Genomic DNA, 141,928 nt, shown 5'->3' with positions numbered 1-141,928 from the left:
CCACACAAGGTCTTAGGCCCCGGCATCGACGGGAGAGGAATCCCGAGAGGCCCCCGAGGAACTCGCATGGGGACTGGCCTTTCCTGAGGCCACCAGAGCGGGTCCCTGAGGTCCCCGTCGTAAGTCGAGAGCACCTGCCGCAACTCGAGAAAATCCAGGAGGTTTTGCCCTCCAGGCGAGATGAGGCCCATTTCCGCTGAGGCTTCTCGAGGCCAATCACATCTAACCACTGGAACTTCCAAAGGGTCCTTCACACCCTTGCTGCAACTCAAGAAGTTCCCCGACATACCCGTCTCCACTCGAGAGGAAGCACGTGGGGTCCCGCACACATCCAGGGGAGCCCCTTTTCCGCCTCCTAGCTCGAGATGAGGGATCCTTTCCCTGTTTCGTAGGGAAAGAATTCCCGGCGTTCCCGTCGCATCTCAAGAGGAGGTGCTCTCCACAGGAAAGGCGAGAGGAACTCCAGGGTCGTGACACCATTCCAAGAGTCCCCCAGATGTGTCAGTCCATTCCAGAGGAACCTGTTTTCCCTGCACTGCCTTGACGTTCAAGCCGAGGATCGACTCCCACCACGTGTGCACGTGGGACAGCCCTGTGGGAAAGCCTCGTGGGAAAGCCTCGTGAGAAAGACTCGAGGGAAAACCATAGATCCTTTGATCCACGCGGCGGACTGCGTGACACTGCTGCTACCGCTCTGGAGGAAAGCGCAAGTGCATGCCCGCATTCGAGACGAGGACTGACTCCCCTGGGGAGACTCCAGAAGTACCCCAAGATCCATGTCAGCACTGGAGAGGAATCCTCAGGTTCCGGCCCCGACTCCACACAAGGTCTTAGGCCCCGGCATCGACGGGAGAGGAATCCCGAGAGGCCCCCGAGGAACTCGCATGGGGACTGGCCTTTCCTGAGGCCACCAGAGCGGGTCCCTGAGGTCCCCGTCGTAAGTCGAGAGCACCTGCCGCAACTCGAGAAAATCCAGGAGGTTTTGCCCTCCAGGCGAGATGAGGCCCATTTCCGCTGAGGCTTCTCGAGGCCAATCACATCTAACCACTGGAACTTCCAAAGGGTCCTTCACACCCTTGCTGCAACTCAAGAAGTTCCCCGACATACCCGTCTCCACTCGAGAGGAAGCACGTGGGTCTCGCACACATCCAGGGGAGCCCCGTTTCTGCCTCCTAGCTCGAGATGAGGGATCCTTTCCCTGTTTCGTAGGGAAAGAATTCCCGGCGTTCCCGTCGCATCTCAAGAGGAGGCGCTCTCCACAGGAAAGGCGACAGGAACTCCTGGGTCGTGCCACCATTCCAAGAGTCCCCCAGATGTGTCAGTCCATTCCAGAGGAACCTGTTTTCCCTGCACTGCCTTGACGTTCAAGCCGAGGATCAACTCCCAACACGTGTGCACGTGCGACAGCCCTGTGGGAAAGCCTCGTGGGAAAGCCTCGTGGGAAAGACTCGAGGGAAAACCATAGATCCTTTGATCCACGCGGCGGACTGCGTGACACTGCTGCTACCGCTCTGGAGGAAAGCGCAAGTGCATGCCCGCATTCGAGACGAGGACTGACTCCCCTGGGGAGACTCCAGAAGTACCCCCAAGATCCATGTCAGCACTGGAGAGGAATCCTCAGGTTCCTGCCCCGACTCCACACGAGGTCTTAGGCCCCGGCATCGACGGGAGAGGAATCCCGAGAGGCCCCCGAGGAACTCGCATGGGGACTGGCCTTTCCTGAGGCCACCAGAGCGGGTCCCTGAGGTCCCCGTCGTAAGTCGAGAGCACCTGCCGCAACTCGAGAAAATCCAGGAGGTTTTGCCCTCCAGGCGAGATGAGGCCCATTTCCGCTGAGGCTTCTCGAGGCCAATCACATCTAACCACTGGAACTTCCAAAGGGTCCTTCACCCCCTTGCTGCAACTCAAAAAGGTCCCCGACATACCCGTCTCCACTCGAGAGGAAGCACGTGGGGTCCCGCACACATCCAGGGGAGCCCCGTTTCCGCCTCCTAGCTCGAGATGAGGGATCCTTTCCCTGTTTCGTAGGGAAAGAATTCCCGGCGTTCCCGTCGCATCTCAAGAGGAGGCGCTCTCCACAGGAAAGGCGAGAGAAACTCCAGGGTCGTGCCACCATTCCAAGAGTCCCCCAGATGTGTCAGTCCATTCCAGAGGAACCTGTTTTCCCTTCACTGCCTTGACGTTCAAGCCGAGGATCGACTCCCACCACGTGTGCACGTGGGACAGCCCTGTGGGAAAGCCTCGTGGGAAAGCCTCGTGGGAAAGACTCGAGGGAAAACCACAGATCCTTTGATCCACGCGGCGGACTGCGTGACACTGCTGCTACCGCTCTGGAGGAAAGCGCAAGTGCATGTCCGCATTCGAGACGAGGACTGACTCCCCTGGGGAGACTCCAGAAGTACCCCAAGATCCATGTCAGCACTGGAGAGGAATCCTCAGGTTCCAGCCCCGACTCCACACAGGGTCTTAGGCCCCGGCATCGACGGGAGAGGAATCCCGAGAGGCCCCCGAGGAACTCGCATGGGGACTGGCCTTTCCTGAGGCCACCAGAGCGGGTCCCTGAGGTCCCCATCGTAAGTCGAGAGCACCTGCCGCAACTCTAGAAAATCCAGGAGGTTTTGCCCTCCAGGCGAGATGAGACCCATTTCCGCTGAGGCTTCTCGAGGCCAATCACATCTAACCACTGGAACTTCCAAAGGGTCCTTCACACCCTTGCTGCAACTCAAGAAGTTCCCGACATACCCGTGTGCACTCGAGAGGAAGCAGGTGGTGTCCCGCACACATCCAGGTGAGCCCCGTTTCCGCCTCCTAGCTCGAGATGAGGGATCCTTTCCCTGTTTCGTAGGGAAAGAATTCCCTGCGTTCCCGTCGCATCTCAAGAGGAGGCGCTCTCCACAGGAAAGGCGAGAGGAACTCCAGGGTCGTGCCACCATTCCAAGAGTCCCCAAGATGTGTCAGTCCGTTCCAGAGGAACCTGTTTTTCCTGCACTGCCTTGACGTTCAAGCCGAGGATCGACTCCCACCACGTGTGCACGTGGGACAGCCCTGTGGGAAAGCCTCGTGGGAAAGCCTCGTGAGAAAGACTCGAGGGACAACCATAGATCCTTTGATCCACGCGGCGGACTGCGTGACACTGCTGCTACCGCTCTGGAGGAAAGCGCAAGTGCATGCCCGCATTCGAGACGAGGACTGACTCCCCTGGGGAGACTCCAGAAGTACCCCAAGATCCATGTCAGCACTGGAGAGGAATCCTCAGGTTCCGGCCCCGACTCCACACAAGGTCTTAGGCCCCGGCATCGACGGGAGAGGAATCCCGAGAGGCCCCCGAGGAACTCGCATGGGGACTGGCCTTTCCTGAGGCCACCAGAGCGGGTCCCTGAGGTCCCCGTCGTAAGTCGAGAGCACCTGCCGCAACTCGAGAAAATCCAGGAGGTTTTGCCCTCCAGGCGAGATGAGGCCCATTTCCGCTGAGGCTTCTCGAGGCCAATCACATCTAACCACTGGAACTTCCAAAGGGTCCTTCACACCCTTGCTGCAACTCAAGAAGTTCCCCGACCTACCCGTCTCCACTCGAGAGGAAGCACGTGGGGTCCCGCACACATCCAGGGGAGCCCCGTTTCAGCCTCCTAGCTCGAGATGAGGGATCCTTTCCCTGTTTCGTAGGGAAAGAATTCCCGGCGTTCCCGTCGCATCTCAAGAGGAGGCGCTCTCCACAGGAAAGGCGAGAGGAACTCCAGGGTCATGCCACCATTCCAAGAGTCCCCCAGATGTGTCAGTCCATTCCAGAGGAACCTGTTTTCCCTGCACTGCCTTGACGTTCAAGCCGAGGATCGACTCCCACCACATGTGCACGTGGGACAGCCCTGTGGGAAAGCCTCGTGGGAAAGCCTCGTGGGAAAGCCTCGTGGGAAAGACTCGAGGGAAAACCATAGATCCTTTGATCCACGCGGCGGACTGCGTGACACTGCTGCTACCGCTCTGGAGGAAGGCGCAAGTGCATGCCCGCATTCGAGACGAGGACTGACTCCCCTGGGGAGACTCCAGAAGTACCCCAAGATCCATGTCAACACTGGAGAGGAATCCTCAGGTTCCGGCCCCGACTCCACACAAGGTCTTAGGCCCCGGCATCGACGGGAGAGGAATCCCGAGAGGCCCCCGAGGAACTCGCATGGGGACTGGCCTTTCCTGAGGCCACCAGAGCGGGTCCCTGAGGTCCCCGTCGTAAGTCGAGAGCACCTGCCGCAACTCGAGAAAATCCAGGAGGTTTTGCCCTCCAGGCGAGATGAGGCCCATTTCCGCTGAGGCTTCTCGAGGCTAATCACGTCTAACCACTGGAACTTCCAAAGGGTCCTTCACACCCTTGCTGCAACTCAAGAAGTTCCCCCACATACCCGTCTCCACTCGAGAGGAAGCATGTGGGTCCCGCACACATCCAGGGGAGCCCCGTTTCCGCCTCCTAGCTCGAGATGAGGGATCCTTTCCCTGTTTCGTAGGGAAAGAATTCCCGGCGTTCCCGTCGCATCTCAAGAGGAGGCGCTCTCCACAGGAAAGGCGAGAGGAACTCCAGGGTCGTGCCACCATTCCAAGAGTCCCCCAGATGTGTCAGTCCATTCCAGAGGAACCTGTTTTCCCTGCACTGCCTTGACGTTCAAGCCGAGGATCGACTCCCATCACGTGTGCACGTGGGACAGCCCTGTGGGAAAGCCTCGTGGGAAAGCCTCGTGGGAAAGACTCGAGGGAAAACCATAGATCCTTTGATCCACGCGGCGGAATGCGTGACACTGCTGCTACCGCTCTGGAGGAAAGCGCAAGTGCATGCCCGCATTCGAGACGAGGACTGACTCCCCTGGGGAGACTCCAGAAGTACCCCAAGATCCATGTCAGCACTGGAGAGGAATCCTCAGGTTCCGGCCCCGACTCCACACAAGGTCTTAGGCCCCGGCATCGACGGGAGAGGAATCCCGAGAGGCCCCCGAGGAACTCGCATGAGGACTGGCCTTTCCTGAGGCCACCAGAGCGGGTCCCTGAGGTCCCCGTCGTAAGTCGAGAGCACCTGCCGCAACTCGAGAAAATCCAGGAGGTTTTGCCCTCCAGGCGAGATGAGGCCCATTTCCGCTGAGGCTTCTCGAGGCCAATCACATCTAACCACTGGAACTTTCAAAGGGTCCTTCACACCCTTGCTGCAACTCAAGAAGTTCCCCGACATACCCGTCTCCACTCGAGAGGAAACACGTGGGTCCCGCACACATCCAGGGGAGCCCCGTTTCCGCCTCCTTGCTCGAGATGAGGGATCCTTTCCCTGTTTCGTAGGGAAAGAATTCCCGGCGTTCCCGTCGCATCTCAAGAGGAGGCGCTCTCCACAGGAAAGGCGAGAGGAACTCCTGGGTCGTGCCACCATTCCAAGAGTCCCCCAGATGTGTCAGTCCATTCCAGAGGAACCTGTTTTCCCTGCACTGCCTTGACGTTCAAGCCGAGGATCAACTCCCAACACGTGTGCACGTGCGACAGCCCTGTGGGAAAGCCTCGTGGGAAAGCCTCGTGGGAAGGACTCGAGGGAAAACCATAGATCCTTTGATCCACGCGGCGGACTGCGTGACACTGCTGCTACCGCTCTGGAGGAAAGCGCAAGTGCATGCCCGCATTCGAGACGAGGACTGACTCCCCTGGGGAGACTCCAGAAGTACCCCAAGATCCATGTCAGCACTGGAGAGGAATCCGCAGGTTCCGGCCCCGACTCCACACAAGGGCTTAGGCCCCGGCATCGACGGGAGAGGAATCCCGAGACGCCCCCGAGGAACTCGCATGGGGACTGGCCTTTCCTGAGGCCACCAGAGCGGGTCCCTGAGGTCCCGGTCGTAAGTCGAGAGCACCTGCCGCAACTCGAGAAAATCCAGGAGGTTTTGCCCTCCAGGCGAGATGAGGCCCATTTCCGCTGAGGCTTCTCGAGGCGAATCACATCTAACCACTGGAACTTCCAAAGGGTCCTTCACACCCTTGCTGCAACTCAAGAAGTTCCCCGACATACCCGTCTGCACTCGAGAGGAAGCACGTGGTGTCCCGAACACATCCAGGGGAGCCCCGTTTCCGCCTCCTAGCTCGAGATGAGGGATCCTTTCCCTGTTTCGTAGGGAAAGAATTCCCGGCGTTCCCGTCGCATCTCAAGAGGAGGCGCTCTCCACAGGAAAGGCGAGAGCAACTCCAGGGTCGTGCCACCATTCCAAGAGTCCCCCAGATGTGTCAGTCCATTCCAGAGGAACCTGTTTTCCCTGCACTGCCTTGACGTTCAAGCCGAGGATCGACTCCCACCACGTGTGCACGTGGGACAGCCCTGTGGGAAAGCCTCGTGGGAAAGCCTCGTGGGAAAGACTCGAGGGAAAACCATAGATCCTTTGATCCACGCGGCGGACTGCGTGACACTGCTGCTACCGCTCTGGAGGAAAGCGCAAGTGCATGCCCGCATTCGAGACGAGGACTGACTCCCCTGGGGAGACTCCAGAAGTACCCCAAGATCCATGTCAGCACTGGAGAGGAATCCTCAGGTTCCGGCCCCGACTCCACACAAGGTCTTAGGCCCCGGCATCGACGGGAGAGGAATCCTGAGAGGCCCCCGAGGAACTCGCATGGGGACTGGCCTTTCCTGAGGCCACCAGAGCGGGTCCCTGAGGTCCCCATCGTAAGTCGAGAGCACCTGCGGCAACTCAAGAAAATCCAGGAGGTTTTGCCCTCCAGGCGAGATGAGGCCCATTTCCGCTGAGGCTTCTCGAGGCCAATCACATCTAACCACTGGAACATCCAAAGGGTCCTTCACACCATTGCTGCAACTCAAGAAGTGCCCCGACATACCCGTCTCCACTCGAGAGGAAGCACGTGGGTCCCGCACACATCCAGGGGAGCCCCGTTTCCTCCTCCTAGCTCGAGATGAGGGATCCTTTCCCTGTTTCGTAGGGAAAGAATTCCCGGCGTTCCCGTCGCATCTCAAGAGGAGGCGCTCTCCACAGGAAAGGCGAGAGGAACTCCAGGGTCATGCCACCATTCCAAGAGTCCCCCAGATGTGTCAGTCCATTCCAGAGGAACCTGTTTTCCCTGCACTGCCTTAACGTTCAAGCCGAGGATCGACTCCCACCACCTGTGCACGTAGGACAGCCCTGTGGGAAAGCCTCGTGGGAAAGCCTCGTGGGAAAGACTCGAGGGAAAACCATAGATCCTTTGATCCATGCGGCGGACTGTGTGACACTGCTGCTACCGCTCTGGAGGAAAGCGCAAGTGCATGCCCGCATTCGAGACGAGGACTGACTCCCCTGGGGAGACTCCAGAAATACCCCAAGATCCATGTCAGCACTGGAGAGGAATCCTCAGGTTCCGGCCCCGACTCCACACAAGGTCTTAGGCCCCGGCATCGACGGGAGAGAAAACCCGAGAGGCCCCCGAGGAACTCGCATGGGGACTGGCCTTTCCTGAGTCCACCAGAGCGGGTCCCTGAGGTCCCCGTCGTAAGTCGAGAGCACCTGCCGCAACTCGAGAAAATCCAGGAGGTTTTGCCCTCCAGGCGAGATGAGTCCCATTTCCGCTGAGGCTTCTCGAGGCTAATCACGTCTAACCACTGGAACTTCCAAAGGGTCCTTCACACCCTTGCTGCAACTCAAGAAGTTCCCCGACATACCCGTCTCCACTCGAGAGGAAGCACGTGGGTCCCGCACACATCCAGGGGAGCCCCGTTTCCGCCTCCTAGCTCGAGATGAGGGATCCTTTCCCTGTTTCGTAGGGAAAGAATTCCCGGCGTTACCGTCGCATCTCAAGAGGAGGCGCTCTCCACAGGAAAGGCGAGAGGAACTCCAGGGTCGTGACACCATTCCAAGAGTCCCCCAGATTTGTCAGTCCATTCCAGAGGAACCTGTTTTCCCTGCACTGCCTTGACGTTCAAGCCGAGGATCGACTCCCACCACGTGTGCACGTGGGACAGCCCTGTGGGAAAGCCTCGTGGGAAAGCCTCGTGGGAAAGACTCGAGGGAAAACCATAGATCATTTGATCCACGCGGCGGACTGCGTGACACTGCTGCTACCGCTCTGGAGGAAAGCGCAAGTGCATGCCCGCATTCGAGACGAGGACTGACTCCCCTGGGGAGACTCCAGAAGTACCCCAAGATCCATGTCAGCACTGGAGAGGAATCCTCAGGTTGAGCAACGACTCCACAGAAGGTCTTAGGCCCCGGCATCGACGGGAGAGGAATCCCGAGAGGCCCCCGTGGAACTCGTATGGGGACTGGTTTTTCCTGAGGCCACCAGAGCGGTTCCCTGAGGTCCCCGTCGTAAGTCGAGAGCACCTGCCGCAACTCGAGAAAATCCAGGAGGTTTTGCCCTCCAGGCGAGATGAGGCCCATTTCCGCTGAGGCTTCTCGAGGCCAATCACATCTAACCACTGGAACTTCCAAAGGGTCCTTCACACCCTTGCTGCAACTCAAGAAGTTCCCCGACATACCCGTCTCCACTCGAGAGGAAACACGTGGGGTCCCGCACACATCCAGGGGAGCTCCGTTTCCGCCCCCTAGCTCGAGATGAGGGATCCTTTCCCTGTTTCGTAGGGAAAGAATTCCCGGCATTCCCGTCGCATCTCAAGGGGAGGCGCTCTCCACAGGAAAGGCGAGAAGAACTCCAGGGTCGTGACACCATTCCAAGAGTCCCCCAGATGTGTCAGTCCATTCAAGAGGAACCTGTTTTCCCTGCACTGCCTTGACGTTCAAGCCGAGGATCGACTCATACCACGTGTGCACGTGGGACAGCCCTGTGGGAAAGCATCGTGGGAAAGCCTCGTGCGAAAGACTCGAGGGAAAACCATAGATCTTTTGATCCAGGCGGCGGACTGCGTGACACTGCTGCTACCGCTCTGGAGGAAAGCGCAAGTGCATGCCCGCATTCGAGACGAGGACTGACTCCCCTGGGGAGACTCCAGAAGTACCCCAAGATCCATGTCAGCACTGGAGAGGAATCCTCAGGTTCCGGCCCCGACTCCACACAAGGTCTTAGGCCCCGGCATCGACGGGAGAGGAATCCCGAGAGGCCCCCGAGGAACTCGCATGGGGACAGGCCTTTCCTGAGGCCACCAGAGCGGGTCCCTGAGGTCCCCGTCGTAAGTCGAGAGCACCTGCCGCAACTCGAGAAAATCCAGGAGGTTTTGCCCTCCAGGAGAGATGAGGCCCATTTCCGCTGAGGCTTCTCGAGGCCAATCACATCTAACCACTGGAACTTCCAAAGGGTCCTTCACACCCTTGCTGCAACTCAAGCAGTTCCCCGACATACCCGTCTACACTCGAGAGGAAGCACGTGGTGTCCCGCACACATCTAGGGGAGCCCCGTGTCCGCCTCCTAGCTCGAGATGAGGGATCCTTTCCCTGTTTCGTAGGGAAAGAATTCCCGGCGTTCCCGTCGCATCTCAAGAGGAGGCTCTCTCCACAGGAAAGGCGAGAGGAACTCCAGGGTCGTGCCACCATTCCAAGAGTCCCCCAGATGTGTCAGTCTATTCCAGAGGAACCTGTTTTCCCTGCACTGCCTTGACGTTCAAGCCGAGGATCGACTCCCACCACGTGTGCACGTGGGACAGCCCTGTGGGAAAGCCTCGTGGGAAAGCCTCGTGGGAAAGACTCGAGGGAAATCCATAGATCCTTTGATCCATGCGGCGGACTGCGTAACACTGCTGCTACCGCTCTGGAGGAAGCGCAAGTGCATGCCCGCATTCGAGACGAGGACTGACTCCCCTGGGAAGACTCCAGAAGTACCCCAAGATCCATGTCAGCACTGGAGAGGAATCCTCAGGTTCCGGCCCCGACTCCACACAAGGTCTTAGGCCCCGGCATCGACGGGAGAGGAATCCCCAGAGGAACTCGCATGGGGACTGGCCTTTCCTGAGGCCACCAGAGCGGGTCCCTGAGGTCCTCGTCGTAAGTCGAGAGCACCTGCCGCAACTCGAGAAAATCCAGGAGGTTTTGTCTCCAGGCGAGATGAGGCCCATTTCCGCTGAGGCTTCTCGAGGCCAATCACATCTAACCACTGGAACTTCCAAAGGGTCCTTCACACCCTTGCTGCAACTCAAGAAATTCCCCGACATACCCGTCTCCACTCGAGAGGAAGCACGTGGGGTCCCGCAAACATCCAGGGGAGCCCCGTTTCCGCCTCCTAGCTCGAGATGAGGGATCCTTTCCCTGTTTCCTAGGGAAAGAATTCCCAGCGTTCCCGTCGCATCTCAAGAGGAGGCGCTCTCCACAGGAAAGGCGAGAGGAACTCCAGGGTCGTGACACCATTCCAAGAGTCCCCCAGATGTGTCAGTCCATTCCAGAGGAACCTGTTTTCCCTTCACTGCCTTGACGTTCAAGCCGAGGATCGAATCCCACCACGTGTGCACGTGGGACAGCCCTGTGGGAAAGCCTCGTGGGAAAGTCTCGTGGGAAAGACTCGAGGGAAAACCACAGATCCTTTGATCCACGCGGCAGACTGCGTGACACTGCTGCTACCGCTCTGGAGGAAAGCGCAAGTGCATGTCCGCATTCGAGACGAGGACTGACTCCCCTGGGGAGACTCCAGAAGTACCCCAAGATCCATGTCAGCACTGGAGAGGAATCCTCAGGTTGAGCAACGACTCAACACAGGGTCTTAGGCCCCGGCATCGACGGGAGAGGAATCCCGAGAGGCTCCCGAGGAACTCGCATGGGGACTGGCCTTTCCTGAGGCCACCAGAGCGGGTCCCTGAGGTCCCCGTCGTAAGTCGAGAGCACCTGCCGCAACTCGAGAAAATCCAGGAGGTTTTGCCCTCCAGGCGAGATGAGGCCCATTTCCACTGAGGCTTCTGGAGGCCAATCACATCTAACCACTGGAACTTCCAAAGGGTCCTTCACACCCTTGCTGCAACTCAAGAAGTTCCCCGACATACCCGTCTGCACTAGAGAGGAAGCACGTGGTGTCCCGCTCACATCCAGGGGAGCCCCGTTTCCGCCTCCTAGCTCGAGATGAGCGATCCTTTCCCTGTTTCGTAGGGAAAGAATTCCCGGCGTTTCCGTCTCATCTCAAGAGGAGGCGCTCTCCACAGGAAAGGCGAGAGGAACTCCAGGGTCGTGCCACCATTCCAAGAGTCCCCCAGATGTGTCAGTCCATTCCAGAGGAACCTGTTTTCCCTGCACTGCCTTGACGTTCAAGCCGAGGATCGACTCCCACCACGTGTGCACGTGGGACAGCCCTGTGGGAAAGCCTCGTGGGAAAGCCTCGTGGGAAAGACTCGAGGGAAAACCATAGATCCTTTGATCCACGCGGCGGACTGCGTGACACTGCTGCTACCGCTCTGGAGAAAAGCGCAAGTGCATGCCCGCATTCGAGACGAGGACTGACTCCCCTGGGGAGACTCCAGAAGTACCCCAAGATCCATGTCAGCACTGGAGAGGAATCCTCAGGTTCCGGCCCCGACTCCACACAAGAACTTAGGCCCCGGCATCGACGGGAGAGGAATCTCGAGAGGCCCCCGAGGAACTCGCTTGGGGACTGGCCTTTCCTGAGGCCACCAGAGCGGGTCCCTGAGGTCCCCGTGGTTAGTCGAGAGCACCTGCCGCAACTCGAGAAAATCCAGGAGGTTTTCACCTCCAGGCGAGATGAGGCCCATTTCCGCTGAGGCTTCTCGAGGCTAATCACGTCTAACCACTGGAACTTCCAAAGGGTCCTTCACACCCTTGCTGCAACTCAAGAAGTTCCCCGACATACCCATCTCCACTCGAGAGGAAGCACGTGGGGTCCCTCACATCCAGGGGAGCTCTGTTTCCGCCTCCTAGCTCGAGATTAGGGATCCTTTCCCTGTTTCGTAGGGAAAGAATTCCCGGCGTTCCCGTCGCATCTCAAGAGGAGGCGCTCTCCACAGGAAAGGCGAGAGGAATTCCAGGGTCGTGCCACCATTCCAAGAGTCCCCCAGATGTGTCAGTCCATTCCAGAGGAACCTGTTTTCCCTGAACTGCCTTGACGTTCAAGCCGAGGATCGACTCCCACCACGTGTGCACGTGGGACAGCCCTGTGGGAAAGCCTCGTGGGAAAGCCTCGTGGGAAAGACTCGAGGGAAAACCATAGATCCTTTGATCCACGCGGCGGACTGCGTGACACTGCTGCTACCGCTCTGGAGGAAAGCGCAAGTGCATGCCCGCATTCGAGACGAGGACTGACTCCCCTGGGGAGACTCCAGAAGTACCCCAAGATCCATGTCAGCACTGGAGAGGAATCCTCAGGTTCCGGCCCCGACTCCACACAAGGTCTTAGGCCCCGGCATCAACGGGAGAGGAATCCCGAGAGGCCCCCGAGGAACTCGCATGGGGACTGGCCTTTCCTGAGGCCACCAGAGCGGGTCCCTGAGGTCCTCGTCGTAAGTCGAGAGCACCTGCCGCAACTCGAGAAAATCCAGGAGGTTTTGCCCTCCAGGCGAGATGAGGCCCATTTCCGCTGAGGCTTCTCGAGGCCAATCACATCTAACCACTGGAACTTCCAAAGGGTCCTTCACACCCTTGCTGCAACTCAAGAAGTTCCCCGACATACTGGTCTGCACTCGAGAGGAAGCACGTGGGTCCCGCACACATCCAGGGGAGCCCCGTTTCCGCCTCCTAGCTCGAGATGAGAGATCCTTTCCCTGTATCGTAGGGAAAGAATTCCCGGCGTTCCCGTCGCATCTCAAGAGGAGGCGCTCTTCACAGGAAAGGCGAGAGGAACTCCAGGGTCGTGACACCATTCCAAGAGTCCCCCAGATTTGTCAGTCCATTCCAGAGGAACCTGTTTTCCCTGCACTGCCTTGACGTTAAAGCCGAGGATCGACTCCCACCACGTGTGCACTTGGGACAGCCCTGTGGGAAAGCCTCGTGGGAAAGCCTCGTGGGAAAGACTCGAGGGAAAACCATAGATCATTTGATCCACGCGGCGGACTGCGTGACACTGCTACTACCGCTCTGGAGGAAAGCGCAAGTGCATCCCCGCATTCGAGACGAGGACTGACTCCCCTGGGGAGACTCCAGAAGTACCCCAAGATGCATGTCAGCACTGGAGCGGAATCCTCAGGTTCCGGCCCCGACTCCACACAAGGTCTTAGTCCCCGGCATCGACGGGAGAGGAATCCCGAGAGGCCCCCGAGGAACTCGCATGGGGACTGGCCTTTCCTGAGGCCACCAGAGCGGGTCCCTGTGGTCCCCGTCGTAAGTCGAGAGCACCTGCCGCAACTCGAGAAAATCCAGGAGGTTTTGCCCTCCAGGCGAGTTGAGGCCCATTTCCGCTGAGGCTTCTCGAGGCTAATCACGTCTAAGCCCTGGAACTTCCAAAGGGTCCTTCACACCCTTGCTGCAACTCAAGAAGTTCCCCGACATACCCGTCTCCACTCGAGAGGAAGCACGTGGGGTCCCGCACACATCCAGGGGAGCCCCGTTTCCGCCCCCTAGCTCGAGATGAGGGATCCTTTCCCTGTTTCGTAGGGAAAGAATTCCCGGCGTACCCGTCGCATCTCAAGAGGAGGCGCTCTCCACAGGAAAGGCGAGAGGAACTCCAGGGTCGTGCCACCATTCCAAGAGTCCCCCAGATGTGTCAGTCCATTCCAGAGGAACCTGTTTTCCCTGCACTGCCTTGACGTTCAAGCCGAGGATCGATTCCCACCACGTGTGCACGTGGGACAGCCCTGTGGGAAAGCCTCGTGGGAAAGCCTCGTGGGAAAGACTCGAGGGAAAACCATAGATCCTTTGATCCACGCGGCGGACTGCGTGACACTGCTGCTACCGCTATGGGGTAAAGCGCAAGTGCATGCCCGCATTCGAGACGAGGACTGACTCCCCTGGGGAGACTCCAGAATACCCCAAGATCCATGTCAGCACTGGAGAGGAATCCTCAGGTTCCGGCCCCGACTCCACACAAGGTCTTAGGCCCCGGCATCGAAGGGAGAGGAATCCCGAGAGGCCTCTGAGGAACTCGCATGGGGACTGGCCTTTCCTGAGGCCACCAGAGCGGGTCGCCGAGGTCCCCGTCGTAAGTCGAGAGCACCTGCCGCAACTCGAGAAAATCCAGGAGGTTTTGCCCTCCAGGCGAGATGAGGCCCATTTCCGCTGAGGCTTCTCGAGGCTAATCACATCTAACCACTGGAACTTCCAAAGGGTCCTTCACACCCTTGCTGCAACTCAAGAAGTTCCCCGACATACCCGTCTCCCCTCGAGAGGAAGCACAAGGGTCCCGCACACATCCAGGGAAGCCCCGTTTCCGCCTCCCACCTGGAGATGAGGGATCCTTTCCCTGTTTCGTAGGGAAAGAATTCCCGGCGTTCCCGTCGCATCTCAAGAGGAGGCGCTCTCCACAGGAAAGGCGAGAGGAACTCCAGGGTGGTGCCACCATTCCAAGAGTCCCCCAGATGTGTCAGTCCATTCCAGAGGAACCTGTTTGCCCTACACTGCATTGACGTTCAAGCCGAGGATCGACTCCCACCACGTGTGCACGTGGGACAGCCCTGTGGGAAAGCCTCGTGGGAAAGCCTCGTGGGAAAGACTCGAGGGAAAACCATAGATCCTTTGATCCACGCGGCGGACTGCGTGACACTGCTGCTACCGCTCTGGGGTAAAGCGCAAGTGCATGCCCGCATTCGAGACGAGGACTGACTCCCCTGGGGAGACTCCAGAATACCCCAAGATCCATGTCAGCACTGGAGAGAAATCCTCAGGTTCCGGCCCCGACTCCACACAAGGTCTTAGGCCCCGGCATCGACGGGAGAGGAATCCCGAGAGGCCTCTGAGGAACTCGCATGGGGACTGGCCTTTCCTGAGGCCACCAGAGCGGGTCCCTGAGGTCCCCGTCGTAAGTCGAGAGCACCTGCCGCAACTTGAGAAAATCCAGGAGGTTTTGCCCTCCAGGCGAGATGAGGCCCATTTCCGCTGAGGCTTCTCGAGGCTAATCACATCTAACCACTGGAACTTCCAAAGGGTCCTGCACACCCTTGCTGCAACTCAGGAAGTTCCCCGACATACCAGTCACCACTCGAGAGGAAGCACGTGGGGCCCGCACACATCCAGGGGAGCCCCGTTTCCGTCGCCTAGCTCGAGATGAGGGATCCTTTCCCTGTTTCGTAGGGAAAGAATTCCCGGCGTTCCCGTCGCATCTCAAGAGGAGGCGCTCTCCACAGGAAAGGCGAGAGGAACTCCAGGGTCGTGCCACCATTCCAAGAGTCCCCCAGATGTGTCAGTCCATTCGAGAGGAACCTGTTTTCCCTGCACTGCCTTGACGTTCAAGCGGAGGATCGACTCTCACCACATGTGCACGTGGGATAGACCTGTGGGAAAGCCTCGTGGGAAAGCCTCGTGGGAAAGACTCGAGGGAAAACCATAGATCCTTTGATCCACGCGGCGGACTGCGTGACACTGCTGCTACCGCTCTGGAGGAAAGCGCAAGTGCATGCCCGCATTCCAGACGAGGACTGACTCCCCTGGGGAGATTCCAGAAGTACCCCAAGATCCATGTCAGCACTGGAGAGGAATCCTCAGGTTCCGGCCCCGACTCCACACAAGGTCTTAGGCCCCGGCATCGACGGGAGAGGAATCCCGAGAGGCCCCCGAGGAACTCGCATGGGGACTGGCCTTTCCTGAGGCCACCAGCGCGGGTACCCGAGGTCCCCGTCGTAAGTCGAGAGCACCTGCCGCAACTCGAGAAAATCCAGGAGGTTTTGCCCTCCAGGCGAGATGAGGCCCATTTCCGCTGAGGCTTCTCGAGGCTAATCACATCTAACACCTGGAACTTCCAAAGGGTCCTTCACACCCTTGCTGCAACTCAAGAAGTTCCCCGACATACCCGTCTCCACTCGAGAGGAAGCACGTGGGGTCCCGCACACATCCAGGGGAGCCCCGTTTCCGCCCCCTAGCTCGAGATGAGGGATCCTTTCCCTGTTTCGTAGGGAAAGAATTCCCGGCGTACCCGTCGCATCTCAAGAGGAGGCGCTCTCCACAGGAAAGGCGAGAGGAACTCCAGGGTCGTGCCACCATTCCAAGAGTCCCCCAGATGTGTCAGTCCATTCCAGAGGAACCTGTTTTCCCTGCACTGCCTTGACGTTCAAGCCGAGGATCGACTCCCACCACGTGTGCACGTGGGACAGCCCTGTGGGAAAGCCTCGTGGGAAAGCCTCGTGGGAAAGACTCGAGGGAAAACCATAGATCCTTTGATCCACGCGGCGGACTGCGTGACACTGCTGCTACCGCTCTGGGGTAAAGCGCAAGTGCATGCCCGCATTCGAGACGAGGACTGACTCCCCTGGGGAGTCTCCAGAAATACCCCAAGATCCATGTCAGCACTGGAGAGGAATCCGCAGGTTCCGGCCCCGACTCCACACAAGGTCTTAGGCCCCGGCATCGACGGGAGAGGAATCCCGAGTGGCCCCCGAAGAACTCTCATGGGGACTGGCCTTTCCTGAGGCCACCAGAGCGGGTCCCCGAGGTCCCCGTCGTAAGTCGAGAACACCTGCCGCAACTCGAGAAAATCCAGGAGGTTTTGCCCTCCAGGCGAGATGAGGCCCATTTCCGCTGAGGCTTCTCGAGGCTAATCACATCTAACCACTGGAACTTCCAAGGGGTCTTTCACACCCTTGCTGCAACTCAAGAAGTTCCCCGACATACCCGTCTCCACTCGAGAGGAAGCACGAGGGTCCCGTACACATCCAGGGGAGCCCCGTTTCCGCCTCCTAGCTCGAGATGAGGGATCCTTTCCCTGTTACGTAGGGAAAGAATTCCCGGCGTTCCCGTCGCATCTCAAGAGGAGGCGCTCTCCACAGGAAAGGCGAGAGGAACTCCAGGGTCGTGCCACCATTCCAAGAGTCCCCCAGATGTGTCAGTCCATTCCAGAGGAACCTGTTTTCCCTGCACTGCCTTGACGTTCAAGCCGAGGATCGACTCCCACCACTTGTGCACGTGGGACAGCCCTGTGGGAAAGCCTCGTGGGAAAGCCTCGTGGGAAAGACTCGAGGGAAAACCATAGATCCTTTGATCCACGCGGCGGACTGCGTGACACTGCTGCTACCGCTCTGGAGGAAAGCGCAAGTGCATGCCCGCATTTGAGACGAGGACTGACTCAACTGGGGAGACTCCAGAAGTACCCCAAGATCTATGGCAGCACTGGAGAGGAATCCTCAGGTTCTGGCCCCGACTCCACACAAGGTCTTAGGCCCCGGCATTGACGGGAGAGGAATGCCGAGAGGCCACCGAGGAACTCGCATGGGGACTGGCCTTTCCTGAGGCCACCAGAGCGGGTCCCTGAGGTCCCCATCGTAAGTCGAGAGCACCTGCCGCAACTCGAGAAAATCCAGGAGGTTTTGCCCTCCAGGCGAGATGAGGCCCATTTCCGCTGAGGCTTCTCGAGGCTAATCACATCTAACCACTGGAACTTCCAAAGGGTCCTTCACACCCTTGCTGCAACTCAAGCAGTTCCGCGACATACCCGTCTCCACTCGAGAGGAAGCACGTGGGGTCCCGCACACATCGAGGGGAGCCCCGTTTCCGCCTCCTAGCTCGAGATGAGGGATCCTTTCCCTGTTTCGCAGGGAAAGAATTCCCGGCGTTCCCGTCGCATCTCAAGAGGAGGCGCTCTCCACAGGAAAGGAGAGAGGAACTCCAGGGTCGTTCCGCCATTCCAAGAGTCCCCCAGATGTGTCAGTCCATTCCAGAGGAACCTGTTTTCCCTGCACTGCCTTGACGTTCAAGCCGAGGATCGACTCCCACCACGTGTGCACGTGGGACAGCCCTGTGGGAAAGCCTCGTGGGAAAGCCTCGTGGGAAAGACTCGAGGGAAAACCATAGATCCTTTGATCCACGCGGCAGAATGCGTGACACTGCTGCTACCGCTCTGGAGGAAAGCGCAAGTGCATGCCCGCATTCGAGACGAGGACTGACTCCCCTGGGGAGACTCCAGAAGTACCCCAAGATCCATGTCAGCACTGGAGAGGAATCCTCAGGTTCCGGCCCCGACTCCACACAAGGTCTTAGGCCCCGGCATCGACGGGAGAGGAATCCCGAGAGGCCCCCGAGGAACTCGCATGGGGACTGGCCTTTCCTGAGGCCACCAGAGCGGGTCCCTGAGGTCCCCGTCGTAAGTCGAGAGCACCTGCCGCAACTCGAGAAAATCCAGGAGGTTTTGCCCTCCAGGCGAGATGAGGCCCATTTACGCTGAGGCTTCTCGAGGCCAATCACATCTAACCACTGGAACTTCCAAAGGGTCCTTCACACCCTTGCTAAAACTCAAGAAGTTCCCCGACATACCCGTCTCCACTTGAGAGGAAGCACGTGGTGTCCCGCACACATCCAGGGGAGCCCCGTTTCCGCCTCCTAGCTCGAGAAGAGGGATCCTTTCCCTGTTTCGTAGGGAAAGAATTCCCGGCCTTCCCGTCGCATCTCAAGAGGAGGCGCTCTCCACAGGAAAGGCGAGAGGAACTCCAGGGTCGTGCCACCATTCCAAGAGTCCCCCAGATGTGTCAGTCCATTCCAGAGGAACCTGTTTTCCCTGCACTGCCTTGACGTTCAAGCCGAGGATCGACTCCCACCACGTGTGCACGTGGGACAGCCCTGTGGGAAAGCCTCGTGGGAAAGCCTCGTGGGAAAGACTCGAGGGAAAACCATAGATCCTTTGATCCACGCGGCGGACTGCGTGACACTGCTGCTACCGCTCTGGAGGAAAGCGCAAGTGCATGCCCGCATTCGAGACGAGGACTGACTCCCCTGGGGAGACTCCAGAAGTACCCCAAGATCCATGTCAGCACTGGAGAGGAATCCTCAGGTTCCGGCCCCGACTCCACACAAGGTCTTAGGCCCCGGCATCGATGGGAGAGGAATCCCGAGAGGACCCCGAGGAACTCGCATGGGGACTGGCCTTTCCTGAGGCCACCAGAGCGGGTCCCTGAGGTCCCCGTCGTAAGTCGAGAGCACCTGCCGCAACTCGAGAAAATCCAGGAGGTTTTGCCCTCCAGGCGAGATGAGGCCCATTTCCGCTGAGGCTTCTCGAGGCCAATCACGTCTAACCACTGGAACTTCCAAAGGGTCCTTCACACCCTTGCTGCAACTCAAGAAGTTCCCCGACATACCCGTCTCCACTCGAGAGGAAGCACGTGGGTCCCGCACACATCCAGGGGTGCCCCGTTTCCGCCTCCTAGCTCGAGATGAGGGATCCTTTCCCTGTTTCGTAGGGAAAGAATTCCCGGCGTTCCCGTCGCATCTCAAGAGGAGGCGCTCTCCACAGGAAAGGCGAGAGGAACTCCAGGGTCGTGCCACCATTCCAAGAGTCCCCCAGATGTGTCAGTCCATTCCAGAGGAACCTGTTTTCCCTGCACTGCCTTGACGTTCAAGCCGAGGATCGACTCCCACCACGTGTGCACGTGGGACAGCCCTGTGGGAAAGCCTCGTGGGAAAGCCTCGTGGGAAAGACTCGAGGGAAAACCATAGATCCTTTGATCCACGCGGCGGACTGCGTGACACTGCTGCTACCGCTCTGGAGGAAAGCGCAAGTGCATGCCCGCATTCGAGACGAGGACTGACTCCCCTGGGGAGACTCCAGAAGTACCCCAAGGTCCATGTCAGCACTGGAGAGGAATCCTCAGGTTCCGGTCCCGACTCCACACAAGGTCTTAGGCCCTGGCATCGACGGGAGAGGAATCCCGAGAGGCCCCCGAGGAACTCGCATGGGGACTGGCCTTTCCTGAGGCCACCAGAGCGGGTCCCTGAGGTCCCCGTCGTAAGTCGTGAGCACCTGCCGCAACTCGAGAAAATCCAGGAGGTTTTGCTCTCCAGGCGAGATGAGGCCCATTTCCGCTGAGGCTTCTCGAGGCCAATCACATCTAACCACTGGAAATTCCAAAGGGTCCTTCACACCATTGCTGCAACTCAAGAAGTTCCCCGACATACCCGTCTCCACTCGAGAAGAAGCACGTGGGGTCCCGCACACATCGAGGGGAGCCCCGTTTCCGCCTCCTAGCTCGAGATGAGGGATCCTTTCCCTGTTTCGTAGGGAAAGAATTCCCGGCGTTCCCGTCGCATCTCAAGAGGAGGCGCTCTCCACAGCAAAGGCGAGAGGAACTCCAGGGTCGTGCCACCATTCCAAGAGTCCCCCAGATGTGTCAGTCCATTCCAGAGGAACCTGTTTTCCCTGCACTGCCTTGACGTTCAAGCCGAGGATTGACTCCCACCACGTGTGCACGTGGGACAGCCCTGTGGGAAAGCCTCGTGGGAAAGCCTCGTGGGAAAGACTCGAGGGAAAACCATAGATCCTTTGATCCACGCGGCGGACTGCGTGACACTGCTGCTACCGCTCTGGAGGAAAGCGCAAGTGCATGCCCGCATTCGAGACGAGGACTGACTCCCCTGGGGAGACTCCAGAAATACCCCAAGATCCATGTCAACACTGGAGAGGAATCCTCAGGTTCCGGCCCCGACTCCACACAAGGTCTTAGGCCCCGGCATCGACGGGAGAGGAATCCCGAGAGGCCCCCGATGAACTCGCATGGGGACTGGCCTTTCCTGAGGCCACCAGAGCGGGTCCCTGAGGTCCCCGTCGTAAGTCGAGAGCACCTGCCGCAACTCGAGAAAATCCAGGAGGTTTTGCCCTCCAGGCGAGATGAGGCCCATTTCCGCTGAGGCTTCTCGAGGCCAATCACATCTAACCACTGGAACTTCCACAGGGTCCTTCACACCCTTGCTGCAACTCAAGAAGTTCCCCGACATACCCGTCTCCACTCGAGAGGAAGCACGTGGTGTCCTGCACACATCCAGGGGAGCCCCGTTTCCGCCTCCTAGCTCGAGATGAGGGATCCTTTCCCTGTTTCGTAGGGAAAGAATTCCCGGCGTTCCCGTCGCATCTCAAGAGGAGGCGCTCTCCACAGGAAAGGCGAGAGGAACTCCAGTGTCGTGACACCATTCCAAGAGTCCCCCAGATATGTCAGTCCATTCCAGAGGAACCTGTTTTCCCTGCACTGCCTTGACGTTCAAGCCGAGGATCGACTCCCAACACGTGTGCACGTGGGACAGCCCTGTGGGAAAGCCTCGTGGGAAAGCCTCGTGGGAAAGACTCGAGGGAAAACCATAGATCCTTTGATCCACGCGGCGGACTGCGTGACACTGCTGCTACCGCTCTGGAGGAAAGCGCAAGTGCATGCCCGCATTCGAGACGAGGACTGACTCCCCTGGGGAGACTCCAGAAGTACCCCAAGATCCATGTCAGCACTGGAGAGGAATCCTCAGGTTCCGGCCCCGACTCCACACAAGGTCTTAGGCCCCGGCATCGACGGGAGAGGAATCCCGAGAGGCCCCCAAGGAACTCGCATGGGGACTGGATTTTCCTGAGGCCACCAGAGCGGGTCCCTGAGGTCCCCGTCGTAAGTCGAGAGCACCTGCCGCAACTCGAGAAAATCCAGGAGGTTTTGCCCTCCAGGCGAGATGAGGCCCATTTCCGCTGAGGCTTCTCGAGGCTAATCACATCTAACCACTGGAACTTCCAAAGGGTCCTTCACACCCTTGCTGCAACTCAAGAAGTTCCTCGACATACCCGTCTCCACTCGAGAGGAAGCACGTGGGTCCCGCACACATCCAGGGGAGCCCCGTTTCCGCCTCCTAGCTCGAGATGAGGGATCCTTTCCCTGTTTCGTAGGGAAAGAATTCCCGGCGTTCCCGTCGCATCTCAAGAGGAGGCGCTCTCCACAGGAAAGGCGAGAGGAACTCCAGGGTCGTGCCACCATTCCAAGAGTCCCCCAGATGTGTCAGTCCATTCCAGAGGAACCTGTTTTCCCTGCACTGCCTTGACGTTCAAGCCGAGGATCGATTCCCAACACGTGTGCACGTGGGACAGCCCTGTGGGAAAGCCTCGTGGGAAAGCCTCGTGGGAAAGACTCGAGGGAAAACCATAGATCCTTTGATCCACGCGGCGGACTGCGTGACACTGCTGCTACCGCTCTGGAGGAAAGCGCAAGTGCATGCCCGCATTCGAGACGAGGACTGACTCCCCTGGGGAGACTCCAGAAGTACCCCAAGATCCATGTCAGCACTGGAGAGGAATCCTCAGGTTCCGGCCCCGACTCCACACAAGGTCTTAGGCCCTGGCATCGACGGGAGAGGAATCCCGAGAGGCCCCCAAGGAACTCGCATGGGGACTGGCCTTTCCTGAGGCCACCAGAGCGGGTCCCTGAGATCCCCGTCGTAAGTCGAGAGCACCTGCCGCAACTCGAGAAAATCCAGGAGGTTTTGCCCTCCAGGCGAGATGAGGCCCATTTCCGCTGAGGCTTCTCGAGGCCAATCACATCTAACCACTGGAACTTCCAAAGGGTCCTTCACACCCTTGCTGCAACTCAAGAAGTTCCCCGACATACCCGTCTGCACTCGAGAGGAAGCACGTGGTGTCCCGCACACATCCAGGGGAGCCCCGTTTCCGCCTCCTAGCTCGAGATGAGGGATCCTTTCCCTGTTTCGTAGGGAAAGAATTTCCGGCGTTCCCGTCGCATCTCAAGAGGAGGCGCTCTCCACAGGAAAGGCGAGAGGAACTCCAGGGTCGTGCCACCATTCCAAGAGTCCCCCAGTTGTGTCAGTCCATTCCAGAGGAACCTGTTTTCCCTGCACTGCCTTGACGTTCAAGCCGAGGATCGACTCCCACCACGTGTGCACGTGGGACAGCCCTGTGGGAAAGCCTCGTGGGAAAGACTCGTGGGAAAGACTCGAGGGAAAACCATAGATCCTTTGATCCACGCGGCTGACTGCGTGACACTGCTGCTACCGCTCTGGAGGAAAGCGCAAGTGCATGCCCGCATTCGAGACGAGGACTGACTCCCCTGGGGAGACTCCAGAAGTACCCCAAGATCTATGGCAGCACTGGAGAGGAATCCTCAGGTTCCGGCCCCAACTCCACACAAGGTCTTAGGCCCCGGCATCGACAGGAGAGGAATCCCGAGAGGCCCCCGAGGAACTCGCATGGGGACTGGCCTTTCCTGAGGCCACCAGAGCGGGTTCCTGAGGTCCCCGTCGTAAGTCGAGAGCACCTGCCGCAACTCGAGAAAATCCAGGAGGTTTTGCCCTCCAGGCGAGATGAGGCCCATTTCCGCTGAGGCTTCTCGAGGCTAATCACGTCTAACCACTGGAACTTCCAAAGGGTCCTTCACACCCTTGCTGCAACTCAAGAAGTTCCCTGACATACCCGTCTCCACTCGAGAGGAAGCACGTGGGTCCCGCACACATCCAGGGGAGCCCCGTTTCCGCCTCCTAGCTCGAGATGAGGGATCCTTTCCCTGTTTCGTAGGGAAAGAATTCCTGGCGTTCCCGTCGCATCTCAAGAGGAGGCGCTCTCCACAGGAAAGGCGAGAGGAACTCCAGGGTCGTGCCACCATTCCAAGAGTCCCCCAGATGTGTCAGTCCATTCCAGAGGAACCTGTTTTCCCTGCACTGCCTTGACGTTCAAGCCGAGGATCGACTCCCACCACGTGTGCACGTGGGACAGCCCTGTGGGAAAGCCTCGTGGGAAAGCCTCGTGGGAAAGACTCGAGGGAAAACCAAAGATCCTTTGATCCACGCGGCGGACTGCGTGACACTGCTGCTACCGCTCTGGAGGAAAGCGCAAGTGCATGCCCGCATTCGAGACGAGGACTGACTCCCCTGGGGAGACTCCAGAAGTACCCCAAGATCCATGTCAGCACTGGAGAGGAATCCTCAGGTTCCGGCCCCGACTCCACACAAGGTCTTAGGCCCTGGCATCGACGGGAGAGGAATCCCGAGAGGCCCCCGAGGAACTCGCATGGGGACTGGCCTTTCCTGAGGCCACCAGAGCGGGTCCCTGAGATCCCCGTCGTAAGTCGAGAGCACCTGCCGCAACTCGAGAAAATCCAGGAGGTTTTGCCCTCCAGGCGAGATGAGGCCCATTTCCGCTGAGGCTTCTCGAGGCCAATCACATCTAACCACTGGAACTTCCAAAGGGTCCTTCACACCCTTGCTGCAACTCAAGAAGTTCCCCGACATACCCGTCTGCACTGGAGAGGAAGCACGTGGTGTCCCGCACACATCCAGGGGAGCCCCGTTTCCGCCTCCTAGCTCGAGATGAGGGATCCTTTCCCTGTTTCGTAGGGAAAGAATTTCCGGCGTTCCCGTCGCATCTCAAGAGGAGGCGTTCTCCACAGGAAAGGCGAGAGGAACTCCAGGGTCGTGCCACCATTCCAAGAGTCCCCCAGTTGTGTCAGTCCATTCCAGAGGAACCTGTTTTCCCTGCACTGCCTTGACGTTCAAGCCGAGGATCGACTCCCACCACGTGTGCACGTGGGACAGCCCTGTGGGAAAGCCTCGTGGGAAAGCCTCGTGGGAAAGACTCGAGGGAAAACCATAGATCCTTTGATCCACGCGGTGACTGCGTGACACTGCTGCTACCGCTCTGGAGGAAAGCGCAAGTGCATGCCCACATTCGAGACGAGGACTGACTCCCCTGGGGAGACTCCAGAAGTACCCCAAGATCCATGTCAGCACTGGAGAGGAATCCTCAGGTTCCGGCCCCAACTCCACACAAGGTCTTAGGCCCCGGCATCGACGGGAGAGGAATCCCGAGAGGCCCCCGAGGAACTCGCATGGGGACTGGCCTTTCCTGAGGCCACCAGAGCGGGTCCCTGAGGTCCCCATCGTAAGTCGAGAGCACCTGCCGCAACTCGAGAAAATCCAGGAGGTTTTGCCCTCCAGGCGAGATGAGGCCCATTTCCTCTGAGGCTTCTCGAGGCTAATCACGTCTAACCACTGGAACTTCCAAAGGGTCCTTCACACCCTTGCTGCAACTCAAGAAGTTCCCCGACATACCCGTCTCCACTCGAGAGGAAGCATGTGGGTCCCGCACACATCCAGGGGAGCCCCGTTTCCGCCTCCTAGCTTGAGATGAGGGATCCTTTCCCTGTTTCGTAGGGAAAGAATTCCCGGCGTTCCCGTCGCATGTCAAGAGGAGGCGCTCTCCAAAGGAAAGGCGAGAGGAACTCCAGGGTCGTGCCACCATTCCAAGAGTCCCCCAGATGTGTCAGTCCATTCCAGAGGAACCTGTTTTCCCTGCACTGCCATGACGTTCAAGCCGAGGATCGACTCCCACCACGTGTGCACGTGGGACAGCCCTGTGGGAAAGCCTCGTGGGAAAGCCTCGTGGGAAAGACTCGAGGGAAAACCATAGATCCTTTGATCCACGCGGCGGACTGCGTGACACTGCTGCTACCGCTCTGGAGGAAAGCGCAAGTGCATGCCCACATTCGAGACGAGGACTGACTCCCCTGGGGAGACTCCAGAAGTACCCCAAGATCCATGTCAACACTGGAGAGGAATCCTCAGGTTCCGGCCCCGACTCCACACAAGGTCTTAGGCCCCGGCATCGACGGGAGAGGAATCCCGAGAGGCCCCCGAGGAACTCGCATGGGGACTGGCCTTTCCTGAGGCCACCAGAGCGGGTCCCTGAGGTCCCCGTCGTAAGTCGAGAGCACCTGCCGCAACTCGAGAAAATCCAGGAGGTTTTGCCCTCCAGGCGAGATGAGGCCCATTTCCGCTGAGGCTTCTCGAGGCTAATCACGTCTAACCACTGGAACTTCCAAAGGGTCCTTCACACCCTTGCTGCAACTCAAGAAGTTCCCGGACATACCCGTCTGCACTCGAGAGGAAGCACGTGGTGTCCCGCACACATCCAGGGGAGCCCCGTTTCCGCCTCCTAGCTCGAGATGAGGGATCCTTTCCCTGTTTCGTAGGGAAAGAATTCCCGGCGTTCCCGTCGCATCTCAAGAGGAGGCGCTCTCCACAGGAAAGGCGAGAGGAACTCCAGGGTCGTGCCACCATTCCAAGAGTCCCCCAGATGTGTCAGTCCATTCCAGAGGAACCTGTTTTCCCTGCACTGCCTTGACGTTCAAGCCGAGGATCGACTCCCACCACGTGTGCACGTGGGACAGCCCTGTGGGAAAGCCTCGTGGGAAAGCCTCGTGGGAAAGACTCGAGGGAAAACAATAGATCTTTTGATCCACGCGGAGGACTGCGTGACACTGCTGCTACCGCTCTGGAGGAAAGCGCAAGTGCATGCCCGCATTCGACACGAGGACTGACTCCCCTGGGGAGACTCCAGAAGTACCCCAAGATCCATGTCAGCACTGGAGAGGAATCCTCAGGTTCCGGCCCCGACTCCACACAAGGTCTTAGGCCCCGGCATCGACGGGAGAGGAATCCCGAGAGGCCCCCGAGGAACTCGCATGGGGACTGGCCTTTCCTGAGGCCACCAGAGCGGGTCCCTGAGGTCCCCGTCGTAAGTCGAGAGCACCTGCCGCAACTCGAGAAAATCCAGGAGGTTTTGCCCTCCAGGCGAGATGAGGCCCATTTCCGCTGAGGCTTCTCGAGGCCAATCACATCTAACCACTGGAACTTCCAAAGGGTCCTTCACACCCTTGCTGCAACTCAAGAAGTTCCCCAACAAACCCGTCTGCACTCGAGAGGAAGCACGTGGTGTCCCGCACACATCCAGGGGAGCCCCGTTTCCGCCTCCTAGCTCGAGATGAGGGATCCTTTCCCTGTTTCGTAGGGAAAGAATTCCCGGCGTTCCCGTCGCATCTCAAGAGGAGGCGCTCTCCACAGGAAAGGAGAGAGGAACTCCAGGGTCATGCCACCATTCCAAGAGTCCCCCAGATGTGTCAGTCCATTCCAGAGGAACCTGTTTTCCCTGCACTGCCTTGACGTTCAAGCCGAGGATCGACTCCCACCACGTGTGCACGTGGGACAGCCCTGTGGGAAAGCCTCGTGGGAAAGCCTCGTGGGAAAGACTCGAGGGAAAACCATAGATCCTTTGATCCACGCGGCGGACTGCGTGACACTGCTGCTACCGCTCTGGAGGAAAGCGCAAGTGCATGCCCGCATTCGAGACGAGGACTGACTCCCCTGGGGAGACTCCAGAAGTACCCCAAGATCCATGTCAGCACTGGAGAGGAATCCTCAGGTTCCGGCTCCGACTCCACACAAGGTCTTAGGCCCAGGCATCGACGGGAGAGGAATCCCGAGAGGCCCCCGAGGAACTCGCATGGGGACTGGCCTTTCCTGAGGCCACCAGAGCGGGTCCCTGAGGTCCCCATCGTAAGTCGAGAGCACCTGCCGCAACTCGAGAAAATCCAGGAGGTTTTGCCCTGCAGGCGAGATGAGGCCCATTTCCTCTGAGGCTTCTCGAGGCCAATCACATCTATCCACTGGAACTTCCACAGGGTCCTTCACACCCTTGCTGCAACTCAAGAAGTTCCACGACATACCCGTCTGCACTCGAGAGGAAGCACGTGGTGTCCTGCAAACATCCAGGGGAGCCCCGTTTCCGGCTCCTAGCTCGAGATGAGGGATCCTTTCCCTGTTTCGTAGGGAAAGAATTCCCGGCGTTCCCGTCGCATCTCAAGAGGAGGCGCTCTCCACAGAAAAGGCGAGAGGAACTCCAGGGTCGTGCCACCATTCCAAGAGTCCCCCAGATGTGTCAGTCCATTCCAGAGGAACCTGTTTTCCCTGCACTGCCATGACGTTCAAGCCGAGGATCGACTCCCACCACGTGTGCACGTGGGACAGCCCTGTGGGAAAGCCTCGTGGGAAAGCCTCGTGGGAAAGACTCGAGGGAAAACCATAGATCCTTTGATCCACGCGGCGGACTGCGTGACACTGCTGCTACCGCTCTGGAGGAAAGCGCAAGTGCATGCCCGCATTCGAGACGAGGACTGACTCCCCTGGGGAGACTCCAGAAGTACCCCAAGATCCATGTCAACACTGGAGAGGAATCCTCAGGTTCCGGCCCCGACTCCACACAAGGTCTTAGGCCCCGGCATCGACGGGAGAGGAATCCCGAGAGGCCCCCGAGGAACTCGCATGGGGACTGGCCTTTCCTGAGGCCACCAGAGCGGGTCCCTGAGGTCCCCGTCGTAAGTCGAGAGCACCTGCCGCAACTCGAGAAAATCCAGGAGGTTTTGCCCTCCAGGCGAAATGAGGCCCATTTCCGCTGAGGCTTCTCGAGGCTATTCACGTCTAACCACTGGAACTTCAAAAGGGTCTTTCACACCCTTGCTGCAACTCAAGAAGTTCCCCGACATACCCGTCTCCACTCGAGAGGAAGTACGTGGGGTCCCGCACACATCCAGGGGAGCCCCGTTTCGCCTCCTAGCTCTAGATGAGGGATCCTTTCCCTGTTTCGTAGGGAAAGAATTCCCGGCGTTCCCGTCGCATCTCAAGAGGAGGCGCTCTCCACAGGAAAGGCGAGAGGAACTCCAGGGTCGTGACACCATTCCAAGAGTCCCCCAGATGTGTCAGTCCATTCCAGAGGAACCTGTTTTCCCTGCACTGCCTTGACGTTCAAGCCGAGAATCGACTCCCACCACGTGTGCACGTGGGACAGCCCTGTGGGAAAGCCTCGTGGGAAAGCCTCGTGGGAAAGACTCGAGGGAAAACCATAGATCCTTTGATCCACGCGGCGGACTGCGTGACACTGCTGCTACCGCTCTGGAGGAAAGCGCAAGTGCATGCCCGCATTCGAGACGAGGACTGACTCCCCTGGGGAGACTCCAGAAGTACCCCAAGATCCATGTCAGCACTGGAGAGGAATCCTCAGGTTCCGGCTCCGACTCCACACAAGGTCTTAGGCCCCGGCATCGACGGGAGAGGAATCCCGAGAGGCCCCGGAGGAACTCGCATGGGGACTGGCCTTTCCTGAGGCCACCAGAGCGGGTCCCTGAGGTCCCCATCGTAAGTCGAGAGCACCTGCCGCAACTCGAGAAAATCCAGGAGGTTTTGCCCTGCAGGCGAGATGAGGCCCATTTCCTCTGAGGCTTCTCGAGGCCAATCACATCTATCCACTGGAACTTCCACAGGGTCCTTCACACCCTTGCTGCAACTCAAGAAGTTCCACGACATACCCGTCTGCACTCGAGAGGAAGCACGTGGTGTCCTGCAAACATCCAGGGGAGCCCCGTTTCCGCCTCCTAGCTCGAGATGAGGGATCCTTTCCCTGTTTCGTAGGGAAAGAATTCCCGGCCTTCCCGTCGCATCTCAAGAGGAGGCGCTCTCCACAGGAAAGGCGAGAGGAACTCCAGGGTCGTGCCACCATTCCAAGAGTCCCCCAGATGTGTCAGTCCATTCCAGAGGAACCTGTTTTCCCTGCACTGCCTTGACGTTCAAGCCGAGGATCGACTCCCACCACGTGTGCACGTGGGACAGCCCTGTGGGAAAGCCTCGTGGGAAAGCCTCGTGGGAAAGACTCGAGGGAAAACCATAGATCCTTTGATCCACGCGGCGGACTGCGTGACACTGCTGCTACCGCTCTGGAGGAAAGCGCAAGTGCATGCCCGCATTCGAGACGAGGACTGACTCCCCTGGGGAGACTCCAGAAGTACCCCAAGATCCATGTCAGCACTGGAGAGGAATCCTCAGGTTCCGGCCCCGACTCCACACAAGGTCTTAGGCCCCGGCATCGACGGGAGAGGAATCCCGAGAGGCCCCCGAGGAACTCGCATGGGGACTGGCCTTTCCTGAGGCCACCAGAGCGGGTCCCTGAGGTCCCCGTCGTAAGTCGAGAGCACCTGCCGCAACTCGAGAAAATCCAGGAGGTTTTGCCCTCCAGGCGAGATGAGGCCCATTTCCGCTGAGGCTTCTCGAGGCCAATCACATCTAACCACTGGAACTTCCAAAGGGTCCTTCACACCCTTGCTGCAACTCAAGAAGTTCCCCGACATACCCGTCTCCACTCGAGAGGAAGCACGTGGTGTCCCGCACACATCCAGGGGAACCCCGTTTCCGCCTCCTAGCTCGAGATGAGGGATCCTTTCCCTGTTTCGTAGGGAAAGAATTCCCGGCGTTCCCGTCGCATCTCAAGAGGAGGCGCTCTCCACAGGAAAGGCGAGAGGAACTCCAGGGTCTTGACACCATTCCAAGAGTCCCCCAGATGTGTCAGTCCATTCCAGAGGAACCTGTTTTCCCTGCACTGCCTTGACGTTCAAGCCGAGGATCGACTCCCACCACGTGTGCACGTGGGACAGCCCTGTGGGAAAGCCTCGTGGGAAAGCCTCGTGGGAAAGACTCGAGGGAAAACCATAGATCCTTTGATCCACGCGGCGGACTGCGTGACACTGCTGCTACCGCTCTGGAGGAAAGCGCAAGTGCATGCCCGCATTCGAGACGAGGACTGACTCCCCTGGGGAGACTCCAGAAGTACCCCAAGATCTATGGCAGCACTGGAGAGGAATCCTCAGGTTCCGGCCCCAACTCCACACAAGGTCTTAGGCCCCGGCATCGACGGGAGAGGAATCCCGAGAGGCCCCCGAGGAACTCGCATGGGGACTGGCCTTTCCTGAGGCCACCAGAGCGGGTTCCTGAGGTCTCCGTCGTAAGTCGAGAGCACCTGCCGCAACTCGAGAAAATCCAGGAGGTTTTGCCCTCCAGGCGAGATGAGGCCCATTTCCGCTGAGGCTTCTCGAGGCTAATCACGTCTAACCACTGGAACTTCCAAAGGGTCCTTCACACCCTTGCTGCAACTCAAGAAGTTCCCTGACATACCCGTCTCCACACGAGAGGAAGCACGTGGGTCCCGCACACATCCAGGGGAGCCCCGTTTCCGCCTCCTAGCTCGAGATGAGGGATCCTTTCCCTGTTTCGTAGGGAAAGAATTCCCGGCGTTCCCGTCGCATCTCAAGAGGAGGCGCTCTCCACAGGAAAGGCGAGAGGAACTCCAGGGTCGTGCCACCATTCCAAGAGCCCCCAGATGTGTCAGTCCATTCCAGAGGAACCTGTTTTCCCTGCACTGCCTTGACGTTCAAGCCGAGGATCGACTCCCACCACGTGTGCACGTGGGACAGCCCTGTGGGAAAGCCTCGTGGGAAAGCCTCGTGGGAAAGACTCGAGGGAAAACCATAGATCCTTTGATCCACGCGGCGGACTGCGTGACACTGCTGCTACCGCTCTGGAGGAAAGCGCAAGTGCATGCCCGCATTCGAGACGAGGACTGACTCCCCTGGGGAGACTCCAGAAGTACCCCAAGATCCATGTCAGCACTGGAGAGGAATCCTCAGGTTCCGGCCCCGACTCCACACAAGGTCTTAGGCCCCAGCATCGACGGGAGAGGAATCCCGAGAGGCCCCCGAGGAACTCGCATGGGGACTGGCCTTTCCTGAGGCCACCAGAGCGGGTCCCTGAGATCCCCGTCGTAAGTCGAGAGCACCTGCCGCAACTCGAGAAAATCCAGGAGGTTTTGCCCTCCAGGCGAGATGAGGCCCATTTCCGCTGAGGCTTCTCGAGGCCAATCACATCTAACCACTGGAACTTCCAAAGGGTCCTTCACACCCTTGCTGCAACTCAAGAAGTTCCCCGACATACCCGTCTGCACTGGAGAGGACGCACGTGGTGTCCCGCACACATCCAGGGGAGCCCCGTTTCCGCCTCCTAGCTCGAGATGAGGGATCCTTTCCCTGTTTCGTAGGGAAAGAATTTCCGGCGTTCCCGTCGCATCTCAAGAGGAGGCGTTCTCCACAGGAAAGGCGAGAGGAACTCCAGGGTCGTGCCACCATTCCAAGAGTCCCCCAGTTGTGTCAGTCCATTCCAGAGGAACCTGTTTTCCCTGCACTGCCTTGACGTTCAAGCCGAGGATCGACTCCCACCACGTGTGCACGTGGGACAGCCCTGTGGGAAAGCCTCGTGGGAAAGCCTCGTGGGAAAGACTCGAGGGAAAACCATAGATCCTTTGATCCATGCGGTGACTGCGTGACACTGCTGCTACTGCTCTGGAGGAAAGCGCAAGTGCATGCCCACATTCGAGACGAGGACTGACTCCCCTGGGGAGACTCCAGAAGTACCCCAAGATCCATGTCAGCACTGGAGAGGAATCCTCAGGTTCCGGCCCCAACTCCACACAAGGTCTTAGGCCCCGGCATCGACGGGAGAGGAATCCCGAGAGGCCCCCGAGGAACTCGCATGGGGACTGGCCTTTCCTGAGGCCACCAGAGCGGGTCCCTGAGGTCCCCGTCGTAAGTCGAGAGCACCTGCCGCAACTCGAGAAAATCCAGGAGGTTTTGCCCTCCAGGCGAGATGAGGCCCATTTCCGCTGAGGCTTCTCGAGGCTAATCACGTCTAACCACTGGAACTTCCAAAGGGTCTTTAACACCCTTGCTGCAACTCAAGAAGTTCCCCGACATACCCGTCTCCACTCGAGAGGAAGCATGTGGGTCCCGCACACATCCAGGGGAGCCCCGTTTCCGCCTCCTAGCTCGAGATGAGGGATCCTTTCCCTGTTTCGCAGGGAAAGAATTCCCGGCGTTCCCGTCGCATCTCAAGAGGAGGCGCTCTCCAAAGGAAAGGCGAGAGGAACTCCAGGGTCGTGCCACCATTCCAAGAGTCCCCCAGATGTGTCAGTCCATTCCAGAGGAACCTGTTTTCCCTGCACTGCCATGACGTTCAAGCCGAGGATCGACTCCCACCACGTGTGCACGTGGGACAGCCCTGTGGGAAAGCCTCGTGGGAAAGCCTCGTGGGAAAGACTCGAGGGAAAACCATAGATCCTTTGATCCACGCGGCGGACTGCGTGACACTGCTGCTACCGCTCTGGAGGAAAGCGCAAGTGCATGCCCGCATTCGAGACGAGGACTGACTCCCCTGGGGAGACTCCAGAAGTACCCCAAGATCCATGTCAACACTGGAGAGGAATCCTCAGGTTCCGGCCCCGACTCCACACAAGGTCTTAGGCCCCGGCATCGACGGGAGAGGAATCCCGAGAGGCCCCCGAGGAACTCGCATGGGGACTGGCCTTTCCTGAGGCCACCAGAGCGGGTCCCTGAGGTCCCCGTCGTAAGTCGAGAGCACCTGCCGCAACTCGAGAAAATCCAGGAGGTTTTGCCCTCCAGGCGAGATGAGGCCCTTTTCCGCTGAGGCTTCTCGAGGCTAATCACGTCTAACCACTGGAACTTCCAAAGGGTCCTTCACACCCTTGCTGCAACTCAAGAAGTTCCCGGACATACCCGTCTGCACTCGAGAGGAAGCACGTGGGGTCCCGCACACATCCAGGGGAGCCCCGTTTCCGCCTCCTAGCTCGAGATGAGGGATCCTTTCCCTGTTTCGTAGGGAAAGAATTCCCGGCGTTCCCGTCGCATCTCAAGAGGAGGCGCTCTCCACAGGAAAGGCGAGAGGAACTCCAGGGTCGTGCCACCATTCCAAGAGTCCCCCAGATGTGTCAGTCCATTCCAGAGGAACCTGTTTTCCCTGCACTGCCTTGACGTTCAAGCCGAGGATCGACTCCCACCACGTGTGCACGTGGGACAGCCCTGTGGGAAAGCCTCGTGGGAAAGCCTCGTGGGAAAGACTCGAGGGAAAACAATAGATCTTTTGATCCACGCGGAGGACTGCGTGACACTGCTGCTACCGCTCTGGAGGAAAGCGCAAGTGCATGCCCGCATTCGACACGAGGACTGACTCCCCTGGGGAGACTCCAGAAGTACCCCAAGATCCATGTCAGCACTGGAGAGGAATCCTCAGGTTCCGGCCCCGACTCCACACAAGGTCTTAGGCCCCGGCATCGACGGGAGAGGAATCCCGAGAGGCCCCCGAGGAACTCGCATGGGGACTGGCCTTTCCTGAGGCCACCAGAGCGGGTCCCTGAGGTCCCCGTCGTAAGTCGAGAGCACCTGCCGCAACTCGAGAAAATCCAGGAGGTTTTGCCCTCCAGGCGAGATGAGGCCCATTTCCGCTGAGGCTTCTCGAGGCCAATCACATCTAACCACTGGAACTTCCAAAGGGTCCTTCACACCCTTGCTGCAACTCAAGAAGTTCCCCAACAAACCCGTCTGCACTCGAGATGAAGCACGTGGTGTCCCGCACACATCCAGGGGAGCCCCGTTTCCGCCTCCTAGCTCGAGATGAGGGATCCTTTCCCTGTTTCGTAGGGAAAGAATTCCCGGCGTTCCCGTCGCATCTCAAGAGGAGGCGCTCTCCACAGGAAAGGAGAGAGGAACTCCAGGGTCATGCCACCATTCCAAGAGTCCCCCAGATGTGTCAGTCCATTCCAGAGGAACCTGTTTTCCCTGCACTGCCTTGACGTTCAAGCCGAGGATCGACTCCCACCACGTGTGCACGTGGGACAGCCCTGTGGGAAAGCCTCGTGGAAAAGCCTCGTGGGAAAGACTCGAGGGAAAACCATAGATCCTTTGATCCACGCGGCGGACTGCGTGACACTGCTGCTACCGCTCTGGAGGAAAGCGCAAGTGCATGCCCGCATTCGAGACGAGGACTGACTCCCCTGGGGAGACTCCAGAAGTACCCCAAGATCCATGTCAGCACTGGAGAGGAATCCTCAGGTTCCGGCTCCGACTCCACACAAGGTCTTAGGCCCCGGCATCGACGGGAGAGGAATCCCGAGAGGCCCCCGAGGAACTCGCATGGGGACTGGCCTTTCCTGAGGCCACCAGAGCGGGTCCCTGAGGTCCCCATCGTAAGTCGAGAGCACCTGCCGCAACTCGAGAAAATCCAGGAGGTTTTGCCCTGCAGGCGAGATGAGGCCCATTTCCTCTGAGGCTTCTCGAGGCCAATCACATCTATCCACTGGAACTTCCACAGGGTCCTTCACACCCTTGCTGCAACTCAAGAAGTTCCACGACATACCCGTCTGCACTCGAGAGGAAGCACGTGGTGTCCTGCAAACATCCAGGGGAGCCCCGTTTCCGCCTCCTAGCTCGAGATGAGGGATCCTTTCCCTGTTTCGTAGGGAAAGAATTCCCGGCGTTCCCGTCGCATCTCAAGAGGAGGCGCTCTCCACAGGAAAGGCGAGAGGAACTCCAGGGTCGTGCCACCATTCCAAGAGTCCCCCAGATGTGTCAGTCCATTCCAGAGGAACCTGTTTTCCCTGCACTGCCATGACGTTCAAGCCGAGGATCGACTCCCACCACGTGTGCACGTGGGACAGCCCTGTGGGAAAGCCTCGTGGGAAAGCCTCGTGGGAAAGACTCGAGGGAAAACCATAGATCCTTTGATCCACGCGGTGGACTGCGTGACACTGCTGCTACCGCTCTGGAGGAAAGCGCAAGTGCATGCCCGCATTCGAGACGAGGACTGACTCCCCTGGGGAGACTCCAGAAGTACCCCAAGATCCATGTCAACACTGGAGAGGAATCCTCAGGTTCCGGCCCCGACTCCACACAAGGTCTTAGGCCCCGGCATCGACGGGAGAGGAATCCCGAGAGGCCCCCGAGGAACTCGCATGGGGACTGGCCTTTCCTGAGGCCACCAGAGCGGGTCCCTGAGGTCCCCGTCGTAAGTCGAGAGCACCTGCCGCAACTCGAGAAAATCCAGGAGGTTTTGCCCTCCAGGCGAAATGAGGCCCATTTCCGCTGAGGCTTCTCGAGGCTAATCACGTCTAACCACTGGAACTTCCAAAGGGTCTTTCACACCCTTGCTGCAACTCAAGAAGTTCCCCGACATACCCGTCTCCACTCGAGAGGAAGCACGTGGGGTCCCGCACACATCCAGGGGAGCCCCGTTTCGCCTCCTAGCTCGAGATGAGGGATCCTTTCCCTGTTTCGTAGGGAAAGAATTCCCGGCGTTCCCGTCGCATCTCAAGAGGAGGCGCTCTCCACAGGAAAGGCGAGAGGAACTCCAGGGTCGTGACACCATTCCAAGAGTCCCCCAGATGTGTCAGTCCATTCCAGAGGAACCTGTTTTCCCTGCACTGCCTTGACGTTCAAGCCGAGGATCGACTCCCACCACGTGTGCACGTGGGACAGCCCTGTGGGAAAGCCTCGTGGGAAAGCCTCGTGGGAAAGACTCGAGGGAAAACCATAGATCCTTTGATCCACGCGGCGGACTGCGTGACACTGCTGCTACCGCTCTGGAGGAAAGCGCAAGTGCATGCCCGCATTCGAGACGAGGACTGACTCCCCTGGGGAGACTCCAGAAGTACCCCAAGATCCATGTCAGCACTGGAGAGGAATCCTCAGGTTCCGGCTCCGACTCCACACAAGGTCTTAGGCCCCGGCATCGACGGGAGAGGAATCCCGAGAGGCCCCCGAGGAACTCGCATGGGGACTGGCCTTTCCTGAGGCCACCAGAGCGGGTCCCTGAGGTCCCCATCGTAAGTCGAGAGCACCTGCCGCAACTCGAGAAAATCCAGGAGGTTTTGCCCTGCAGGCGAGATGAGGCCCATTTCCTCTGAGGCTTCTCGAGGCCAATCACATCTATCCACTGGAACTTCCACAGGGTCCTTCACACCCTTGCTGCAACTCAAGAAGTTCCACGACATACCCGTCTCCACTCGAGAGGAAGCACGTGGTGTCCTGCAAACATCCAGGGGAGCCCCGTTTCCGCCTCCTAGCTCGAGATGAGGGATCCTTTCCCTGTTTCGTAGGGAAAGAATTCCCGGCCTTCCCGTCGCATCTCAAGAGGAGGCGCTCTCCACAGGAAAGGCGAGAGGAACTCCAGGGTCGTGCCACCATTCCAAGAGTCCCCCAGATGTGTCAGTCCATTCCAGAGGAACCTGTTTTCCCTGCACTGCCATGACGTTCAAGCCGAGGATCGACTCCCACCACGTGTGCACGTGGGACAGCCCTGTGGGAAAGCCTCGTGGGAAAGCCTCGTGGGAAAGACTCGAGGGAAAACCATAGATCCTTTGATCCACGCGGCGGACTGCGTGACACTGCTGCTACCGCTCTGGAGGAAAGCGCAAGTGCATGCCCGCATTCGAGACGAGGACTGACTCCCCTGGGGAGACTCCAGAAGTACCCCAAGATCCATGTCAACACTGGAGAGGAATCCTCAGGTTCCGGCCCCGACTCCACACAAGGTCTTAGGCCCCGGCATCGACGGGAGAGGAATCCCGAGAGGCCCCCGAGGAACTCGCATGGGGACTGGCCTTTCCTGAGGCCACCAGAGCGGGTCCCTGAGGTCCCCGTCGTAAGTCGAGAGCACCTGCCGCAACTCGAGAAAATCCAGGAGGTTTTGCCCTCCAGGCGAAATGAGGCCCATTTCCGCTGAGGCTTCTCGAGGCTAATCACGTCTAACCACTGGAACTTCCAAAGGGTCCTTCACACCCTTGCTGCAACTCAAGAAGTTCCCCAACAAACCCGTCTGCACTCGAGAGGAAGCACGTGGTGTCCCGCACACATCCAGGGGAGCCCCGTTTCCGCCTCCTAGCTCGAGATGAGGGATCCTTTCCCTGTTTCGTAGGGAAAGAATTCCCGGCGTTCCCGTCGCATCTCAAGAGGAGGCGCTCTCCACAGGAAAGGAGAGAGGAACTCCAGGGTCATGCCACCATTCCAAGAGTCCCCCAGATGTGTCAGTCCATTCCAGAGGAACCTGTTTTCCCTGCACTGCCTTGACGTTCAAGCCGAGGATCGACTCCCACCACGTGTGCACGTGGGACAGCCCTGTGGGAAAGCCTCGTGGGAAAGCCTCGTGGGAAAGACTCGAGGGAAAACCATAGATCCTTTGATCCACGCGGCGGACTGCGTGACACTGCTGCTACCGCTCTGGAGGAAAGCGCAAGTGCATGCCCGCATTCGAGACGAGGACTGACTCCCCTGGGGAGACTCCAGAAGTACCCCAAGATCCATGTCAGCACTGGAGAGGAATCCTCAGGTTCCGGCTCCGACTCCACACAAGGTCTTAGGCCCCGGCATCGACGGGAGAGGAATCCCGAGAGGCCCCCGAGGAACTCGCATGGGGACTGGCCTTTCCTGAGGCCACCAGAGCGGGTCCCTGAGGTCCCCATCGTAAGTCGAGAGCACCTGCCGGAACTCGAGAAAATCCAGGAGGTTTTGCCCTGCAGGCGAGATGAGGCCCATTTCCTCTGAGGCTTCTCGAGGCCAATCACATCTATCCACTGGAACTTCCACAGGGTCCTTCACACCCTTGCTGCAACTCAAGAAGTTCCACGACATACCCGTCTGCACTCGAGAGGAAGCACGTGGTGTCCTGCAAACATCCAGGGGAGCCCCGGTTCCGCCTCCTAGCTCGAGATGAGGGATCCTTTCCCTGTTTCGTAGGGAAAGAATTCCCGGCGTTCCCGTCGCATCTCAAGAGGAGGCGCTCTCCACAGGAAAGGCGAGAGGAACTCCAGGGTCGTGCCACCATTCCAAGAGTCCCCCAGATGTGTCAGTCCATTCCAGAGGAACCTGTTTTCCCTGCACTGCCATGACGTTCAAGCCGAGGATCGACTCCCACCACGTGTGCACGTGGGACAGCCCTGTGGGAAAGCCTCGTGGGAAAGCCTCGTGGGAAAGACTCGAGGGAAAACCATAGATCCTTTGATCCACGCGGCGGACTGCGTGACACTGCTGCTACCGCTCTGGAGGAAAGCGCAAGTGCATGCCCGCATTCGAGACGAGGACTGACTCCCCTGGGGAGACTCCAGAAGTACCCCAAGATCCATGTCAACACTGGAGAGGAATCCTCAGGTTCCGGCCCCGACTCCACACAAGGTCTTAGGCCCCGGCATCGACGGGAGAGGAATCCCGAGAGGCCCCCGAGGAACTCGCATGGGGACTGGCCTTTCCTGAGGCCACCAGAGCGGGTCCCTGAGGTCCCCGTCGTAAGTCGAGAGCACCTGCCGCAACTCGAGAAAATCCAGGAGGTTTTGCCCTCCAGGCGAAATGAGGCCCATTTCCGCTGAGGCTTCTCGAGGCTAATCACGTCTAACCACTGGAACTTCCAAAGGGTCTTTCACACCCTTGCTGCAACTCAAGAAGTTCCCCGACATACCCGTCTCCACTCGAGAGGAAGCACGTGGGGTCCCGCACACATCCAGGGGAGCCCCGTTTCGCCTCCTAGCTCGAGAATGAGGGATCCTTTCCCTGTTTCGTAGGGAAAGAATTCCCGGCGTTCCCGTCGCATCTCAAGAGGAGGCGCTCTCCACAGGAAAGGCGAGAGGAACTCCAGGGTCGTGACACCATTCCAAGAGTCCCCCAGATGTGTCAGTCCATTCCAGAGGAACCTGTTTTCCCTGCACTGCCTTGACGTTCAAGCCGAGGATCGACTCCCACCACGTGTGCACGTGGGACAGCCCTGTGGGAAAGCCTCGTGGGAAAGCCTCGTGGGAAAGACTCGAGGGAAAACCATAGATCCTTTGATCCACGCGGCGGACTGCGTGACACTGCTGCTACCGCTCTGGAGGAAAGCGCAAGTGCATGCCCGCATTCGAGACGAGGACTGACTCCCCTGGGGAGACTCCAGAAGTACCCCAAGATCCATGTCAGCACTGGAGAGGAATCCTCAGGTTCCGGCTCCGACTCCACACAAGGTCTTAGGCCCCGGCATCGACGGGAGAGGAATCCCGAGAGGCCCCCGAGGAACTCGCATGGGGACTGGCCTTTCCTGAGGCCACCAGAGCGGGTCCCTGAGGTCCCCATCGTAAGTCGAGAGCACCTGCCGCAACTCGAGAAAATCCAGGAGGTTTTGCCCTGCAGGCGAGATGAGGCCCATTTCCTCTGAGGCTTCTCGAGGCCAATCACATCTATCCACTGGAACTTCCACAGGGTCCTTCACACCCTTGCTGCAACTCAAGAAGTTCCACGACATACCCGTCTGCACTCGAGAGGAAGCACGTGGTGTCCTGCAAACATCCAGGGGAGCCCCGTTTCCGCCTCCTAGCTCGAGATGAGGGATCCTTTCCCTGTTTCGTAGGGAAAAAATTCCCGGCCTTCCCGTCGCATCTCAAGAGGAGGCGCTCTCCACAGGAAAGGCGAGAGGAACTCCAGGGTCGTGCCACCATTCCAAGAGTCCCCCAGATGTGTCAGTCCATTCCAGAGGAACCTGTTTTCCCTGCACTGCCATGACGTTCAAGCCGAGGATCGACTCCCACCACGTGTGCACGTGGGACAGCCCTGTGGGAAAGCCTCGTGGGAAAGCCTCGTGGGAAAGACTCGAGGGAAAACCATAGATCCTTTGATCCACGCGGCGGACTGCGTGACACTGCTGCTACCGCTCTGGAGGAAAGCGCAAGTGCATGCCCGCATTCGAGACGAGGACTGACTCCCCTGGGGAGACTCCAGAAGTACCCCAAGATCCATGTCAACACTGGAGAGGAATCCTCAGGTTCCGGCCCCGACTCCACACAAGGTCTTAGGCCCCGGCATCGACGGGAGAGGAATCCCGAGAGGCCCCCGAGGAACTCGCATGGGGACTGGCCTTTCCTGAGGCCACCAGAGCGGGTCCCTAAGGTCCCCGTCGTAAGTCGAGAGCACCTGCCGCAACTCGAGAAAATCCAGGAGGTTTTGCCCTCCAGGCGAGATGAGGCCCATTTCCGCTGAGGCTTCTCGAGGCCAATCACATCTAACCACTGGAACTTCCAAAGGGTCCTTCACACCCTTGCTGCAACTCAAGAAGTTCCCCGACATACCCGTCTGCACTTGAGAGGAAGCACGTGGTGTCCCGAACACATCCAGGGGAGCCCCGTTTCCGCCTCCTAGCTCGAGATGAGGGATCCTTTCCCTGTTTCCTAGGGAAAGAATTCCCGGCGTTCCCGTCGCATCTCAAGAGGAGGCGCTCTCCAAAGGAAAGGCGAGAGGAACTCCAGGGTCGTGCCACCATTCCAAGAGTCCCCCAGATGTGTCAGTCCATTCCAGAGGAACCTGTTTTCCCTGCACTGCCTTGACGTTCAAGCCGAGGATCGACTCCCACCACGTGTGCACGTGGGACAGCCCTGTCGGAAAGCCTCGTGGGAAAGCCTCGTGGGAAAGACTCGAGGGAAAACCATAGATCCTTTGATCCACGCGGCGGAATGCGTGACACTGCTGCTACCGCTCTGGAGGAAAGCGCAAGTGCATGCCCGCATTCGAGACGAGGACTGACTCCCCTGGGGAGACTCCAGAAGTACCCCAAGATCCATGTCAGCACTGGAGAGGAATCCTCAGGTTCCGGCCCCAACTCCACACAAGGTCTTAGGCCCCGGCATCGACGGGAGAGGAATCCCGAGAGGCCCCCGAGGAACTCGCATGGGGACTGGCCTTTCCTGAGGCCACCAGAGCGGGTCCCTGAGGTCCCCATCGTAAGTCGAGAGCACCTGCCGCAACTCGAGAAAATCCAGGAGGTTTTGCCCTCCAGGCGAGATGAGGCCCATTTCCGCTGAGGCTTCTCGAGGCTAATCACGTCTAACCACTGGAACTTCCAAAGGGTCCTTCACACCCTTGCTGCAACTCAAGAAGTTCCCGGACATACCCGTCTGCACTCGAGAGGAAGCACGTGGTGTCCCGCACACATCCAGGGGAGCCCCGTTTCCGCCTCCTAGCTCGAGATGAGGGATCCTTTCCCTGTTTCGTAGGGAAAGAATTCCCGGCGTTCCCGTCGCATCTCAAGAGGAGGCGCTCTCCACAGGAAAGGCGAGAGGAACTCCAGGGTCGTGCCACCATTCCAAGAGTCCCCCAGATGTGTCAGTCCATTCCAGAGGAACCTGTTTTCCCTGCACTGCCTTGACGTTCAAGCCGAGGATCGACTCCCACCACGTGTGCACGTGGGACAGCCCTGTGGGAAAGCCTCGTGGGAAAGCCTCGTGGGAAAGACTCGAGGGAAAACCATAGATCCTTTGATCCACGCGGCGGACTGCGTGACACTGCTGCTACCGCTCTGGAGGAAAGCGCAAGTGCATGCCCTCATTCGAGACGAGGACTGACTCCCCTGGGGAGACTCCAGAAGTACCCCAAGATCCATGTCAGCACTGGAGAGGAATCCTCAGGTTCCGGCTCCGACTCCACACAAGGTCTTAGGCCCCGGCATCGACGGGAGAGGAATCCCGAGAGGCCCCCGTGGAACTCGCATGGGGACTGGCCTTTCCTGAGGCCACCAGAGCGGGTCCCTGAGGTCCCCATCGTAAGTCGAGAGCACCTGCCGCAACTCGAGAAAATCCAGGAGGTTTTGCCCTGCAGGCGAGATGAGGCCCATTTCCTCTGAGGCTTCTCGAGGCCAATCATATCTATCCACTGGAACTTCCACAGGGTCCTTCACACCCTTGCTGCAACTCAAGAAGTTCCAAGACATACCCGTCTGCACTCGAGAGGAAGCACGTGGTGTCCCGCAAACATCCAGGGGAGCCCCGTTTCCGCCTCCTAGCTCGAGATGAGGGATCCTTTCCCTGTTTCGTAGGGAAAGAATTCCCGGCGTTCCCGTCGCATCTCAAGAGGAGGCGCTCTCCACAGGAAAGGCGAGAGGAACTCCAGGGTCGTGCCACCATTCCAAGAGTCCCCCAGATGTGTCAGTCCATTCCAGAGGAACCTGTTTTCCCTGCACTGCCTTGACGTTCAAGCCGAGGATCGACTCCCACCACGTGTGCACGTGGGACAGCCCTGTGGGAAAGCCTCGTGGGAAAGCCTCGTGGGAAAGACTCGAGGGAAAACCATAGATCCTTTGATCCACGCGGCGGACTGCGTGACACTGCTGCTACCGCTCTGGAGGAAAGCGCAAGTGCATGCCCGCATTCGAGACGAGGACTGACTCCCCTGGGGAGACTCCAGAAGTACCCCAAGATCCATGTCAGCACTGGAGAGGAATCCTCAGGTTCCGCCTCCGACTCCACACAAGGTCTTAGGCCCCGGCATCGACGGGAGAGGAATCCCGAGAGGCCCCCGAGGAACTCGCATGGGGACTGGCCTTTCCTGAGGCCACCAGAGCGGGTCCCTGAGGTCCCCATCGTAAGTCGAGAGCACCTGCCGCAACTCGAGAAAATCCAGGAGGTTTTGCCCTGCAGGCGAGATGAGGCCCATTTCCTCTGAGGCTTCTCGAGGCCAATCACATCTATCCACTGGAACTTCCACAGGGTCCTTCACACCCTTGCTGCAACTCAAGAAGTTCCAAGACATACCCGTCTGCACTCGAGAGGAAGCACGTGGTGTCCCGCAAACATCCAGGGGAGCCCCGTTTCCGCCTCCTAGCTCGAGATGAGGGATCCTTTCCCTGTTTCGTAGGGAAAGAATTCCCGGCGTTCCCGTCGCATCTCAAGAGGAGGCGCTCTCCACAGGAAAGGCGAGAGGAACTCCAGGGTCGTGCCACCATTCCAAGAGTCCCCCAGATGTGTCAGTCCATTCCAGAGGAACCTGTTTTCCCTGCACTGCCTTGACGTTCAAGCCGAGGATCGACTCCCACCACGTGTGCACGTGGGACAGCCCTGTGGGAAAGCCTCGTGGGAAAGCCTCGTGGGAAAGACTCGAGGGAAAAACATAGATCCTTTGATCCACGCGGCGGACTGCGTGACACTGCTGCTACCGCTCTGGAGGAAAGCGCAAGTGCATGCCCGCATTCGAGACGAGGACTGACTCCCCTGGGGAGACTCCAGAAGTACCCCAAGATCCATGTCAGCACTGGAGAGGAATCCTCAGGTTCCGGCTCCGACTCCACACAAGGTCTTAGGCCCCGGCATCGACGGGAGAGGAATCCCGAGAGGCCCCCGAGGAACTCGCATGGGGACTGGCCTTTCCTGAGGCCACCAGAGCGGGTCCCTGAGGTCCCCATCGTAAGTCGAGAGCACCTGCCGCACCTCGAGAAAATCCAGGAGGTTTTGCCCTGCAGGCGAGATGAGGCCCATTTCCTCTGAGGCTTCTCGAGGCCAATCACATCTATCCACTGGAACTTCCACAGGGTCCTTCACACCCTTGCTGCAACTCAAGAAGTTCCAAGACATACCCGTCTGCACTCGAGAGGAAGCACGTGGTGTCCTGCAAACATCCAGGGGAGCCCCGTTTCCGCCTCCTAGCTCGAGATGAGGGATCCTTTCCCTGTTTCGTAGGGAAAGAATTCCCGGCGTTCCCGTCGCATCTCAAGAGGAGGCGCTCTCCACAGGAAAGGCGAGAGGAACTCCAGGGTCGTGCCACCATTCCAAGAGTCCCCCAGATGTGTCAGTCCATTCCAGAGGAACCTGTTTTCCCTGCACTGCCATGACATTCAAGCCGAGGATCGACTCCCACCACGTGTGCACGTGGGACAGCCCTGTGGGAAAGCCTCGTGGGAAAGCCTCGTGGGAAAGACTCGAGGGAAAACCATAGATCCTTTGATCCACGCGGCGGACTGCGTGACACTGCTGCTACCGCTCTGGAGGAAAGCACAAGTGCATGCCCGCATTTGAGACGAGGACTGACTCCCCTGGGGAGACTCCAGAAGTACCCCAAGATCCATGTCAACACTGGAGAGGAATCCTCAGGTTCCGGCCCCGACTCCACACAAGGTCTTAGGCCCTGGCATCGACGGGAGAGGAATCCCGAGAGGCCCCCGAGGAACTCGCATGGGGACTGGCCTTTCCTTAGGCCACCAGAGCGGGTCCCTGACGTCCCCGTCGTACGTCGAGAGCAGCTGCCGCAACTCGAGAAAATCCAGGAGGTTTTGCCCTCCAGGCGAGATGAGGCCCATTTCCGCTGAGGCTTCTCGAGGCTAATCACGTCTAACCACTGGAACTTCCAAAGGGTCCTTCACACCCTTGCTGCAACTCAAGAAGTTCCCCGACATACCCGTCTCCACTCGAGAGGAAGCACGTGGGTCCCGCACACATCCAGGGTAACCCCGTTTCCGCCTCCTAGCTCGAGATGAGGGATCCTTTCCCTGTTTCGTAGGGAAAGAATTCCCGGCGTTCCCGTCGCATCTCAAGAGGAGGCGCTCTCCACAGGAAAGGCGAGAGGAACTCCAGGGTCGTGCCACCATTCCAAGAGTCCCCCAGATGTGTCAGTCCATTCCAGAGGAACCTGTTTTCCCTGCACTGCCTTGACGTTCAAGCCGAGGATCGACTCCCACCACGTGTGCACGTGGGACAGCCCTGGGGGAAAGCCTCGTGGGAAAGCCTCGTGGGAAAGACTCGAGGGAAAACCATAGATCCTTTGATCCACGCGGCGGACTGCGTGACACTGCTGCTACCGCTCTGGAGGAAAGCGCAAGTGCATGCCCGCATTCGAGACGAGGACTGACTCCCCTGGGGAGACTCCAGAAGTACCCCAAGATCCATGTCAGCACTGGAGAGGAATCCTCAGGTTCCGGCCCCGACTCCACACAAGGTCTTAGGCCCCGGCATCGACGGGAGAGGAATCCCGAGAGGCCCCCGAGGAACTCGCATGGGGACTGGCCTTTCCTTAGGCCACCAGAGCGGGTCCCTGAGGTCCCCGTCGTAAGTCGAGAGCAGCTGCCGCAACTCGAGAAAATCCAGGAGGTTTTGCCCTCCAGGCGAGATGAGGCCCATTTCCGCTGAGGCTTCTCGAGGCTAATCACGTCTAACCACTGGAACTTCCAAAGGGTCCTTCACACCCTTGCTGCAACTCAAGAAGTTCCCCGACATACCCGTCTCCACTCGAGAGGAAGCACGTGGGTCCCGCACACATCCAGGGGAGCCCCGTTTCCGCCTCCTAGCTCGAGATGAGGGATCCTTTCCCTGTTTCGTAGGGAAAGAATTCCCGGCGTTCCCGTCGCATCTCAAGAGGAGGCGCTCTCCACAGGAAAGGCGAGAGGAACTCCAGGGTCGTGCCACCATTCCAAGAGTCCCCCAGATGTGTCAGTCCATTCCAGAGGAACCTGTTTTCCCTGCACTGCCTTGACGTTCAAGCCGAGGATCGACTCCCACCACGTGTGCACGTGGGACAGCCCTGGGGGAAAGCCTCGTGGGAAAGCCTCGTGGGAAAGACTCGAGGGAAAACCATAGATCCTTTGATCCACGCGGCGGACTGCGTGACACTGCTGCTACCGCTCTGGAGGAAAGCGCAAGTGCATGCCCGCATTCGAGACGAGGACTGACTCCCCTGGGGAGACTCCAGAAGTACCCCAAGATCCATGTCAGCACTGGAGAGGAATCCTCAGGTTCCGGCCCCGACTCCACACAAGGTCTTAGGCCCCAGCATCGACGGGAGAGGAATCCCGAGAGGCCCCCGAGGAACTCGCATGGGGACTGGCCTTTCCTGAGGCCACCAGAGCGGGTCCCTGAGGTCCCCTTCGTAAGTCGAGAGCACCTGCCGCAACTCGAGAAAATCCAGGAGGTTTTGCCCTCCAGGCGAGATGAGGCCCATTTCCGCTGAGGCTTCTCGAGGCTAATCACGTCTAAACACTGGAACTTCCAAAGGGTCCTTCACACCCTTGCTGCAACTCAAGAAGTTCCCCGACATACCCGTCTCCACTCGAGAGGAAGCACGTGGGTCCCGCACACATCCAGGGGAGCCCCGTTTCCGCCTCCTAGCTCGAGATCAGGGATCCTTTCCCTGTTTCTTAGGGAAAGAATTCCCGGCGTTCCCGTCGCATCTCAAGAGGAGGCGCTCTCCACAGGAAAGGCGAGAGGAACTCCAGGGTCGTGCCACCATTCCAAGAGTCCTCCAGATGTGTCAGTCCATTCCAGAGGAACCTGTTTTCCCTGCACTGCCATGACGTTCAAGCCGAGGATCGACTCCCACCACGTGTGCACGTGGGACAGCCCTGTGGGAAAGCCTCGTGGGAAAGCCTCGTGGGAAAGACTCGAGGGAAAACCATAGATCCTTTGATCCACGCGGCGGACTGCGTGACACTGCTGCTACCGCTCTGGAGGAAAGCGCAAGTGCATGCCCGCATTCGAGACGAGGACTGACTCCCCTGGGGAGACTCCAGAAGTACCCCAAGATCCATGTCAACACTGGAGAGGAATCCTCAGGTTCCGGCCCCGACTCCACACAAGGTCTTAGGCCCCGGCATCGACGGGAGAGGAATCCCGAGAGGCCCCCCGAGGAACTCGCATGGGGACTGGCCTTTCCTGAGGCCACCAGAGCGGGTCCCTGAGGTCCCCGTCGTAAGTCGAGAGCACCTGCCGCAACTCGAGAAAATCCAGGAGGTTTTGCCCTCCAGGCGAGATGAGGCCCATTTCCGCTGAGGCTTCTCGAGGCTAATCACGTCTAACCACTGGAACTTCCAAAGGGTCCTTCACACCCTTGCTGCAACTCAAGAAGTTCCCCGACATACCCGTCTCCACTCGAGAGGAAGCATGTGGGTCCCGCACACATCCAGGGGAGCCCCGTTTCCGCCTCCTAGCTCGAGATGAGGGATCCTTTCCCTGTTTCGTAGGGAAAGAATTCCCGGCGTTCCCGTCGCATCTCAAGAGGAGGCGCTCTCCACAGGAAAGGCGAGAGGAACTCCAGGGTCGTGCCACCATTCCAAGAGTCCCCCAGATGTGTCAGTCCATTCCAGAGGAACCTGTTTTCCCTGCACTGCCTTGACGTTCAAGCCGAGGATCGACTCCCACCACGTGTGCACGTGGGACAGCCCTGGGGGAAAGCCTCGTGGGAAAGCCTCGTGGGAAAGACTCGAGGGAAAACCATAGATCCTTTGATCCACGCGGCGGACTGCGTGACACTGCTGCTACCGCTCTGGAGGAAAGCGCAAGTGCATGCCCGCATTCGAGACGAGGACTGACTCCCCTGGGGAGACTCCAGAAGTACCCCAAGATCCATGTCAGCACTGGAGAGGAATCCTCAGGTTCCGGCCCCGACTCCACACAAGGTCTTAGGCCCCAGCATCGACGGGAGAGGAATCCCGAGAGGCCCCGGAGGAACTCGCATGGGGACTGGCCTTTCCTGAGGCCACCAGAGCGGGTCCCTGAGGTCCCCGTCGTAAGTCGAGAGCACCTGCCGCAACTCGAGAAAATCCAGGAGGTTTTGCCCTCCAGGCGAGATGAGGCCCATTTCCGCTGAGGCTTCTCGAGGCTAATCACGTCTAAACACTGGAACTTCCAAAGGGTCCTTCACACCCTTGCTGCAACTCAAGAAGTTCCCCGACATACCCGTCTCCACTCGAGAGGAAGCACGTGGGTCCCGCACACATCCAGGGGAGCCCCGTTTCCGCCTCCTAGCTCGAGATGAGGGATCCTTTCCCTGTTTCTTAGGGAAAGAATTCCCGGCGTTCCCGTCGCATCTCAAGAGGAGGCGCTCTCCACAGGAAAGGCGAGAGGAACTCCAGGGTCGTGCCACCATTCCAAGAGTCCCCCAGATGTGTCAGTCCATTCCAGAGGAACCTGTTTTCCCTGCACTGCCATGACGTTCAAGCCGAGGATCGACTCCCACCACGTGTGCACGTGGGACAGCCCTGTGGGAAAGCCTCGTGGGAAAGCCTCGTGGGAAAGACTCGAGGGAAAACCATAGATCCTTTGATCCACGCGGCGGACTGCGTGACACTGCTGCTACCGCTCTGGAGGAAAGCGCAAGTGCATGCCCGCATTCGAGACGAGGACTGACTCCCCTGGGGAGACTCCAGAAGTACCCCAAGATCCATGTCAGCACTGGAGAGGAATCCTCAGGTTCCGGCCCCGACTCCACACAAGGTCTTAGGCCCCGGCATCGACGGGAGAGGAATCCCGAGAGGCCCCCGAGGAACTCGCATGGGGACTGGCCTTTCCTGAGGCCACCAGAGCGGGTCCCTGAGGTCCCCGTCGTAAGTCGAGAGCACCTGCCGCAACTCGAGAAAATCCAGGAGGTTTTGCCCTCCAGGCGAGATGAGGCCCATTTCCGCTGAGGCTTCTCGAGGCTAATCACGTCTAACCACTGGAACTTCCAAAGGGTCCTTCACACCATTGCTGCAACTCAAGAAGTTCCCCGACATACCCGTCTCCACTCGAGAGGAAGCACGTGGGTCCCGGACACATCCAGGGGAGCCCCGTTTCCGCCTCCTAGCTCGAGATGAGGGATCCTTTCCCTGTTTCGTAGGGAAAGAATTCCCGGCGTTCCCATCGCATCTCAAGAGGAGGCGCTCTCCACAGGAAAGGCGAGAGGAACTCCAGGGTCGTGCCACCATTCCAAGAGTCCCCCAGATGTGTCAGTCCATTCCAGAGGAACCTGTTTTCCCTGCACTGCCATGACGTTCAAGCCGAGGATCGACTCCCACCACGTGTGCACGTGGGACAGCCCTGTGGGAAAGCCTCGTGGGAAAGCCTCGTGGGAAAGACTCGAGGGAAAACCATAGATCCTTTGATCCACGCGGCGGACTGCGTGACACTGCTGCTACCGCTCTGGAGGAAGGCGCAAGTGCATGCCCGCATTCGAGACGAGGACTGACTCCCCTGGGGAGACTCCAGAAGCACCCCAAGATCCATGTCAACACTGGAGAGGAATCCTCAGGTTCCGGCCCCGACTCCACACAAGGTCTTAGGCCCCGGCATCGACGGGAGAGGAATCCCGAGAGGCCCCCGAGGAACTCGCATGGGGACTGGCCTTTCCTGAGGCCACCAGAGCGGGTCCCTGAGGTCCCCGTCGTAAGTCGAGAGCACCTGCCGCAACTCGAGAAAATCCAGGAGGTTTTGCCCTCCAGGCGAGATGAGGCCCATTTCCGCTGAGGCTTCTCGAGGCCAATCACATCTAACCACTGGAACTTCCAAAGGGTCCTTCACACCCTTGCTGCAACTCAAGAAGTTCCCCGACATACCCGTCTCCACTCGAGAGGAAGCACGTGGGGTCCCGCACACATCCAGGGGAGCCCCGTTTCCGCCTCCTAGCTCGAGATGAGGGATCCTTTCCCTGTTTCGTAGGGAAAGAATTCCCGGCGTTCCCGTCGCATCTCAAGAGGAGGCGCTCTCCACAGGAAAGGCGAGAGGAACTCCAGGGTCATGCAACCATTCCAAGAGTCCCCCAGATGTGTCAGTCCATTCCAGAGGAACCTGTTTTCCCTGCACTGCCTTGACGTTCAAGCCGAGGATCGACTCCCACCACATGTGCACGTGGGACAGCCCTGTGGGAAAGCCTCGTGGGAAAGCCTCGTGGGAAAGCCTCGTGGGAAAGACTCGAGGGAAAACCATAGATCCTTTGATCCACGCGGCGGACTGCGTGACACTGCTGCTACCGCTCTGGAGGAAGGCGCAAGTGCATGCCCGCATTCGAGACGAGGACTGACTCCCCTGGGGAGACTCCAGAAGTACCCCAAGATCCATGTCAACACTGGAGAGGAATCCTCAGGTTCCGGCCCCGACTCCACACAAGGTCTTAGGCCCCGGCATCGACGGGAGAGGAATCCCGAGAGGCCCCCCGAGGAACTCGCATGGGGACTGGCCTTTCCTGAGGCCACCAGAGCGGGTCCCTGAGGTCCCCGTCGTAAGTCGAGAGCACCTGCCGCAACTCGAGAAAATCCAGGAGGTTTTGCCCTCCAGGCGAGATGAGGCCCATTTCCGCTGAGGCTTCTCGAGGCTAATCACGTCTAACCACTGGAACTTCCAAAGGGTCCTTCACACCCTTGCTGCAACTCAAGAAGTTCCCCGACATACCCGTCTCCACTCGAGAGGAAGCATGTGGGTCCCGCACACATCCAGGGGAGCCCCGTTTCCGCCTCCTACCTCGAGATGAGGGATCCTTTCCCTGTTTCGTAGGGAAAGAATTCCCGGCGTTCCCGTCGCATCTCAAGAGGAGGCGCTCTCCACAGGAAAGGCGAGAGGAACTCCAGGGTCGTGCCACCATTCCAAGAGTCCCCCAGATGTGTCAGTCCATTCCAGAGGAACCTGTTTTCCCTGCACTGCCTTGACGTTCAAGCCGAGGATCGACTCCCATCACGTGTGCACGTGGGACAGCCCTGTGGGAAAGCCTCGTAGGAAAGCCTCGTGGGAAAGACTCGAGGGAAAACCATAGATCCTTTGATCCACGCGGAGGAATGCGTGACACTGCTGCTACCGCTCTGGAGGAAAGCGCAAGTGCATGCCCGCATTCGAGACGAGGACTGACTCCCCTGGGGAGACTCCAGAAGTACCCCAAGATCCATGTCAGCACTGGAGAGGAATCCTCAGGTTCCGGCCCCGACTCCACACAAGGTCTTAGGCCCCGGCATCGACGGGAGAGGAATCCCGAGAGGCCCCCGAGGAACTCGCATGAGGACTGGCCTTTCCTGAGGCCACCAGAGCGGGTCCCTGAGGTCCCCGTCGTAAGTCGAGAGCACCTGCCGCAACTCGAGAAAATCCAGGAGGTTTTGCCCTCCAGGCGAGATGAGGCCCATTTCCGCTGAGGCTTCTCGAGGCCAATCACATCTAACCACTGGAACTTTCAAAGGGTCCTTCACACCCTTGCTGCAACTCAAGAAGTTCCCCGACATACCCGTCTCCACTCGAGAGGAAGCACGTGGGTCTCGCACACATCCAGGGGAGCCCCGTTTCTGCCTCCTAGCTCGAGATGAGGGATCCTTTCCCTGTTTCGTAGGGAAAGAATTCCCGGCGTTCCCGTCGCATCTCAAGAGGAGGCGCTCTCCACAGGAAAGGCGAGAGGAACTCCTGGGTCGTGCCACCATTCCAAGAGTCCCCCAGATGTGTCAGTCCATTCCAGAGGAACCTGTTTTCCCTGCACTGCCTTGACGTTCAAGCCGAGGATCAACTCCCAACACGTGTGCACGTGCGACAGCCCTGTGGGAAAGCCTCGTGGGAAAGCCTCGTGGGAAAGACTCGAGGGAAAACCATAGATCCTTTGATCCACGCGGCGGACTGCGTGACACTGCTGCTACCGCTCTGGAGGAAAGCGCAAGTGCATGCCCGCATTCGAGACGAGGACTGACTCCCCTGGGGAGACTCCAGAAATACCCCCAAGATCCATGTCAGCACTGGAGAGGAATCCTCAGGTTCCTGCCCCGACCCCACACGAGGTCTTAGGCCCCGGCATCGACGGTAGAGGAATCCCGAGAGGCCCCCGAGGAACTCGCATGGGGACTGGCCTTTCCTGAGTCCACCAGAGCGGGTCCCTGAGGTCCCCGTCGTAAGTGGAGAGCACCTGCCGCAACTCGAGAAAATCCAGGAGGTTTTGCCCTGCAGGCGAGATGAGGCCCATTTCCTCTGAGGCTTCTCGAGGCCAATCACATCTATCCACTGGAACTTCCACAGGGTCCTTCACACCCTTGCTGCAACTCAAGAAGTTCCAAGACATACCCGTCTGCACTCGAGAGGAAGCACGTGGTGTCCTGCAAACATCCAGGGGAGCCCCGTTTCCGCCTCCTAGCTCGAGATGAGGGATCCTTTCCCTGTTTCGTAGGGAAAGAATTCCCGGCGTTCCCGTCGCATCTCAAGAGGAGGCGCTCTCCACAGGAAAGGCGAGAGGAACTCCAGGGTCGTGCCACCATTCCAAGAGTCCCCCAGATGTGTCAGTCCATTCCAGAGGAACCTGTTTTCCCTGCACTGCCATGACGTTCAAGCCGAGGATCGACTCCCACCACGTGTGCACGTGGGACAGCCCTGTGGGAAAGCCTCGTGGGAAAGCCTCGTGGGAAAGACTCGAGGGAAAACCATAGATCCTTTGATCCACGCGGCGGACTGCGTGACACTGCTGCTACCGCTCTGGAGGAAAGCGCAAGTGCATGCCCGCATTTGAGGCGAGGACTGACTCCCCTGGGGAGACTCCAGAAGTACCCCAAGATCCATGTCAACACTGGAGAGGAATCCTCAGGTTCCGGCCCCGACTCCACACAAGGTCTTAGGCCCCGGCATCGACGGGAGAGGAATCCCGAGAGGCCCCCGAGGAACTCGCATGGGGACTGGCCTTTCCTGTGGCCACCAGAGCGGGTCCCTGAGGTCCCCGTCGTAAGTCGAGAGCAGCTGCCGCAACTCGAGAAAATCCAGGAGGTTTTGCCCTCCAGGCGAGATGAGGCCCATTTCCGCTGAGGCTTCTCGAGGCTAATCACGTCTAACCACTGGAACTTCCAAAGGGTCCTTCACACCCTTGCTGCAACTCAAGAAGTTCCCCGACATACCCGTCTCCACTCGAGAGGAAGCACGTGGGTCCCGCACACATCCAGGGGAGCCCCGTTTCCGCCTCCTAGCTCGAGATGAGGGATCCTTTCCCTGTTTCGTAGGGAAAGAATTCCCGGCGTTCCCGTCGCATCTCAAGAGGAGGCGCTCTCCACAGGAAAGGCGAGAGGAACTCCAGGGTCGTGCCACCATTCCAAGAGTCCCCCAGATGTGTCAGTCCATTCCAGAGGAACCTGTTTTCCCTGCACTGCCTTGACGTTCAAGCCGAGGATCGACTCCCACCACGTGTGCACGTGGGACAGCCCTGGGGGAAAGCCTCGTGGGAAAGCCTCGTGGGAAAGACTCGAGGGAAAACCATAGATCCTTTGATCCACGCGGTGGACTGCGTGACACTGCTGCTACCGCTCTGGAGGAAAGCGCAAGTGCATGCCCGCATTCGAGACGAGGACTGACTCCCCTGGGGAGACTCCAGAAGTACCCCAAGATCCATGTCAGCACTGGAGAGGAATCCTCAGGTTCCGGCCCCGACTCCACACAAGGTCTTAGGCCCCGGCATCGACGGGAGAGGAATCCCGAGAGGCCCCCGAGGAACTCGCATGGGGACTGGCCTTTCCTTAGGCCACCAGAGCGGGTCCCTGAGGTCCCCGTCGTAAGTCGAGAGCAGCTGCCGCAACTCGAGAAAATCCAGGAGGTTTTGCCCTCCAGGCGAGATGAGGCCCATTTCCGCTGAGGCTTCTCGAGGCTAATCACGTCTAACCACTGGAACTTCCAAAGGGTCCTTCACACCCTTGCTGCAACTCAAGAAGTTCCCCGACATACCCGTCTCCACTCGAGAGGAAGCACGTGGGTCCCGCACACATCCAGGGGAGCCCCGTTTCCGCCTCCTAGCTCGAGATGAGGGATCCTTTCCCTGTTTCGTAGGGAAAGAATTCCCGGCGTTCCCGTCGCATCTCAAGAGGAGGCGCTCTCCACAGGAAAGGCGAGAGGAACTCCAGGGTCGTGCCACCATTCCAAGAGTCCCCCAGATGTGTCAGTCCATTCCAGAGGAACCTGTTTTCCCTGCACTGCCTTGACGTTCAAGCCGAGGATCGACTCCCACCACGTGTGCACGTGGGACAGCCCTGGGGGAAAGCCTCGTGGGAAAGCCTCGTGGGAAAGACTCGAGGGAAAACCATAGATCCTTTGATCCACGCGGCGGACTGCGTGACACTGCTGCTACCGCTCTGGAGGAAAGCGCAAGTGCATGCCCGCATTCGAGACGAGGACTGACTCCCCTGGGGAGACTCCAGAAGTACCCCAAGATCCATGTCAGCACTGGAGAGGAATCCTCAGGTTCCGGCCCCGACTCCACACAAGGTCTTAGGCCCCGGCATCGACGGGAGAGGAATCCCGAGAGGCCCCCGAGGAACTCGCATGGGGACTGGCCTTTCCTGAGGCCACCAGAGCGGGTCCCTGAGGTCCCCGTCGTAAGTCGAGAGCACCTGCCGCAACTCGAGAAAATCCAGGAGTTTTTGCCCTCCAGGCGAGATGAGGCCCATTTCCGCTGAGGCTTCTCGAGGCTAATCACGTCTAACCACTGGAACTTCCAAAGGGTCCTTCACACCATTGCTGCAACTCAAGAAGTTCCCCGACATACCCGTCTCCACTCGAGAGGAAGCACGTGGGTCCCGGACACATCCAGGGGAGCCCCGTTTCCGCCTCCTAGCTCGAGATGAGGGATCCTTTCCCTGTTTCGTAGGGAAAGAATTCCCGGCGTTCCCATCGCATCTCAAGAGGAGGCGCTCTCCACAGGAAAGGCGAGAGGAACTCCAGGGTCGTGCCACCATTCCAAGAGTCCCCCAGATGTGTCAGTCCATTCCAGAGGAACCTGTTTTCCCTGCACTGCCATGACGTTCAAGCCGAGGATCGACTCCCACCACGTGTGCACGTGGGACAGCCCTGTGGGAAAGCCTCGTGGGAAAGCCTCGTGGGAAAGACTCGAGGGAAAACCATAGATCCTTTGATCCACGCGGCGGACTGCGTGACACTGCTGCTACCGCTCTGGAGGAAAGCGCAAGTGCATGCCCGCATTCGAGAGGAGGACTGACTCCCCTGGGGAGACTCCAGAAGTACCCCAAGATCCATGTCAACACTGGAGAGGAATCCTCAGGTTCCGGCCCCGACTCCACACAAGGTCTTAGGCCCCGGCATCGAAGGGAGAGGAATCCCGAGAGGCCCCCGAGGAACTCGCATGGGGACTGGCCTTTCCTGAGGCCACCAGAGCGGGTCCCTGAGGTCCCCGTCGTAAGTCGAGAGCACCTGCCGCAACTCGAGAAAATCCAGGAGGTTTTGCCCTCCAGGCGAGATGAGGCCCATTTCCGCTGAGGCTTCTCGAGGCCAATCACATCTAACCACTGGAACTTCCAAAGGGTCCTTCACACCCTTGCTGCAACTCAAGAAGTTCCCCGACATACCCGTCTCCACTCGAGAGGAAGCACGTGGGGTCCCGCACACATCCAGGGGAGCCCCGTTTCCGCCTCCTAGCTCGAGATGAGGGATCCTTTCCCTGTTTCGTAGGGAAAGAATTCCCGGCGTTCCCGTCGCATCTCAAGAGGAGGCGCTCTCCACAGGAAAGGCGAGAGGAACTCCAGGGTCATGCAACCATTCCAAGAGTCCCCCAGATGTGTCAGTCCATTCCAGAGGAACATGTTTTCATTGCACTGCCTTGACGTTCAAGCCGAGGATCGACTCCCACCACATGTGCACGTGGGACAGCCCTGTGGGAAAGCCTCGTGGGAAAGCCTCGTGGGAAAGCCTCGTGGGAAAGACTCGAGGGAAAACCATAGATCCTTTGATCCACGCGGCGGACTGCGTGACACTGCTGCTACCGCTCTGGAGGAAGGCGCAAGTGCATGCCCGCATTCGAGACGAGGACTGACTCCCCTGGGGAGACTCCAGAAGTACCCCAAGATCCATGTCAACACTGGAGAGGAATCCTCAGGTTCCGGCCCCGACTCCACACAAGGTCTTAGGCCCCGGCATCGACGGGAGAGGAATCCCGAGAGGCCCCCCGAGGAACTCGCATGGGGACTGGCCTTTCCTGAGGCCACCAGAGCGGGTCCCTGAGGTCCCCGTCGTAAGTCGAGAGCACCTGCCGCAACTCGAGAAAATCCAGGAGGTTTTGCCCTCCAGGCGAGATGAGGCCCATTTCCGCTGAGGCTTCTCGAGGCTAATCACGTCTAACCACTGGAACTTCCAAAGGGTCCTTCACACCCTTGCTGCAACTCAAGAAGTTCCCCGACATACCCGTCTCCACTCGAGAGGAAGCATGTGGGTCCCGCACACATCCAGGGGAGCCCCGTTTCCGCCTCCTAGCTCGAGATGAGGGATCCTTTCCCTGTTTCGTAGGGAAAGAATTCCCGGCGTTCCCGTCGCATCTCAAGAGGAGGCGCTCTCCACAGGAAAGGCGAGAGGAACTCCAGGGTCGTGCCACCATTCCAAGAGTCCCCCAGATGTGTCAGTCCATTCCAGAGGAACCTGTTTTCCCTGCACTGCCTTGACGTTCAAGCCGAGGATCGACTCCCACCACGTGTGCACGTGGGACAGCCCTGGGGGAAAGCCTCGTGGGAAAGCCTCGTGGGAAAGACTCGAGGGAAAACCATAGATCCTTTGATCCACGCGGCGGACTGCGTGACACTGCTGCTACCGCTCTGGAGGAAAGCGCAAGTGCATGCCCGCATTCGAGACGAGGACTGACTCCCCTGGGGAGACTCCAGAAGTACCCCAAGATCCATGTCAGCACTGGAGAGGAATCCTCAGGTTCCGGCCCCGACTCCACACAAGGTCTTAGGCCCCAGCATCGACGGGAGAGGAATCCCGAGAGGCCCCGGAGGAACTCGCATGGGGACTGGCCTTTCCTGAGGCCACCAGAGCGGGTCCCTGAGGTCCCCGTCGTAAGTCGAGAGCACCTGCCGCAACTCGAGAAAATCCAGGAGGTTTTGCCCTCCAGGCGAGATGAGGCCCATTTCCGCTGAGGCTTCTCGAGGCTAATCACGTCTAAACACTGGAACTTCCAAAGGGTCCTTCACACCCTTGCTGCAACTCAAGAAGTTCCCCGACATACCCGTCTCCACTCGAGAGGAAGCACGTGGGTCCCGCACACATCCAGGGGAGCCCCGTTTCCGCCTCCTAGCTCGAGATGAGGGATCCTTTCCCTGTTTCGTAGGGAAAGAATTCCCGGCGTTCCCGTCGCATCTCAAGAGGAGGCGCTCTCCACAGGAAAGGCGAGAGGAACTCCAGGGTCGTGCCACCATTCCAAGAGTCCCCCAGATGTGTCAGTCCATTCCAGAGGAACCTGTTTTCCCTGCACTGCCATGACGTTCAAGCCGAGGATCGACTCCCACCACGTGTGCACGTGGGACAGCCCTGTGGGAAAGCCTCGTGGGAAAGCCTCGTGGGAAAGACTCGAGGGAAAACCATAGATCCTTTGATCCACGCGGCGGACTGCGTGACACTGCTGCTACCGCTCTGGAGGAAAGCGCAAGTGCATGCCCGCATTCGAGACGAGGACTGACTCCCCTGGGGAGACTCCAGAAGTACCCCAAGATCCATGTCAGCACTGGAGAGGAATCCTCAGGTTCCGGCCCCGACTCCACACAAGGTCTTAGGCCCCGGCATCGACGGGAGAGGAATCCCGAGAGGCCCCCGAGGAACTCGCATGGGGACTGGCCTTTCCTGAGGCCACCAGAGCGGGTCCCTGAGGTCCCCGTCGTAAGTCGAGAGCACCTGCCGCAACTCGAGAAAATCCAGGAGTTTTTGCCCTCCAGGCGAGATGAGGCCCATTTCCGCTGAGGCTTCTCGAGGCTAATCACGTCTAACCACTGGAACTTCCAAAGGGTCCTTCACACCATTGCTGCAACTCAAGAAGTTCCCCGACATACCCGTCTCCACTCGAGAGGAAGCACGTGGGTCCCGGACACATCCAGGGGAGCCCCGTTTCCGCCTCCTAGCTCGAGATGAGGGATCCTTTCCCTGTTTCGTAGGGAAAGAATTCCCGGCGTTCCCATCGCATCTCAAGAGGAGGCGCTCTCCACAGGAAAGGCGAGAGGAACTCCAGGGTCGTGCCACCATTCCAAGAGTCCCCCAGATGTGTCAGTCCATTCCAGAGGAACCTGTTTTCCCTGCACTGCCATGACGTTCAAGCCGAGGATCGACTCCCACCACGTGTGCACGTGGGACAGCCCTGTGGGAAAGCCTCGTGGGAAAGCCTCGTGGGAAAGACTCGAGGGAAAACCATAGATCCTTTGATCCACGCGGCGGACTGCGTGACACTGCTGCTACCGCTCTGGAGGAAAGCGCAAGTGCATGCCCGCATTCGAGACGAGGACTGACTCCCCTGGGGAGACTCCAGAAGTACCCCAAGATCCATGTCAACACTGGAGAGGAATCCTCAGGTTCCGGCCCCGACTCCACACAAGGTCTTAGGCCCCGGCATCGAAGGGAGAGGAATCCCGAGAGGCCCCCGAGGAACTCGCATGGGGACTGGCCTTTCCTGAGGCCACCAGAGCGGGTCCCTGAGGTCCCCGTCGTAAGTCGAGAGCACCTGCCGCAACTCGAGAAAATCCAGGAGGTTTTGCCCTCCAGGCGAGATGAGGCCCATTTCCGCTGAGGCTTCTCGAGGCCAATCACATCTAACCACTGGAACTTCCAAAGGGTCCTTCACACCCTTGCTGCAACTCAAGAAGTTCCCCGACATACCCGTCTCCACTCGAGAGGAAGCACGTGGGGTCCCGCACACATCCAGGGGAGCCCCGTTTCCGCCTCCTAGCTCGAGATGAGGGATCCTTTCCCTGTTTCGTAGGGAAAGAATTCCCGGCGTTCCCGTCGCATCTCAAGAGGAGGCGCTCTCCACAGGAAAGGCGAGAGGAACTCCAGGGTCATGCAACCATTCCAAGAGTCCCCCAGATGTGTCAGTCCATTCCAGAGGAACATGTTTTCATTGCACTGCCTTGACGTTCAAGCCGAGGATCGACTCCCACCACATGTGCACGTGGGACAGCCCTGTGGGAAAGCCTCGTGGGAAAGCCTCGTGGGAAAGCCTCGTGGGAAAGACTCGAGGGAAAACCATAGATCCTTTGATCCACGCGGCGGACTGCGTGACACTGCTGCTACCGCTCTGGAGGAAGGCGCAAGTGCATGCCCGCATTCGAGACGAGGACTGACTCCCCTGGGGAGACTCCAGAAGTACCCCAAGATCCATGTCAACACTGGAGAGGAATCCTCAGGTTCCGGCCCCGACTCCACACAAGGTCTTAGGCCCCGGCATCGACGGGAGAGGAATCCCGAGAGGCCCCCGAGGAACTCGCATGGGGACTGGCCTTTCCTTAGGCCACCAGAGCGGGTCCCTGAGGTCCCCGTCGTAAGTCGAGAGCAGCTGCCGCAACTCGAGAAAATCCAGGAGGTTTTGCCCTCCAGGCGAGATGAGGCCCATTTCCGCTGAGGCTTCTCGAGGCTAATCACGTCTAACCACTGGAACTTCCAAAGGGTCCTTCACACCCTTGCTGCAACTCAAGAAGTTCCCCGACATACCCGTCTCCACTCGAGAGGAAGCACGTGGGTCCCGCACACATCCAGGGGAGCCCCGTTTCCGCCTCCTAGCTCGAGATGAGGGATCCTTTCCCTGTTTCGTAGGGAAAGAATTCCCGGCGTTCCCGTCGCATCTCAAGAGGAGGCGCTCTCCACAGGAAAGGCGAGAGGAACTCCAGGGTCGTGCCACCATTCCAAGAGTCCCCCAGATGTGTCAGTCCATTCCAGAGGAACCTGTTTTCCCTGCACTGCCTTGACGTTCAAGCCGAGGATCGACTCCCACCACGTGTGCACGTGGGACAGCCCTGGGGGAAAGCCTCGTGGGAAAGCCTCGTGGGAAAGACTCGAGGGAAAACCATAGATCCTTTGATCCACGCGGCGGACTGCGTGACACTGCTGCTACCGCTCTGGAGGAAAGCGCAAGTGCATGCCCGCATTCGAGACGAGGACTGACTCCCCTGGGGAGACTCCAGAAGTACCCCAAGATCCATGTCAGCACTGGAGAGGAATCCTCAGGTTCCGGCCCCGACTCCACACAAGGTCTTAGGCCCCAGCATCGACGGGAGAGGAATCCCGAGAGGCCCCGGAGGAACTCGCATGGGGACTGGCCTTTCCTGAGGCCACCAGAGCGGGTCCCTGAGGTCCCCGTCGTAAGTCGAGAGCACCTGCCGCAACTCGAGAAAATCCAGGAGGTTTTGCCCTCCAGGCGAGATGAGGCCCATTTCCGCTGAGGCTTCTCGAGGCTAATCACGTCTAAACACTGGAACTTCCAAAGGGTCCTTCACACCCTTGCTGCAACTCAAGAAGTTCCCCGACATACCCGTCTCCACTCGAGAGGAAGCACGTGGGTCCCGCACACATCCAGGGGAGCCCCGTTTCCGCCTCCTAGCTCGAGATGAGGGATCCTTTCCCTGTTTCTTAGGGAAAGAATTCCCGGCGTTCCCGTCGCATCTCAAGAGGAGGCGCTCTCCACAGGAAAGGCGAGAGGAACTCCAGGGTCGTGCCACCATTCCAAGAGTCCCCCAGATGTGTCAGTCCATTCCAGAGGAACCTGTTTTCCCTGCACTGCCATGACGTTCAAGCCGAGGATCGACTCCCACCACGTGTGCACGTGGGACAGCCCTGTGGGAAAGCCTCGTGGGAAAGCCTCGTGGGAAAGACTCGAGGGAAAACCATAGATCCTTTGATCCACGCGGCGGACTGCGTGACACTGCTGCTACCGCTCTGGAGGAAAGCGCAAGTGCATGCCCGCATTCGAGACGAGGACTGACTCCCCTGGGGAGACTCCAGAAGTACCCCAAGATCCATGTCAGCACTGGAGAGGAATCCTCAGGTTCCGGCCCCGACTCCACACAAGGTCTTAGGCCCCGGCATCGACGGGAGAGGAATCCCGAGAGGCCCCCGAGGAACTCGCATGGGGACTGGCCTTTCCTGAGGCCACCAGAGCGGGTCCCTGAGGTCCCCGTCGTAAGTCGAGAGCACCTGCCGCAACTCGAGAAAATCCAGGAGTTTTTGCCCTCCAGGCGAGATGAGGCCCATTTCCGCTGAGGCTTCTCGAGGCTAATCACGTCTAACCACTGGAACTTCCAAAGGGTCCTTCACACCATTGCTGCAACTCAAGAAGTTCCCCGACATACCCGTCTCCACTCGAGAGGAAGCACGTGGGTCCCGGACACATCCAGGGGAGCCCCGTTTCCGCCTCCTAGCTCGAGATGAGGGATCCTTTCCCTGTTTCGTAGGGAAAGAATTCCCGGCGTTCCCATCGCATCTCAAGAGGAGGCGCTCTCCACAGGAAAGGCGAGAGGAACTCCAGGGTCGTGCCACCATTCCAAGAGTCCCCCAGATGTGTCAGTCCATTCCAGAGGAACCTGTTTTCCCTGCACTGCCATGACGTTCAAGCCGAGGATCGACTCCCACCACGTGTGCACGTGGGACAGCCCTGTGGGAAAGCCTCGTGGGAAAGCCTCGTGGGAAAGACTCGAGGGAAAACCATAGATCCTTTGATCCACGCGGCGGACTGCGTGACACTGCTGCTACCGCTCTGGAGGAAAGCGCAAGTGCATGCCCGCATTCGAGAGGAGGACTGACTCCCCTGGGGAGACTCCAGAAGTACCCCAAGATCCATGTCAACACTGGAGAGGAATCCTCAGGTTCCGGCCCCGACTCCACACAAGGTCTTAGGCCCCGGCATCGAAGGGAGAGGAATCCCGAGAGGCCCCCGAGGAACTCGCATGGGGACTGGCCTTTCCTGAGGCCACCAGAGCGGGTCCCTGAGGTCCCCGTCGTAAGTCGAGAGCACCTGCCGCAACTCGAGAAAATCCAGGAGGTTTTGCCCTCCAGGCGAGATGAGGCCCATTTCCGCTGAGGCTTCTCGAGGCCAATCACATCTAACCACTGGAACTTCCAAAGGGTCCTTCACACCCTTGCTGCAACTCAAGAAGTTCCCCGACATACCCGTCTCCACTCGAGAGGAAGCACGTGGGGTCCCGCACACATCCAGGGGAGCCCCGTTTCCGCCTCCTAGCTCGAGATGAGGGATCCTTTCCCTGTTTCGTAGGGAAAGAATTCCCGGCGTTCCCGTCGCATCTCAAGAGGAGGCGCTCTCCACAGGAAAGGCGAGAGGAACTCCAGGGTCATGCAACCATTCCAAGAGTCCCCCAGATGTGTCAGTCCATTCCAGAGGAACATGTTTTCATTGCACTGCCTTGACGTTCAAGCCGAGGATCGACTCCCACCACATGTGCACGTGGGACAGCCCTGTGGGAAAGCCTCGTGGGAAAGCCTCGTGGGAAAGCCTCGTGGGAAAGACTCGAGGGAAAACCATAGATCCTTTGATCCACGCGGCGGACTGCGTGACACTGCTGCTACCGCTCTGGAGGAAGGCGCAAGTGCATGCCCGCATTTGAGACGAGGACTGACTCCCCTGGGGAGACTCCAGAAGTACCCCAAGATCCATGTCAACACTGGAGAGGAATCCTCAGGTTCCGGCCCCGACTCCACACAAGGTCTTAGGCCCCGGCATCGACGGGAGAGGAATCCCGAGAGGCCCCCCGAGGAACTCGCATGGGGACTGGCCTTTCCTGAGGCCACCAGAGCGGGTCCCTGAGGTCCCCGTCGTAAGTCGAGAGCACCTGCCGCAACTCGAGAAAATCCAGGAGGTTTTGCCCTCCAGGCGAGATGAGGCCCATTTCCGCTGAGGCTTCTCGAGGCTAATCACGTCTAACCACTGGAACTTCCAAAGGGTCCTTCACACCCTTGCTGCAACTCAAGAAGTTCCCCGACATACCCGTCTCCACTCGAGAGGAAGCATGTGGGTCCCGCACACATCCAGGGGAGCCCCGTTTCCGCCTCCTAGCTCGAGATGAGGGATCCTTTCCCTGTTTCGTAGGGAAAGAATTCCCGGCGTTCCCGTCGCATCTCAAGAGGAGGCGCTCTCCACAGGAAAGGCGAGAGGAACTCCAGGGTCGTGCCACCATTCCAAGAGTCCCCCAGATGTGTCAGTCCATTCCAGAGGAACCTGTTTTCCCTGCACTGCCTTGACGTTCAAGCCGAGGATCGACTCCCACCACGTGTGCACGTGGGACAGCCCTGGGGGAAAGCCTCGTGGGAAAGCCTCGTGGGAAAGACTCGAGGGAAAACCATAGATCCTTTGATCCACGCGGCGGACTGCGTGACACTGCTGCTACCGCTCTGGAGGAAAGCGCAAGTGCATGCCCGCATTCGAGACGAGGACTGACTCCCCTGGGGAGACTCCAGAAGTACCCCAAGATCCATGTCAGCACTGGAGAGGAATCCTCAGGTTCCGGCCCCGACTCCACACAAGGTCTTAGGCCCCAGCATCGACGGGAGAGGAATCCCGAGAGGCCCCGGAGGAACTCGCATGGGGACTGGCCTTTCCTGAGGCCACCAGAGCGGGTCCCTGAGGTCCCCGTCGTAAGTCGAGAGCACCTGCCGCAACTCGAGAAAATCCAGGAGGTTTTGCCCTCCAGGCGAGATGAGGCCCATTTCCGCTGAGGCTTCTCGAGGCTAATCACGTCTAAACACTGGAACTTCCAAAGGGTCCTTCACACCCTTGCTGCAACTCAAGAAGTTCCCCGACATACCCGTCTCCACTCGAGAGGAAGCACGTGGGTCCCGCACACATCCAGGGGAGCCCCGTTTCCGCCTCCTAGCTCGAGATGAGGGATCCTTTCCCTGTTTCGTAGGGAAAGAATTCCCGGCGTTCCCGTCGCATCTCAAGAGGAGGCGCTCTCCACAGGAAAGGCGAGAGGAACTCCAGGGTCGTGCCACCATTCCAAGAGTCCCCCAGATGTGTCAGTCCATTCCAGAGGAACCTGTTTTCCCTGCACTGCCATGACGTTCAAGCCGAGGATCGACTCCCACCACGTGTGCACGTGGGACAGCCCTGTGGGAAAGCCTCGTGGGAAAGCCTCGTGGGAAAGACTCGAGGGAAAACCATAGATCCTTTGATCCACGCGGCGGACTGCGTGACACTGCTGCTACCGCTCTGGAGGAAAGCGCAAGTGCATGCCCGCATTCGAGACGAGGACTGACTCCCCTGGGGAGACTCCAGAAGTACCCCAAGATCCATGTCAGCACTGGAGAGGAATCCTCAGGTTCCGGCCCCGACTCCACACAAGGTCTTAGGCCCCGGCATCGACGGGAGAGGAATCCCGAGAGGCCCCCGAGGAACTCGCATGGGGACTGGCCTTTCCTGAGGCCACCAGAGCGGGTCCCTGAGGTCCCCGTCGTAAGTCGAGAGCACCTGCCGCAACTCGAGAAAATCCAGGAGTTTTTGCCCTCCAGGCGAGATGAGGCCCATTTCCGCTGAGGCTTCTCGAGGCTAATCACGTCTAACCACTGGAACTTCCAAAGGGTCCTTCACACCATTGCTGCAACTCAAGAAGTTCCCCGACATACCCGTCTCCACTCGAGAGGAAGCACGTGGGTCCCGGACACATCCAGGGGAGCCCCGTTTCCGCCTCCTAGCTCGAGATGAGGGATCCTTTCCCTGTTTCGTAGGGAAAGAATTCCCGGCGTTCCCATCGCATCTCAAGAGGAGGCGCTCTCCACAGGAAAGGCGAGAGGAACTCCAGGGTCGTGCCACCATTCCAAGAGTCCCCCAGATGTGTCAGTCCATTCCAGAGGAACCTGTTTTCCCTGCACTGCCATGACGTTCAAGCCGAGGATCGACTCCCACCACGTGTGCACGTGGGACAGCCCTGTGGGAAAGCCTCGTGGGAAAGCCTCGTGGGAAAGACTCGAGGGAAAACCATAGATCCTTTGATCCACGCGGCGGACTGCGTGACACTGCTGCTACCGCTCTGGAGGAAAGCGCAAGTGCATGCCCGCATTCGAGACGAGGACTGACTCCCCTGGGGAGACTCCAGAAGTACCCCAAGATCCATGTCAACACTGGAGAGGAATCCTCAGGTTCCGGCCCCGACTCCACACAAGGTCTTAGGCCCCGGCATCGAAGGGAGAGGAATCCCGAGAGGCCCCCGAGGAACTCGCATGGGGACTGGCCTTTCCTGAGGCCACCAGAGCGGGTCCCTGAGGTCCCCGTCGTAAGTCGAGAGCACCTGCCGCAACTCGAGAAAATCCAGGAGGTTTTGCCCTCCAGGCGAGATGAGGCCCATTTCCGCTGAGGCTTCTCGAGGCCAATCACATCTAACCACTGGAACTTCCAAAGGGTCCTTCACACCCTTGCTGCAACTCAAGAAGTTCCCCGACATACCCGTCTCCACTCGAGAGGAAGCACGTGGGGTCCCGCACACATCCAGGGGAGCCCCGTTTCCGCCTCCTAGCTCGAGATGAGGGATCCTTTCCCTGTTTCGTAGGGAAAGAATTCCCGGCGTTCCCGTCGCATCTCAAGAGGAGGCGCTCTCCACAGGAAAGGCGAGAGGAACTCCAGGGTCATGCAACCATTCCAAGAGTCCCCCAGATGTGTCAGTCCATTCCAGAGGAACATGTTTTCATTGCACTGCCTTGACGTTCAAGCCGAGGATCGACTCCCACCACATGTGCACGTGGGACAGCCCTGTGGGAAAGCCTCGTGGGAAAGCCTCGTGGGAAAGCCTCGTGGGAAAGACTCGAGGGAAAACCATAGATCCTTTGATCCACGCGGCGGACTGCGTGACACTGCTGCTACCGCTCTGGAGGAAGGCGCAAGTGCATGCCCGCATTCGAGACGAGGACTGACTCCCCTGGGGAGACTCCAGAAGTACCCCAAGATCCATGTCAACACTGGAGAGGAATCCTCAGGTTCCGGCCCCGACTCCACACAAGGTCTTAGGCCCCGGCATCGACGGGAGAGGAATCCCGAGAGGCCCCCCGAGGAACTCGCATGGGGACTGGCCTTTCCTGAGGCCACCAGAGCGGGTCCCTGAGGTCCCCGTCGTAAGTCGAGAGCACCTGCCGCAACTCGAGAAAATCCAGGAGGTTTTGCCCTCCAGGCGAGATGAGGCCCATTTCCGCTGAGGCTTCTCGAGGCTAATCACGTCTAACCACTGGAACTTCCAAAGGGTCCTTCACACCCTTGCTGCAACTCAAGAAGTTCCCCGACATACCCGTCTCCACTCGAGAGGAAGCATGTGGGTCCCGCACACATCCAGGGGAGCCCCGTTTCCGCCTCCTAGCTCGAGATGAGGGATCCTTTCCCTGTTTCGTAGGGAAAGAATTCCCGGCGTTCCCGTCGCATCTCAAGAGGAGGCGCTCTCCACAGGAAAGGCGAGAGGAACTCCAGGGTCGTGCCACCATTCCAAGAGTCCCCCAGATGTGTCAGTCCATTCCAGAGGAACCTGTTTTCCCTGCACTGCCTTGACGTTCAAGCCGAGGATCGACTCCCACCACGTGTGCACGTGGGACAGCCCTGGGGGAAAGCCTCGTGGGAAAGCCTCGTGGGAAAGACTCGAGGGAAAACCATAGATCCTTTGATCCACGCGGCGGACTGCGTGACACTGCTGCTACCGCTCTGGAGGAAAGCGCAAGTGCATGCCCGCATTCGAGACGAGGACTGACTCCCCTGGGGAGACTCCAGAAGTACCCCAAGATCCATGTCAGCACTGGAGAGGAATCCTCAGGTTCCGGCCCCGACTCCACACAAGGTCTTAGGCCCCAGCATCGACTGGAGAGGAATCCCGAGAGGCCCCGGAGGAACTCGCATGGGGACTGGCCTTTCCTGAGGCCACCAGAGCGGGTCCCTGAGGTCCCCGTCGTAAGTCGAGAGCACCTGCCGCAACTCGAGAAAATCCAGGAGGTTTTGCCCTCCAGGCGAGATGAGGCCCATTTCCGCTGAGGCTTCTCGAGGCTAATCACGTCTAAACACTGGAACTTCCAAAGGGTCCTTCACACCCTTGCTGCAACTCAAGAAGTTCCCCGACATACCCGTCTCCACTCGAGAGGAAGCACGTGGGTCCCGCACACATCCAGGGGAGCCCCGTTTCCGCCTCCTAGCTCGAGATGAGGGATCCTTTCCCTGTTTCGTAGGGAAAGAATTCCCGGCGTTCCCGTCGCATCTCAAGAGGAGGCGCTCTCCACAGGAAAGGCGAGAGGAACTCCAGGGTCGTGCCACCATTCCAAGAGTCCCCCAGATGTGTCAGTCCATTCCAGAGGAACCTGTTTTCCCTGCACTGCCATGACGTTCAAGCCGAGGATCGACTCCCACCACGTGTGCACGTGGGACAGCCCTGTGGGAAAGCCTCGTGGGAAAGCCTCGTGGGAAAGACTCGAGGGAAAACCATAGATCCTTTGATCCACGCGGCGGACTGCGTGACACTGCTGCTACCGCTCTGGAGGAAAGCGCAAGTGCATGCCCGCATTCGAGACGAGGACTGACTCCCCTGGGGAGACTCCAGAAGTACCCCAAGATCCATGTCAGCACTGGAGAGGAATCCTCAGGTTCCGGCCCCGACTCCACACAAGGTCTTAGGCCCCGGCATCGACGGGAGAGGAATCCCGAGAGGCCCCCGAGGAACTCGCATGGGGACTGGCCTTTCCTGAGGCCACCAGAGCGGGTCCCTGAGGTCCCCGTCGTAAGTCGAGAGCACCTGCCGCAACTCGAGAAAATCCAGGAGTTTTTGCCCTCCAGGCGAGATGAGGCCCATTTCCGCTGAGGCTTCTCGAGGCTAATCACGTCTAACCACTGGAACTTCCAAAGGGTCCTTCACACCATTGCTGCAACTCAAGAAGTTCCCCGACATACCCGTCTCCACTCGAGAGGAAGCACGTGGGTCCCGGACACATCCAGGGGAGCCCCGTTTCCGCCTCCTAGCTCGAGATGAGGGATCCTTTCCCTGTTTCGTAGGGAAAGAATTCCCGGCGTTCCCATCGCATCTCAAGAGGAGGCGCTCTCCACAGGAAAGGCGAGAGGAACTCCAGGGTCGTGCCACCATTCCAAGAGTCCCCCAGATGTGTCAGTCCATTCCAGAGGAACCTGTTTTCCCTGCACTGCCATGACGTTCAAGCCGAGGATCGACTCCCACCACGTGTGCACGTGGGACAGCCCTGTGGGAAAGCCTCGTGGGAAAGCCTCGTGGGAAAGACTCGAGGGAAAACCATAGATCCTTTGATCCACGCGGCGGACTGCGTGACACTGCTGCTACCGCTCTGGAGGAAAGCGCAAGTGCATGCCCGCATTCGAGACGAGGACTGACTCCCCTGGGGAGACTCCAGAAGTACCCCAAGATCCATGTCAACACTGGAGAGGAATCCTCAGGTTCCGGCCCCGACTCCACACAAGGTCTTAGGCCCCGGCATCGACGGGAGAGGAATCCCGAGAGGCCCCCGAGGAACTCGCATGGGGACTGGCCTTTCCTGAGGCCACCAGAGCGGGTCCCTGAGGTCCCCGTCGTAAGTCGAGAGCACCTGCCGCAACTCGAGAAAATCCAGGAGGTTTTGCCCTCCAGGCGAGATGAGGCCCATTTCCGCTGAGGCTTCTCGAGGCCAATCACATCTAACCACTGGAACTTCCAAAGGGTCCTTCACACCCTTGCTGCAACTCAAGAAGTTCCCCGACATACCCGTCTCCACTCGAGAGGAAGCACGTGGGGTCCGGCACACATCCAGGGGAGCCCCGTTTCCGCCTCCTAGCTCGAGATGAGGGATCCTTTCCCTGTTTCGTAGGGAAAGAATTCCCGGCGTTCCCGTCGCATCTCAAGAGGAGGCGCTCTCCACAGGAAAGGCGAGAGGAACTCCAGGGTCATGCAACCATTCCAAGAGTCCCCCAGATGTGTCAGTCCATTCCAGAGGAACCTGTTTTCCCTGCACTGCCTTGACGTTCAAGCCGAGGATCGACTCCCACCACATGTGCACGTGGGACAGCCCTGTGGGAAAGCCTCGTGGGAAAGCCTCGTGGGAAAGCCTCGTGGGAAAGACTCGAGGGAAAACCATAGATCCTTTGATCCACGCGGCGGACTGCGTGACACTGCTGCTACCGCTCTGGAGGAAGGCGCAAGTGCATGCCCGCATTCGAGACGAGGACTGACTCCCCTGGGGAGACTCCAGAAGTACCCCAAGATCCATGTCAACACTGGAGAGGAATCCTCAGGTTCCGGCCCCGACTCCACACAAGGTCTTAGGCCCCGGCATCGACGGGAGAGGAATCCCGAGAGGCCCCCCGAGGAACTCGCATGGGGACTGGCCTTTCCTGAGGCCACCAGAGCGGGTCCCTGAGGTCCCCGTCGTAAGTCGAGAGCACCTGCCGCAACTCGAGAAAATCCAGGAGGTTTTGCCCTCCAGGCGAGATGAGGCCCATTTCCGCTGAGGCTTCTCGAGGCTAATCACGTCTAACCACTGGAACTTCCAAAGGGTCCTTCACACCCTTGCTGCAACTCAAGAAGTTCCCCGACATACCCGTCTCCACTCGAGAGGAAGCATGTGGGTCCCGCACACATCCAGGGGAGCCCCGTTTCCGCCTCCTAGCTCGAGATGAGGGATCCTTTCCCTGTTTCGTAGGGAAAGAATTCCCGGCGTTCCCGTCGCATCTCAAGAGGAGGCGCTCTCCACAGGAAAGGCGAGAGGAACTCCAGGGTCGTGCCACCATTCCAAGAGTCCCCCAGATGTGTCAGTCCATTCCAGAGGAACCTGTTTTCCCTGCACTGCCTTGACGTTCAAGCCGAGGATCGACTCCCACCACGTGTGCACGTGGGACAGCCCTGGGGGAAAGCCTCGTGGGAAAGCCTCGTGGGAAAGACTCGAGGGAAAACCATAGATCCTTTGATCCACGCGGCGGACTGCGTGACACTGCTGCTACCGCTCTGGAGGAAAGCGCAAGTGCATGCCCGCATTCGAGACGAGGACTGACTCCCCTGGGGAGACTCCAGAAGTACCCCAAGATCCATGTCAGCACTGGAGAGGAATCCTCAGGTTCCGGCCCCGACTCCACACAAGGTCTTAGGCCCCAGCATCGACGGGAGAGGAATCCCGAGAGGCCCCGGAGGAACTCGCATGGGGACTGGCCTTTCCTGAGGCCACCAGAGCGGGTCCCTGAGGTCCCCGTCGTAAGTCGAGAGCACCTGCCGCAACTCGAGAAAATCCAGGAGGTTTTGCCCTCCAGGCGAGATGAGGCCCATTTCCGCTGAGGCTTCTCGAGGCTAATCACGTCTAAACACTGGAACTTCCAAAGGGTCCTTCACACCCTTGCTGCAACTCAAGAAGTTCCCCGACATACCCGTCTCCACTCGAGAGGAAGCACGTGGGTCCCGCACACATCCAGGGGAGCCCCGTTTCCGCCTCCTAGCTCGAGATGAGGGATCCTTTCCCTGTTTCGTAGGGAAAGAATTCCCGGCGTTCCCGTCGCATCTCAAGAGGAGGCGCTCTCCACAGGAAAGGCGAGAGGAACTCCAGGGTCGTGCCACCATTCCAAGAGTCCCCCAGATGTGTCAGTCCATTCCAGAGGAACCTGTTTTCCCTGCACTGCCATGACGTTCAAGCCGAGGATCGACTCCCACCACGTGTGCACGTGGGACAGCCCTGTGGGAAAGCCTCGTGGGAAAGCCTCGTGGGAAAGACTCGAGGGAAAACCATAGATCCTTTGATCCACGCGGCGGACTGCGTGACACTGCTGCTACCGCTCTGGAGGAAAGCGCAAGTGCATGCCCGCATTCGAGACGAGGACTGACTCCCCTGGGGAGACTCCAGAAGTACCCCAAGATCCATGTCAGCACTGGAGAGGAATCCTCAGGTTCCGGCCCCGACTCCACACAAGGTCTTAGGCCCCGGCATCGACGGGAGAGGAATCCCGAGAGGCCCCCGAGGAACTCGCATGGGGACTGGCCTTTCCTGAGGCCACCAGAGCGGGTCCCTGAGGTCCCCGTCGTAAGTCGAGAGCACCTGCCGCAACTCGAGAAAATCCAGGAGTTTTTGCCCTCCAGGCGAGATGAGGCCCATTTCCGCTGAGGCTTCTCGAGGCTAATCACGTCTAACCACTGGAACTTCCAAAGGGTCCTTCACACCATTGCTGCAACTCAAGAAGTTCCCCGACATACCCGTCTCCACTCGAGAGGAAGCACGTGGGTCCCGGACACATCCAGGGGAGCCCCGTTTCCGCCTCCTAGCTCGAGATGAGGGATCCTTTCCCTGTTTCGTAGGGAAAGAATTCCCGGCGTTCCCATCGCATCTCAAGAGGAGGCGCTCTCCACAGGAAAGGCGAGAGGAACTCCAGGGTCGTGCCACCATTCCAAGAGTCCCCCAGATGTGTCAGTCCATTCCAGAGGAACCTGTTTTCCCTGCACTGCCATGACGTTCAAGCCGAGGATCGACTCCCACCACGTGTGCACGTGGGACAGCCCTGTGGGAAAGCCTCGTGGGAAAGCCTCGTGGGAAAGACTCGAGGGAAAACCATAGATCCTTTGATCCACGCGGCGGACTGCGTGACACTGCTGCTACCGCTCTGGAGGAAAGCGCAAGTGCATGCCCGCATTCGAGACGAGGACTGACTCCCCTGGGGAGACTCCAGAAGTACCCCAAGATCCATGTCAACACTGGAGAGGAATCCTCAGGTTCCGGCCCCGACTCCACACAAGGTCTTAGGCCCCGGCATCGACGGGAGAGGAATCCCGAGAGGCCCCCGAGGAACTCGCATGGGGACTGGCCTTTCCTGAGGCCACCAGAGCGGGTCCCTGAGGTCCCCGTCGTAAGTCGAGAGCACCTGCCGCAACTCGAGAAAATCCAGGAGGTTTTGCCCTCCAGGCGAGATGAGGCCCATTTCCGCTGAGGCTTCTCGAGGCCAATCACATCTAACCACTGGAACTTCCAAAGGGTCCTTCACACCCTTGCTGCAACTCAAGAAGTTCCCCGACATACCCGTCTCCACTCGAGAGGAAGCACGTGGGGTCCGGCACACATCCAGGGGAGCCCCGTTTCCGCCTCCTAGCTCGAGATGAGGGATCCTTTCCCTGTTTCGTAGGGAAAGAATTCCCGGCGTTCCCGTCGCATCTCAAGAGGAGGCGCTCTCCACAGGAAAGGCGAGAGGAACTCCAGGGTCATGCAACCATTCCAAGAGTCCCCCAGATGTGTCAGTCCATTCCAGAGGAACCTGTTTTCCCTGCACTGCCTTGACGTTCAAGCCGAGGATCGACTCCCACCACATGTGCACGTGGGACAGCCCTGTGGGAAAGCCTCGTGGGAAAGCCTCGTGGGAAAGCCTCGTGGGAAAGACTCGAGGGAAAACCATAGATCCTTTGATCCACGCGGCGGACTGCGTGACACTGCTGCTACCGCTCTGGAGGAAGGCGCAAGTGCATGCCCGCATTCGAGACGAGGACTGACTCCCCTGGGGAGACTCCAGAAGTACCCCAAGATCCATGTCAACACTGGAGAGGAATCCTCAGGTTCCGGCCCCGACTCCACACAAGGTCTTAGGCCCCGGCATCGACGGGAGAGGAATCCCGAGAGGCCCCCCGAGGAACTCGCATGGGGACTGGCCTTTCCTGAGGCCACCAGAGCGGGTCCCTGAGGTCCCCGTCGTAAGTCGAGAGCACCTGCCGCAACTCGAGAAAATCCAGGAGGTTTTGCCCTCCAGGCGAGATGAGGCCCATTTCCGCTGAGGCTTCTCGAGGCTAATCACGTCTAACCACTGGAACTTCCAAAGGGTCCTTCACACCCTTGCTGCAACTCAAGAAGTTCCCCGACATACCCGTCTCCACTCGAGAGGAAGCATGTGGGTCCCGCACACATCCAGGGGAGCCCCGTTTCCGCCTCCTAGCTCGAGATGAGGGATCCTTTCCCTGTTTCGTAGGGAAAGAATTCCCGGCGTTCCCGTCGCATCTCAAGAGGAGGCGCTCTCCACAGGAAAGGCGAGAGGAACTCCAGGGTCGTGCCACCATTCCAAGAGTCCCCCAGATGTGTCAGTCCATTCCAGAGGAACCTGTTTTCCCTGCACTGCCTTGACGTTCAAGCCGAGGATCGACTCCCATCACGTGTGCACGTGGGACAGCCCTGTGGGAAAGCCTCGTGGGAAAGCCTCGTGGGAAAGACTCGAGGGAAAACCATAGATCCTTTGATCCACGCGGCGGAATGCGTGACACTGCTGCTACCGCTCTGGAGGAAAGCGCAAGTGCATGCCCGCATTCGAGACGAGGACTGACTCCCCTGGGGAGACTCCAGAAGTACCCCAAGATCCATGTCAGCACTGGAGAGGAATCCTCAGGTTCCGGCCCCGACTCCACACAAGGTCTTAGGCCCCGGCATCGACGGGAGAGGAATCCCGAGAGGCCCCCGAGGAACTCGCATGAGGACTGGCCTTTCCTGAGGCCACCAGAGCGGGTCCCTGAGGTCCCCGTCGTAAGTCGAGAGCACCTGCCGCAACTCGAGAAAATCCAGGAGGTTTTGCCCTCCAGGCGAGATGAGGCCCATTTCCGCTGAGGCTTCTCGAGGCCAATCACATCTAACCACTGGAACTTTCAAAGGGTCCTTCACACCCTTGCTGCAACTCAAGAAGTTCCCCGACATACCCGTCTCCACTCGAGAGGAAGCACGTGGGTCTCGCACACATCCAGGGGAGCCCCATTTCTGCCTCCTAGCTCGAGATGAGGGATCCTTTCCCTGTTTCGTAGGGAAAGAATTCCCGGCGTTCCCGTCGCATCTCAAGAGGAGGCGCTCTCCACAGGAAAGGCGAGAGGAACTCCTGGGTCGTGCCACCATTCCAAGAGTCCCCCAGATGTGTCAGTCCATTCCAGAGGAACCTGTTTTCCCTGCACTGCCTTGACGTTCAAGCCGAGGATCAACTCCCAACACGTGTGCACGTGCGACAGCCCTGTGGGAAAGCCTCGTGGGAAAGCCTCGTGGGAAAGACTCGAGGGAAAACCATAGATCCTTTGATCCACGCGGCGGACTGCGTGACACTGCTGCTACCGCTCTGGAGGAAAGCGCAAGTGCATGCCCGCATTCGAGACGAGGACTGACTCCCCTGGGGAGACTCCAGAAGTACCCCCAAGATCCATGTCAGCACTGGAGAGGAATCCTCAGGTTCCTGCCCCGACTCCACACGAGGTCTTAGGCCCCGGCATCGACGGGAGAGGAATCCCGAGAGGCCCCCGAGGAACTCGCATGGGGACTGGCCTTTCCTGAGTCCACCAGAGCGGGTCCCTGAGGTCCCCGTCGTAAGTGGAGAGCACCTGCCGCAACTCGAGAAAATCCAGGAGGTTTTGCCCTGCAGGCGAGATGAGGCCCATTTCCTCTGAGGCTTCTCGAGGCCAATCACATCTATCCACTGGAACTTCCACAGGGTCCTTCACACCCTTGCTGCAACTCAAGAAGTTCCAAGACATACCCGTCTGCACTCGAGAGGAAGCACGTGGTGTCCTGCAAACATCCAGGGGAGCCCCGTTTCCGCCTCCTAGCTCGAGATGAGGGATCCTTTCCCTGTTTCGTAGGGAAAGAATTCCCGGCGTTCCCGTCGCATCTCAAGAGGAGGCGCTCTCCACAGGAAAGGCGAGAGGAACTCCAGGGTCGTGCCACCATTCTAAGAGTCCCCCAGATGTGTCAGTCCATTCCAGAGGAACCTGTTTTCCCTGCACTGCCTTGACGTTCAAGCCGAGGATCGACTCCCACCACGTGTGCACGTGGGACAGCCCTGGGGGAAAGCCTCGTGGGAAAGCCTCGTGGGAAAGACTCGAGGGAAAACCATAGATCCTTTGATCCACGCGGTGGACTGCGTGACACTGCTGCTACCGCTCTGGAGGAAAGCGCAAGTGCATGCCCGCATTCGAGACGAGGACTGACTCCCCTGGGGAGACTCCAGAAGTACCCCAAGATCCATGTCAGCACTGGAGAGGAATCCTCAGGTTCCGGCCCCGACTCCACACAAGGTCTTAGGCCCCGGCATCGACGGGAGAGGAATCCCGAGAGGCCCCCGAGGAACTCGCATGGGGACTGGCCTTTCCTGAGGCCACCAGAGCGGGTCCCTGAGGTCCCCGTCGTAAGTCGAGAGCAGCTGCCGCAACTCGAGAAAATCCAGGAGGTTTTGCCCTCCAGGCGAGATGAGGCCCATTTCCGCTGAGGCTTCTCGAGGCTAATCACGTCTAACCACTGGAACTTCCAAAGGGTCCTTCACACCCTTGCTGCAACTCAAGAAGTTCCCCGACATACCCGTCTCCACTCGAGAGGAAGCACGTGGGTCCCGCACACATCCAGGGGAGCCCCGTTTCCGCCTCCTAGCTCGAGATGAGGGATCCTTTCCCTGTTTCGTAGGGAAAGAATTCCCGGCGTTCCCGTCGCATCTCAAGAGGAGGCGCTCTCCACAGGAAAGGCGAGAGGAACTCCAGGGTCGTGCCACCATTCCAAGAGTCCCCCAGATGTGTCAGTCCATTCCAGAGGAACCTGTTTTCCCTGCACTGCCTTGACGTTCAAGCCGAGGATCGACTCCCACCACGTGTGCACGTGGGACAGCCCTGGGGGAAAGCCTCGTGGGAAAGCCTCGTGGGAAAGACTCGAGGGAAAACCATAGATCCTTTGATCCACGCGGCGGACTGCGTGACACTGCTGCTACCGCTCTGGAGGAAAGCGCAAGTGCATGCCCGCATTCGAGACGAGGACTGACTCCCCTGGGGAGACTCCAGAAGTACCCCAAGATCCATGTCAGCACTGGAGAGGAATCCTCAGGTTCCGGCCCCGACTCCACACAAGGTCTTAGGCCCCAGCATCGACGGGAGAGGAATCCCGAGAGGCCCCCGAGGAACTCGCATGGGGATTGGCCTTTCCTGAGGCCACCAGAGCGGGTCCCTGAGGTCCCCGTCGTAAGTCGAGAGCACCTGCCGCAACTCGAGAAAATCCAGGAGGTTTTGCCCTCCAGGCGAGATGAGGCCCATTTCCGCTGAGGCTTCTCGAGGCTAATCACGTCTAAACACTGGAACTTCCAAAGGGTCCTTCACACCCTTGCTGCAACTCAAGAAGTTCCCCGACATACCCGTCTCCACTCGAGAGGAAGCACGTGGGTCCCGCACACATCCAGGGGAGCCCCGTTTCCGCCTCCTAGCTCGAGATGAGGGATCCTTTCCCTGTTTCGTAGGGAAAGAATTCCCGGCGTTCCCGTCGCATCTCAAGAGGAGGCGCTCTCCACAGGAAAGGCGAGAGGAACTCCAGGGTCGTGCCACCATTCCAAGAGTCCCCCAGATGTGTCAGTCCATTCCAGAGGAACCTGTTTTCCCTGCACTGCCATGACGTTCAAGCCGAGGATCGACTCCCACCACGTGTGCACGTGGGACAGCCCTGTGGGAAAGCCTCGTGGGAAAGCCTCGTGGGAAAGACTCGAGGGAAAACCATAGATCCTTTGATCCACGCGGCGGACTGCGTGACACTGCTGCTACCGCTCTGGAGGAAAGCGCAAGTGCATGCCCGCATTCGAGACGAGGACTGACTCCCCTGGGGAGACTCCAGAAGTACCCCAAGATCCATGTCAGCACTGGAGAGGAATCCTCAGGTTCCGGCCCCGACTCCACACAAGGTCTTAGGCCCCGGCATCGACGGGAGAGGAATCCCGAGAGGCCCCCGAGGAACTCGCATGGGGACTGGCCTTTCCTGAGGCCACCAGAGCGGGTCCCTGAGGTCCCCGTCGTAAGTCGAGAGCACCTGCCGCAACTCGAGAAAATCCAGGAGTTTTTGCCCTCCAGGCGAGATGAGGCCCATTTCCGCTGAGGCTTCTCGAGGCTAATCACGTCTAACCACTGGAACTTCCAAAGGGTCCTTCACACCATTGCTGCAACTCAAGAAGTTCCCCGACATACCCGTCTCCACTCGAGAGGAAGCACGTGGGTACCGCACACATCCAGGGGAGCCCCGTTTCCGCCTCCTAGCTCGAGATGAGGGATCCTTTCCCTGTTTCGTAGGGAAAGAATTCCCGGCGTTCCCGTCGCATCTCAAGAGGAGGCGCTCTCCACAGGAAAGGCGAGAGGAACTCCAGGGTCGTGCCACCATTCCAAGAGTCCCCCAGATGTGTCAGTCCATTCCAGAGGAACCTGTTTTCCCTGCACTGCCATGACGTTCAAGCCGAGGATCGACTCCCACCACGTGTGCACGTGGGACAGCCCTGTGGGAAAGCCTCGTGGGAAAGCCTCGTGGGAAAGACTCGAGGGAAAACCATAGATCCTTTGATCCACGCGGCGGACTGCGTGACACTGCTGCTACCGCTCTGGAGGAAAGCGCAAGTGCATGCCCGCATTCGAGACGAGGACTGACTCCCCTGGGGAGACTCCAGAAGTACCCCAAGATCCATGTCAACACTGGAGAGGAATCCTCAGGTTCCGGCCCCGACTCCACACAAGGTCTTAGGCCCCGGCATCGACGGGAGAGGAATCCCGAGAGGCCCCCGAGGAACTCGCATGGGGACTGGCCTTTCCTGAGGCCACCAGAGCGGGTCCCTGAGGTCCCCGTCGTAAGTCGAGAGCACCTGCCGCAACTCGAAAAAATCCAGGAGGTTTTGCCCTCCAGGCGAGATGAGGCCCATTTCCGCTGAGGCTTCTCGAGGCTAATCACGTCTAACCACTGGAACTTCCAAAGGGTCCTTCACACCCTTGCTGCAACTCAAGAAGTTCCCCGACATACCCGTCTCCACTCGAGAGGAAGCACGTGGGGTCCCGCACACATCCAGGGGAGCCCCGTTTCCGCCTCCTAGCTCGAGATGAGGGATCCTTTCCCTGTTTCGTAGGGAAAGAATTCCCGGCGTTCCCGTCGCATCTCAAGAGGAGGTGCTCTCCACAGGAAAGTCGAGAGGAACTCCAGGGTCGTGACACCATTCCAAGAGTCCCCCAGATGTGTCAGTCCATTCCAGAGGAACCTGTTTTCCCTGCACTGCCTTGACGTTCAAGCCGAGGATCGACTCCCACCACGTGTGCACGTGGGACAGCCCTGTGGGAAAGCCTCGTGGGAAAGCCTCGTGAGAAAGACTCGAGGGAAAACCATAGATCCTTTGATCCACGCGGCGGACTGCGTGACACTGCTGCTACCGCTCTGGAGGAAAGCGCAAGTGCATGCCCGCATTCGAGACGAGGACTGACTCCCCTGGGGAGACTCCAGAAGTACCCCAAGATCCATGTCAGCACTGGAGAGGAATCCTCAGGTTCCGGCCCCGACTCCACACAAGGTCTTAGGCCCCGGCATCGACGGGAGAGGAATCCCGAGAGGCCCCCGAGGAACTCGCATGGGGACTGGCCTTTCCTGAGGCCACCAGAGCGGGTCCCTGAGGTCCCCGTCGTAAGTCGAGAGCACCTGCCGCAACTCGAGAAAATCCAGGAGGTTTTGCCCTCCAGGCGAGATGAGGCCCATTTCCGCTGAGGCTTCTCGAGGCCAATCACATCTAACCACTGGAACTTCCAAAGGGTCCTTCACACCCTTGCTGCAACTCAAGAAGTTCCCCGACATACCCGTCTCCACTCGAGAGGAAGCACGTGGGGTCCCGCACACATCCAGGGGAGCCCCGTTTCCGCCTCCTAGCTCGAGATGAGGGATCCTTTCCCTGTTTCGTAGGGAAAGAATTCCCGGCGTTCCCGTCGCATCTCAAGAGGAGGCGCTCTCCACAGGAAAGGCGAGAGGAACTCCAGGGTCATGCCACCATTCCAAGAGTCCCCCAGATGTGTCAGTCCATTCCAGAGGAACCTGTTTTCCCTGCACTGCCTAGACGTTCAAGTCGAGGATCGACTCCCACCACATGTGCACGTGGGACAGCCCTGTGGGAAAGCCTCGTGGGAAAGCCTCGTGGGAAAGCCTCGTGGGAAAGCCTCGTGGGAAAGAATCGAGGGAAAACCATAGATCCTTTGATCCACGCGGCGGAATGCGTGACACTGCTGCTACCGCTCTGGAGGAAAGCGCAAGTGCATGCCCGCATTCGAGACGAGGACTGACTCCCCTGGGGAGACTCCAGAAGTACCCCAAAATCCATGTCAGCACTGGAGAGGAATCCTCAGGTTCCGGCCCCGACTCCACACAAGGTCTTAGGCCCCGGCATCGACGGGAGAGGAATCCCGAGAGGCCCCCGAGGAACTCGCATGAGGACTGGCCTTTCCTGAGGCCACCAGAGCGGGTCCCTGAGGTCCCCGTCGTAAGTCGAGAGCACCTGCCGCAACTCGAGAAAATCCAGGAGGTTTTGCCCTCCAGGCGAGATGAGGCCCATTTCCGCTGAGGCTTCTCGAGGCCAATCACATCTAACCACTGGAACTTTCAAAGGGTCCTTCACACCCTTGCTGCAACTCAAGAAGTTCCCCGACATACCCGTCTCCACTCGAGAGGAAGCACGTGGGTCCCGCACACATCCAGGGGAGCCCCGTTTCCGCCTCCTAGCTCGAGATGAGGGATCCTTTCCCTGTTTCCTAGGGAAAGAATTCCCGGCGTTCCCGTCGCATCTCAAGAGGAGGCGCTCTCCACAGGAAAGGCGAGAGGAACTCCTGGGTCGTGCCACCATTCCAAGAGTCCCCCAGATGTGTCAGTCCATTCCAGAGGAACCTGTTTTCCCTGCACTGCCTTGACATTCAAGCCGAGGATCAACTCCCAACACGTGTGCACGTGCGACAGCCCTGTGGGAAAGCCTCGTGGGAAAGCCTCGTGGGAAAGACTCGAGGGAAAACCATAGATCCTTTGATCCACGCGGCGGAATGCGTGACACTGCTGCTACCGCTCTGGAGGAAAGCGCAAGTGCATGCCCGCATTCGAGACGAGGACTGACTCCCCTGGGGAGACTCCAGAAGTACCCCAAGATCCATGTCAACACTGGAGAGGAATCCTCAGGTTCCGGCCCCGACTCCACACAAGGTCTTAGGCCCCGGCATCGACGGGAGAGGAATCCCGAGAGGCCCCCGAGGAACTCGCATGGGGACTGGCCTTTCCTGAGGCCACCAGAGCGGGTCCCTGAGGTCCCCGTCGTAAGTCGAGAGCACCTGCCGCAACTCGAGAAAATCCAGGAGGTTTTGCCCTCCAGGCGAGATGAGGCCCATTTCCGCTGAGGCTTCTCGAGGCTAATCACGTCTAACCACTGGAACTTCCAAAGGGTCCTTCACACCCTTGCTGCAACTCAAGAAGTTCCCCGACATACCCGTCTCCACTCGAGAGGAAGCACGTGGGGTCCCGCACACATCCAGGGGAGCCCCGTTTCCGCCTCCTAGCTCGAGATGAGGGATCCTTTCCCTGTTTCGTAGGGAAAGAATTCCCGGCATTCCCGTCGCATCTCAAGAGGAGGTGCTCTCCACAGGAAAGGCGAGAGGAACTCCAGGGTCGTGACACCATTCCAAGAGTCCCCCAGATGTGTCAGTCCATTCCAGAGGAACCTGTTTTCCCTGCACTGCCTTGACGTTCAAGCCGAGGATCGACTCCCACCACGTGTGCACGTGGGACAGCCCTGTGGGAAAGCCTCGTGGGAAAGCCTCGTGAGAAAGACTCGAGGGAAAACCATAGATCCTTTGATCCACGCGGCGGACTGCGTGACACTGCTGCTACCGCTCTGGAGGAAAGCGCAAGTGCATGCCCGCATTCGAGACGAGGACTGACTCCCCTGGGGAGACTCCAGAAGTACCCCAAGATCCATGTCAGCACTGGAGAGGAATCCTCAGGTTCCGGCCCCGACTCCACACAAGGTCTTAGGCCCCGGCATCGACGGGAGAGGAATCCCGAGAGGCCCCCGAGGAACTCGCATGGGGACTGGCCTTTCCTGAGGCCACCAGAGCGGGTCCCTGAGGTCCTCGTCGTAAGTCGAGAGCACCTGCCGCAACTCGAGAAAATCCAGGAGGTTTTGCCCTCCAGGCGAGATGAGGCCCATTTCCGCTGAGGCTTCTCGAGGCCAATCACATCTAACCACTGGAACTTCCAAAGGGTCCTTCACACCCTTGCTGCAACTCAAGAAGTTCCCCGACATACCCGTCTCCACTCGAGAGGAAGCACGTGGGGTCCCGCACACATCCAGGGGAGCCCCGTTTCAGCCTCCTAGCTCGAGATGAGGGATCCTTTCCCTGTTTCGTAGGGAAAGAATTCCCGGCGTTCCCGTCGCATCTCAAGAGGAGGCGCTCTCCACAGGAAAGGCGAGAGGAACTCCAGGGTCATGCCACCATTCCAAGAGTCCCCCAGATGTGTCAGTCCATTCCAGAGGAACCTGTTTTCCCTGCACTGCCTTGACGTTCAAGCCGAGGATCGACTCCCACCACATGTGCACGTGGGACAGCCCTGTGGGAAAGCCTCGTGGGAAAGCCTCGTGGGAAAGCCTCGTGGGAAAGACTCGAGGGAAAACCATAGATCCTTTGATCCACGCGGCGGACTGCGTGACACTGCTGCTACCGCTCTGGAGTTAAGCGCAAGTGCATGCCCGCATTCGAGACGAGGACTGACTCCCCTGGGGAGACTCCAGAAGTACCCCAAGATCCATGTCAACACTGGAGAGGAATCCTCAGGTTCCGGCCCCGACTCCACACAAGGTCTTAGGCCCCGGCATCGACGGGAGAGGAATCCCGAGAGGCCCCCGAGGAACTCGCATGGGGACTGGCCTTTCCTGAGGCCACCAGAGCGGGTCCCTGAGGTCCCCGTCGTAAGTCGAGAGCACCTGCCGCAACTCGAGAAAATCCAGGAGGTTTTGCCCTCCAGGCGAGATGAGGCCCATTTCCGCTGAGGCTTCTCGAGGCCAATCACATCTAACCACTGGAACTTCCAAAGGGTCCTTCACACCCTTGCTGCAACTCAAGAAGTTCCCCGACATACCCGTCTCCACTCGAGAGGAAGCACGTGGGGTCCCGCACACATCCAGGGGAGCCCCGTTTCCGCCTCCTAGCTCGAGATGAGGGATCCTTTCCCTGTTTCGTAGGGAAAGAATTCCCGGCGTTCCCGTCGCATCTCAAGAGGAGGTGCTCTCCACAGGAAAGGCGAGAGGAACTCCAGGGTCGTGACACCATTCCAAGAGTCCCCCAGATGTGTCAGTCCATTCCAGAGGAACCTGTTTTCCCTGCACTGCCTTGACGTTCAAGCCGAGGATCGACTCCCACCACGTGTGCACGTGGGACAGCCCTGTGGGAAAGCCTCGTGGGAAAGCCTCGTGAGAAAGACTCGAGGGAAAACCATAGATCCTTTGATCCACGCGGCGGACTGCGTGACACTGCTGCTACCGCTCTGGAGGAAAGCGCAAGTGCATGCCCGCATTCGAGACGAGGACTGACTCCCCTGGGGAGACTCCAGAAGTACCCCAAGATCCATGTCAGCACTGGAGAGGAATCCTCAGGTTCCGGCCCCGACTCCACACAAGGTCTTAGGCCCCGGCATCGACGGGAGAGGAATCCCGAGAGGCCCCCGAGGAACTCGCATGGGGACTGGCCTTTCCTGAGGCCACCAGAGCGGGTCCCTGAGGTCCCCGTCGTAAGTCGAGAGCACCTGCCGCAACTCGAGAAAATCCAGGAGGTTTTGCCCTCCAGGCGAGATGAGGCCCATTTCCGCTGAGGCTTCTCGAGGCCAATCACATCTAACCACTGGAACTTCCAAAGGGTCCTTCACACCCTTGCTGCAACTCAAGAAGTTCCCCGACATACCCGTCTCCACTCGAGAGGAAGCACGTGGGTCTCGCACACATCCAGGGGAGCCCCGTTTCTGCCTCCTAGCTCGAGATGAGGGATCCTTTCCCTGTTTCGTAGGGAAAGAATTCCCGGCGTTCCCGTCGCATCTCAAGAGGAGGCGCTCTCCACAGGAAAGGCGACAGGAACTCCTGGGTCGTGCCACCATTCCAAGAGTCCCCCAGATGTGTCAGTCCATTCCAGAGGAACCTGTTTTCCCTGCACTGCCTTGACGTTCAAGCCGAGGATCAACTCCCAACACGTGTGCACGTGCGACAGCCCTGTGGGAAAGCCTCGTGGGAAAGCCTCGTGGGAAAGACTCGAGGGAAAACCATAGATCCTTTGATCCACGCGGCGGACTGCGTGACACTGCTGCTACCGCTCTGGAGGAAAGCGCAAGTGCATGCCCGCATTCGAGACGAGGACTGACTCCCCTGGGGAGACTCCAGAAGTACCCCCAAGATCCATGTCAGCACTGGAGAGGAATCCTCAGGTTCCTGCCCCGATTCCACACGAGGTCTTAGGCCCCGGCATCGACGGGAGAGGAATCCCGAGAGGCCCCCGAGGAACTCGCATGGGGACTGGCCTTTCCTGAGGCCACCAGAGCGGGTCCCTGAGGTCCCCGTCGTAAGTGGAGAGCACCTGCCGCAACTCGAGAAAATCCAGGAGGTTTTGCCCTCCAGGCGAGATGAGGCCCATTTCCGCTGAGGCTTCTCGAGGCCAATCACATCTAACCACTGGAACTTCCAAAGGGTCCTTCACCCCCTTGCTGCAACTCAAAAAGGTCCCCGACATACCCGTCTCCACTCGAGAGGAAGCACGTGGGGTCCCGCACACATCCAGGGGAGCCCCGTTTCCGCCTCCTAGCTCGAGATGAGGGATCCTTTCCCTGTTTCGTAGGGAAAGAATTCCCGGCGTTCCCGTCGCATCTCAAGAGGAGGCGCTCTCCACAGGAAAGGCGAGAGAAACTCCAGGGTCGTGCCACCATTCCAAGAGTCCCCCAGATGTGTCAGTCCATTCCAGAGGAACCTGTTTTCCCTTCACTGCCTTGACGTTCAAGCCGAGGATCGACTCCCACCACGTGTGCACGTGGGACAGCCCTGTGGGAAAGCCTCGTGGGAAAGCCTCGTGGGAAAGACTCGAGGGAAAACCACAGATCCTTTGATCCACGCGGCGGACTGCGTGACACTGCTGCTACCGCTCTGGAGGAAAGCGCAAGTGCATGTCCGCATTCGAGACGAGGACTGACTCCCCTGGGGAGACTCCAGAAGTACCCCAAGATCCATGTCAGCACTGGAGAGGAATCCTCAGGTTCCAGCCCCGACTCCACACAGGGTCTTAGGCCCCGGCATCGACGGGAGAGGAATCCCGAGAGGCCCCCGAGGAACTCGCATGGGGACTGGCCTTTCCTGAGGCCACCAGAGCGGGTCCCTGAGGTCCCCATCGTAAGTCGAGAGCACCTGCCGCAACTCTAGAAAATCCAGGAGGTTTTGCCCTCCAGGCGAGATGAGACCCATTTCCGCTGAGGCTTCTCGAGGCCAATCACATCTAACCACTGGAACTTCCAAAGGGTCCTTCACACCCTTGCTGCAACTCAAGAAGTTCCCGACATACCCGTGTGCACTCGAGAGGAAGCAGGTGGTGTCCCGCACACATCCAGGTGAGCCCCGTTTCCGCCTCCTAGCTCGAGATGAGGGATCCTTTCCCTGTTTCGTAGGGAAAGAATTCCCTGCGTTCCCGTCGCATCTCAAGAGGAGGCGCTCTCCACAGGAAAGGCGAGAGGAACTCCAGGGTCGTGCCACCATTCCAAGAGTCCCCAAGATGTGTCAGTCCGTTCCAGAGGAACCTGTTTTTCCTGCACTGCCTTGACGTTCAAGCCGAGGATCGACTCCCACCACGTGTGCACGTGGGACAGCCCTGTGGGAAAGCATCGTGGGAAAGCCTCGTGAGAAAGACTCGAGGGAAAACCATAGATCCTTTGATCCACGCGGCGGACTGCGTGACACTGCTGCTACCGCTCTGGAGGAAAGCGCAAGTGCATGCCCGCATTCGAGACGAGGACTGACTCCCCTGGGGAGACTCCAGAAGTACCCCAAGATCCATGTCAGCACTGGAGAGGAATCCTCAGGTTCCGGCCCCGACTCCACACAAGGTCTTAGGCCCCGGCATCGACGGGAGAGGAATCCCGAGAGGCCCCCGAGGAACTCGCATGGGGACTGGCCTTTCCTGAGGCCACCAGAGCGGGTCCCTGAGGTCCCCGTCGTAAGTCGAGAGCACCTGCCGCAACTCGAGAAAATCCAGGAGGTTTTGCCCTCCAGGCGAGATGAGGCCCATTTCCGCTGAGGCTTCTCGAGGCCAATCACATCTAACCACTGGAACTTCCAAAGGGTCCTTCACACCCTTGCTGCAACTCAAGAAGTTCCCCGACCTACCCGTCTCCACTCGAGAGGAAGCACGTGGGGTCCCGCACACATCCAGGGGAGCCCCGTTTCAGCCTCCTAGCTCGAGATGAGGGATCCTTTCCCTGTTTCGTAGGGAAAGAATTCCCGGCGTTCCCGTCGCATCTCAAGAGGAGGCGCTCTCCACAGGAAAGGCGAGAGGAACTCCAGGGTCATGCCACCATTCCAAGAGTCCCCCAGATGTGTCAGTCCATTCCAGAGGAACCTGTTTTCCCTGCACTGCCTTGACGTTCAAGCCGAGGATCGACTCCCACCACATGTGCACGTGGGACAGCCCTGTGGGAAAGCCTCGTGGGAAAGCCTCGTGGGAAAGCCTCGTGGGAAAGACTCGAGGGAAAACCATAGATCCTTTGATCCACGCGGCGGACTGCGTGACACTGCTGCTACCGCTCTGGAGGAAGGCGCAAGTGCATGCCCGCATTCGAGACGAGGACTGACTCCCCTGGGGAGACTCCAGAAGTACCCCAAGATCCATGTCAACACTGGAGAGGAATCCTCAGGTTCCGGCCCCGACTCCACACAAGGTCTTAGGCCCCGGCATCGACGGGAGAGGAATCCCGAGAGGCCCCCGAGGAACTCGCATGGGGACTGGCCTTTCCTGAGGCCACCAGAGCGGGTCCCTGAGGTCCCCGTCGTAAGTCGAGAGCACCTGCCGCAACTCGAGAAAATCCAGGAGGTTTTGCCCTCCAGGCGAGATGAGGCCCATTTCCGCTGAGGCTTCTCGAGGCTAATCACGTCTAACCACTGGAAATTCCAAAGGGTCCTTCACACCCTTGCTGCAACTCAAGAAGTTCCCCCACATACCCGTCTCCACTCGAGAGGAAGCATGTGGGTCCCGCACACATCCAGGGGAGCCCCGTTTCCGCCTCCTAGCTCGAGATGAGGGATCCTTTCCCTGTTTCGTAGGGAAAGAATTCCCGGCGTTCCCGTCGCATCTCAAGAGGAGGCGCTCTCCACAGGAAAGGCGAGAGGAACTCCAGGGTCGTGCCACCATTCCAAGAGTCCCCCAGATGTGTCAGTCCATTCCAGAGGAACCTGTTTTCCCTGCACTGCCTTGACGTTCAAGCCGAGGATCGACTCCCATCACGTGTGCACGTGGGACAGCCCTGTGGGAAAGCCTCGTGGGAAAGCCTCGTGGGAAAGACTCGAGGGAAAACCATAGATCCTTTGATCCACGCGGCGGAATGCGTGACACTGCTGCTACCGCTCTGGAGGAAAGCGCAAGTGCATGCCCGCATTCGAGACGAGGACTGACTCCCCTGGGGAGACTCCAGAAGTACCCCAAGATCCATGTCAGCACTGGAGAGGAATCCTCAGGTTCCGGCCCCGACTCCACACAAGGTCTTAGGCCCCGGCATCGACGGGAGAGGAATCCCGAGAGGCCCCCGAGGAACTCGCATGAGGACTGGCCTTTCCTGAGGCCACCAGAGCGGGTCCCTGAGGTCCCCGTCGTAAGTCGAGAGCACCTGCCGCAACTCGAGAAAATCCAGGAGGTTTTGCCCTCCAGGCGAGATGAGGCCCATTTCCGCTGAGGCTTCTCGAGGCCAATCACATCTAACCACTGGAACTTCCAAAGGTTCCTTCACCCCCTTGCTGCAACTCAAGAAGGTCCCCGGCATACCCGTCTCCACTCGAGAGGAAGCACGTGGGGTCCCGCACACATCCAGGGGAGCCCCGTTTCCGCCTCCTAGCTCGAGATGAGGGATCCTTTCCCTGTTTCGTAGGGAAAGAATTCCCGGCGTTCCCGTCGCATCTCAAGAGGAGGCGCTCTCCACAGGAAAGGCGAGAGGAACTCCAGGGTCGTGCCACCATTCCAAGAGTCCCCCAGATGTGTCAGTCCATTCCAGAGGAACCTGTTTTCCCTTCACTGCCTTGACGTTCAAGCCGAGGATCGACTCCCACCACGTGTGCACGTGGGACAGCCCTGTGGGAAAGCCTCGTGGGAAAGCCTCGTGGGAAAGACTCGAGGGAAAACCACAGATCCTTTGATCCACGCGGCGGACTGCGTGACACTGCTCTTACCGCTCTGGAGGAAAGCGCAAGTGCATGTCCGCATTCGAGACGAGGACTGACTCCCCTGGGGAGACTCCAGAAGTACCCCAAGATCCATGTCAGCACTGGAGAGGAATCCTCAGGTTCCAGCCCCGACTCCACACAGGGTCTTAGGCCCCGGCATCGACGGGAGAGGAATCCCGAGAGGCCCCCGAGGAACTCGCATGGGGATTGGCCTTTCCTGAGGCCACCAGAGCGGGTCCCTGAGGTCCCCGTCGTAAGTCGAGAGCACCTGCCGCAACTCGAGAAAATCCAGGAGGTTTTGCCCTCCAGGCGAGATGAGGCCCATTTCCGCTGAGGCTTCTCGAGGCTAATCACGTCTAAACACTGGAACTTCCAAAGGGTCCTTCACACCCTTGCTGCAACTCAAGAAGTTCCCCGACATACCCGTCTCCACTCGAGAGGAAGCACGTGGGTCCCGCACACATCCAGGGGAGCCCCGTTTCCGCCTCCTAGCTCGAGATGAGGGATCCTTTCCCTGTTTCGTAGGGAAAGAATTCCCGGCGTTCCCGTCGCATCTCAAGAGGAGGCGCTCTCCACAGGAAAGGCGAGAGGAACTCCAGGGTCGTGCCACCATTCCAAGAGTCCCCCAGATGTGTCAGTCTATTCCAGAGGAACCTGTTTTCCCTGCACTGCCATGACGTTCAAGCCGAGGATCGACTCCCACCACGTGTGCACGTGGGACAGCCCTGTGGGAAAGCCTCGTGGGAAAGCCTCGTGGGAAAGACTCGAGGGAAAACCATAGATCCTTTGATCCACGCGGCGGACTGCGTGACACTGCTGCTACCGCTCTGGAGGAAAGCGCAAGTGCATGCCCGCATTCGAGACGAGGACTGACTCCCCTGGGGAGACTCCAGAAGTACCCCAAGATCCATGTCAGCACTGGAGAGGAATCCTCAGGTTCCGGCCCCGACTCCACACAAGGTCTTAGGCCCCGGCATCGACGGGAGAGGAATCCCGAGAGGCCCCCGAGGAACTCGCATGGGGACTGGCCTTTCCTGAGGCCACCAGAGCGGGTCCCTGAGGTCCCCGTCGTAAGTCGAGAGCACCTGCCGCAACTCGAGAAAATCCAGGAGTTTTTGCCCTCCAGGCGAGATGAGGCCCATTTCCGCTGAGGCTTCTCGAGGCTAATCACGTCTAACCACTGGAACTTCCAAAGGGTCCTTCACACCATTGCTGCAACTCAAGAAGTTCCCCGACATACCCGTCTCCACTCGAGAGGAAGCACGTGGGTACCGCACACATCCAGGGGAGCCCCGTTTCCGCCTCCTAGCTCGAGATGAGGGATCCTTTCCCTGTTTCGTAGGGAAAGAATTCCCGGCGTTCCCGTCGCATCTCAAGAGGAGGCGCTCTCCACAGGAAAGGCGAGAGGAACTCCAGGGTCGTGCCACCATTCCAAGAGTCCCCCAGATGTGTCAGTCCATTCCAGAGGAACCTGTTTTCCCTGCACTGCCATGACGTTCAAGCCGAGGATCGACTCCCACCACGTGTGCACGTGGGACAGCCCTGTGGGAAAGCCTCGTGGGAAAGCCTCGTGGGAAAGACTCGAGGGAAAACCATAGATCCTTTGATCCACGCGGCGGACTGCGTGACACTGCTGCTACCGCTCTGGAGGAAAGCGCAAGTGCATGCCCGCATTCGAGACGAGGACTGACTCCCCTGGGGAGACTCCAGAAGTACCCCAAGATCCATGTCAACACTGGAGAGGAATCCTCAGGTTCCGGCCCCGACTCCACACAAGGTCTTAGGCCCCGGCATCGACGGGAGAGGAATCCCGAGAGGCCCCCGAGGAACTCGCATGGGGACTGGCCTTTCCTGAGGCCACCAGAGCGGGTCCCTGAGGTCCCCGTCGTAAGTCGAGAGCACCTGCCGCAACTCGAAAAAATCCAGGAGGTTTTGCCCTCCAGGCGAGATGAGGCCCATTTCCGCTGAGGCTTCTCGAGGCTAATCACGTCTAACCACTGGAACTTCCAAAGGGTCCTTCACACCCTTGCTGCAACTCAAGAAGTTCCCCGACATACCCGTCTCCACTCGAGAGGAAGCACGTGGGGTCCCGCACACATCCAGGGGAGCCCCGTTTCCGCCTCCTAGCTCGAGATGAGGGATCCTTTCCCTGTTTCGTAGGGAAAGAATTCCCGGCGTTCCCGTCGCATCTCAAGAGGAGGTGCTCTCCACAGGAAAGTCGAGAGGAACTCCAGGGTCGTGACACCATTCCAAGAGTCCCCCAGATGTGTCAGTCCATTCCAGAGGAACCTGTTTTCCCTGCACTGCCTTGACGTTCAAGCCGAGGATCGACTCCCACCACGTGTGCACGTGGGACAGCCCTGTGGGAAAGCCTCGTGGGAAAGCCTCGTGAGAAAGACTCGAGGGAAAACCATAGATCCTTTGATCCACGCGGCGGACTGCGTGACACTGCTGCTACCGCTCTGGAGGAAAGCGCAAGTGCATGCCCGCATTCGAGACGAGGACTGACTCCCCTGGGGAGACTCCAGAAGTACCCCAAGATCCATGTCAGCACTGGAGAGGAATCCTCAGGTTCCGGCCCCGACTCCACACAAGGTCTTAGGCCCCGGCATCGACGGGAGAGGAATCCCGAGAGGCCCCCGAGGAACTCGCATGGGGACTGGCCTTTCCTGAGGCCACCAGAGCGGGTCCCTGAGGTCCCCGTCGTAAGTCGAGAGCACCTGCCGCAACTCGAGAAAATCCAGGAGGTTTTGCCCTCCAGGCGAGATGAGGCCCATTTCCGCTGAGGCTTCTCGAGGCCAATCACATCTAACCACTGGAACTTCCAAAGGGTCCTTCACACCCTTGCTGCAACTCAAGAAGTTCCCCGACATACCCGTCTCCACTCGAGAGGAAGCACGTGGGGTCCCGCACACATCCAGGGGAGCCCCGTTTCCGCCTCCTAGCTCGAGATGAGGGATCCTTTCCCTGTTTCGTAGGGAAAGAATTCCCGGCGTTCCCGTCGCATCTCAAGAGGAGGCGCTCTCCACAGGAAAGGCGAGAGGAACTCCAGGGTCATGCCACCATTCCAAGAGTCCCCCAGATGTGTCAGTCCATTCCAGAGGAACCTGTTTTCCCTGCACTGCCTAGACGTTCAAGTCGAGGATCGACTCCCACCACATGTGCACGTGGGACAGCCCTGTGGGAAAGCCTCGTGGGAAAGCCTCGTGGGAAAGCCTCGTGGGAAAGCCTCGTGGGAAAGAATCGAGGGAAAACCATAGATCCTTTGATCCACGCGGCGGAATGCGTGACACTGCTGCTACCGCTCTGGAGGAAAGCGCAAGTGCATGCCCGCATTCGAGACGAGGACTGACTCCCCTGGGGAAACTCCAGAAGTACCCCAAAATCCATGTCAGCACTGGAGAGGAATCCTCAGGTTCCGGCCCCGACTCCACACAAGGTCTTAGGCCCCGGCATCGACGGGAGAGGAATCCCGAGAGGCCCCCGAGGAACTCGCATGAGGACTGGCCTTTCCTGAGGCCACCAGAGCGGGTCCCTGAGGTCCCCGTCGTAAGTCGAGAGCACCTGCCGCAACTCGAGAAAATCCAGGAGGTTTTGCCCTCCAGGCGAGATGAGGCCCATTTCCGCTGAGGCTTCTCGAGGCCAATCACATCTAACCACTGGAACTTTCAAAGGGTCCTTCACACCCTTGCTGCAACTCAAGAAGTTCCCCGACATACCCGTCTCCACTCGAGAGGAAGCACGTGGGTCCCGCACACATCCAGGGGAGCCCCGTTTCCGCCTCCTAGCTCGAGATGAGGGATCCTTTCCCTGTTTCCTAGGGAAAGAATTCCCGGCGTTCCCGTCGCATCTCAAGAGGAGGCGCTCTCCACAGGAAAGGCGAGAGGAACTCCTGGGTCGTGCCACCATTCCAAGAGTCCCCCAGATGTGTCAGTCCATTCCAGAGGAACCTGTTTTCCCTGCACTGCCTTGACATTCAAGCCGAGGATCAACTCCCAACACGTGTGCACGTGCGACAGCCCTGTGGGAAAGCCTCGTGGGAAAGCCTCGTGGGAAAGACTCGAGGGAAAACCATAGATCCTTTGATCCACGCGGCGGAATGCGTGACACTGCTGCTACCGCTCTGGAGGAAAGCGCAAGTGCATGCCCGCATTCGAGACGAGGACTGACTCCCCTGGGGAGACTCCAGAAGTACCCCAAGATCCATGTCAACACTGGAGAGGAATCCTCAGGTTCCGGCCCCGACTCCACACAAGGTCTTAGGCCCCGGCATCGACGGGAGAGGAATCCCGAGAGGCCCCCGAGGAACTCGCATGGGGACTGGCCTTTCCTGAGGCCACCAGAGCGGGTCCCTGAGGTCCCCGTCGTAAGTCGAGAGCACCTGCCGCAACTCGAGAAAATCCAGGAGGTTTTGCCCTCCAGGCGAGATGAGGCCCATTTCCGCTGAGGCTTCTCGAGGCTAATCACGTCTAACCACTGGAACTTCCAAAGGGTCCTTCACACCCTTGCTGCAACTCAAGAAGTTCCCCGACATACCCGTCTCCACTCGAGAGGAAGCACGTGGGGTCCCGCACACATCCAGGGGAGCCCCGTTTCCGCCTCCTAGCTCGAGATGAGGGATCCTTTCCCTGTTTCGTAGGGAAAGAATTCCCGGCATTCCCGTCGCATCTCAAGAGGAGGTGCTCTCCACAGGAAAGGCGAGAGGAACTCCAGGGTCGTGACACCATTCCAAGAGTCCCCCAGATGTGTCAGTCCATTCCAGAGGAACCTGTTTTCCCTGCACTGCCTTGACGTTCAAGCCGAGGATCGACTCCCACCACGTGTGCACGTGGGACAGCCCTGTGGGAAAGCCTCGTGGGAAAGCCTCGTGAGAAAGACTCGAGGGAAAACCATAGATCCTTTGATCCACGCGGCGGACTGCGTGACACTGCTGCTACCGCTCTGGAGGAAAGCGCAAGTGCATGCCCGCATTCGAGACGAGGACTGACTCCCCTGGGGAGACTCCAGAAGTACCCCAAGATCCATGTCAGCACTGGAGAGGAATCCTCAGGTTCCGGCCCCGACTCCACACAAGGTCTTAGGCCCCGGCATCGACGGGAGAGGAATCCCGAGAGGCCCCCGAGGAACTCGCATGGGGACTGGCCTTTCCTGAGGCCACCAGAGCGGGTCCCTGAGGTCCTCGTCGTAAGTCGAGAGCACCTGCCGCAACTCGAGAAAATCCAGGAGGTTTTGCCCTCCAGGCGAGATGAGGCCCATTTCCGCTGAGGCTTCTCGAGGCCAATCACATCTAACCACTGGAACTTCCAAAGGGTCCTTCACACCCTTGCTGCAACTCAAGAAGTTCCCCGACATACCCGTCTCCACTCGAGAGGAAGCACGTGGGGTCCCGCACACATCCAGGGGAGCCCCGTTTCAGCCTCCTAGCTCGAGATGAGGGATCCTTTCCCTGTTTCGTAGGGAAAGAATTCCCGGCGTTCCCGTCGCATCTCAAGAGGAGGCGCTCTCCACAGGAAAGGCGAGAGGAACTCCAGGGTCATGCCACCATTCCAAGAGTCCCCCAGATGTGTCAGTCCATTCCAGAGGAACCTGTTTTCCCTGCACTGCCTTGACGTTCAAGCCGAGGATCGACTCCCACCACATGTGCACGTGGGACAGCCCTGTGGGAAAGCCTCGTGGGAAAGCCTCGTGGGAAAGCCTCGTGGGAAAGACTCGAGGGAAAACCATAGATCCTTTGATCCACGCGGCGGACTGCGTGACACTGCTGCTACCGCTCTGGAGTTAAGCGCAAGTGCATGCCCGCATTCGAGACGAGGACTGACTCCCCTGGGGAGACTCCAGAAGTACCCCAAGATCCATGTCAACACTGGAGAGGAATCCTCAGGTTCCGGCCCCGACTCCACACAAGGTCTTAGGCCCCGGCATCGACGGGAGAGGAATCCCGAGAGGCCCCCGAGGAACTCGCATGGGGACTGGCCTTTCCTGAGGCCACCAGAGCGGGTCCCTGAGGTCCCCGTCGTAAGTCGAGAGCACCTGCCGCAACTCGAGAAAATCCAGGAGGTTTTGCCCTCCAGGCGAGATGAGGCCCATTTCCGCTGAGGCTTCTCGAGGCCAATCACATCTAACCACTGGAACTTCCAAAGGGTCCTTCACACCCTTGCTGCAACTCAAGAAGTTCCCCGACATACCCGTCTCCACTCGAGAGGAAGCACGTGGGGTCCCGCACACATCCAGGGGAGCCCCTTTTCCGCCTCCTAGCTCGAGATGAGGGATCCTTTCCCTGTTTCGTAGGGAAAGAATTCCCGGCGTTCCCGTCGCATCTCAAGAGGAGGTGCTCTCCACAGGAAAGGCGAGAGGAACTCCAGGGTCGTGACACCATTCCAAGAGTCCCCCAGATGTGTCAGTCCATTCCAGAGGAACCTGTTTTCCCTGCACTGCCTTGACGTTCAAGCCGAGGATCGACTCCCACCACGTGTGCACGTGGGACAGCCCTGTGGGAAAGCCTCGTGGGAAAGCCTCGTGAGAAAGACTCGAGGGAAAACCATAGATCCTTTGATCCACGCGGCGGACTGCGTGACACTGCTGCTACCGCTCTGGAGGAAAGCGCAAGTGCATGCCCGCATTCGAGACGAGGACTGACTCCCCTGGGGAGACTCCAGAAGTACCCCAAGATCCATGTCAGCACTGGAGAGGAATCCTCAGGTTCCGGCCCCGACTCCACACAAGGTCTTAGGCCCCGGCATCGACGGGAGAGGAATCCCGAGAGGCCCCCGAGGAACTCGCATGGGGACTGGCCTTTCCTGAGGCCACCAGAGCGGGTCCCTGAGGTCCCCGTCGTAAGTCGAGAGCACCTGCCGCAACTCGAGAAAATCCAGGAGGTTTTGCCCTCCAGGCGAGATGAGGCCCATTTCCGCTGAGGCTTCTCGAGGCCAATCACATCTAACCACTGGAACTTCCAAAGGGTCCTTCACACCCTTGCTGCAACTCAAGAAGTTCCCCGACATACCCGTCTCCACTCGAGAGGAAGCACGTGGGTCTCGCACACATCCAGGGGAGCCCCGTTTCTGCCTCCTAGCTCGAGATGAGGGATCCTTTCCCTGTTTCGTAGGGAAAGAATTCCCGGCGTTCCCGTCGCATCTCAAGAGGAGGCGCTCTCCACAGGAAAGGCGACAGGAACTCCTGGGTCGTGCCACCATTCCAAGAGTCCCCCAGATGTGTCAGTCCATTCCAGAGGAACCTGTTTTCCCTGCACTGCCTTGACGTTCAAGCCGAGGATCAACTCCCAACACGTGTGCACGTGCGACAGCCCTGTGGGAAAGCCTCGTGGGAAAGCCTCGTGGGAAAGACTCGAGGGAAAACCATAGATCCTTTGATCCACGCGGCGGACTGCGTGACACTGCTGCTACCGCTCTGGAGGAAAGCGCAAGTGCATGCCCGCATTCGAGACGAGGACTGACTCCCCTGGGGAGACTCCAGAAGTACCCCCAAGATCCATGTCAGCACTGGAGAGGAATCCTCAGGTTCCTGCCCCGACTCCACACGAGGTCTTAGGCCCCGGCATCGACGGGAGAGGAATCCCGAGAGGCCCCCGAGGAACTCGCATGGGGACTGGCCTTTCCTGAGGCCACCAGAGCGGGTCCCTGAGGTCCCCGTCGTAAGTGGAGAGCACCTGCCGCAACTCGAGAAAATCCAGGAGGTTTTGCCCTCCAGGCGAGATGAGGCCCATTTCCGCTGAGGCTTCTCGAGGCCAATCACATCTAACCACTGGAACTTCCAAAGGGTCCTTCACCCCCTTGCTGCAACTCAAAAAGGTCCCCGACATACCCGTCTCCACTCGAGAGGAAGCACGTGGGGTCCCGCACACATCCAGGGGAGCCCCGTTTCCGCCTCCTAGCTCGAGATGAGGGATCCTTTCCCTGTTTCGTAGGGAAAGAATTCCCGGCGTTCCCGTCGCATCTCAAGAGGAGGCGCTCTCCACAGGAAAGGCGAGAGAAACTCCAGGGTCGTGCCACCATTCCAAGAGTCCCCCAGATGTGTCAGTCCATTCCAGAGGAACCTGTTTTCCCTTCACTGCCTTGACGTTCAAGCCGAGGATCGACTCCCACCACGTGTGCACGTGGGACAGCCCTGTGGGAAAGCCTCGTGGGAAAGCCTCGTGGGAAAGACTCGAGGGAAAACCACAGATCCTTTGATCCACGCGGCGGACTGCGTGACACTGCTGCTACCGCTCTGGAGGAAAGCGCAAGTGCATGTCCGCATTCGAGACGAGGACTGACTCCCCTGGGGAGACTCCAGAAGTACCCCAAGATCCATGTCAGCACTGGAGAGGAATCCTCAGGTTCCAGCCCCGACTCCACACAGGGTCTTAGGCCCCGGCATCGACGGGAGAGGAATCCCGAGAGGCCCCCGAGGAACTCGCATGGGGACTGGCCTTTCCTGAGGCCACCAGAGCGGGTCCCTGAGGTCCCCATCGTAAGTCGAGAGCACCTGCCGCAACTCTAGAAAATCCAGGAGGTTTTGCCCTCCAGGCGAGATGAGACCCATTTCCGCTGAGGCTTCTCGAGGCCAATCACATCTAACCACTGGAACTTCCAAAGGGTCCTTCACACCCTTGCTGCAACTCAAGAAGTTCCCGACATACCCGTGTGCACTCGAGAGGAAGCAGGTGGTGTCCCGCACACATCCAGGTGAGCCCCGTTTCCGCCTCCTAGCTCGAGATGAGGGATCCTTTCCCTGTTTCGTAGGGAAAGAATTCCCTGCGTTCCCGTCGCATCTCAAGAGGAGGCGCTCTCCACAGGAAAGGCGAGAGGAACTCCAGGGTCGTGCCACCATTCCAAGAGTCCCCAAGATGTGTCAGTCCGTTCCAGAGGAACCTGTTTTTCCTGCACTGCCTTGACGTTCAAGCCGAGGATCGACTCCCACCACGTGTGCACGTGGGACAGCCCTGTGGGAAAGCCTCGTGGGAAAGCCTCGTGAGAAAGACTCGAGGGAAAACCATAGATCCTTTGATCCACGCGGCGGACTGCGTGACACTGCTGCTACCGCTCTGGAGGAAAGCGCAAGTGCATGCCCGCATTCGAGACGAGGACTGACTCCCCTGGGGAGACTCCAGAAGTACCCCAAGATCCATGTCAGCACTGGAGAGGAATCCTCAGGTTCCGGCCCCGACTCCACACAAGGTCTTAGGCCCCGGCATCGACGGGAGAGGAATCCCGAGAGGCCCCCGAGGAACTCGCATGGGGACTGGCCTTTCCTGAGGCCACCAGAGCGGGTCCCTGAGGTCCCCGTCGTAAGTCGAGAGCACCTGCCGCAACTCGAGAAAATCCAGGAGGTTTTGCCCTCCAGGCGAGATGAGGCCCATTTCCGCTGAGGCTTCTCGAGGCCAATCACATCTAACCACTGGAACTTCCAAAGGGTCCTTCACACCCTTGCTGCAACTCAAGAAGTTCCCCGACCTACCCGTCTCCACTCGAGAGGAAGCACGTGGGGTCCCGCACACATCCAGGGGAGCCCCGTTTCAGCCTCCTAGCTCGAGATGAGGGATCCTTTCCCTGTTTCGTAGGGAAAGAATTCCCGGCGTTCCCGTCGCATCTCAAGAGGAGGCGCTCTCCACAGGAAAGGCGAGAGGAACTCCAGGGTCATGCCACCATTCCAAGAGTCCCCCAGATGTGTCAGTCCATTCCAGAGGAACCTGTTTTCCCTGCACTGCCTTGACGTTCAAGCCGAGGATCGACTCCCACCACATGTGCACGTGGGACAGCCCTGTGGGAAAGCCTCGTGGGAAAGCCTCGTGGGAAAGCCTCGTGGGAAAGACTCGAGGGAAAACCATAGATCCTTTGATCCACGCGGCGGACTGCGTGACACTGCTGCTACCGCTCTGGAGGAAGGCGCAAGTGCATGCCCGCATTCGAGACGAGGACTGACTCCCCTGGGGAGACTCCAGAAGTACCCCAAGATCCATGTCAACACTGGAGAGGAATCCTCAGGTTCCGGCCCCGACTCCACACAAGGTCTTAGGCCCCGGCATCGACGGGAGAGGAATCCCGAGAGGCCCCCGAGGAACTCGCATGGGGACTGGCCTTTCCTGAGGCCACCAGAGCGGGTCCCTGAGGTCCCCGTCGTAAGTCGAGAGCACCTGCCGCAACTCGAGAAAATCCAGGAGGTTTTGCCCTCCAGGCGAGATGAGGCCCATTTCCGCTGAGGCTTCTCGAGGCTAATCACGTCTAACCACTGGAAATTCCAAAGGGTCCTTCACACCCTTGCTGCAACTCAAGAAGTTCCCCCACATACCCGTCTCCACTCGAGAGGAAGCATGTGGGTCCCGCACACATCCAGGGGAGCCCCGTTTCCGCCTCCTAGCTCGAGATGAGGGATCCTTTCCCTGTTTCGTAGGGAAAGAATTCCCGGCGTTCCCGTCGCATCTCAAGAGGAGGCGCTCTCCACAGGAAAGGCGAGAGGAACTCCAGGGTCGTGCCACCATTCCAAGAGTCCCCCAGATGTGTCAGTCCATTCCAGAGGAACCTGTTTTCCCTGCACTGCCTTGACGTTCAAGCCGAGGATCGACTCCCATCACGTGTGCACGTGGGACAGCCCTGTGGGAAAGCCTCGTGGGAAAGCCTCGTGGGAAAGACTCGAGGGAAAACCATAGATCCTTTGATCCACGCGGCGGAATGCGTGACACTGCTGCTACCGCTCTGGAGGAAAGCGCAAGTGCATGCCCGCATTCGAGACGAGGACTGACTCCCCTGGGGAGACTCCAGAAGTACCCCAAGATCCATGTCAGCACTGGAGAGGAATCCTCAGGTTCCGGCCCCGACTCCACACAAGGTCTTAGGCCCCGGCATCGACGGGAGAGGAATCCCGAGAGGCCCCCGAGGAACTCGCATGAGGACTGGCCTTTCCTGAGGCCACCAGAGCGGGTCCCTGAGGTCCCCGTCGTAAGTCGAGAGCACCTGCCGCAACTCGAGAAAATCCAGGAGGTTTTGCCCTCCAGGCGAGATGAGGCCCATTTCCGCTGAGGCTTCTCGAGGCCAATCACATCTAACCACTGGAACTTCCAAAGGTTCCTTCACCCCCTTGCTGCAACTCAAGAAGGTCCCCGGCATACCCGTCTCCACTCGAGAGGAAGCACGTGGGGTCCCGCACACATCCAGGGGAGCCCCGTTTCCGCCTCCTAGCTCGAGATGAGGGATCCTTTCCCTGTTTCGTAGGGAAAGAATTCCCGGCGTTCCCGTCGCATCTCAAGAGGAGGCGCTCTCCACAGGAAAGGCGAGAGGAACTCCAGGGTCGTGCCACCATTCCAAGAGTCCCCCAGATGTGTCAGTCCATTCCAGAGGAACCTGTTTTCCCTTCACTGCCTTGACGTTCAAGCCGAGGATCGACTCCCACCACGTGTGCACGTGGGACAGCCCTGTGGGAAAGCCTCGTGGGAAAGCCTCGTGGGAAAGACTCGAGGGAAAACCACAGATCCTTTGATCCACGCGGCGGACTGCGTGACACTGCTCTTACCGCTCTGGAGGAAAGCGCAAGTGCATGTCCGCATTCGAGACGAGGACTGACTCCCCTGGGGAGACTCCAGAAGTACCCCAAGATCCATGTCAGCACTGGAGAGGAATCCTCAGGTTCCAGCCCCGACTCCACACAGGGTCTTAGGCCCCGGCATCGACGGGAGAGGAATCCCGAGAGGCCCCCGAGGAACTCGCATGGGGACTGGCCTTTCCTGAGGCCACCAGAGCGGGTCCCTGAGGTCCCCATCGTAAGTCGAGAGCACCTGCCGCAACTCTAGAAAATCCAGGAGGTTTTGCTCTCCAGGCGCGATGAGGCCCATTTCCGCTGAGGCTTCTCGAGGCCAATCACATCTAACCACTGGAACTTCCAAAGGGTCCTTCACACCCTTGCTGCAACTCAAGAAGTTCCCGATATACCCGTGTGCACTCGAGAGGAAGCAGGTGGTGTCCCGCACACATCCAGGGGAGCCCCGTTTCCGCCTCCTAGCTCGAGATGAGGGATCCTTTCCCTGTTTCGTAGGGAAAGAATTCCCGGCGTTCCCGTCGCATCTCAAGAGGAGGCGCTCTCCACAGGAAAGGCGAGAGGAACTCCAGGGTCGTGCCACCATTCCAAGAGTCCCCAAGATGTGTCAGTCCGTTCCAGAGGAACCTGTTTTCCCTGCACTGCCTTGACGTTCAAGCCGAGGATCGACTCCCACCACGTGTGCACGTGGGACAGCCCTGGGGGAAAGCCTCGTGGGAAAGCCTCGTGGGAAAGACTCGAGGGAAAACCATAGATCCTTTGATCCACGCGGCGGACTGCGTGACACTGCTGCTACCGCTCTGGAGGAAAGCGCAAGTGCATGCCCGCATTCGAGACGAGGACTGACTCCCCTGGGGAGACTCCAGAAGTACCCCAAGATCCATGTCAGCACTGGAGAGGAATCCTCAGGTTCCGGCCCCGACTCCACACAAGGTCTTAGGCCCCAGCATCGACGGGAGAGGAATCCCGAGAGGCCCCCGAGGAACTCGCATGGGGACTGGCCTTTCCTGAGGCCACCAGAGCGGGTCCCTGAGGTCCCCGTCGTAAGTCGAGAGCACCTGCCGCAACTCGAGAAAATCCAGGAGGTTTTGCCCTCCAGGCGAGATGAGGCCCATTTCCGCTGAGGCTTCTCGAGGCTAATCACGTCTAAACACTGGAACTTCCAAAGGGTCCTTCACACCCTTGCTGCAACTCAAGAAGTTCCCCGACATACCCGTCTCCACTCGAGAGGAAGCACGTGGGTCCCGCACACATCCAGGGGAGCCCCGTTTCCGCCTCCTAGCTCGAGATGAGGGATCCTTTCCCTGTTTCTTAGGGAAAGAATTCCCGGCGTTCCCGTCGCATCTCAAGAGGAGGCGCTCTCCACAGGAAAGGCGAGAGGAACTCCAGGGTCGTGCCACCATTCCAAGAGTCCCCCAGATGTGTCAGTCCATTCCAGAGGAACCTGTTTTCCCTGCACTGCCATGACGTTCAAGCCGAGGATCGACTCCCACCACGTGTGCACGTGGGACAGCCCTGTGGGAAAGCCTCGTGGGAAAGCCTCGTGGGAAAGACTCGAGGGAAAACCATAGATCCTTTGATCCACGCGGCGGACTGCGTGACACTGCTGCTACCGCTCTGGAGGAAAGCGCAAGTGCATGCCCGCATTCGAGACGAGGACTGACTCCCCTGGGGAGACTCCAGAAGTACCCCAAGATCCATGTCAGCACTGGAGAGGAATCCTCAGGTTCCGGCCCCGACTCCACACAAGGTCTTAGGCCCCGGCATCGACGGGAGAGGAATCCCGAGAGGCCCCCGAGGAACTCGCATGGGGACTGGCCTTTCCTGTGGCCACCAGAGCGGGTCCCTGAGGTCCCCGTCGTAAGTCGAGAGCACCTGCCGCAACTCGAGAAAATCCAGGAGGTTTTGCCCTCCAGGCGAGATGAGGCCCATTTCCGCTGAGGCTTCTCGAGGCGAATCACGTCTAACCACTGGAACTTCCAAAGGGTCCTTCACACCATTGCTGCAACTCAAGAAGTTCCCCGACATACCCGTCTCCACTCGAGAGGAAGCACGTGGGTACCGCACACATCCAGGGGAGCCCCGTTTCCGCCTCCTAGCTCGAGATGAGGGATCCTTTCCCTGTTTCGTAGGGAAAGAATTCCCGGCGTTCCCGTCGCATCTCAAGAGGAGGCGCTCTCCACAGGAAAGGCGAGAGGAACTCCAGGGTCGTGCCACCATTCCAAGAGTCCCCCAAATGTGTCAGTCCATTCCAGAGGAACCTGTTTTCCCTGCACTGCCATGACGTTCAAGCCGAGGATCGACTCCCACCACGTGTGCACGTGGGACAGCCCTGTGGGAAAGCCTCGTGGGAAAGCCTCGTGGGAAAGACTCGAGGGAAAACCATAGATCCTTTGATCCACGCGGCGGACTGCGTGACACTGCTGCTACCGCTCTGGAGGAAAGCGCAAGTGCATGCCCGCATTCGAGACGAGGACTGACTCCCCTGGGGAGACTCCAGAAGTACCCCAAGATCCTTGTCAGCACTGGAGAGGAATCCTCAGGTTCCGACCCCGACTCCACACAAGGTCTTAGGCCCCGGCATCGACGGGAGAGGAATCCCGAGAGGCCCCCGAGGAACTCCCATGGGGACTGGCCTTTCCTGAGGCCACCAGAGTGGGTCCCTGAGGTCCCCGTCGTAAGTCGAGAGCACCTGCCGCAACTCGAGAAAATCCAGGAGGTTTTGCCCTCCAGGCGAGATGAGGCCCATTTCCGCTGAGGCTTCACGAGGCCAATCACATCGAACCACTGGAACTTCCAAAGGGTCCTTCACACCCTTGCTGCAACTCAAGAAGTTCCCTGACATACCCGTCTCCACTCGAGAGGAAGCACGTGGTGTCCCGCACACATCCAGGGGAGCCCCGTTTCCGCCTCCTAGCTCGAGATGAGGGATCCTTTCCCTGTTTCGTAGAGAAAGAATTCCCGGCGTTCCCGTCGCATCTCAAGAGGAGGCGCTCTCCACAGGAAAGGCGAGAGGAACTCCAGGGTCGTGCCACCATTCCAAGAGTCCCCCAGATGTGTCAGTCCATTCCAGAGGAACCTGTTTTCCCTGCACTGCCTTGACGTTCAAGCCGAGGATCGAATCCCACCACGTGTGCACGTGGGACAGCCCTGTGGGAAAGCCTCGTGGGAAAGCCTCGTGGGAAAGACTCGAGGGAAAACCATAGATCCTTTGATCCACGCGGCGGACTGCGTGACACTGCTGCTACCGCTCTGGAGGAAAGCGGAAGTGCATGCCCGCATTCGAGACGAGGACTGACTCCCCTGGGGAGACTCCAGAAGTACCCCAAGATCCATGTCAGCACTGGAGAGGAATCCGCAGGTTCCGGCCCCGACTCCACACAAGGGCTTAGGCCCCGGCATCGACGGGAGAGGAATCCCGAGACGCCCCCGAGGAACTCGCATGGGGACTGGCCTTTCCTGAGGCCACCAGAGCGGGTCCCTGAGGTCCCCGTCGTAAGTCGAGAGCACCTGCCGCAATTCGAGAAAATCCAGGAGGTTTTGCCCTCCAGGCGAGATGAGGCCCATTTCCGCTGAGGCTTCTCGAGGCGAATCACATCTAACCACTGGAACTTCCAAAGGGTCCTTCACACCCTTGCTGCAACTCAAGAAGTTCCCCGACATACCCGTCTCCCCTCGAGAGGAAGCACGTGGTGTCCCGAACACATCCAGGGGAGCCCCGTTTCCGCCTCCTAGCTCGAGATGAGGGATCCTTTCCCTGTTTCGTAGGGAAAGAATTCCCGGCGTTCCCGTCGCATCTCAAGAGGAGGCGCTCTCCACAGGAAAGGCGAGAGCAACTCCAGGGTCGTGCCACCATTCCAAGAGTCCCCCAGATGTGTCAGTCCATTCCAGAGGAACCTGTTTTCCCTGCACTGCCTTGACGTTCAAGCCGAGGATCGACTCCCACCACGTGTGCACGTGGGACAGCCCTGTGGGAAAGCCTCGTGGGAAAGCCTCGTGGGAAAGACTCGAGGGAAAACCATAGATCCTTTGATCCACGCGGCGGACTGCGTGACACTGCTGCTACCGCTCTGGAGGAAAGCGCAAGTGCATGCCCGCATTCGAGACGAGGACTGACTCCCCTGGGGAGACTCCAGAAGTACCCCAAGATCCATGTCAGCACTGGAGAGGAATCCTCAGGTTCCGGCCCCGACTCCACACAAGGTCTTAGGCCCCGGCATCGACGGGAGAGGAATCCTGAGAGGCCCCCGAGGAACTCGCATGGGGACTGGCTTTCCTGAGGCCACCAGAGCGGGTCCCTGAGGTCCCCATCGTAAGTCGAGAGCACCTGCGGCAACTCAAGAAAATCCAGGAGGTTTTGCCCTCCAGGCGAGATGAGGCCCATTTCCGCTGAGGCTTCTCGAGGCCAATCACATCTAACCACTGGAACATCCAAAGGGTCCTTCACACCATTGCTGCAACTCAAGAAGTTCCCCGACATACCCGTCTCCACTCGAGAGGAAGCACGTGGGTCCCGCACACATCCAGGGGAGCCCCGTTTCCTCCTCCTAGCTCGAGATGAGGGATCCTTTCCCTGTTTCGTAGGGAAAGAATTCCCGGCGTTCCCGTCGCATCTCAAGAGGAGGCGCTCTCCACAGGAAAGGCGAGAGGAACTCCAGGGTCATGCCACCATTCCAAGAGTCCCCCAGATGTGTCAGTCCATTCCAGAGGAACCTGTTTTCCCTGCACTGCCTTAACGTTCAAGCCGAGGATCGACTCCCACCACCTGTGCACGTAGGACAGCCCTGTGGGAAAGCCTCGTGGGAAAGCCTCGTGGGAAAGACTCGAGGGAAAACCATAGATCCTTTGATCCATGCGGCGGACTGTGTGACACTGCTGCTACCGCTCTGGAGGAAAGCGCAAGTGCATGCCCGCATTCGAGACGAGGACTGACTCCCCTGGGGAGACTCCAGAAATACCCCAAGATCCATGTCAGCACTGGAGAGGAATCCTCAGGTTCCGGCCCCGACTCCACACAAGGTCTTAGGCCCCGGCATCGACGGGAGAGAAAACCCGAGAGGCCCCCGAGGAACTCGCATGGGGACTGGCCTTTCCTGAGTCCACCAGAGCGGGTCCCTGAGGTCCCCGTCGTAAGTCGAGAGCACCTGCCGCAACTCGAGAAAATCCAGGAGGTTTTGCCCTCCAGGCGAGATGAGTCCCATTTCCGCTGAGGCTTCTCGAGGCTAATCACGTCTAACCACTGGAACTTCCAAAGGGTCCTTCACACCCTTGCTGCAACTCAAGAAGTTCCCCGACATACCCGTCTCCACTCGAGAGGAAGCACGTGGGTCCCGCACACATCCAGGGGAGCCCCGTTTCCGCCTCCTAGCTCGAGATGAGGGATCCTTTCCCTGTTTCGTAGGGAAAGAATTCCCGGCGTTACCGTCGCATCTCAAGAGGAGGCGCTCTCCACAGGAAAGGCGAGAGGAACTCCAGGGTCGTGACACCATTCCAAGAGTCCCCCAGATTTGTCAGTCCATTCCAGAGGAACCTGTTTTCCCTGCACTGCCTTGACGTTCAAGCCGAGGATCGACTCCCACCACGTGTGCACGTGGGACAGCCCTGTGGGAAAGCCTCGTGGGAAAGCCTCGTGGGAAAGACTCGAGGGAAAACCATAGATCATTTGATCCCCGCGGCGGACTGCGTGACACTGCTGCTACCGCTCTGGAGGAAAGCGCAAGTGCATGCCCGCATTCGAGACGAGGACTGACTCCCCTGGGGAGACTCCAGAAGTACCCCAAGATCCATGTCAGCACTGGAGAGGAATCCTCAGGTTGAGCAACGACTCCACAGAAGGTCTTAGGCCCCGGCATCGACGGGAGAGGAATCCCGAGAGGCCCCCGTGGAACTCGTATGGGGACTGGTTTTTCCTGAGGCCACCAGAGCGGTTCCCTGAGGTCCCCGTCGTAAGTCGAGAGCACCTGCCGCAACTCGAGAAAATCCAGGAGGTTTTGCCCTCCAGGCGAGATGAGGCCCATTTCCGCTGAGGCTTCTCGAGGCCAATCACATCTAACCACTGGAACTTCCAAAGGGTCCTTCACACCCTTGCTGCAACTCAAGAAGTTCCCCGACATACCCGTCTCCACTCGAGAGGAAACACGTGGCGTCCCGCACACATCCAGGGGAGCTCCGTTTCCGCCCCCTAGCTCGAGATGAGGGATCCTTTCCCTGTTTCGTAGGGAAAGAATTCCCGGCATTCCCGTCGCATCTCAAGGGGAGGCGCTCTCCACAGGAAAGGCGAGAAGAACTCCAGGGTCGTGACACCATTCCAAGAGTCCCCCAGATGTGTCAGTCCATTCAAGAGGAACCTGTTTTCCCTGCACTGCCTTGACGTTCAAGCCGAGGATCGACTCATACCACGTGTGCACGTGGGACAGCCCTGTGGGAAAGCATCGTGGGAAAGCCTCGTGCGAAAGACTCGAGGGAAAACCATAGATCTTTTGAACCACGCGGCGGACTGCGTGACACTGCTGCTACCGCTCTGGAGGAAAGCGCAAGTGCATGCCCGCATTCGAGACGAGGACTGACTCCCCTGGGGAGACTCCAGAAGTACCCCAAGATCCATGTCAGCACTGGAGAGGAATCCTCAGGTTCCGGCCCCGACTCCACACAAGGTCTTAGGCCCCGGCATCGACGGGAGAGGAATCCCGAGAGGCCCCCGAGGAACTCGCATGGGGACAGGCCTTTCCTGAGGCCACCAGAGCGGGTCCCTGAGGTCCCCGTCGTAAGTCGAGAGCACCTGCCGCAACTCGAGAAAATCCAGGAGGTTTTGCCCTCCAGGAGAGATGAGGCCCATTTCCGCTGAGGCTTCTCGAGGCCAATCACATCTAACCACTGGAACTTCCAAAGGGTCCTTCACACCCTTGCTGCAACTCAAGCAGTTCCCCGACATACCCGTCTACACTCGAGAGGAAGCACGTGGTGTCCCGCACACATCTAGGGGAGCCCCGTGTCCGCCTCCTAGCTCGAGATGAGGGATCCTTTCCCTGTTTCGTAGGGAAAGAATTCCCGGCGTTCCCGTCGCATCTCAAGAGGAGGCTCTCTCCACAGGAAAGGCGAGAGGAACTCCAGGGTCGTGCCACCATTCCAAGAGTCCCCCAGATGTGTCTATCTATTCCAGAGGAACCTGTTTTCCCTGCACTGCCTTGACGTTCAAGCCGAGGATCGACTCCCACCACGTGTGCACGTGGGACAGCCCTGTGGGAAAGCCTCGTGGGAAAGCCTCGTGGGAAAGACTCGAGGGAAATCCATAGATCCTTTGATCCATGCGGCGGACTGCGTAACACTGCTGCTACCGCTCTGGAGGAAGCGCAAGTGCATGCCCGCATTCGAGACGAGGACTGACTCCCCTGGGAAGACTCCAGAAGTACCCCAAGATCCATGTCAGCACTGGAGAGGAATCCTCAGGTTCCGGCCCCGACTCCACACAAGGTCTTAGGCCCCGGCATCGACGGGAGAGGAATCCCCAGAGGAACTCGCATGGGGACTGGCCTTTCCTGAGGCCACCAGAGCGGGTCCCTGAGGTCCTCGTCGTAAGTCGAGAGCACCTGCCGCAACTCGAGAAAATCCAGGAGGTTTTGTCTCCAGGCGAGATGAGGCCCATTTCCGCTGAGGCTTCTCGAGGCCAATCACATCTAACCACTGGAACTTCCAAAGGGTCCTTCACACCCTTGCTGCAACTCAAGAAATTCCCCGACATACCCGTCTCCACTCGAGAGGAAGCACGTGGGGTCCCGCAAACATCCAGGGGAGCCCCGTTTCCGCCTCCTAGCTCGAGATGAGGGATCCTTTCCCTGTTTCCTAGGGAAAGAATTCCCAGCGTTCCCGTCGCATCTCAAGACGAGGCGCTCTCCACAGGAAAGGCGAGAGGAACTCCAGGGTCGTGACACCATTCCAAGAGTCCCCCAGATGTGTCAGTCCATTCCAGAGGAACCTGTTTTCCCTTCACTGCCTTGACGTTCAAGCCGAGGATCGAATCCCACCACGTGTGCACGTGGGACAGCCCTGTGGGAAAGCCTCGTGGGAAAGTCTCGTGGGAAAGACTCGAGGGAAAACCACAGATCCTTTGATCCACGCGGCAGACTGCGTGACACTGCTGCTACCGCTCTGGAGGAAAGCGCAAGTGCATGTCCGCATTCGAGACGAGGACTGACTCCCCTGGGGAGACTCCAGAAGTACCCCAAGATCCATGTCAGCACTGGAGAGGAATCCTCAGGTTGAGCAACGACTCAACACAGGGTCTTAGGCCCCGGCATCGACGGGAGAGGAATCCCGAGAGGCTCCCGAGGAACTCGCATGGGGACTGGCCTTTCCTGAGGCCACCAGAGCGGGTCCCTGAGGTCCCCGTCGTAAGTCGAGAGCACCTGCCGCAACTCGAGAAAATCCAGGAGGTTTTGCCCTCCAGGCGAGATGAGGCCCATTTCCACTGAGGCTTCTGGAGGCCAATCACATCTAACCACTGGAACTTCCAAAGGGTCCTTCACACCCTTGCTGCAACTCAAGAAGTTCCCCGACATACCCGTCTGCACTAGAGAGGAAGCACGTGGTGTCCCGCTCACATCCAGGGGAGCCCCGTTTCCGCCTCCTAGCTAGAGATGAGCGATCCTTTCCCTGTTTCGTAGGGAAAGAATTCCCGGCGTTTCCGTCTCATCTCAAGAGGAGGCGCTCTCCACAGGAAAGGCGAGAGGAACTCCAGGGTCGTGCCACCATTCCAAGAGTCCCCCAGATGTGTCAGTCCATTCCAGAGGAACCTGTTTTCCCTGCACTGCCTTGACGTTCAAGCCGAGGATCGACTCCCACCACGTGTGCACGTGGGACAGCCCTGTGGGAAAGCCTCGTGGGAAAGCCTCGTGGGAAAGACTCGAGGGAAAACCATAGATCCTTTGATCCACGCGGCGGACTGCGTGACACTGCTGCTACCGCTCTGGAGAAAAGCGCAAGTGCATGCCCGCATTCGAGACGAGGACTGACTCCCCTGGGGAGACTCCAGAAGTACCCCAAGATCCATGTCAGCACTGGAGAGGAATCCTCAGGTTCCGGCCCCGACTCCACACAAGAACTTAGGCCCCGGCATCGACGGGAGAGGAATCTCGAGAGGCCCCCGAGGAACTCGCTTGGGGACTGGCCTTTCCTGAGGCCACCAGAGCGGGTCCCTGAGGTCCCCGTGGTTAGTCGAGAGCACCTGCCGCAACTCGAGAAAATCCAGGAGGTTTTCACCTCCAGGCGAGATGAGGCCCATTTCCGCTGAGGCTTCTCGAGGCTAATCACGTCTAACCACTGGAACTTCCAAAGGGTCCTTCACACCCTTGCTGCAACTCAAGAAGTTCCCCGACATACCCATCTCCACTCGAGAGGAAGCACGTGGGGTCCCTCACATCCAGGGGAGCTCTGTTTCCGCCTCCTAGCTCGAGATTAGGGATCCTTTCCCTGTTTCGTAGGGAAAGAATTCCCGGCGTTCCCGTCGCATCTCAAGAGGAGGCGCTCTCCACAGGAAAGGCGAGAGGAACTCCAGGGTCGTGCCACCATTCCAAGAGTCCCCCAGATGTGTCAGTCCATTCCAGAGGAACCTGTTTTCCCTGAACTGCCTTGACGTTCAAGCCGAGGATCGACTCCCACCACGTGTGCACGTGGGACAGCCCTGTGGGAAAGCCTCGTGGGAAAGCCTCGTGGGAAAGACTCGAGGGAAAACCATAGATCCTTTGATCCACGCGGCGGACTGCGTGACACTGCTGCTACCGCTCTGGAGGAAAGCGCAAGTGCATGCCCGCATTCGAGACGAGGACTGACTCCCCTGGGGAGACTCCAGAAGTACCCCAAGATCCATGTCAGCACTGGAGAGGAATCCTCAGGTTCCGGCCCCGACTCCACACAAGGTCTTAGGCCCCGGCATCAACGGGAGAGGAATCCCGAGAGGCCCCCGAGGAACTCGCATGGGGACTGGCCTTTCCTGAGGCCACCAGAGCGGGTCCCTGAGGTCCTCGTCGTAAGTCGAGAGCACCTGCCGCAACTCGAGAAAATCCAGGAGGTTTTGCCCTCCAGGCGAGATGAGGCCCATTTCCGCTGAGGCTTCTCGAGGCCAATCACATCTAACCACTGGAACTTCCAAAGGGTCCTTCACACCCTTGCTGCAACTCAAGAAGTTCCCCGACATACTGGTCTGCACTCGAGAGGAAGCACGTGGGTCCCGCACACATCCAGGGGAGCCCCGTTTCCGCCTCCTAGCTCGAGATGAGAGATCCTTTCCCTGTATCGTAGGGAAAGAATTCCCGGCGTTCCCGTCGCATCTCAAGAGGAGGCGCTCTTCACAGGAAAGGCGAGAGGAACTCCAGGGTCGTGACACCATTCCAAGAGTCCCCCAGATTTGTCAGTCCATTCCAGAGGAACCTGTTTTCCCTGCACTGCCTTGACGTTAAAGCCGAGGATCGACTCCCACCACGTGTGCACTTGGGACAGCCCTGTGGGAAAGCCTCGTGGGAAAGCCTCGTGGGAAAGACTCGAGGGAAAACCATAGATCATTTGATCCACGCGGCGGACTGCGTGACACTGCTACTACCGCTCTGGAGGAAAGCGCAAGTGCATCCCCGCATTCGAGACGAGGACTGACTCCCCTGGGGAGACTCCAGAAGTACCCCAAGATGCATGTCAGCACTGGAGCGGAATCCTCAGGTTCCGGCCCCGACTCCACACAAGGTCTTAGTCCCCGGCATCGACGGGAGAGGAATCCCGAGAGGCCCCCGAGGAACTCGCATGGGGACTGGCCTTTCCTGAGGCCACCAGAGCGGGTCCCTGTGGTCCCCGTCGTAAGTCGAGAGCACCTGCCGCAACTCGAGAAAATCCAGGAGGTTTTGCCCTCCAGGCGAGTTGAGGCCCATTTCCGCTGAGGCTTCTCGAGGCTAATCACGTCTAAGCCCTGGAACTTCCAAAGGGTCCTTCACACCCTTGCTGCAACTCAAGAAGTTCCCCGACATACCCGTCTCCACTCGAGAGGAAGCACGTGGGGTCCCGCACACATCCAGGGGAGCCCCGTTTCCGCCCCCTAGCTCGAGATGAGGGATCCTTTCCCTGTTTCGTAGGGAAAGAATTCCCGGCGTACCCGTCGCATCTCAAGAGGAGGCGCTCTCCACAGGAAAGGCGAGAGGAACTCCAGGGTCGTGCCACCATTCCAAGAGTCCCCCAGATGTGTCAGTCCATTCCAGAGGAACCTGTTTTCCCTGCACTGCCTTGACGTTCAAGCCGAGGATCGATTCCCACCACGTGTGCACGTGGGACAGCCCTGTGGGAAAGCCTCGTGGGAAAGCCTCGTGGGAAAGACTCGAGGGAAAACCATAGATCCTTTGATCCACGCGGCGGACTGCGTGACACTGCTGCTACCGCTCTGGGGTAAAGCGCAAGTGCATGCCCGCATTCGAGACGAGGACTGACTCCCCTGGGGAGACTCCAGAATACCCCAAGATCCATGTCAGCACTGGAGAGGAATCCTCAGGTTCCGGCCCCGACTCCACACAAGGTCTTAGGCCCCGGCATCGAAGGGAGAGGAATCCCGAGAGGCCTCTGAGGAACTCGCATGGGGACTGGCCTTTCCTGAGGCCACCAGAGCGGGTCGCCGAGGTCCCCGTCGTAAGTCGAGAGCACCTGCCGCAACTCGAGAAAATCCAGGAGGTTTTGCCCTCCAGGCGAGATGAGGCCCATTTCCGCTGAGGCTTCTCGAGGCTAATCACATCTAACCACTGGAACTTCCAAAGGGTCCTTCACACCCTTGCTGCAACTCAAGAAGTTCCCCGACATACCCGTCTCCCCTCGAGAGGAAGCACAAGGGTCCCGCACACATCCAGGGAAGCCCCGTTTCCGCCTCCCACCTGGAGATGAGGGATCCTTTCCCTGTTTCGTAGGGAAAGAATTCCCGGCGTTCCCGTCGCATCTCAAGAGGAGGCGCTCTCCACAGGAAAGGCGAGAGGAACTCCAGGGTGGTGCCACCATTCCAAGAGTCCCCCAGATGTGTCAGTCCATTCCAGAGGAACCTGTTTGCCCTACACTGCATTGACGTTCAAGCCGAGGATCGACTCCCACCACGTGTGCACGTGGGACAGCCCTGTGGGAAAGCCTCGTGGGAAAGCCTCGTGGGAAAGACTCGAGGGAAAACCATAGATCCTTTGATCCACGCGGCGGACTGCGTGACACTGCTGCTACCGCTCTGGGGTAAAGCGCAAGTGCATGCCCGCATTCGAGACGAGGACTGACTCCCCTGGGGAGACTCCAGAATACCCCAAGATCCATGTCAGCACTGGAGAGAAATCCTCAGGTTCCGGCCCCGACTCCACACAAGGTCTTAGGCCCCGGCATCGACGGGAGAGGAATCCCGAGAGGCCTTTGAGGAACTCGCATGGGGACTGGCCTTTCCTGAGGCCACCAGAGCGGGTCCCTGAGGTCCCCGTCGTAAGTCGAGAGCACCTGCCGCAACTTGAGAAAATCCAGGAGGTTTTGCCCTCCAGGCGAGATGAGGCCCATTTCCGCTGAGGCTTCTCGAGGCTAATCACATCTAACCACTGGAACTTCCAAAGGGTCCTGCACACCCTTGCTGCAACTCAGGAAGTTCCCCGACATACCAGTCACCACTCGAGAGGAAGCACGTGGGGCCCGCACACATCCAGGGGAGCCCCGTTTCCGTCGCCTAGCTCTAGATGAGGGATCCTTTCCCTGTTTCGTAGGGAAAGAATTCCCGGCGTTCCCGTCGCATCTCAAGAGGAGGCGCTCTCCACAGGAAAGGCGAGAGGAACTCCAGGGTCGTGCCACCATTCCAAGAGTCCCCCAGATGTGTCAGTCCATTCGAGAGGAACCTGTTTTCCCTGCACTGCCTTGACGTTCAAGCGGAGGATCGACTCTCACCACATGTGCACGTGGGACAGCCCTGTGGGAAAGCCTCGTGGGAAAGCCTCGTGGGAAAGACTCGAGGGAAAACCATAGATCCTTTGATCCACGCGGCGGACTGCGTGACACTGCTGCTACCGCTCTGGAGGAAAGCGCAAGTGCATGCCCGCATTCCAGACGAGGACTGACTCCCCTGGGGAGATTCCAGAAGTACCCCAAGATCCATGTCAGCACTGGAGAGGAATCCTCAGGTTCCGGCCCCGACTCCACACAAGGTCTTAGGCCCCGGCATCGACGGGAGAGGAATCCCGAGAGGCCCCCGAGGAACTCGCATGGGGACTGGCCTTTCCTGAGGCCACCAGCGCGGGTACCCGAGGTCCCCGTCGTAAGTCGAGAGCACCTGCCGCAACTCGAGAAAATCCAGGAGGTTTTGCCCTCCAGGCGAGATGAGGCCCATTTCCGCTGAGGCTTCTCGAGGCTAATCACATCTAACACCTGGAACTTCCAAAGGGTCCTTCACACCCTTGCTGCAACTCAAGAAGTTCCCCGACATACCCGTCTCCACTCGAGAGGAAGCACGTGGGGTCCCGCACACATCCAGGGGAGCCCCGTTTCCGCCCCCTAGCTCGAGATGAGGGATCCTTTCCCTGTTTCGTAGGGAAAGAATTCCCGGCGTACCCGTCGCATCTCAAGAGGAGGCGCTCTCCACAGGAAAGGCGAGAGGAACTCCAGGGTCGTGCCACCATTCCAAGAGTCCCCCAGATGTGTCAGTCCATTCCAGAGGAACCTGTTTTCCCTGCACTGCCTTGACGTTCAAGCCGAGGATCGACTCCCACCACGTGTGCACGTGGGACAGCCCTGTGGGAAAGCCTCGTGGGAAAGCCTCGTGGGAAAGACTCGAGGGAAAACCATAGATCCTTTGATCCACGCGGCGGACTGCGTGACACTGCTGCTACCGCTCTGGGGTAAAGCGCAAGTGCATGCCCGCATTCGAGACGAGGACTGACTCCCCTGGGGAGTCTCCAGAAATACCCCAAGATCCATGTCAGCACTGGAGAGGAATCCGCAGGTTCCGGCCCCGACTCCACACAAGGTCTTAGGCCCCGGCATCGACGGGAGAGGAATCCCGAGTGGCCCCCGAAGAACTCTCATGGGGACTGGCCTTTCCTGAGGCCACCAGAGCGGGTCCCCGAGGTCCCCGTCGTAAGTCGAGAACACCTGCCGCAACTCGAGAAAATCCAGGAGGTTTTGCCCTCCAGGCGAGATGAGGCCCATTTCCGCTGAGGCTTCTCGAGGCTAATCACATCTAACCACTGGAACTTCCAAGGGGTCTTTCACACCCTTGCTGCAACTCAAGAAGTTCCCCGACATACCCGTCTCCACTCGAGAGGAAGCACGACGGTCCCGTACACATCCAGGGGAGCCCCGTTTCCGCCTCCTAGCTCGAGATGAGGGATCCTTTCCCTGTTACGTAGGGAAAGAATTCCCGGCATTCCCGTCGAATCTCAAGAGGAGGCGCTCTCCACAGGAAAGGCGAGAGGAACTCCAGAGTCGTGCCAACATTCCAAGAGTCCCCCAGATGTGTCAGTCCATTCCAGAGGAACCTTTTTTCCCTGCACTGCCTTGACGTTCAAGCCGAGGATCCACTCCCACCACGTGTGCACGTGGGACAGCCCTGTGGGAAAGCCTCGTGGGAAAGCCTAATGGGAAAGACTCGAGGGAAAACCATAGATCCTTTGATCCTCGCGGCTGACTGCGCGACACTGCTGCTACCGCTCTGGAGGAAAGCGCAAGTGCATGCCCGCATTCGAGACGAGGACTGATTCCCCTGGGGAGACTCCAGAAGTACCCCAAGGTCCATGCCAGCACTGGAGAGGAATCCTCAGGTTCCGGCCCCGACTCCATACAAGGTCTTAGGCCCCGGCATCGACGGGAGAGGAATCCCGAGACGCCCCCGAGGAACTCGCATGGGGACTGGCCTTTCCTGAGGCCACCAGAGCGGGTCCCTGACGTCCCCGTCGTAAGTCGAGAGCACCTGCCGTAACTCGAGAAAATCCAGGAGGTTTTGCCCTCCAGGCGAGATGAGGCCCATTTCCGCTGAGGCTTCTCGAGGCCAATCACATCTAACCACTGGAACTTCCAAAGGGTCCTTCACACCCTTGCTGCAAATCAAGAAGTTCCCCGACATACCCGTCTCCACTCGAGAGGAAGCTCGTGGGGTCCCGCACACATCCAGGGGAGCCCCGTTTCCGCCTCCTAGCTCGAGATGAGGGATCCTTTCCCTGTTTCGTAGGGAAAGAATTCCCGGCGTTCCCGTCGCATCTCAAGAGGAGGCGCTCTCCACAGGAAAGGCGAGAGGAACTCCAGGGTCGTGCCACCATTCCAAGAGTCCCCCAGATGTGTCAGTCCATTCCAGAGGAACCTGTTTTCCCTGCACTGCCTTGACGTTCAAGCCGAGGATCGACTCCCACCACGTGTGCACGTGGGACAGCCCTGTGGGAAAGCCTCGTGGGAAAGCCTCGTGGGAAAGACTCGAGGGAAAACCATAGATCCTTTGATCCACGCGGCGGACTGCGGGACACTGCTGCTACCGCTCTGGAGGAAAGCGCAAGTGCATGTCCGCATTCGAGACGAGGACTGACTCCCCTGGGGAGACTCCAGAAGTACCCCAGGATCCATGTCAGCACTGGAGAGGAATCCTCAGGTTCCGGCCCCGACTCCACACAAGGTCTTAGGCCCCGGCATCAAAGGGAGAGGAATCCCGAGAGGCCTCCGAGGAACTCTCATGGGGACTGGCCTTTCCTGAGGCCACCAGAGCGGGTCCCCGAGGTCCCGTCGTAATTCGAGAGCACCAGCCGCAACTCGAGAAAATCCAGGAGGTTTTCACCTCCAGGCGAGATGAGGCCCATTTCCGCTGAGGCTTCTCGAGGCTAATCACATCTAAACACTGGAACTTCCAAAGGTTCCTTCACACCCTTGCTGCAACTCAAGAAGTTCCCCGACATACACGTCTCCCCTCGAGAGGAAGCACAAGGGTCCCGCACACATCCAGGGAAGCCCCGTTTCGGCCTCCCAGCTCGAGATGAGGGATCCTTTCCCTGTTTCGTAGGGAAAGAATTCCCGGCGTTCCCGTCGCATCTCAAGAGGAGGCGCTCTCCACAGGAAAGGCGAGAGGAACTCCAGGGTCGTGCCACCATTCCAAGAGTCCCCCAGATGTTTCAGTCCATTCCAGAGGAACCTGTTTGCCCTGCACTGCATTGACGTTCAAGCCGAGGATCGACTCCCACCACGTTTGCACGTTAGACAGCCCTGTGGGAAAGCCTCGTGGGAAAGCCTCGTGGGAAAGACTCGAGGGAAAACCATAGATCCTTTGATGCACGCGGCGGACTGCCTGACACTGCTCTACAGCTCTGGAGGAAAGCGCAAGTGCATGCCCGCATTCGAGACGAGGACTGACTCCCCTGGGGAGACTCTAGAAGTACCCCAAGATCCATGTCAGCACTGGAGAGGAATCCTCACTTTCGGAACCCGAATCCACACAAGGTCTTAGGCCCCAGCATCGACGGGAGAGGAATCCCTAACGGCCCCCTAGGAACTCGTATGGGGACTGGCCTTTCCTTAGGCCACCAGAGGGGGTCCCCGAGGTCCCCGTCGTAAGTTGAGAGCACCTGCCGCAACTCGAGAAAATCCAGGAGGTTTTGCCCTCCAGGCGAGATGAGGCCCATTTCCGCTGAGGCTTCTCGAGGCTAATCACATCTAACACCTGGAACTTCCAAAGGGTCCTTCACACCCTTGCTGCAACTCAAGAAGTTCCCCGACATACCCGTCTCCACTCGAGAGGAAGCACGAGGGTCCCGCACACATCCAGGGGAGCCCCGTTTCCGCCTCCTAGCTCGAGATGAGGGATCCTTTCCCTGTTTCGTAGGGAAAGAATTCCCGGCGTACCCGTCGCATCTCAAGAGAAGGCGCTCTCCACAGGAAAGGCGAGAGGAACTCCAGGGTCGTGCCACCGTTCCAAGAGTCCCCCAGATGTGTCAGTCCATTCCAGAGGACCCTGTTTTCCCTGCACTGCCTTGACGTTCAAGCCGAGTATCGACTCCCACCACGTGTGCACGTGGGACAGCCCTGTGGGAAAGCCTCGTGGGAAAGCCTCGTGGGAAAGACTCGAGGGAAAACCATAGATCCTTTGATCCACGCGGCGGACTGCGTGACACTGCTGCTACCGCTCTGGAGGAAAGCGCAAGTGCATGCCCGCATTCCAGACGAGGACTGACTCCCCTGGGGAGACTCCAGAAGTACCCCAAGCTCCATGTCAGCACTGGAGAGGAATCCTCAGGTTCCGGCCCCGACTCCACACAAGGTCTTAGGCCCTGGCATCGACGGGAGAGGAATGCCGAGAGGCCCCCGAGGAACTCCCATGGGGACTGGCCTTTCCTGAGGCCACCAGAGCGGGTCCCTGAGGTCCCCGTCGTAAGTCGAGAGCACCTGCCGCAACTCGAGAAAATCCAGGAGGTTTTGCCCTCCAGGAGAGATGAGGCCCATTTCCGCTGAGGCTTCTCGAGGCTAATCACATCTAACCACTGGAACTTCCAAAGGGTCCTTCACACCCTTGCTGCAACTCAAGCAGTTCCGCGACGTACACGTCTCCACTCGAGAGGAAGCAAGTGGGGTCCCGCACACATCCAGGGGAGCCCCGTTTCCGCCTCCTAGCTCGAGATGAGGGATCCTTTCCCTGTTTCGTAGGGAAAGAATTCCCGGCGTTCCCGTCGCATCTCAAGAGGAGGCGCTCTCCTCAGGAAAGGCGAGAGGAACTCCAGGGTCGTGGCACCATTCCAAGAGAACCCCAGATGTGTCAGTCCATTCCAGAGGAACCTGTTTTCCCTGAACTGCCTTGACGTTCAAGCCGAGGATCGACTCCCACCACGTGTGCACGTGGGACAGCCCTGTGGGAAAGCCTCGTGGGAAAGCCTCGTGGGAAAGACTCGAGGGAAAACCATAGATCCTTTGATCCACGCGGAGGACTGCGGGACACTGCTGCTACCGCTCTGGAGGAAAGCGCAAGTGCATGTCCGCATTCGAGACAAGGACTGACTCCACTGGGGAGACTCCAGAAGTACCCCAAGATCCATGTCAGCACTGGAGAGGAATCCTCAGGTTCCGGCCCCGACTCCACACAAGGTCTTAGGCCCCGGCATCGAAGGGAGAGGAATGCCGAGAGGCCCCCTAGGAACTCGCATGGGGACTGGCCTTTCCTGAGGCCACCAGAGCGGGTCCCTGAGGTCCTCGTCGTAAGTCGAGAGCACCTGCCGCAACTCCAGAAAATCCAGGAGGTTTTGCCCTCCAGGCGAGATGAGTCCCATTTCCGCTGACGCTTCTCGAGGCCAATCACATCTAACCACTGGAACTTCCAAAGGGTCCTTCACACCCTTGCTGCAACTCAAGAAGTTCCCCGACATACCCGTCTCCACTCGAGAGGAAGCACGAGGGTCCCGCACACATCCAGGGTAGACCCGTTTCCGCCTCCCAGCTCGAGATGAGGGATCCTTTCACTGTTTTGTAGGGAAAGATTTCCCGGCGTTCCCTTGCAACTCAAGAGGAGGCGCTCTCCACAGGAAAGGCGAGAGGAACTCCAGGTCGTGCCACCATTCCAGGAGTCCCCCAGATATGTCACTACATTCCAGAGGAAACTGTTTTCCCTGCACTGCCTTGACGTTCAAGCCTAGGATCGACTCCCACCACGTGTGCACGTGGGACAGCCCTGTGGGAAAGCCTCGTGGGAAAGCCTCGTCGGAAAGACTCGAGGGAAAACCATAGATCCTTTGATCCACGCGGCGGACTGCGGGACCCTGCTGCTACCGCTCTGGAGGAAAGCGCAAGTGCATGCCCGCATTCGAGACGAGGACTGACTCCCCTGGGGAGACTCCAGAAGTACCCCAAGATCCATGTCAGCACTGGAGAGGACGCCTCAGTTTCCGGCCCCGACTCCACACAGGGTCTTAGGCCATGGCATCGACGGGAGATGAATCCCGAGAGGTCCCCGAGGAACTCGCATGGGGACTGGACTTTCCTGAGGCCACCAGAACGGGTCCCTGAGGTCCTCGTCTTAAGTCGAGAGTACCTGCCGCAACTCGAGAAAATCCAGGAGGTTTTGCCCTCCAGGCGAGATGAGGCCCATTTCCGTTGAGGCTTCTCGAGGCTAATTACGTCTAACCACGGGAACTTCCAAAGGGTCCTTCACACCTTGCTGCAACTCAAGAAGTTCCCCGACATACCCGTCTCCCGTCGAGAGGAAGCACATGGGTCCCACACACATCCAGGGGAGCCCAGTTTCCGCCTCCCAGCTCGAGATGAGGGATCCTTTCCCTGTTTCGTAGGGAAAGAATTCCCGGCGTTCCCGTCGCTTCTCAAGAGGAGGCGCTCTCCACAGGAAAGGCGAGAGGAACTCCAGGGTCGTGCCACCATTCCAAGAGTCCCCCAGATGTGTCAGTCCATTCCAGAGGAACCTGTTTTCCCTGCACTGCCTTGACGTTCAAGCCGAGGATCGACTCCCACCACGTGTGCACGTGGGACAGCCCTGTGGGAAAGCCTCGTGGGAAAGCCTCGTGTGAAAGACTCGAGGGAAAACCATAGATCCTTTGATCCACGCGGCGGACTGCGGGACACTGCTGCTACCGCTCTGGAGGAAAGCGCAAGTGCATGCCCGCATTCGAGACGAGGACTGACTCCCCTGGGGAGACTCCAGAAGTACCCCAAGATCCATGTCAGCACTGGAGAGGAATCCTCAGGTTCCGGCCCCGACTCCACGCAAGGTCTTAGGCCCTGGCATTGACGGTAGAGGAATCCCAGGAGGCCCCCGAGGAACTCGCATGGGGACTGGCCATTCCTGAGGCCACCAGAGCGGGTCCCTGAGGTCCCCGTCATAAGTCGAGAGCACCTGCCGCAACTCGAGAAAATCCAGGAGGTTTTGCCCTCCAGGCGAGATGAGGCCCATTTCCGCTGAGGCTTCTCGAGGCTAATCACATCTAACACCTGGAACTTCCAAAGGGTCCTTCACACCCTTGCTGTAACTCAAGAAGTTCCCCGACATACCCGTCTCCACTCGAGAAGAAGCACGTGGGGTCCCGCACACATCCAGGGGAGCCCCGTTTCCGCCTCCTAGCTCGAGATGAGGGATCCTTTCCCTGTTTCGTAGGGAAAGAATTCCCGGAGTTCCCGAAGAGTTGGCGCTCTCCACAGGAAAGGCGAGAGGAACTCCAGGTCGTGCCACCATTCCAGAAGTCCCCCAGATATGTCAGTCCATTCCAGAGGAACCTGTTTTCCCTGCACTGCCTTGACGTTCAAGCCGAGGATCGACTCCCAACACGTGTGCACGTGGGACAGCCCTGTGGGAAAGCCTCGTGGGAAAGCCTCGTGGGAAAGACTCGAGGGAAAACCATAGATCCTTTGATCCATGCGGCGGACTGCGTGACACTGCTGCTACTGCTCTGGAGGAAAGCGCAAGTGCATGCCCGCATCCGAGACGAGGACTGACTCCCCTGGGGAGACTCCAGAAGTACCCCAAGATCCATGTAAGCACTGGAGAGGAATCCTCAGGTTCCGGCCCCGACTCCACACAAGGTCTTAGGCCCCGGCATCGACGGGAGAGGAATCCCGAGAGGCCCCTGAGGAAGTCGCAAGGGGACTGGCCTTTCCTGAGGCCACCAGAGCGGGTCCCAGAGGTCCCCGTCGTAAGTCCAGAGCACCTGCCGCAACTCGAGAAAATCCAGGAGGTTTTGCCCTCCAGGCGAGATGAGGCCCATTTCCGCTGAGGCTTCTCGAGGCTAATCACATCTAACCACTGGAACTTCCAAAGGGTCCTTCACACCCTTGCTGCAACTCAAGAAGTTCCTGACATACCCGTCTCCACTCGAGAGGAAGCACGAGGGTCCCGCACACATCCAGGGGAGCCCCGTTTTCGCCTCCTAGCTCGAGATGAGGGATCCTTTCCCTGTTTCGTAGGGAAAGAATTCCCGGCGTTCCCGTCGCATCTCAAGAGGAGGCGCTCTCCACAGGAAAGGCGAGAGGAACTCCAGGGTCGTGCCACCATTCCAAGAGTCCCCCAGATGTGTCAGTCCATTCCAGAGGAACCTGTTTTCCCTGCACTGCCTTGACGTTCAAGCCGAGGATCGACTCCCACCACGTGTGCACGTGGGACAGCCCTGTGGGAAAGCCTCGTGGGAAAGCCTCGTGGGAAAGACTCGAGGGAAAACCATAGATCCTTTGATCCACGCGGCGGACTGCGGGACACTGCTGCTACCGCTCTGGAGGAAAGCACAAGTGCATGCCCGTATTCGAGACGAGGACTGACTCCCCTGGGGAGACTCCAGAAGTACCCCAAGATCCATGTCAGCACTGGAGAGGAATCCTCAGGTTCCGGCCCCGACTCCACGCAAGGTCTTAGGCCCCGGCATCGACGGGAGAGGAATCCCGAGAGGCCCCCGAGGAACTCGCATGGGGACTGGCCTTTCGTGAGGCCACCAGAGCGGGTCCCTGAGGTCCCCGTCGTAAGTCCAGAGCACCTGCCGCAACTCGAGAAAATCCATGAGGTTTTGCCCTCCAGGCGAGATGAGGCCCATTTCCGCTGAGGCTTCTCGAGGCTAATCACGTCTAACCACTGGAACTTCCAAAGGGTCCTTCACACCCTTGCTGCAACTCAAGAAGTTCCCCGACATACCCGTCTCCACTCGAGAGGAAGCACGTGGGGTCCCGCACACATCCAGCGGAGCCCCGTTTCCTCCTCCTACCTCGAGATGAGGGATCCTTTCCCTGTTTCGTAGGGAAAGAATTCCCGGCGTTCCCGTCGCATCTCAAGAGGAGGCGCTCTCCACAGGAAAGGCGAGAGGAACTCCAGGGTCGTGCCACCATTCCAAGAGTCCCCCAGATGTGTCAGTCCATTCCAGAGGAACATGTTTTCCCTGCACTGCCTTGACGTTCAAGCCGAGGATCGACTCCCACCACGTGTGCACGTTAGACAGCCCTGTGGGAAAGCCTCGTGGGAAAGCCTCGTCGGAAAGACTCGAGGGAAAACCATAGATCCTTTGATCCACGCGGCGGACTGGGTGACACTGCTGCTACCGCTCTGGAGGAAAGCGCAAGTGCATGCCCGCATTCGAGACGAGGACTGACTCCCCTGGGGAGACTCCAGAAGTACCCCAAGATCCATGTCAGCAATGGAGAGGAATCCTCAGGTTCCGGCCCCGACTCCACACAAGGTCTTAGGCCCCGGCATCGACGGGAGAGGAATCCCGAGAGGCCCCCGAGGAACTCGCATGGGGACTGGCCATTCCTGAGGCCACCAGAGCGGGTCCCTGAGGTCCCCGTCATAAGTCGAGAGCACCTGCCGCAACTCGAGAAAATCCAGGAGGTTTTGCCCTCCAGGCGAGATGAGGCCCATTTCCGCTGAGGCTTCTCGAGGCTAATCACATCTAACACCTGGAACTTCCAAAGGGTCCTTCACACCCTTGCTGTAACTCAAGAAGTTCCCCGACATACCCGTCTCCACTCGAGAAGAAGCACGTGGGGTCCCGCACACATCCAGGGGAGCCCCGTTTCCGCCTCCTAGCTCGAGATGAGGGATCCTTTCCCTGTTTCGTAGGGAAAGAATTCCCGGCGTTCCCGTCGCATCTCAAGAGGAGACGCTCTCCACAGGAGAGGCGAGAGGAACTCCAGGGTCGTGCCAACATTCCAAGAGACCCCCAGATGTGTCAGTCCATACCAGAGGAACCTGTTTTCCCTGCACTGCCTTGACGTTCAAGCCGAGGATCGACTCCCACCACGTGTGCACGTGGGACAGCCCTGTGGGAAAGCCTCGTGGGAAAGCCTCGTGGGAAAGACTCGAGGGAAAACCATAGATCCTTTGATCCACGCGGCGGACTGCGTGACACTGCTGCTACCGCTCTGGAGGAAAGCGCAAGTGCATGCCCGCATTCCAGACGAAGACTGACTCCCCTGGGGAGACTCTAGAAGTACCCCAAGCTCCATGTCACCACTGGAGAGGAATCCTCAGGTTCCGGCCCCGACTCCACACAAGGTCTTAGGCCCTGGCATCGACGGGAGAGGAATGCCGAGAGGCCCCCGAGGAACTCGCATGGGGACTGGCCTTTCCTGAGGCCACCAGAGCGGGTCCCTGAGGTCCCCGTCGTAAGTCGAGAGCACCTGCCGCAACTCGAGAAAATCCAGGAGGTTTTTCCCTCCAGGCTAGATGAGGCCCATTTCCGCTGAGGCTTCTCGAGGCTAATCACATCTAACCACTGGAACTTCCAACGGGTCCTTCACACCCTTGCTGCAACTCAAGCAGTTCCGCGACATTCCCGTCTCCACTCGAGAGGAAGCAAGTGGGGTCCCGCACACATCCAGGGGAGCCCCGTTTCCGCCTCCTAGCTCGAGATGAGGGATCCTTTCCCTGTTTCGTAGGGAAAGAATTCCCGGAGTTCCCGAAGAGTTGGCGCTCTCCACAGGAAAGGCGAGAGGAACTCCAGGGTCGTGGCACCATTCCAAGAGACCGCCAGATGTGTCAGTCCATTCCAGAGGAACCTGTTTTCCCTGCACTGCCTTGACGTTCAAGCCGAGTATCGACTCCCAGCACGTGTGCACGTGGAACAGCCCTGTGGGAAAGCCTCGTTGGAAAGCCTCTTGGGAAAGACTCGAGGGAAAAACATAGATCCTTTGATCCACGCGGCGGACTGCGTGACACTGCTGCTACCGCTCTGGAGGAAAGCGCAAGTGCATGCCCGCATTCGAGACGAGGACTGACTCTCCTGGGGATACTCCAGAAGTACCCCAAGATCCATGTCAGCACTGGAGAGGAATCCTCAGGTTCCGGCCCCGACTCCACTCAAGATCTTAGGCCCTGGCATGGACGGGAGAGGAATCCCGAGAGGCCCCCGAGGAACTCGCATGGGGACTGGCCTTTCCTGAGGCCACCAGAGCGGGTCCCTGAGGTCCCCGTCGTAAGTCGAGAGCACCTGCCGCAACTCGAGAAAATCCAGGAGGTTTTGCCCTCCAGGCGAGATGAGGCCCATTTCCGCTGAGGCTTCTCGAGGCTAATCACATCTAACACCTGGAACTTCCAAAGGGTCCTTCACACCCTTGCTGCAACTCAAGAAGTTCCCCGACATACCCGTCTCCACTCGAGAAGAAGCACGTGGGGTCCCGCACACATCCAGGGGAGCCCCGTTTCCGCCTCCTATCTCGAGATGAGGGATCCTTTCCCTGTTTCGTAGGGAAAGAATTCCCGGCGTTCCCGTCGCATCTCAAGAGGAGACGCTCTCCACAGGAGAGGCGAGAGGAACTCCAGGGTCGTGCCAACATTCCAAGAGACCAGCAGATGTGTCAGTCCATACCAGAGGAACCTGTTTTCCCTGCACTGCCTTGACGTTCAAGCCGAGGATCGACTCCCACCACGTGTGCACGTGGGACAGCCCTGTGGGAAAGCCTCGTGGGAAAGCCTCGTGGGAAAGACTCGAGGGAAAACCATAGATCCTTTGATCCACGCGGCGGACTGCGTGACACTGCTGCTACCGCTCTGGAGGAAAGCGCAAGTGCATGCCCGCATTCCAGACGAGGACTGACTCCCCTGGGGAGACTCTAGAAGTACCCCAAGCTCCATGTCACCACTGGAGAGGAATCCTCAGGTTCCGGCCCCGACTCCACACAAGGTCTTAGGCCCTGGCATCGACGGGAGAGGAATGCCGAGAGGCCCCCGAGGAACTCGCATGGGGACTGGCCTTTCCTGAGGCCACCAGAGCGGGTCCCTGAGGTCCCCGTCGTAAGTCGAGAGCACCTGCCGCAACTCGAGAAAATCCAGGAGGTTTTTCCCTCCAGGCTAGATGAGGCCCATTTCCGCTGAGGCTTCTCGAGGCTAATCACATCTAACCACTGGAACTTCCAACGGGTCCTTCACACCCTTGCTGCAACTCAAGCAGTTCCGCGACATACCCGTCTCCACTCGAGACGAAGCAAGTGGGGTCCCGCACACATCCAGGGGAGCCCCGTTTCCGCCTCCTAGCTCGAGATGAGGGATCCTTTCCCTGTTTCGTAGGGAAAGAATTCCCGGAGTTCCCGAAGAGTTGGCGCTCTCCACAGGAAAGGCGAGAGGAACTCCATGGTCGTGGCACCATTCCAAGAGACCTCCAGATGTGTCAGTCCATTCCAGAGGAACCTGTTTTCCCTGCACTGCCTTGACGTTCAAGCCGAGTATCGACTCCCAGCACGTGTGCACGTGGAACAGCCCTGTGGGAAAGCCTCGTGGGAAAGCCTCTTGGGAAAGACTCGAGGGAAAAACATAGATCCTTTGATCCACGCGGCGGACTGCGTGACACTGCTGCTACCGCTCTGGAGGAAAGCGCAAGTGCATGCCCGCATTCGAGACGAGGACTGACTCTCCTGGGGATACTCCAGAAGTACCCCAAGATCCATGTCAGCACTGGAGAGGAATCTTCAGGTTCCGGCCCCGACTCCACGCAAGATCTTAGGCCCTGGCATGAACGGGAGAGGAATCCCGAGAGGCCCCCGAGGAACTCGCATGGGGACTGGCCTTTCCTGAGGCCACCAGAGCGGGTCCCTGAGGTCCCCGTCGTAAGTCGAGAGCACCTGCCGCAACTCGAGAAAATCCAGGAGGTTTTGCCATCCAGGCGAGATGAGGCCCATTTCCGCTGAGGCTTCTCGAGGCCAATCACATCTAACCACTGGAACTTCCAAAGGGTCCTTCAAACCCTTGCTGCAACTCAAGAAGTTCCCCGACATACCCGTCTCCACTCAAGAGGAAGCACGAGGGTCCCGCACACATCCAGGGGAGCCCCGTTTCCGCCTCCCAGCTCGAGATGAGGGATCCTTTCACTGTTTTGTAGGGAAAGATTTCCCAGCGTTCCCTTCGCATCTCAAGAGGAGGCGCTCTCCACAGGAAAGGCGAGAGGAACTCCAGGTCGTGCCACCATTCCAGAAGTCCCCCAGATATGTCAGTCCATTCCAGAGGAACCTGTTTTCCCTGCACTGCCTTGACATTCAAGCCGAGGATCGACTCCCACCACGTGTGCACGTGGGACAGCCCTGTGGGAAAGCCTCGTGGGAAAGCCTCGTGGGAAAGACTCGAGGGAAAACCATAGATCCTTTGATCCACGCGGCGGACTGCGTGACACTGCTGCTACTGCTCTGGAGGAAAGCGCAAGTGCATGCCCGCATCCGAGACGAGGACTGACTCCCCTGGGGAGACTCCAGAAGTACCCCAAGATCCATGTAAGCACTGGAGAGGAATCCTCAGGTTCCGGCCCCGACTCCACACAAGGTCTTAGGCCCCGGCATCGACGGGAGAGGAATCCCGAGAGGCCCCTGAGGAAGTCGCAAGGGGACTGGCCTTTCCTGAGGGCACCAGAGCGTGTCCCAGAGGTCCCCGTCGTAAGTCCAGAGCACCTGCCGCAACTCGAGAAAATCCAGGAGGTTTTGCCCTCCAGGCGAGATGAGGCCCATTTCCGCTGAGGCTTCTCGAGGCTAATCACATCTAACCACTGGAACTTCCAAAGGGTCCTTCACACCCTTGCTGCAACTCAAGAAGTTCCTGACATACCCGTCTCCACTCGAGAGGAAGCACGAGGGTCCCGCACACATCCAGGGGAGCCCCGTTTTCGCCTCCTAGCTCGAGATGAGGGATCCTTTCCCTGTTTCGTAGGGAAAGAATTCCCGGCGTTCCCGTCGCATCTCAAGAGGAGGCGCTCTCCACAGGAAAGGCGAGAGGAACTCCAGGGTCGTGCCACCATTCCAAGAGTCCCCCAGATGTGTCAGTCCATTCCAGAGGAACCTGTTTTCCCTGCACTGCCTTGACGTTCAAGCCGAGGATCGACTCCCACCACGTGTGCACGTGGGACAGCCCTGTGGGAAAGCCTCGTGGGAAAGCCTCGTGGGAAAGACTCGAGGGAAAACCATAGATCCTTTGATCCACGCGGCGGACTGCGGGACACTGCTGCTACCGCTCTGGAGGAAAGCACAAGTGCATGCCCGTATTCGAGACGAGGACTGACTCCCCTGGGGAGACTCCAGAAGTACCCCAAGATCCATGTCAGCACTGGAGAGGAATCCTCAGGTTCCGGCCCCGACTCCACGCAAGGTCTTAGGCCCTGGCATTGACGGGAGAGGAATCCCCAGAGCCCCCCGAGGAACTCGCATGGGGACTGGCCATTCCTGATGCCACCAGAGCGGGTCCCTGAGGTCCCCGTCGTAAGTCGAGAGCACCTGCCTCAACTCGAGAAAATCCAGGAGGTTTTGCCCTCCAGGCGAGATGATGCCCATTTCCGCTGAGGCTTCTCGAGGCTAATCACATCTAACCATTGGTACTTCCAAAGGGTCCTTGACACCCTTGCTGCAACTCAAGAAGTTCCCCGACATACCCGTCTCCACTCGAGAGGAAGCACGTGGGGTCCCGCACACATCCAGGGGAGCCCCGTTTCCGCCTCCTAGCTCGAGATGAGGGATCCTTTCCCTGTTTCGTAGGGAAAGAATTCCCAGCGTTCCCGTCGCATCTCAAGAGGAGGCGCTCTCCACAGGAAAGGCGAGAGGAACTCCAGGGTCGTGCCACCATTCTAACAGTCCCCCAGATGTGTCAGTCCATTCCAGAGGAACCTGTTTTCCCTGCACTGCCTTGACGTTCAAGCCGAGGATCGACTCCCACCACGTGTGCACGTGGGACAGCCCTGTGGGAAAGCCTCGTGGGAAAGCCTCGTGGGAAAGACTCGAGGGAAAACCATAGATCCTTTGATCCAAGCGGCGGACTGCGGGACACTGCTGCTACCGCTCTGGAGGAAAGCACAAGTGCATGCCCGTATTCGAGACGAGGACTGACTCCCCTGGGGAGACTCCAGAAGTACCCCAAGATCCATGTCAGCACTGGAGAGGAATCCTCAGGTTCCGGCCCCGACTCCACGCAAGGTCTTAGGCCCTGGCATTGACGGGAGAGGAATCCCCAGAGGCCCCCGAGGAACTCGCATGGGGACTGGCCATTCCTGAGGCCACCAGAGCGGGTCCCTGAGGTCCCCGTCGTAAGTCGAGAGCACCTGCCTCAACTCGAGAAAATCCAGGAGGTTTTGCCCTCCAGGCGAGATGAGGCCCATTTCCGCTGAGGCTTCTCGAGGCTAATCACATCTAACCATTGGTACTTCCAAAGGGTCCTTCACACCCTTGCTGCAACTCAAGAAGTTCCCCGACATACCCGTCTCCACTCGAGAGGAAGCACGTGGGGTCCCGCACACATCCAGGGGAGCCCCGTTTCCGCCTCCTAGCTCGAGATGAGGGATCCTTTCCCTGTTTCGTAGGGAAAGAATTCCCGGAGTTCCCGAAGAGTTGGCGCTCTCCACAGGAAAGGCGAGAGGAACTCCAGGGTCGTGGCACCATTCCAAGAGACCTCCAGATGTGTCAGTCCATTCCAGAGGAACCTGTTTTCCCTGCACTGCCTTGACGTTCAAGCCGAGTATCGACTCCCAGCACGTGTGCACGTGGAACAGCCCTGTGGGAAAGCCTCGTGGGAAAGCCTCTTGGGAAAGACTCGAGGGAAAAACATAGATCCTTTGATCCACGCGGCGGACTGCGTGACACTGCTGCTACCGCTCTGGAGGAAAGCGCAAGTGCATGCCCGCATTCGAGACGAGGACTGACTCTCCTGGGGATACTCCAGAAGTACCCCAAGATCAATGTCAGCACTGGAGAGGAATCTTCAGGTTCCGGCCCCGACTCCACGCAAGATCTTAGGCCCTGGCATGAACGGGAGAGGAATCCCGAGAGGCCCCCGAGGAACTCGCATGGGGACTGGACTTTCCTGAGGCCACCAGAGCGGGTCCCTGAGGTCCCCGTCGTAAGTCGAGAGCACCTGCCGCAACTCGAGAAAATCCAGGAGGTTTTGCCCTCCAGGCGAGATGAGGCCCATTTCCGCTGAGGCTTCTCGAGGCCAATCACATCTAACCACTGGAACTTCCAAAGGGTCCTTCAAACCCTTGCTGCAACTCAAGAAGTTCCCCGACATACCCGTCTCCACTCGAGAGGAAGCACGAGGGTCCCTCACACATCCAGGGGAGCCCCGTTTCCGCCTCCCAGCTCGAGATGAGGGATCCTTTCACTGTTTTGTAGGGAAAGATTTCCCAGCGTTCCCTTCGCATCTCAAGAGGAGGCGCTCTCCACAGGAAAGGCGAGAGGAACTCCAGGTCGTGCCACCATTCCAGAAGTCCCCCAGATATGTCAGTCCATTCCAGAGGAACCTGTTTTCCCTGCACTGCCTTGACATTCAAGCCGAGGATCGACTCCCACCACGTGTGCACGTGGGACAGCCCTGTGGGAAAGCCTCGTGGGAAAGCCTCGTGGGAAAGACTCGAGGGAAAACCATAGATCCTTTGATCCACGCGGCGGACTGCGTGACACTGCTGATACTGCTCTGGAGGAAAGCGCAAGTGCATGCCCGCATCCGAGACGAGGACTGACTCCCCTGGGGAGACTCCAGAAGTACCCCAAGATCCATGTAAGCACTGGAGAGGAATCCTCAGGTTCCGGCCCCGACTCCACACAAGGTCTTAGGCCCCGGCATCGACGGGAGTGGAATCCCGAGAGGCCCCTGAGGAAGTCGCAAGGGGACTGGCCTTTCCTGAGGGCACCAGAGCGTGTCCCAGAGGTCCCCGTCGTAAGTCCAGAGCACCTGCCGCAACTCGAGAAAATCCAGGAGGTTTTGCCCTCCAGGGGAGATGAGGCCCATTTCCGCTGAGGCTTCTCGAGGCTAATCACATCTAACCACTGGAACTTCCAAAGGGTCCTTCACACCCTTGCTGCAACTCAAGAAGTTCCTGACATACCCGTCTCCACTCGAGAGGAAGCACGAGGGTCCCGCACACATCCAGGGGAGCCCCGTTTTCGCCTCCTAGCTCGAGATGAGGGATCCTTTCCCTGTTTCGTAGGGAAAGAATTCCCGGCGTTCCCGTCGCATCTCCAGAGGAGGCGCTCTCCACAGGAAAGGCGAGAGGAACTCCAGGGTCGTGCCACCATTCCAAGAGTCCCCCAGATGTGTCAGTCCATTCCAGAGGAACCTGTTTTCCCTGCACTGCCTTGACGTTCAAGCCGAGGATCGACTCCCACCACGTGTGCACGTGGGACAGCCCTGTGGGAAAGCCTCGTGGGAAAGCCTCGTGGGAAAGACTCGAGGGAAAACCATAGATCCTTTGATCCACGCGGCGGACTGCGGGACACTGCTGCTACCGCTCTGGAGGAAAGCACAAGTGCATGCCCGTATTCGAGACGAGGACTGACTCCCCTGGGGAGACTCCAGAAGTACCCCAAGATCCATGTCAGCACTGGAGAGGAATCCTCAGGTTCCGGCCCCGACTCCACGCAAGGTCTTAGGCCCTGGCATTGACGGGAGAGGAATCCCGAGAGGCCCCCGAGGAACTCGCATGGGGACTGGCCATTCCTGAGGCCACCAGAGCGGGTCCCTGAGGTCCCCGTCGTAAGTCGAGAGCACCTGCCTCAACTCGAGAAAATCCAGGAGGTTTTGCCCTCCAGGCGAGATGATGCCCATTTCCGCTGAGGCTTCTCGAGGCTAATCACATCTAACCATTGGTACTTCCAAAGGGTCCTTCACACCCTTGCTGCAACTCAAGAAGTTCCCCGACATACCCGTCTCCACTCGAGAGGAAGCACGTGGGGTCCCGCACACATCCAGGGGAGCCCCGTTTCCGCCTCCTAGCTCGAGATGAGGGATCCTTTCCCTGTTTCGTAGGGAAAGAATTCCCGGCGTTCCCGTCGCATCTCAAGAGGAAGCGCTCTCCACAGGAAAGGCGAGAGGAACTCCAGGGTCGTGCCACCATTCCAACAGTCCCCCAGATGTGTCAGTCCATTCCGGAGGAACCTGTTTTCCCTGCACTGCCTTGACGTTCAAGCCGAGGATCGACTCCCACCACGTGTGCACGTGGGACAGCCCTGTGGGAAAGCCTCGTGGGAAAGCCTCGTGGGAAAGACTCGAGGGAAAACCATAGATCCTTTGATCCACGCGGCGGACTGCGGGACACTGCTGCTACCGCTCTGGAGGAAAGCACAAGTGCATGCCCGTATTCGAGACGAGGACTGACTCCCCTGGGGAGACTCCAGAAGTACCCCAAGATCCATGTCAGCACTGGAGAGGAATCCTCAGGTTCCGGCCCCGACTCCACGCAAGGTCTTAGGCCCTGGCATTGACGGGAGAGGAATCCCCAGAGGCCCCCGAGGAACTCGCATGGGGACTGGCCATTCCTGAGGCCACCAGAGCGGGTCCCTGAGGTCCCCGTCGTAAGTCGAGAGCACCTGCCGCAACTCGAGAAAATCCAGGAGGTTTTGCCCTCCAGGCGAGATGAGGCCCATTTCCGCTGAGGCTTCTCGAGGCTAATCACATCTAACCACTGGAACTTCCAAAGGGTCCTTCACACCCTGGCTGCAACTCAAGAAGTTCCCCGACATACCCGTCTCCACTCGAGAGGAAGCACGTGGGGTCCCGCACACATCCAGGGGAGCCCCGTTTCCGCCTCCTAGCTCGAGATGAGGGATCCTTTCCCTGTTTCGTAGGGAAAGAATTCCCGGAGTTCCCGAAGAGTTGGCGCTCTCCACAGGAAAGGCGAGAGGAACTCCAGGGTCGTGGCACCATTCCAAGAGACCTCCAGATGTGTCAGTCCATTCCAGAGGAACCTGTTTTCCCTGCACTGCCTTGACGTTCAAGCCGAGTATCGACTCCCAGCACGTGTGCACGTGGAACAGCCCTGTGGGAAAGCCTCGTGGGAAAGCCTCTTGGGAAAGACTCGAGGGAAAAACATAGATCCTTTGATCCACGCGGCGGACTGCGTGACACTGCTGCTACCGCTCTGGAGGAAAGCGCAAGTGCATGCCCGCATTCGAGACGAGGACTGACTCTCCTGGGGATACTCCAGAAGTACCCCAAGATCCATGTCAGCACTGGAGAGGAATCTTCAGGTTCCGGCCCCGACTCCACGCAAGATCTTAGGCCCTGGCATGAACGGGAGAGGAATCCCGAGAGGCCCCCGAGGAACTCACATGGGGACTGGCCTTTCCTGAGGCCACCAGAGCGGGTCCCTGAGGTCCCCGTCGTAAGTCGAGAGCACCTGCCGCAACTCGAGAAAATCCAGGAGGTTTTGCCCTCCAGGCGAGATGAGGCCCATTTCCGCTGAGGCTTCTCGAGGCCAATCACATCTAACCACTGGAACTTCCAAAGGGTCCTTCAAACCCTTGCTGCAACTCAAGAAGTTCCCCGACATACCCGTCTCCACTCGAGAGGAAGCACGAGGGTCCCTCACACATCCAGGGGAGCCCCGTTTCCGCCTCCCAGCTCGAGATGAGGGATCCTTTCACTGTTTTGTAGGGAAAGATTTCCCAGCGTTCCCTTCGCATCTCAAGAGGAGGCGCTCTCCACAGGAAAGGCGAGAGGAACTCCAGGTCGTGCCACCATTCCAGAAGTCCCCCAGATATGTCAGTCCATTCCAGAGGAACCTGTTTTCCCTGCACTGCCTTGACATTCAAGCCGAGGATCGACTCCCACCACGTGTGCACGTGGGACAGCCCTGTGGGAAAGCCTCGTGGGAAAGCCTCGTGGGAAAGACTCGAGGGAAAACCATAGATCCTTTGATCCACGCGGCGGACTGCGTGACACTGCTGATACTGCTCTGGAGGAAAGCGCAAGTGCATGCCCGCATCCGAGACGAGGACTGACTCCCCTGGGGAGACTCCAGAAGTACCCCAAGATCCATGTAAGCACTGGAGAGGAATCCTCAGGTTCCGGCCCCGACTCCACACAAGGTCTTAGGCCCCGGCATCGACGGGAGAGGAATCCCGAGAGGCCCCTGAGGAAGTCGCAAGGGGACTGGCCTTTCCTGAGGGCACCAGAGCGTGTCCCAGAGGTCCCCGTCGTAAGTCCAGAGCACCTGCCGCAACTCGAGAAAATCCAGGAGGTTTTGCCCTCCAGGCGAGATGAGGCCCATTTCCGCTGAGGCTTCTCGAGGCTAATCACATCTAACCACTGGAACTTCCAAAGGGTCCTTCACACCCTTGCTGCAACTCAAGAAGTTCCTGACATACCCGTCTCCACTCGAGAGGAAGCACGAGGGTCCCGCACACATCCAGGGGAGCCCCGTTTTCGCCTCCTAGCTCGAGATGAGGGATCCTTTCCCTGTTTCGTAGGGAAAGAATTCCCGGCGTTCCCGTCGCATCTCCAGAGGAGGCGCTCTCCACAGGAAAGGCGAGAGGAACTCCAGGGTCGTGCCACCATTCCAAGAGTCCCCCAGATGTGTCAGTCCATTCCAGAGGAACCTGTTTTCCCTGCACTGCCTTGACGTTCAAGCCGAGGATCGACTCCCACCACGTGTGCACGTGGGACAGCCCTGTGGGAAAGCCTCGTGGGAAAGCCTCGTGGGAAAGACTCGAGGGAAAACCATAGATCCTTTGATCCACGCGGCGGACTGCGGGACACTGCTGCTACCGCTCTGGAGGAAAGCACAAGTGCATGCCCGTATTCGAGACGAGGACTGACTCCCCTGGGGAGACTCCAGAAGTACCCCAAGATCCATGTCAGCACTGGAGAGGAATCCTCAGGTTCCGGCCCCGACTCCACGCAAGGTCTTAGGCCCTGGCATTGACGGGAGAGGAATCCCGAGAGGCCCCCGAGGAACTCGCATGGGGACTGGCCATTCCTGAGGCCACCAGAGCGGGTCCCTGAGGTCCCCGTCGTAAGTCGAGAGCACCTGCCTCAACTCGAGAAAATCCAGGAGGTTTTGCCCTCCAGGCGAGATGATGCCCATTTCCGCTGAGGCTTCTCGAGGCTAATCACATCTAACCATTGGTACTTCCAAAGGGTCCTTCACACCCTTGCTGCAACTCAAGAAGTTCCCCGACATACCCGTCTCCACTCGAGAGGAAGCACGTGGGGTCCCGCACACATCCAGGGGAGCCCCGTTTCCGCCTCCTAGCTCGAGATGAGGGATCCTTTCCCTGTTTCGTAGGGAAAGAATTCCCGGCGTTCCCGTCGCATCTCAAGAGGAAGCGCTCTCCACAGGAAAGGCGAGAGGAACTCCAGGGTCGTGCCACCATTCCAACAGTCCCCCAGATGTGTCAGTCCATTCCGGAGGAACCTGTTTTCCCTGCACTGCCTTGACGTTCAAGCCGAGGATCGACTCCCACCACGTGTGCACGTGGGACAGCCCTGTGGGAAAGCCTCGTGGGAAAGCCTCGTGGGAAAGACTCGAGGGAAAACCATAGATCCTTTGATCCACGCGGCGGACTGCGGGACACTGCTGCTACCGCTCTGGAGGAAAGCACAAGTGCATGCCCGTATTCGAGACGAGGACTGACTCCCCTGGGGAGACTCCAGAAGTACCCCAAGATCCATGTCAGCACTGGAGAGGAATCCTCAGGTTCCGGCCCCGACTCCACGCAAGGTCTTAGGCCCTGGCATTGACGGGAGAGGAATCCCCAGAGGCCCCCGAGGAACTCGCATGGGGACTGGCCATTCCTGAGGCCACCAGAGCGGGTCCCTGAGGTCCCCGTCGTAAGTCGAGAGCACCTGCCGCAACTCGAGAAAATCCAGGAGGTTTTGCCCTCCAGGCGAGATGAGGCCCATTTCCGCTGAGGCTTCTCGAGGCTAATCACATCTAACCACTGGAACTTCCAAAGGGTCCTTCACACCCTGGCTGCAACTCAAGAAGTTCCCCGACATACCCGTCTCCACTCGAGAGGAAGCACGTGGGGTCCCGCACACATCCAGGGGAGCCCCGTTTCCGCCTCCTAGCTCGAGATGAGGGATCCTTTCCCTGTTTCGTAGGGAAAGAATTCCCGGCGTTCCCGTCGCATCTCAAGAGGAGGCGCTCTCCACAGGAAAGGCGAGAGGAACTCCAGGGTCGTGCCACCATTCCAAGAGTCCCCCAGATGTGTCAGTCCATTCCAGAGGAACCTGTTTTCCCTGCACTGCCTTGACGTTCAAGCCGAGGATCGACTCCCACCACCTGTGCACGTTAGACAGCCCTGTGGGAAAGCCTCGTGGGAAAGCCTCGTGGGAAAGACTCGAGGGAAAAACATAGATCCTTTGATCCACGCGGCGGACTGGGTGACACTGCTGCTACCGCTCTGGAGGAAAGCGGAAGTGCATGCCCGCATTCGAGACGAGGACTGACTCCCCTGGGGAGACTCCAGAAGTACCCCAAGATCCATGTCAGCAATGGAGAGGAATCCTCAGGTTCCGGCCCCGACTCCACACAAGGTCTTAGGCCCCGGCATCGACGGGAGAGGAATCCCGAGAGGCCCCCGAGGAACTCGCATGGGGACTGGCCATTCCTGAGGCCACCAGAGCGGGTCCCTGAGGTCCCCGTCATAAGTCGAGAGCACCTGCCGCAACTCGAGAAAATCCAGGAGGTTTTGCCCTCCAGGCGAGATGAGGCCCATTTCCGCTGAGGCTTCTTGAGGCTAATCACATCTAACACCTGGAACTTCCAAAGGGTCCTTCACACCCTTGCTGTAACTCAAGAAGTTCCCCGACATACCCGTCTCCACTCGAGAAGAAGCACGTGGGGTCCCGCACACATCCAGGGGAGCCCCGTTTCCGCCTCCTAGCTCGAGATGAGGGATCCTTTCCCTGTTTCGTAGGGAAAGAATTCCCGGCGTTCCCGTCGCATCTCAAGAGGAGACGCTCTCCACAGGAGAGGCGAGAGGAACTCCAGGGTCGTGCCAACATTCCAAGAGACCCCCAGATGTGTCAGTCCATACCAGAGGAACCTGTTTTCCCTGCACTGCCTTGACGTTCAAGCCGAGGATCGACTCCCACCACGTGTGCACGTGGGACAGCCCTGTGGGAAAGCCTCGTGGGAAAGCCTCGTGGGAAAGACTCGAGGGAAAACCATAGATCCTTTGATCCACGCGGCGGACTGCGTGACACTGCTGCTACCGCTCTGGAGGAAAGCGCAAGTGCATGCCCGCATTCCAGACGAGGACTGACTCCCCTGGGGAGACTCTAGAAGTACCCCAAGCTCCATGTCACCACTGGAGAGGAATCCTCAGGTTCCGGCCCCGACTCCACACAAGGTCTTAGGCCCTGGCATCGACGGGAGAGGAATGCCGAGAGGCCCCCGAGGAACTCGCATGGGGACTGGCCTTTCCTGAGGCCACCAGAGCGGGTCCCTGAGGTCCCCGTCGTAAGTCGAGAGCACCTGCCGCAACTCGAGAAAATCCAGGAGGTTTTTCCCTCCAGGCTAGATGAGGCCCATTTCCGCTGAGGCTTCTCGAGGCTAATCACATCTAACCACTGGAACTTCCAACGGGTCCTTCACACCCTTGCTGCAACTCAAGCAGTTCCGCGACATTCCCGTCTCCACTCGAGAGGAAGCAAGTGGGGTCCCGCACACATCCAGGGGAGCCCCGTTTCCGCCTCCTAGCTCGAGATGAGGGATCCTTTCCCTGTTTCGTAGGGAAAGAATTCCCGGAGTTCCCGAAGAGTTGGCGCTCTCCACAGGAAAGGCGAGAGGAACTCCAGGGTCGTGGCACCATTCCAAGAGACCGCCAGATGTGTCAGTCCATTCCAGAGGAACCTGTTTTCCCTGCACTGCCTTGACGTTCAAGCCGAGTATCGACTCCCAGCACGTGTGCACGTGGAACAGCCCTGTGGGAAAGCCTCGTTGGAAAGCCTCTTGGGAAAGACTCGAGGGAAAAACATAGATCCTTTGATCCACGCGGCGGACTGCGTGACACTGCTGCTACCGCTCTGGAGGAAAGCGCAAGTGCATGCCCGCATTCGAGACGAGGACTGACTCTCCTGGGGATACTCCAGAAGTACCCCAAGATCCATGTCAGCACTGGAGAGGAATCCTCAGGTTCCGGCCCCGACTCCACGCAAGATCTTAGGCCCTGGCATGGACGGGAGAGGAATCCCGAGAGGCCCCCGAGGAACTCGCATGGGGACTGGCCTTTCCTGAGGCCACCAGAGCGGGTCCCTGAGGTCCCCGTCGTAAGTCGAGAGCACCTGCCGCAACTCGAGAAAATCCAGGAGGTTTTGCCCTCCAGGCGAGATGAGGCCCATTTCCGCTGAGGCTTCTCGAGGCTAATCACATCTAACACCTGGAACTTCCAAAGGGTCCTTCACACCCTTGCTGCAACTCAAGAAGTTCCCCGACATACCCGTCTCCACTCGAGAAGAAGCACGTGGGGTCCCGCACACATCCAGGGGAGCCCCGTTTCCGCCTCCTAGCTCGAGATGAGGGATCCTTTCCCTGTTTCGTAGGGAAAGAATTCCCGGCGTTCCCGTCGCATCTCAAGAGGAGACGCTCTCCACAGGAGAGGCGAGAGGAACTCCAGGGTCGTGCCAACATTCCAAGAGACCAGCAGATGTGTCAGTCCATACCAATGGAACCTGTTTTCCCTGCACTGCCTTGACGTTCAAGCCGAGGATCGACTCCCACCACGTGTGCACGTGGGACAGCCCTGTGGGAAAGCCTCGTGGGAAAGCCTCGTGGGAAAGACTCGAGGGAAAACCATAGATCCTTTGATCCACGCGGCGGACTGCGTGACACTGCTGCTACCGCTCTGGAGGAAAGCGCAAGTGCATGCCCGCATTCCAGACGAGGACTGACTCCCCTGGGGAGACTCTAGAAGTACCCCAAGCTCCATGTCACCACTGGAGAGGAATCCTCAGGTTCCGGCCCCGACTCCACACAAGGTCTTAGGCCCTGGCATCGACGGGAGAGGAATGCCGAGAGGCCCCCGAGGAACTCGCATGGGGACTGGCCTTTCCTGAGGCCACCAGAGCGGGTCCCTGAGGTCCCCGTCGTAAGTCGAGAGCACCTGCCGCAACTCGAGAAAATCCAGTAGCTTTTTCCCTCCAGGCTAGATGAGGCCCATTTCCGCTGAGGCTTCTCGAGGCTAATCACATCTAACCACTGGAACTTCCAACGGGTCCTTCACACCCTTGCTGCAACTCAAGCAGTTCCGCGACATACCCGTCTCCACTCGAGACGAAGCAAGTGGGGTCCCGCACACATCCAGGGGAGCCCCGTTTCCGCCTCCTAGCTCGAGATGAGGGATCCTTTCCCTGTTTCGTAGGGAAAGAATTCCCGGAGTTCCCGAAGAGTTGGCGCTCTCCACAGGAAAGGCGAGAGGAACTCCAGGGTCGTGGCACCATTCCAAGAGACCTCCAGATGTGTCAGTCCATTCCAGAGGAACCTGTTTTCCCTGCACTGCCTTGACGTTCAAGCCGAGTATCGACTCCCAGCACGTGTGCACGTGGAACAGCCCTGTGGGAAAGCCTCGTGGGAAAGCCTCTTGGGAAAGACTCGAGGGAAAAACATAGATCCTTTGATCCACGCGGCGGACTGCGTGACACTGCTGCTACCGCTCTGGAGGAAAGCGCAAGTGCATGCCCGCATTCGAGACGAGGACTGACTCTCCTGGGGATACTCCAGAAGTACCCCAAGATCCATGTCAGCACTGGAGAGGAATCTTCAGGTTCCGGCCCCGACTCCACGCAAGATCTTAGGCCCTGGCATGAACGGGAGAGGAATCCCGAGAGGCCCCCGAGGAACTCGCATGGGGACTGGCCTTTCCTGAGGCCACCAGAGCGGGTCCCTGAGGTCCCCGTCGTAAGTCGAGAGCACCTGCCGCAACTCGAGAAAATCCAGGAGGTTTTGCCCTCCAGGCGAGATGAGGCCCATTTCCGCTGAGGCTTCTCGAGGCCAATCACATCTAACCACTGGAACTTCCAAAGGGTCCTTCAAACCCTTGCTGCAACTCAAGAAGTTCCCCGACATACCCGTCTCCACTCGAGAGGAAGCACGAGGGTCCCGCACACATCCAGGGGAGCCCCGTTTCCGCCTCCCAGCTCGAGATGAGGGATCCTTTCACTGTTTTGTAGGGAAAGATTTCCCAGCGTTCCCTTCGCATCTCAAGAGGAGGCGCTCTCCACAGGAAAGGCGAGAGGAACTCCAGGTCGTGCCACCATTCCAGAAGTCCCCCAGATATGTCAGTCCATTCCAGAGGAACCTGTTTTCCCTGCACTGCCTTGACATTCAAGCCGAGGATCGACTCCCACCACGTGTGCACGTGGGACAGCCCTGTGGGAAAGCCTCGTGGGAAAGCCTCGTGGGAAAGACTCGAGGGAAAACCATAGATCCTTTGATCCACGCGGCGGACTGCGTGACACTGCTGCTACTGCTCTGGAGGAAAGCGCAAGTGCATGCCCGCATCCGAGACGAGGACTGACTCCCCTGGGGAGACTCCAGAAGTACCCCAAGATCCATGTAAGCACTGGAGAGGAATCCTCAGGTTCCGGCCCCGACTCCACACAAGGTCTTAGGCCCCGGCATCGACGGGAGAGGAATCCCGAGAGGCCCCTGAGGAAGTCGCAAGGGGACTGGCCTTTCCTGAGGGCACCAGAGCGTGTCCCAGAGGTCCCCGTCGTAAGTCCAGAGCACCTGCCGCAACTCGAGAAAATCCAGGAGGTTTTGCCCTCCAGGCGAGATGAGGCCCCTTTCCGCTGAGGCTTCTCGAGGCTAATCACATCTAACCACTGGAACTTCCAAAGGGTCCTTCACACCCTTGCTGCAACTCAAGAAGTTCCTGACATACCCGTCTCCACTCGAGAGGAAGCACGAGGGTCCCGCACACATCCAGGGGAGCCCCGTTTTCGCCTCCTAGCTCGAGATGAGGGATCCTTTCCCTGTTTCGTAGGGAAAGAATTCCCGGCGTTCCCGTCGCATCTCAAGAGGAGGCGCTCTCCACAGGAAAGGCGAGAGGAACTCCAGGGTCGTGCCACCATTCCAAGAGTCCCCCAGATGTGTCAGTCCATTCCAGAGGAACCTGTTTTCCCTGCACTGCCTTGACGTTCAAGCCGAGGATCGACTCCCACCACGTGTGCACGTGGGACAGCCCTGTGGGAAAGCCTCGTGGGAAAGCCTCGTGGGAAAGACTCGAGGGAAAACCATAGATCCTTTGATCCACGCGGCGGACTGCGGGACACTGCTGCTACCGCTCTGGAGGAAAGCACAAGTGCATGCCCGTATTCGAGACGAGGACTGACTCCCCTGGGGAGACTCCAGAAGTACCCCAAGATCCATGTCAGCACTGGAGAGGAATCCTCAGGTTCCGGCCCCGACTCCACGCAAGGTCTTAGGCCCTGGCATTGACGGGAGAGGAATCCCCAGAGGCCCCCGAGGAACTCGCATGGGGACTGGCCATTCCTGAGGCCACCAGAGCGGGTCCCTGAGGTCCCCGTCGTAAGTCGAGAGCACCTGCCTCAACTCGAGAAAATCCAGGAGGTTTTGCCCTCCAGGCGAGATGAGGCCCATTTCCGCTGAGGCTTCTCGAGGCTAATCACATCTAACCATTGGTACTTCCAAAGGGTCCTTCACACCCTTGCTGCAACTCAAGAAGTGCCCCGACATACCCGTCTCCACTCGAGAGGAAGCACGTGGGGTCCCGCACACATCCAGCGGAGCCCCGTTTCCGCCTCCTAGCTCGAGATGAGGGATCCTTTCCCTGTTTCGTAGGGAAAGAATTCCCGGCGTTCCCGTCGCATCTCAAGAGGAGACGCTCTCCACAGGAGAGGCGAGAGGAACTCCAGGGTCGTGCCACCATTCCAAGAGACCCCCAGATGTGTCAGTCCATACCAGAGGAACCTGTTTTCACTGCACTGCCTTGACGTTCAAGCCGAGGATCGACTCCCACCACGTGTGCACGTGGGCCAGCCCTGTGGGAAAGCCTCGTGGGAAAGCCTCGTGGGAAAGACTCGAGGGAAAACCATACATCCTTTGATCCACGCGGCGGACTGCGTGACACTGCTGCTACCGCTCTGGAGGAAAGCGCAAGTGCATGCCCGCTTTCGAGACTACGACTGACTCCCCTGGGGAGACTCCAGAAGTACCCCAAGATCCATGTCAGCACTGGAGAGGAATCCTCAGGTTCCGGCCCCGACTCCACACAAGGTCTTAGGCCCCGGCATCGACGGGAGAGGAATCCCGAGAGGCCCCCGAGGAACTCGCATGGGGACTGGCCTTTCGTGAGGCCACCAGAGCGGGTCCCTGAGGTCCCCGTCGTAAGTCGAGAGCACCTGCCGCAACTCGAGAAAATCCATGAGGTTTTGCCCTCCAGGCGAGATGAGGCCCATTTCCGCTGAGGCTTCTCGAGGCTAATCACGTCTAACCACTGGAACTTCCAAAGGGTCCTTCACACCATTGCTGCAACTCAAGAAGTTCCCCGACATACCCATCTCCACTCGAGAGGAAGCACGTGGGGTCCCGCACACATCCAGGGGAGCCCCGTTTCCGCCTCGTAGCTCGAGATGAGGGATCCTTTCCCTGTGTCGTAGGGAACGAATTCCCGGCGTTCCCGTCGCATCTCAAGAGGAGGCGCTCTCCACAGGAAAGGCGAGAGGAACTCCAGGGTCGTGCCACCATTCCAAGAGTCCCCCAGATGTGTCAGTCCATTCCAGAGGAACCTGTTTTCCCTGCACTGCCTTGACGTTCCAGCCGAGGATCGACTCCCACTACCTGTGCACGTGAGACAGCCCTGTGGGAAAGCCTCGTGGGAAAGCCTCGTGGGAAAGACTCGAGGGAAAACCATAGATCCTTTGATCCACGCGGCGGACTGGGTGACACTGCTGCTACCGCTCTGGAGGAAAGCGCAAGTGCATGCCCGCATTCGAGACGAGGACTGACTCCCCTGGGGAGACTCCAGAAGTACCCCAAGATCCATGTCAGCACTGGAGAGGAATCCTCAGGTTCCGGCCCCGACTCCACACAAGGTCTTAGGCCCTGGCATTGACGGGAGAGTAATCCCCAGAGCCCCCCGAGGAACTCGCATGGGGACTGGCCATTCCTGAGGCCACCAGAGCGGGTCCCTGAGGTCCCCGTCGTAAGTCGAGAGCACCTGCCTCAACTCTAGAAAATCCAGGAGGTTTTGCCCTCCAGGCGAGATGATGCCCATTTCCGCTGAGGCTTCTCGAGGCTAATCACATCTAACCATTGGTACTTCCAAAGGGTCCTTCACACCCTTGCTGCAACTCAAGAAGTTCCCCGACATACCCGTCTCCACTCGAGAGGAAGCACGTGGGGTCCCGCACACATCCAGGGGAGCCCCGTTTCCGCCTCCTAGCTCGAGATGAGGGATCCTTTCCCTGTTTCGTAGGGAAAGAATTCCCGGCGTTCCCGTCGCATCTCAAGAGGAGGCGCTCTCCACAGGAAAGGCGAGAGGAACTCCAGGTTCGTGCCACCATTCCAACAGTCCCCCAGATGTGTCAGTCCATTCCAGAGGAACCTGTTTTCCCTGCACTGCCTTGACGTTCAAGCCGAGGATCGACTCCCACCACCTGTGCACGTTAGACAGCCCTGTGGGAAAGCCTCGTGGGAAAGCCTCGTGGGAAAGACTCGAGGGAAAAACATAGATCCTTTGATCCACGCGGCGGACTGGGTGACACTGCTGCTACCGCTCTGGAGGAAAGCGCAAGTGCATGCCCGCATTCGAGACGAGGACTGACTCCCCTGGGGAGACTCCAGAAGTACCCCAAGATCCATGTCAGCAATGGAGAGGAATCCTCAGGTTCCGGCCCCGACTCCACACAAGGTCTTAGGCCCCGGCATCGACGGGAGAGGAATCCCGAGAGGCCCCCGAGGAACTCGCATGGGGACTGGCCATTCCTGAGGCCACCAGAGCGGGTCCCTGAGGTCCCCGTCATAAGTCGAGAGCACCTGCCGCAACTCGAGAAAATCCAGGAGGTTTTGCCCTCCAGGCGAGATGAGGCCCATTTCCGCTGAGGCTTCTTGAGGCTAATCACATCTAACACCTGGAACTTCCAAAGGGTCCTTCACACCCTTGCTGTAACTCAAGAAGTTCCCCGACATACCCGTCTCCACTCGAGAAGAAGCACGTGGGGTCCCGCACACATCCAGGGGAGCCCCGTTTCCGCCTCCTAGCTCGAGATGAGGGATCCTTTCCCTGTTTCGTAGGGAAAGAATTCCCGGCGTTCCCGTCGCATCTCAAGAGGAGACGCTCTCCACAGGAGAGGCGAGAGGAACTCCAGGGTCGTGCCAACATTCCAAGAGACCCCCAGATGTGTCAGTCCATACCAGAGGAACCTGTTTTCCCTGCACTGCCTTGACGTTCAAGCCGAGGATCGACTCCCACCACGTGTGCACGTGGGACAGCCCTGTGGGAAAGCCTCGTGGGAAAGCCTCGTGGGAAAGACTCGAGGGAAAACCATAGATCCTTTGATCCACGCGGCGGACTGCGTGACACTGCTGCTACCGCTCTGGAGGAAAGCGCAAGTGCATGCCCGCATTCCAGACGAGGACTGACTCCCCTGGGGAGACTCTAGAAGTACCCCAAGCTCCATGTCACCACTGGAGAGGAATCCTCAGGTTCCGGCCCCGACTCCACACAAGGTCTTAGGCCCTGGCATCGACGGGAGAGGAATGCCGAGAGGCCCCCGAGGAACTCGCATGGGGACTGGCCTTTCCTGAGGCCACCAGAGCGGGTCCCTGAGGTCCCCGTCGTAAGTCGAGAGCACCTGCCGCAACTCGAGAAAATCCAGGAGGTTTTTCCCTCCAGGCTAGATGAGGCCCATTTCCGCTCAGGCTTCTCGAGGCTAATCACATCTAACCACTGGAACTTCCAACGGGTCCTTCACACCCTTGCTGCAACTCAAGCAGTTCCGCGACATTCCCGTCTCCACTCGAGAGGAAGCAAGTGGGGTCCCGCACACATCCAGGGGAGCCCCGTTTCCGCCTCCTAGCTCTAGATGAGGGATCCTTTCCCTGTTTCGTA

This window comes from Ovis canadensis, chromosome 22 (genome assembly GCF_042477335.2).
Source record: "Ovis canadensis isolate MfBH-ARS-UI-01 breed Bighorn chromosome 22, ARS-UI_OviCan_v2, whole genome shotgun sequence".
In the NCBI taxonomy this organism is placed as follows: Eukaryota; Metazoa; Chordata; class Mammalia; order Artiodactyla; family Bovidae; genus Ovis; species Ovis canadensis.
This window is presented reverse-complemented; position numbering follows the sequence as displayed.